The sequence below is a fragment of the Aquarana catesbeiana genome, unplaced genomic scaffold (genome assembly GCF_042186555.1).
Source record: "Aquarana catesbeiana isolate 2022-GZ unplaced genomic scaffold, ASM4218655v1 unanchor224, whole genome shotgun sequence".
Taxonomy (NCBI): Eukaryota; Metazoa; Chordata; class Amphibia; order Anura; family Ranidae; genus Aquarana; species Aquarana catesbeiana.
The window spans coordinates 2,469,897-2,614,075 of record NW_027362651.1 but is presented as its reverse complement, the minus strand read 5'-3'; the positions used below and the strand labels follow the sequence as shown (position 1 = coordinate 2,614,075).

At 43.2% G+C, this 144,179-nt stretch overlaps 1 protein-coding gene across 1 annotated transcript; it reads right to left on the bottom strand.

The window, feature by feature from the left end:
• Positions 1-61,913: 61,913 nt before the first annotated feature.
• Positions 61,914-137,834, bottom strand: LOC141121535 (vomeronasal type-2 receptor 26-like). The gene is made up of 4 exons (XM_073611156.1): positions 137,091-137,834; positions 77,894-78,115; positions 69,597-69,720; positions 61,914-62,806 (listed from the first exon to the last, which is right to left on the bottom strand). Exons 1-4 carry the CDS (start codon positions 137,832-137,834, stop codon positions 61,914-61,916), a joined length of 1,983 nt encoding a protein of 660 aa, XP_073467257.1.
• Positions 137,835-144,179: the final 6,345 nt, after the last annotated feature.

The window sequence follows — 144,179 nt, the reverse complement described above, 5'->3', positions numbered from 1 at the left end:
AAAAAAAATTTCTTTTAAAAAAAAAAATATTTTTGAAAAAAAAAAATTATTTTTGAAAAAAAAATTACTTTAAAAAAAATAATAATTTCGAAAAAAAAATTATTTTTGAAATAAAAAAATTCATTTTTGAAAAAAAAAATTACCTTTGAAAAAAAAAATTACTTTTGAAAAAAAAAATCATTTTTGATTAAAAAAAATTCATTTTTGAAAAAAAAAATTACTTTTGAAAAAAATGTTCAGCTCTTTCAGCGAATGATGGAACTTTTTTACTACTATTTATACTTTTTAAAATATTAAGCTTTTTAACACTTTTCACAGTTACTCAAGCCACTCCACCCCACCCAGTTACTCCGCCCACTCCAGTTGTAGAGGCAAGAACACTTTTCACAATTTCCCCAGAAATTGTACCTTTTCTATTTATTAAGTGTTCTTGCATAGCAAGACCACTTACTGTTATCTCACATATATATTATTCTTATTATTATAGCCAAATTTACCACCCTAACTCCTCCCACAGTTTTTACACTACATAGACAAGTAATATACCGAAACGTGCGGATTGTTCCCGAATGGTGTGCTATTACTTTGTGGAACGTTTCGCCGAATGGTTCACGAAATATCGTCGTTTTTGCGGCGAAATTGGTCCCATAGGAATGAATGGGGAAACTAGAGTGGGAGGTGACAAAAGCTGGAAAATCAGAACATGATTTCTAAACTGTCGCCACTCCCTCATTTTCAAGCCCACCTACATAAATCTTATATCAAAACGTTCAGCTATCCCTGCTGCCACTAAACATGTCCACGGCTAAGCCATAGTCCTGATAGTTTTCACAATATGACCATTTGTTTGCAACTCACGCCGTCCATTGACATTCATTGAAACTACACTCTAGCCCCCTCCAAATTTGAAGGGCAATTTCTAAACTGCGACTGTGCCTTCAATTTTAATATTTCAGAGACATACTATGTATCAAAATCTAGGTCTGGGTCTTGTGATTCTCACAATATAAAGATCTTCGCTGTAGGATGTATAGTTTTTAAAATATGGCCATTTGTTTAGAGGTCATTTCAGGAAATTTTAGCCATTAATCAGAGTGTTCTGTGTTTGTTTTGTTGCCATGGTTACCAAAGCTTCTGTTATACACAGGGGGGAGGTGGCTGGAGCATCTCAGCTGATTACAGAGCCCGGGGGAGGGGACAGACACACCATGTACTGATTTATAATAGAGGAATATAATGGGGCAGTTTTGATGGGGCAATTCTGATGGGGCAGTTTTGATGAAGCAGTATTTGGGAAGCATAAACAGGGCATGAGCGTTGCTAGGAAACAGTGGTTGTAAACACAAGATGCTGAGACACCCCAAATGCATGTGACTTCATCTGCTAGACTTGATAATGCTTGTAGACTCCTCCCACAGTTTTTACACTACAGAGACAAGTAATATACCGAAAAGAGCGGATTGTTCCCGATTGGTGTGTTATTACTTTGTGGAACGTTTTGCCGAATGGTCCACGAAATGTCGTTTTTGCGGCGAAATTGGTCCCATAGGAATGAATGGCGAAATGTTCAAAACTAGAGTGGGAGGTGACAAAAGCTGACAACCCCATGATCAGCCAAAACATTATGACCGCCCCATGTAAAAAAAAAAAATATTTTTGAAAAAAAAAAAAATTATTTTTGAAAAAAAAAAAAAATTATTTTTGAAAAAAAAAAAATATTTTTGAAAAAAAAAGACTCATTTTTGAAAAAAAAAAACATTTTTGAAAAAAAAAATCATTTTTGAAAAAAAAATATATTTTTGAAAAAAAAAATATATTTTTGAAAAAAAAAAAATATTTTTGAAAAAAAAATATATTTTTTTGAAAAAAAAATCATTTTTGAAAAAAAAAAAATCATTTTTGAAAAAAAAATATATTTTTGAAAAAAAAAAATATTTTTTTGAAAAAAAAATCATTTTTGAAAAAAAAAATCATTTTTGAAAAAAATGTTTGTGCTCTTTCAGCTAATGATGAGACTTCAACTTTTTTACTACTATTTATACTTTTTAAAATATTAAGCTTTTTAACACTTTTCACAGGAGCTCCAGCCACTCCAACCACACAACAGTTACTCAAGCCACTCCACCCAGTTACTCCGCCCACTCCAGTTGTAGAGGCAAGAACACTTTTCACAATTTCCCCAGAAATTGTACCTTTTCTAGTTATTAAGTGTTCTTGCATAGCAAGACCACTTACTGTTATCTCACATATATATTATTCTTATTATTATAGCCAAATTTACCACCCTAACTCCTCCCACAGTTTTTACACTACATAGACAAGTAATATACCGAAACGTGCGGATTGTTCCCGAATGGTGTGCTATTACTTTGTGGAACGTTTCGCCGAATGGTTCACAAAATATTATCGTTTTTGCGGCGAAATTGGTCCCATAGGAATGAATGGGGAAACTAGAGTGGGAGATGACAAAAGCTGGAAAATCAGAACATGATTTCTAAACTGCCGCCACTCCCTCATTTTCAAGCCCACCTACACAAATCTTATATCAAAACGTTCAGCTATCCCTGCTGCCACTAAACATGTCCACGGCTAAGCCATAGTCCTGATAGTTTTCACAATATGACCATTTGTTTGCAACTCACGCCGTCCATTGACATTCATTGAAACTACACTCTAGCCCCCTCCAAATTTGAAGGGCAATTTCTAAACTGCGACTGTGCCTTCATTTTTAATATTTCAGAGACATACTATACATCAAAATCTAGGTCTGGGTCTTGTGATTCTCACAATATAAAGATCTTCGCTGTAGGATGTATAGTTTTTAAAATACGGCCATTTGTTTAGAGGTCATTTCAGGAAATTTTAGCCATTAATCAGAGTGTACTGTTAGTGTTTGTTTTGTTGCCATGGTTACCAAAGCTTCTGTTATACACAGGGGGGAAGGTGGCTGGAGCATCTCAGCTGATTACAGAGCCCGGGGGAGGGGACAGACACACCATGTACTGATTTATAATAGAGGAATATGATGGGGCAGTTTTGATGGGGTAATTCTGATGGGGCAGTTTTGATGAAGCAGTATTTGGGAAGCATAAACAGGGCATGAGCGTTGCTAGGAAACAGTGGTTGTAAACACAAGATGCTGAGACACTCCAAATCCATGTGACTTCATCTGCTAGACTTGATAATGCTTGTAGACTCCTCCCACAGTTTTCACACTACAGAGATACTTGATTTGTTGTAGCCGTATTAGTGCAATTGTGACAGAGAAAATTGAGTACTGTCCGTGATACTTTTTTTATTTGCACTAACATACAATTTTTCAGGACAAGCTTTCGGGGTGTGTCCCCTTCTTCAAGGTCCAAGCAGTACTGATTCACACATTTTTAAGCAGAATGTTAAAGAAAAAAAGGAAAAAAAAAAAAAAAAGAAAACGAAACACATACAAATCAATGGTAATAAAGATAGCAGCAGAGTTAGTGAGATAAGACAGAGGGAGAGCTAGGAGGGAATGCAAGGGGGGGGAAAATACTAATCACAGAGCGGTCGTAAAACTTTAGCATAATGTGTAAGGAAACCAATGTCTAAATCCAGGCCATTATTCTTTGTGTCAAAAAGAAGTATCATTCTTAGTTCAAACGTTTTCCTTTCCTGGATAGTTCTGAAATTCCCTTTAAGAACTAAGACATTGAGGTCTTCTATAGTGTGGTCCGATTGTGAGAAATGATGTCCCACAGGTGTGCATAAACTGTCTTCTTTATGTTCTTTGATGGTATGTCTGTGCAAATTCATCCTCACTTGCAACTTCTGTCCTGTTTCACCAACATAAGATCCTTTGCTGCACCTTTTGCATTGGATGAGGTACACAACATTACTTGAGGTACAGCTGTAAGATCCCATGATATAGAAGGTCCCATTTGTGTGTGTAACACTTTTGGATAGATTTATCTGGTTGCATAGTTTGCAGCGTTTTTTATTGCAGGGTTTGCAACCATTATTTTTGACTTCATAATCAGAGTGAAGTTTCCTGCTGATTAGTTTGTGTCTGAGGTTGGGTGGTTGTCTGAAAGCCAATAATGGGGGTTGTTGGAATATTCCTTTCAGAGTTTCATCCTCTGTTATAATGGGTTGTAAATCTTTAATTATCTTTTTGATCCCTTCAAGTGCTGGGTTGTATGTGGTCACTAGAGGTACTCGGTTATTTGTTTTTTTCTCTGTGTATTGGAGGAGATTTTCTCTTCGGGTTTTCAAGGCTGTGTTTATGCTGTTGTTTATGGTTTTGTCTTTGATAATTACTTTTGAAAAAAATGTTCAGCTCTTTCAGCGAATGATGGAACTTTTTTACTTTTCACAGTTACTCAAGCCACTCCACCCCACCCAGTTACTCCGCCCACTCCAGTTGTAGAGGCAAGAACACTTTTCACAATTTCCCCAGAAATTGTACCTTTTCTAGTTATTTATAATATTATTATTGTTATAAAAATAAAGGTGTAGGTATAAGGTTTGTCAGCTACCATAGATTTGTGGGGAATCCGTGGGATTTGTAAGGTTTGTGAATCACAAACTTTTGGCTGAAAATTTTGCAGGTTCACCAACAAAATAGAGAACAACCCATAATGCAGTGCACTAGGAATGGATGAAGGAATAGATAACTTATTGGTGAAAAGGTGGGCTCACAGCAGTTACAGTATATTATTCATGTTTTTAAGGACAGCTGACATTTTTGTGTACAGAGAGATTATTATTTTTTATTTTTATTTTTTTTTATGTTTTCATCTGTCCATGACCCCCATGGCAGTGCATAAATCAGAACCCTAGCGTGTTTCTGCCAATCTGCTTTTTTTGTTTGATGTATGCCACAATATCATTTGAAAGACTAAGTGCAAGAACAGTGTGCACCTAAACCACCGCCCATCATTCACCAAACCCCCTATCCCAACTGATAAGATAAAAGTTGGCATACACCAGTTAGGCCTATTATCCCTGATTAAAACTATCCTGCTGCTGGACAATTATACATTGTGGTTTGCTGTGCAGTATACTAATTCCCAATGAGAATTTGATCATTTGAAATCAGTATAGAAACCTTTCCATGTGAGGCAAGCCAAGGTCTCTATATTGATGTCTGACTTTTTGTGACTTCTACTTTGACAATAAATTGGTGATCTAGCAGATGGTATTGTAGACCTGTTTTTGTTTTTGTTTTTTTCATAAAGATTTTATTAGAATTTTTAACAGACAATACAGAAAGTATCTATGAAAAGGTATCAACAAAGCGGGACGTGGTTCCATTCAAAGTACAATACACAATTGCATACAAATAACAGAACCCACAAGCGCTTTTGCTACATTAATTGCACACTATGTGCCTGCCATGTAAAGTCTTAAATTCTTCTTAAAGATGTCAATGCATAGTCATTGCTAGAATTGTTAGCTCCATTGTTTATAACCATGTCAGAGTAACCAAGAAGATTGGGTAGTCAAAGGTACCACCAATCCGGTTTCTGATTGCTCCACAGGATATGAGGGACATGGAGAAATGAGCCTACTACTAGATCAGCTCCCTTCTCCATAGCCCTCGCCTCTTATGGTAAGTAAAAAAAGGAAAGGGAAAGAAGAGAGAGAGTAGAGAGGAGGGGTGTTGAGTATAAGGGGCTTGTAGGGAGAGGGGGTGGGGTGACCACCAACTACCCTCTCCACCCACTTCCAGCTGCGACACACGAGACCCCCAGTCCATTATGCAGTTAGGTTGTATCATCAAGGAGTGTCAAGAGCAGTAGATCACAAGTCAAATGTTATCTTGTATCAGTTCCTGATATCGCTGAGAGGTTCGATATTCAAACCAGGTAGCCCATGTAGCTGAAAAACTGGAAATTCTATTTTGGGTGGTATATATCAACACCTCCATTGCCGCTATATGGTTAATTTGTGTTGCTTATTCTTTCATTGAAGGGGGGATTTAGGCCAACAATGAACCGGCAAGCAAAGCCTGGCTGCATTGATCATGTGCATAGCTAACAACTTATAGTATATTTTTGAGGATATTTTGGTAAGATGAAGGAGGTACTGTGCTGGTGAAAACTCCAATGGGAGAGAAGAGATTGCAGTGGTTGCGTTGTGCACCTTTCGCCAGCAAGGCTGGATCAGTGGGCATTTCCACCATATATGGAGAAAAGTGCCCAAATCCTGTTCGCATCTCCAGCAAGACTGTCGGAATAAATCTGTGGAGTAATTCCAGTGTCTTATACCAACTTGTTTTAATTTTATACCCATTTTCCTGAGTGCGTACATTCATAGAGCCTTTATGCATATATAGGTGAACGTGGTCCAAACTGGTGTCCTCGGTCACCGTGTTCAGCTCAGTCTCCCAGAACGTATGCTCTGAGCGCAAAGAAGCACATGGTTCCCTGAACATTGAAGCATAGAGCACTGAAATCACATGACTCTAGGGAGACGAGCTAGAACACAGCGATTCAAAGACATTAGGAGTTTTCGTGAAGCTTCCTCTGCCCGCCGCATTGTCCAAATAGTGCTTAACCACTTCGGCCCCGGAGGATTTGGCAGCTCAATGACCGGAGGACTTTTTACAATTTGGCACAGCACTGCTTTAACTGGTTATTGCGTGGTCATGCAATGTTGTACCCAAAAGAAATGTGCGTCCTTTTTTTCCCACAAATAGAGCTTTCTTTTGATGGTATTTTATTGCCTCTGCGATTTTTATTTTTTGCGATATAAACGTAAAAAGACCAAAAATTTTGAAAAAAAATGATATTTTTCTACTTTAAATGTCAATAAGTGGATATTTATTGGTTTGCGCAAAAGTTATAGCACCTAAAAAATAGGGTACATTTTCTGGAATTTACGCACCTTTTAGTTTATAACTGCCTATCTCATTTCTTGAGGTGCTGAAATGGCAGGGCAGTACAAACCCCCCTAAATTACCCCATTTTGTAAAGTAGACACCCCAAGGAATTTGCTGAGAGGCATGTTGAGCCCATTGAATATTTAATTTTTTTGTCACAAGTGATTGAAAAATGCCAAAAAAAATTACACAAAGTTGTCACTAAATGATATATTGCTCACACATGGCATGGTTATATGTGGAATTACACCTCAAAATACATTCTGCTGCTTCTCCTGAGTATGGGAATACCTCATGTGTGAGACTTTTTGGGAGCCTAGCCGCATACAGGACCCCGAAAACCAAGCCCCACCTTCAGGATTTCGAAGGGTGTAAATTTTTGATTTCACTCCTCACTACCTATCACAGTTTTGAAGGCCTTAAAATGCCAAGATAGCACAAAACCCTCCTAAATGACCCCATTTTGGAAAGTAGACACCCCAAGCTATTTTATGAGAGGGATGTTGAGTCCATGGAATATTTTATATTTTGCCACAAGTTGCCGGACAATTCTTTTTTTTTTTGCACAAAGTTGTCACTAAACGATCTATTGCTCAAACATGCCATGGGCATATGTGAAATTACACCCCAAAATACATTTTGCTGCTTCTCCTGAGTACAGGGATACCACATGTGTGAGACTTTTTGGGAGCCTAGCCGTGTACAGGACCCCGAAAACCAAGCACTGCCTTCAGGCTTTCTAAGGGCATAAAATGGTGATTTCACTTCCTCACTACCTATCACAGTTTCGGAGGCCCTGAAATGTGTAGATAGCACAAACCCCCCCCCAAATGACCCCATTTTGGAAAGAAGACACTTCAAGCTATTTGCTGAGAGGCATGTTGAGTCCATGGAATATTTTATATTTTCCACAAGTTTGTCACTAAATGATATATTGTTCAAACATGACATGGTTATATGTAAAATTACACCCCAAAATACATTCTGCTGCTTCTCCTGAGTATGGGGATACCACATGTGTGGAACATTTTGGCAGTCTAACCGCTGTGATGGTATGCAAGGTGAGATACACGATAATAGGTACATTTCACCTCGCATTTGTTCCATTGTAAGGCACTGAACCATAATCTGGCCTGGTTTCTCCAGCCTCTGTGGCAGGCTGGGTTTCGGTCCAGATTTTCGGGTCCACTGGAGTCCACAGTCAGCTGGACTTTAAATATCCAGGAAGAGAACACAGCAGGGCTCTGGTTTTGAGACTCAGGAAGGAACCTAAGTGAGAGGAGCTCTGGGTGTTGGACAAAAAAAGGTTTGCTTTACCGCATGTTTTGTGGGTGATGGGGACCAGGCCCACACTGTCTAAAGAGGAGACTACTTGTTTAGTTAGCACTGGACAGCAAGGATTTACTTTACTGATTTGTTTATTTTTATTTTGCAAAACCTTCTGTAAATAAACCTGACATCTGCCAGACTTTTAAGAAAGTGTCCGTTTGCTGACTGTCATTCAGAAAAGGTGATCCCCACGAGCTAATCTCCCATACGTGGTGGATTCAGCGGGCACTTTTCAGAAGATGGAGGAAATGTTAAAAGCCCTGCTACAGGCCAATGTAGCTCAGAGGGAAACCAGCCGCCAAGTTGCAGAGGCCACTGCAGCACAGCAGGAAATGTACCGCCAAGTCACAGAGGCTGCTGCAGCACAACTGGCAGCCCCGCAGGAAATGAACCGGTAGTTCGCAGAGGCTCTGGTGGAACTGAAAAAGGGGTCCGCACTTTCTGTGCCAGTGGAACCAAAGTTGGTACAGTATGTGCATCCTACAGAAAATGACACCTGCTGATGAGGTCGAGGCATACATTGCGACTTTCGAGAGAGTCGCTGTCCTTGAGGGATGGCCAAAAGAGCAGTGGGTGGGTCTGTTGGCTCCATTTCTAACAGGAGAACCCCAAAAGGCCTATTTTGATCTAGAACCAGACAAGGCTCAGAACTATGAGACTCTAAAGACAGAGATACTCGCACGCTTGGGTGTCACCATGGCAGTCTGGGCCCAGCGCATGCATCAGTGGTCCTACTCCAGCAACAAGCCACCTCGTTCACAAATGTTTTACTTGGTCCACCTCACCAGGAAGTGGTTGCAGCCAGAGACCTTGACAAGCCCTGAGATTGTGGAGCGTGTGGTAATAGACCGGTACCTGCGTGCGCTCCCTGCTGCCCTGAGGATGTGGGTTGGACAGGGGGACCCCAAAACTGCAGCCCAGTTGGTGGACTTAGTGGAGAGGTACACTGCCACTGAGGACTTGGTGAACCCATCTACGCCCCACTTCGGTGTCTCTAGGGGTGCAAGATCGCCCAGCGGTTCTGGTAAGACTGTTCCAGGGTTCAAAAGCATGGGGAAGGTGGATAAGACTGTTGTTACAGCTAATGAGACTGTGGGTCCTAGACCTGGAGACTGGACAAAGAAGCCAGGAAGGTCTTTAGGGCCATTAAGAGGACTGGGGGCATATTGCTGCAAGCTGTCCTATAGATGATGAACCTATGCAATGTGATTATGCTTTTATGAAAAGACGCATTTCTCTGTTTGCACAGGTTGCATGTACTGCATCATGTCAGAGTCGCATGGAAAAACAGATGTGTGTTATTTCAGTGGATGGAAAGCCACTCACAGCCTAGTCAGGAATGATTGTGTGAACCCCACAAAACTACACCCCAGTACTATTGGGGTAATTTGCATCCATGGGGACACTCGGGACTAACAGACAGCGGTGGTTGAGGTTGATACCCCCTGGGGCAATGCAACCCATTCAGTGGGGGTTGTACCTTCACTGCTTCATGAATCTTTAGTGGGGAGAGATTTTCCACATTTTTGGAAATTATGGGAGAGCAAAGGGAGCCTGGTAGATAGAGCTCCCCCTGCTGGGGAAGCATGGGAACTCTCACCAGACCCTTTTTGCCAGGTAAGGGGATGCTGTTGGTGGGATCAAGGAAGCCGGAGATCCTATTCCTTTCCCTGTCATGGCTGGGGAGCTGGAGGACCTAGAAGCTAGCTCTCAGCCTGAAGGTAACGAATGGGAGATCCCCTCTGTCCCTGACAATGAGAGTAGCCAAAATGTCGTACCCAACTTAGAGGTCAGAAGAGAGGATTTCTGTACCGAGCAACTGTGAGAGACCACCCTCATGAGAGCCAGGGAAAATGTTAAGATGTTGGATGGGGAATCGGTGGATCCTGATTGGGTGGTGTCTTTCCCCTACATGGCCGTTAAAAACAATGTATTGTATCGAGTGATAAAACATGGAGAGGATGAGGTAGAACAGCTACTGGTTCCCAAACCCTTCCGCAGGGTGGTGCTAGACTTGGCCCATGGTCATGTAATGGGGGGGCATCTCAGTATTGATAAAACCAGGGAGAGAATCGCCCAGAGGTTTTTCTGGCTCGGGTTGCATGCAGATGTCAAGGAGTACTGCGAATCGTGCCCCGAGTGCCAAATGTCGGCACCGCTGGCCCATTTTTGCAGCCATCTTGTCCCTCTACCAATAATCGAGGTCCCCTTTGAGAGGATTGGCATGGACCTGGTGGGGCCAGTTGTGAAATCTACGTGGGGTCAACAACATATTCTGGTGATCCTTGACTATGGAACGTGCCATCCTGAGGCCATACCCTTGCGCAACACCTCCGCTAAGGCTATCGCTGAGGAATTGGTTCAGGTGTTTAGTCGAGTGGGGATCCCAAAAGAAGTCTTAACTGATCAGGGCACCCCATTTATGTCTAGGGTTACCAAGGAACTATGTAGACTATACAAAATCTCCCATCTCCGTACCTCTGTCTACCCCCCCAAATTGATGGTCTGGTTGAAAGATTTCATAAAACTTTGAAAAGTATGCTGAAAAAGGTGGTCGACAAAGATGGGAGAAACTGAGATTTTTTGCTACCATATCTCATGTTTGCCATACGTGAGGTTCCGCAGGCATCCACAGGCTATTCCCCAATTGAGCTTTTGTATGGTAGACATCCCAGGGGTTGCTAGATGTCACCAAAGAAACGTGGGAAGGGGAGGCCACCCCTAGAGCATAGAGCATGTCTCCTTGATGCAGGATCGAATTGCAGCTGTTCTGCCCCTGGTGCGAGAACATATGGAGCGAGCCCAGGAGGCCCACAGGAGGGTCTATGACCGGGGTACCAAGGTCCGTACTTTCAGCCCCAGGGGACAGAGTGTTAGTACTGGTTCCCATGGTGGAAAGTAAGCTCCTAGCCAAATGACAGGGCCCCTTTGAGGTTGTAGAAAGGGTGGGGGAGGTAAACTACAAAGTCTACCAGCCAGGGAAAAGGAAACCACACCAAATTTACCATGTGAATCTCTTAAAGCCATGGAAGGACAGAGAGACTTTACTGGCCATGTCCATGCCTCTAACAGACCGGGTACCAGTGACACCTGACGTCCCCATAACAGATACCCTATCCGTGGCACAACAAAGTGATGTTAGGGCCTTTTTTCATAAAAATAGAGACTTTTTCTCCCCCTTACCCGGACTGACCAACATGATTCAACATGACATAGTGACGGAACCAGGAGTTTGCGTAAATGTAAAACCGTATAGAATCCCAGAGGCTAGACGAGAGGCAGTCACAAAGGAAATAAGAAGTATGTTAGAGTTGAACGTGATAGAAGAGTCACACAGTGAGTGGTCGAGCCTCATAGTGCTGGTCCCAAAACCTGATGGTACTATCAGGTTTTGTAACGACTTCAGGAAACTCAACAGTGTGTCCAAATTCAATGTGCACCCGATGCCCCAAGTCGACGAACTCGTGGACAGGTTAGGACAGGCTCTCTACATAACGACCCTAGCCCTAACGAAAGGCTATTGGCAAATACCGCTAACTGGATCGGCCAAGGAGAAGACTGCCTTTTCCACTCCTGAGGGCTTGTTTCAGTATAAGCGGATGCTGTTTGGTCTGCACAGAGCCCCTGCTTCATTGTCCGTATGCAGCTGCATATTTGGACGATGTGGTCATCCACAGCCCAGATTTGGAATCGCACCTGCTCCGTGTACAAGCAGTGATAGATTCCCTTAGGGAAGCAGGTCTTACGGCTAACCCAAAAAAAGTGTCATAGGCCTGGAGGAGGCCAAAAACCAATAAGGTTGAGGCAATTCAAAAATGGCCCAAACCGATCAATAAAAAACAAGTGAGGGCCTTCCTGGGCAATTACGGGGTATTACAGACAGTTCATACCCAACTTTACCACCATGGCCACTCCTCGGTCATGGTCAAGTGGAATCCCGAAGCCGAGGAGGCCTTTCAGAATTTAAAGCAGACCCTTTGTGGGTTACCAGTACTAGTGGCCCTGGACTTCAGCAAGGAGTTTGTTGTACAGACGGATGGTTCTGAGGTGGGCCTAGGGGCTGTACTGTTACAGAACAGGGATGGTGAGGAGCACCCAGTTGTATACTTGAGCCAGAAGTTGAATAAGCAAGAACTATGCCATCGTAGAAAAGGAGTGTCTAGCCATTAAATGGGCCTTAGACACCCTAAGGTATTACCTACTGGGGAGGTCGTTTAAACTGGTCACCGACAATGCTCCCCTAAAGTGGATGTGTGACAACAGGGAGAAAAATGCCCATGTGACAAGGTGGTTCCTGGCTTTACAGCCCTTTCGGTTTACGGTGGAGCACAGGCCAGGAAAATTCCAAAAAAATGCAGATGCCCTCTCTCGCATGCACTGTATGCTTGGGTCAAGTGCTCAGCCACAGGGGCTTGAGCAGAGGGGGAGCATATGTGATGATATGCGAGGTGAGATACACAATAATAGGTACATTTCACCTCGCATTCATTCCATTGTAAGGGACTGAACCGTAATCTGGCCCAGTTTTTCCAGCCTCTGTGGCAGGCTGGGTTCCCGTCCGGATGTTCGAGTCCACTAGATTCCACAGTCAGCTGGACTTATCCAGGAAGACAGCACAGCAGGGCTCTGGTTTTGAGACTCAGGAAGGAACCTGAGTGAGAGGAGCTCTGGGTGTTGGACAAAAAAGGTTTGCTTTACCGCATGTTTTGTGGGTGACGGGGACCAGCCCTGCATTGTCTAGAGAGGAGACTATTTGTTTAGTTTGTGCCGGACGGCAAGGATTTACTTTACTGTTTTGTTTATTTTTATTTTGCAAAACCTCCTGTAAATAAACCTGGCATCCGCCAGATTTTTAAGAAAGTGCCTGTTTGCTGACTGTCATTCAGAAAAGGTGATCTCCATGAGCTAATCTCCCACACTGCGTACAGGACCCCGAAAACCAATCACCGCCTTCAGGCTTTCTAAGGGCATACATTTTTGATTTCACTCCTCACTGCCTATCACAGTTTTGGAGGCCATGAAATGCCCAGTTAGCACAAAACCCTCCCAAATGACTTAATTTTGGAAAGTAGACACCCGAAGCTATCTGCTGAGAGGCATTTTGAGTATTTTGCAGATCTCTCTTTTTGTCACAAAGTTTTGAAAATTGAAAAAATAAAAAAATACATTTTTCTTGTCTTTCATTTTAAAAAATAAATGAGATCTGAAAAATACTCACCATGCCTCTTAGCAAATACCTTGGGGTGTCTACTTTCCAAAATGGGGTAATTTTGGGGGTGGGGGGTTGTGCTATCTGGACATTTCAGGGCCTCCGTAACTGTGATAGGTAGTGAGGAGTAAAATCACAATTTTACGCCTTTAGAAAGCCTGAAGGCGGTGCTTGGATTTCGGGGTCCTGTATGTGGCTAGGCTCCGATAAAGTCTCACACAGGAGGTATCCCTGTACACAGGAGAAGCAGCAGAATGTATTTTTGGGTGTAATTCCACATATAATCATGCCATGTTTGAACAATATATCATTTAGTGACAATTTTTTGTAAAAAAAAAATGTAATTTTCCCGCAACTTGTGGCAAAATATCAAATATTCCATGGACACAACATGCCTCTCAGTAAAAAGCTTGAAGTGACTTCTTTCAAAAATGGGTTCATTTGGGGGGGGGGGTGTGCTATCTTGACATTTCAGGGCATCCAAAACTGTGATAGGTAGTGAGGAATGAAATCACCATTTTAAGCCCTAATGGCCCGTACACACGACCGGAATTTCCGTTGGAAAAATCTTGGATGGTTTTTCCGACGGAATTCCACTCAAGCTTGGCTGGCATACACACGGTCACACAAAAGTTCTCTGAACTTAAACCCTTAAGAATGCGGTGATGTACAACATTACAATGAGCCGAGAAGATGAAGTTCAATGCTTCTGAGCATACGTCGAATTGTTTCCGAGCATGCATGTTTTTTTGCATACGGAAGAACTTTTCCGTCGGAAAAATAGAGAACCAGCTCTCAATCTTTTGCTGGCGGAAATTCAGACAGAAAAAGTTGGATGGAGCATACACACGGTCGGAATATCCAACCAAAAGCTCTCATCACACTTTTTTTGACGGAAATTCTGACCGTGTGTCTGCAGCATTAGAATGCCTGAAGGCGGTGATTGGTTTTCGGGGTCCTGTACATGGCTAGGCTAGAAAAAAGTCTCACACATGTGGTATCCCCATACTCAGGAGAAGCAGCAGAATATATTTTAGGGTGTAATTTCACATATGCCCATGGCATGTTTGAGCAATAGATCATTTAGTGACAACTTTGTGCAAAAATAAAAAAAGTGTAATTTTCCCGAAACTTGTGACAAAATATACAATATTCCATGGACTCAACATGCCTCTCAGCACATAGCTTGGGGTGTCTACTTTCCAAAAAGGGGTCATTTGGGGGGGTTTTGAACTGTCCTGGCATTTTATGCACAACATTTAGAAGCTTATGTCACACATCACCCACTCTTCTAACCACTTGAAGACAAAGCCCTTTCTGACACTTTTTGTTTACATGAAAAAATATTTTTTTTGCAAGAAAATTACTTTGAACTCCCAAACATTATATATTTTTTAAAGCAAAGGCCCTACAGATTAAAATGGTGGGTGTTGCAATTTTTTTTTCACATAGTATTTGCGCAGCAATTTTTCAAACGCAATTGTTTTGGAAAAAAACACACTTTTTTTTATTTTAATGCACTAAAACACACTATATTGCCCAAATGTTTGATGAAATTAAAAATATATTCTTATGCTGAGTACATGGATACCAAACACGATATGCTTAAAAACAAACGTGCAGCGGCGACAAACTACATACATTTTTAAAAGCCTTTAAAAGCCTTTACCTCATATGCATGGTGCAATTGCTGTTTACATATGACACCAGATCAAAGCTTGTGTTCACCTTTGCGCGTGAGCATGGGGGGACAGAAGTATTTTTTTTGTAATTATTTATTTTGCTTTTTTATTATATTTTTAAACTGTTCCTTTCATTTTTATATCATTTTTATTGTTATCTCAGGGAATGTAAATATCCCCTATGATAGCATTTGGGGTCTATTAGACCTTAAATCTCTCATCTGCCCTCAAAGCATCTGACCACACAAAGATTGGTGTGCTAAAATGCTTTGCCAATTTCCCAATGGCGCTGTTTATTTATTTTTTATTCATTTTTTTTCCATGAAAAATTTTTTGAAAATAAAATAGTTACAACATAGTAGAGTTTGTTACAGAAGCAACTAGTATCACATAGAAGTGCATGTAACAGTTAACCTAAGAAGAGCACAGTACATAAAAGTACAGTATAGGTTTGGTGTTATAAATGGGAGAGGGTTTGAGTTAGGTCGATTTAAGAGTGATCGCAGTAATATCACTATTAGATATTTGTAATGGATGTCGTAGAGGGATGTATTTTAGGAGGGACATGAGAGTCCATTAAGGAAGGTTTGGGCGTTATTTCCGTTATAGTCGGATGAATGTGTAACGATTGGTAGGCGATTTGGTGTTTATTTGGTGTCTCTTTATCCACCATTTATCCACCTTACCAACCGCTCAGTGTCTGCCAACCCTCTACTTCAATCCCTACACTGGCTCCCAATCACCCAGCGAATTAAATTTAAAATTCTAACCACAACATACAAAGCCATTCACAACTCTGCCCCAAGCTACATCACTAATCTTGTCTCCAAATATCACCCAAATTGACCTCTCCGCTCTTATCAAGACCTCCTGCTTTCAAGCTCTCTCATCTCCTCCTCCCATGCTCATCTCCAGGATTTCTCCAGAGCCTCTCCCATCCTCTGGAACTCGCTACCTCCATCTATCCGGCTATCCCCTACTCTTGCTACCTTCAGGCAATCCCTGAAAACTCATCTCTTCAGGAAAGCCTATCACGTCTCCAACTAATCTCCTACCACTTCCACCAGCTCATTCCCCACAGTTAAAACCTTTTGTACCACCTGCCCCACACTATTAGATTGTAAGCTCTTCTGAGCAGGGCCCTCTTAATCCTATTGTATTGTATTGTATTGTATTATAACTGTATTGTCTCCCTTTTATATTGTAAAGTGCTGCGTAAACTGTTGGCGCTATATAAATCCTGAATAATAATAATAATAATAATAATCTTTATCAAGTAAGTGATAAAAGTGGATGATGAGGTATAGTCGGTCTTGTCTTCTTACCCATCTGAAGCATCGAAAATAGGGCAAAATTGTTGTGATAGGAATGTGTCTGAGTAGGGTATCATGCTTCTGGATTTCCATAATAAGTGTAGGGTTCAGGGATGGTTTGAAGGAAATTTTGGGGTAGGTGGAGTGGTAGGAAGGGGTATTGAGAGTAAAGAGGGGAGATAGGGGATAGGGGTGGTGGGGAGAGGGGGTGAATTGGGTACCATCTCTCTCTCCCTCAGCTGGAGTGGGTATATAGATGTTTGGAATGGGGGATACAAGTTTTAGAGATTCTGTGTTTTAGTTGTGCATTGTGGTGGATGTTGGGTAGGGGGTTGGTGTCTGGGCTTTTTAGTATGGGCTGTCTCCTGAGGTGTATGCTTGCGTTGGGGATGATAAGGTTGTGGTATTCTGTCGTTGTTAGAAAGTGAGTCCAACTTTGGAAGAGAATTTTGTAGGTGTGTCATTGGCTATGCAGATGAGTCGTTCCATTTCTGCTGTTTTGGCTATTCTAGAAAGCCATTCTTTGGTAGTGGGGATGTGTGCAGTTCCCCAAAGGACTGGTATGCGTTGTTTGGCTGTGTTTACCATGTGCATGGCAAGGGACTTGAAGTATCAGTTGTTTGCAAAGGGGGAGTAGTGTAGGAGGAATTGGGCTGGTGTGAACTCAAGTGAGTATGTGGTAACCTTGGGCTGGTGTGAACTCAAGTGAGTATGTGGTAGCCTTGGCAATGATGTGGTGAATCTTGGACCAGAACAATTGGATTTTAGGGCAGCTCCAGAAAATGTGTTGGATAGATCACTTCGGCATCTCCAACAGGTATCTAGGAGATCTGGTTGGTATTTGTGGATCAGTGTAGGTGTGCGGTACCAACGTGTTTGGATTTTGTATCCATTTTCTTGTGTAGTAACGTTAACCTATCCTTTGTGTATAGTCAGAAAGATTTGTTCCCAGTCTTCAGGTGTAAGTGATAGAGAGAGTTCCTTCTCCCAAGTCAAGCATACCTTGCTTGTATTTGGGGAAATGTTTGTGAATAGGAAAGAGTGTGTTACAGAGAGTAGGTGGCGTTGAGGAGTTTGTGTTATACATAGGGACTTAAAAGGGGATAGGGGTCTAGAGACCTTGAATTTCCTGTCTAGCTTGCTTAGATAGTGTGCCAGTAGAGTGTAGTTTCACGGGCAGATGGAGGGGCTATCTCTGTCAGAGGGTAATTTGTCATAGGGTAGGAGTTTACCTTGTGTAAAGAAATGGTATGCTAAAGTGCTTTTGTGCCATGAATCATTTAAGAAGTTGCTATGTAACCCGGGAGGTAAGTCCAGGTTCAGATGTACTGGAGTGAGAGGGCCAGGTGTTGATGATAATGATGTCAATTTACAAGTTTCTTGGAAACTTCTGAGTGTTGGACCAATAAGGAGATGGAGGTAGGTGTCGATCGGTATGTGCTTGTGGGGTGTCCATGTTAATAAGTATAGCAGGAGTAGAGTAAAGGAGGCTTCAAGGTGGACCCAGTCTTTGATTTCATTGTGGACGTTCCAGTCTATTATTCTGGTGAGCTGGCATGCTTGATAATAGTTTCTGATTTCAGGAAGGCCTATCCCACCCTTAAGCTTGGGTAGAGAGAGTTGCTGATAGCTGATTCTGGGTTTCCGGCCTCCCCAGAGGAAGTGTTTGCAAAGTACTTTGAAAAAAGTGGTGGGTATGTGGATTGGTGCCGCTAGCATAATGTATAGAAGGCAGGTCAAAGCGTTCATTTTTAGAATGGCCGCTCTGCCAAACCAGGAACAAATGGGTTTGTGTGCCACCGTTTGAAATCATTGGTGAGGCTTTGTAAAATGGGAAGGTAGTTTTACTGTATAGGTCTTTAAGTCATTGGGTGAGTTGAATTCCTAGATAAGTTATATGATCTTCCTTCCACTGGAAGGGAAAGTTGCTTTTGCATTGGGTAACTATTCTGTTAGGCAGAGAGAGGTTAAGAGCATAGAAATGTATCTTAAGGTTGGAGATTAATCTAAATTGTTTGAATTCTTTTAAGAGGTTGGGGAGAGAGGTATGTGGATCGGTAAGAAATAGGAGAATATCGTTTGCGAAGCAGCTAATTTGTATTCTTTAGTGGTGGTTCATACTCCTCTGTTATGTGGGTTGTTTTCTAGGCATCGCAAGAAGGGTTCTAAGTTGAGCACGAACAGAATTGGGTAGAGAGGACAGCCTTACCTCGTACCATAACGAATGGAGAAGGCATTTGACAGGAAGCCATTAATTCGGACTTGTGCGACTGGGTCAGAGTATAGAGCCATTATAGAGCTTAATAGGCGACATCCTAGGCCCAGGGATTTAAGGAGCACTTCTATGTAGTCCCAGGCTACCCTGTCAAATGCCTTCTCTGCTTTTAGAGAGAGGAAGAATCCTGCTGTGTTGGTGGATGTCAAGTAGTGTTGTAGGTTTATTGCTTTAGTGGTGTTATCCCTGGCTTCTCTGCCAGGGATAAAGCCCACGTGGTCGCAATCAATTGTAATGAATGTGATTATGGTGAACTGTCTATTCCAATACCCGCTTTATATACCTAACATATATAAACTCAGCTTCTATGCTTATTAATAGGGATGAGCCGAACACCCCCCTGTTCGGTTCGCACCAGAACATGCGAACAGGAAAAAAATTCGTTCGAACACGCGAACACCGTTAAAGTCTATGGGACACGAACATGAATAATCAAAAGAGCTAATTTTAAAGGCTAATATGCAAGTTATTGTCAATAAAAGTGTTTGGGGACCTGGGTCCTGCCCCAGGGGACATGAATCAATGCAAAAAAAAGTTTTAAAAACGGCCGTTTTTTCAGGAGCAGTGATTTTAATAATGCTTAAAGTCAAACAATAAAAGTGTAATATCCCTTTAAATTTCATACCTGGGGGGTGTCTATAGTATGCCTGTAAAGGGGCGCATGTTTCCCGTGTTTAGAACAGTCTGACAGCAAAATGACAATTTGAAGGAAAAAACACATTTAAAACTACCGCGGCTATTGCATTGCCGACAATACACATAGAACTTCATTGATAAAAACGGCATGGGAATTCCCCACAGGGCAACCCCGAACCAAAATTTAAAAAAAAAAATGATCTGGGAGTCCCCCTAAATTCCATACAAGGCCCTTCAGGTCTGGTATGGATATTAAGGGGAACCCCAGCCAAAATTTTTTTAAAAAATTGACGTGGGGTTCCCCCTAAATTCCATACCAGACCCTTCAGGTCTGGTATGGATTTTAAGGGGAACCCCGCGCCAAAAAAAAAAAAAAAAAACGGCGTGGGGTCCCCCTAAAAATCCATACCAGACCCTTATCCGAGCACGCAACCTGGCAGGCCGCAGGAAAAGAGGGGGGGACGAGAGTGCGCCCCCCCCCTCCTGAACCGTACCAGGCCACATGCCCTCAACATTGGGAGGGTGCTTTGGGGTAGCCCCCCAAAACACCTTGTCCCCATGTTGATGAAGACAAGGGCCTCATCCCCACAACCCTGGCCGGTGGTTGTGGGGGTCTGCGGGCGGGGGGCTTATCGGAATCTGGAAGCCCCCTTTAACAAGGGGACCCCCAGATCCCGGCCCCCCCCTGTGTGAAATGGTAAGGGGGTACTTACCCCTACCATTTCACTAAAAAACTGTCAAAAATGTTAAAAATGACAAGAGACAGTTTCTGACAATTCCTTTATTTAAATGCTTCTTCTTTCTTCCTTCATCTTCTTCTTCTTCTGGTTCTTCTGGCTCTTCTGGTTCTTCCTCCGGCGTTCTCGTCCAGCATCTCCTCCGCGGCGTCTTCTATCTTCTTCTCCTCGGGCCGCTCCGCACCCATGGCATGGGGGGGAGGCTCCCGCTCTTCTCTTCATCTTCTTCTCTTCTTCATCTTCTTCTTCATCTTCTTCTTCTTCTTCTCTTCTTCCTTCTTCCTTCTTCTCTTCTTCATTTCTTCTTCTGGCCGCTCCGCAGCCATGCTGGCATGGTGGGAGGCTCCCGCTGTGTGACGCGTCTCTTCGTCTGACGGTTCTTAAATAACGGGGGGCGGGGCCACCCGGTGACCCCGCCCCCCTCTGACGCACGGGACATGACGGGACTTCCCTGTGGCATTCCCCGTGACGTCACAGGGAAGTCCCGTCAAGTCACCGTGCGTCAGAGGGGGGCGGGGTCACCGGATGGCCCCGCCCCCCGTTATTTAAGAACCGTCAGACGAAGAGACGCCGTCACACAGCGGGAGCCTCCCACCATGCCAGCATGGCTGCGGAGCGGCCCGGAGAAGAAATGAAGAAGAGAAGAAGGAAGAAGAGAAGAAGAAGAAGAAGAAGATGAAGAAGAAGATGAAGAAGAGAAGAAGATGAAGAGAAGAGCGGGAGCCTCCCCCCCATGCCATGGGTGCGGAGCGGCCCGAGGAGAAGAAGATAGAAGACGCCGCGGAGGAGATGCTGGACGAGAACGCTGGAGGAAGAACCAAAAGAGCCAGAAGAACCAGAAGAAGATGAAGGAGAAAGAAGAAGCATTTAAATAAAGGAATTGTCAAAAACTGTCTCTTGTCATTTTTAACATTTTTGACAGTTTTTTAGTGAAATGGTAGGGGTAAGTACCCCCTTACCATTTTACACAGGGGGGGGGCCGGGATCTGGGGGTCCCCTTGTTAAAGGGGGCTTCCAGATTCCGATAAGCCCCCCACCCGCAGACCCCCACAACCACCGGCCAGGGTTGTGGGGATGAGGCCCTTGTCTTCATCAACATGGGGACAAGGTGTTTTGGGGGGCTACCCCAAAGCACCCTCCCAATGTTGAGGGCATGTGGCCTGGTACGGTTCAGGGGGGGGGGGCCGCACTCTCGTCCCCCCCTCTTTTCCTGCGGCCTGCCAGGTTGCGTGCTCGGATAAGGGTCTCGTATGGATTTTTAGGGGGACCCCACGCCGTTTTTTTTTTTTTTTGGCGCGGGGTTCCCCTTAAAATCCATACCAGACCTGAAGGGTCTGGTATGGAATTTAGGGGGAACCCCACGTCAATTTTTTTTTTAAATTTTGGCTGGGGTTCCCCTTAATATCCATACCAGACCTGAAGGGCCTTGTATGGAATTTAGGGGGACCCCCACATCATTTTTTTTTTTTTTTTTTGGTTCGGGGTTGCCCTGTGGGGAATTCCCATGCCGTTTTTATCAATGAACTTCTATGTGTATTGTCAGCAATGCAATAGCCGCGGGTAGTTTTAAATGAGTTTTTTCCTTCCAAATGTAATTTTGCTGTCAGACTGTTCTAAACACAGGAAACATGCGCCCCTTTACAGGCATACTATAGACACCCCCCAGGTACGAAATTTAAAGGGATATTACACTTTTATTGTTTGACTTTAAGCATTAATAAAATCACACGTCCGTTTTTAAAACTTTTTTTTGCATTGATCCATGTCCCCTGGGGCAGGACCCGGGTCCCCAAACACTTTTTATGACAATAACTTGCATATAAGCCTTTAAAATTAGCACTTTTGATTTCTCCCATAGACTTTTAAAGGGTGTTCCGCGGCATTCGAATTTGCCGCGAACACCCCAAATTGTTCGCTGTTCAGCGAACTTGCGAACAGCCAATGTTCGAGTAGAACATAAGTTCGACTCGAACTCGAAGCTCATCCCTACTTATTAAGCCTTAAGACATTTACAGATATTCTGCAAAGCTCAAAGCTTGCTTAGGAACTGGACTGACTGCTAAGAGTCAAAAAGTTTGCGCCTGCTTCCCAGAATACATTCAGAATTAGGGATGAGCAGAACACCCCCGGTTCGGTTCGCACCAGAACCTGCGAACGGACCAAAATTTGAACGAACGTTAGAACCCCATTGACGTCTATGGGACTTGAACGTTCAAAATTAAAAGTGCTCATTTTAAAGGCTAATTTGCATGGTATTGACCTAAAAAGGGTTGGGGGACCCGGGTCCTGCCCCAGGGGACATGTATCAATGCAAAAAAAACTTTTAAAAATGGCCGTTTTTTCGGGGGCAGTGATTTTAATGATGCTTAAAGTAAAAAAAAAAAAGGTTAAATATTCCTTTAAATATTGTACGGGGGGGGGGTGTCTATAGTATGCCTGTAAAGTGGCGCATGTTTCCCGTGCTTTGAACAGTCCCTGCACAAAATGTCATTTTTAAAGGAAAAGAAGTCATTTAAAACTGCTTGCGGCTTTAATGTAATGTTGGATCCTGGCAATATGGATGAAGATCAGTGAGACAAACGGCATGGGTACCCTCCAGTCCATTACCAGGCTCTTTGGGTCTTGTATGGATATTAAGGGGAACCCCGCACCCAAATTAAAAAAGGAAACAGCAGTATACAGGCTCTGTACTCTGAACAGCAGTATACAGGCGGTGCAAACAAGACAGGGACTGTAAGTTTGTTGTTAAGTAGAATCTGTTTGTAATTTTGAACTGGTACATTTTTAACGTGTTTAGCTCTGGCCAAAAAAATCTATTTTAAGCTTTTTGGAAAACATAGGGAAGGGTTATCACCCCTGTGACATTTGTTTTGCTGTCTGTGCTCCTCTTCAGAAGATTTCACCTCACTTTTTGTCCCAATGACAAATGTTTTTTGAAAATGTGGGTTTTTTTGTGAAACAAGGATTGGTGATAAAGCATCAGTGGAAAGGAGAAATGTCTTTTCCATATTAACTCTTACAGAAGAGAATTTCCCTTCCTAGGGGTAGATTTCATCTCACTTCCTGTTGTCTCCTTCCGTTTGCAAGAGGTAGTCGTTTGTAAGTTGGATGTTTGAAAGTAGGGGCCTGCCCTATATACTCAGCAGAAATTTGGGCCTTAGGTGTTGTTGTTGCCACAACACTGTAAGCCCTCACAGGGCCCTGCTGTGAAATATTAGATCAAGGATTGTAATTACATGCCCCTGTTGAACAGGGGCTGAAAAATTGGGCCTTAGGCACTGGTGCTGGTGCCACAACACTGCAACCCCTCACAGATACTCTAGTTGGAACGCAGGAACAAGCCCTGCTACAAAGTATTGCATCAAAAATTGTAATTACACGCCCCTGTTAAACAGGGGCAGAAAAATTGGGCCTTAGGCACTGGTGCTGGTGCCACAACACTGCAACCCCTCACAGATACTCTAGTTGGAATGCAGGAACGAGCCCTGCTGCAAAGTATTGCATCAAAAATTGTAATTACACGCCCCTGTTAAACAGGGGCGGAAAAATTGGGCCTTAGGCACTGGTGCTGGTGCCACAAAACTGCAACCCCTCACAGATACTCTAGTTGGAATGCAGGAATGAGCCCTGCTGCAAAGTATTGCATCAAAAATTGTAATTACACGCTCTGTTAAACAGGGGCTGAAAAATTGGGCCTTAGGCACTGGTGCTGGTGCCACAACACTGCAACCCCTCACAGATAGTCTAGTTGGAACGCAGGATCGAGCCCTGCTGCAAAGCATTGCATCAAAAATTGTAATTACATGTCCCTGTTAAACAGGGGCTGAAAAATTGGGCCTTAGGTACTGGTGGTGGCGACCAGAACCAAAAATGTTCTTACAAGCTATCAGTGTGATCATTGAGGAGGAAGAGGATAATTACTCAGGATAGTCACTCAGCATCAGCATAGGCAGTCTTTGAAGGGATCTGAGATTTCAAAAAAAAATATTCGGTTACATCAGCATCAGGTGCTTGGTAGCTGGTGGTGATCGAAGACTGATTCATTTTTATGAAGGTCAGTCGATCGACTGAGTCGGTGGACAGACACACCCTGTGATCGTTTACAAAGCCTCCAGCAGCACTGAATGTGCGTTCTGAAAGAACGCTGGATGCAGGACAGGCCAGTAGCTCAATTGCATACTGTGCAAGCTCTGTCCAGTGATCCATCTCCAAGACCCAGTAACCCAGAGGATTTTCAGTGGGAAAGGTGTCCAAGTCAGATCTTGCCCCTAGGTATTTCTGCACCATGTAAAACAGACGCTAGCGATGGTTGCTGGACCGATCATACCTTGGGACTGCGGACCAAAAATTGTCTGAACGTATCGGTCAGAAGGCTACCTTCACACGTTGTCCAGAAACAGGAGTTTGTAACCTCCCAGTCTCTGGGAACGCATTGCACAGACCTTTCTGCAAGGCCTCTAGAAGATGTTTCATCCTCTGCTCCCTCTGCGATGGCAAGATAAGGTCCGTAACCTTACCCTTGTAACGTGGATCAATGAGGGTTCTCTCTGTATTTGCAGACGATACTAAGCTAAGCAGGGCAATAACTTCTCCGCAGGACGTGGAAACCTTGCAAAAAGACCTGAACAAATTAATGGGGTGGGCGACTACATGGCAAATGAGGTTCAATGTAGAAAAATGTAAAATAATGCATTTGGGTGGCAAAAATATGAATGCAATCTATACACTGGGGGGAGAACCTCTGGGGGAATCTAGGATGGAAAAGGACCTGGGGGTCCTAGTGGATGATAGGCTCAGCAATGGCAGGCAATGCCAAGCTGCTACTAACAAAGCAAACAGAATATTGGCATGCATTAAAAGGGGGATCAACTCCAGAGATAAAACGATAATTCTCCCGCTCTACAAGACTCTGGTCCGGCCGCACCTAGAGTATGCGGTCCAGTTCTGGGCACCAGTCCTCAGGAAGGATGTACTGGAAATGGAGCGAGTACAAAGAAGGGCAACAAAGCTAATAAAGGGTCTGGAGGATCTTAGTTATGAGGAAAGGTTGCAAGCACTGAACTTATTCTCTCTGGAGAAGAGACGCTTGAGAGGGGATATGATTTCAATTTACAAATACCGGACTGGTGACCCCTCAATAGGGATAAAACTTTTTCGCAGAAGAGAGTTTACCAAGACTCGTGGCCACTCATTAAAATTAGAAGAAAAGAGGTTTAATCTTAAACTACGTAGAGGGTTCTTTACTGTAAGAGCGGCAAGGATGTGGAATTCCCTTCCACAGGCGGTGGTCTCAGCGGGGAGCATTGATAGCTTCAAGAAACTATTAGATAAGCACCTGAATGACCACAACATACAGGGATATACAATGCAATACTGACACATAATCACACACATAGGTTGGACTTGATGGACTTGTGTCTTTTTTCAACCTCACCTACTATGTAACTATGTAACTATGTAACTATGTAACTATGTAACTAGGGTTGCCAGCCAGTATTGGTCCTTCTCCTTGATACCACAAATACGAGGATCCTTCCGCAGGCTTTGCAGGATCAGGGAGGCCATGCAGCGTAGGTTTGCTGAGGCATTCGGTCCAGAGTCCATTGGGTCACTAAGGAAGACATGGTCTGCAACCACCTCCTCCCAGCCACGTACAAGTCCATGTATTTCTTGGGACTCTAAATGATGCCTTAAAGACTGCGGCTGATGCTGAGTGCCAGGCTCCACCTCCATACTGACACAATCTTCCTCCTCCTCCTCCTCCTCATCCTCTTCCTGTGTGATCAGCAGGCACGCAGGAACACTCCATAGATAAAGGGGGCCTTGAGAGCTAAGGAAGTCCTCCTCTTCCTGCCTCTATTCTGCCTCAAGTGCCCTGTCCATTATTCCACGCAGCGTGTGCTCCAACAGGTGGACAAGGGGGACAGTGTCACTGATGCATGCACTGTCACTGCTCACCATCCTTGTGGCCTCCTCAAATGGTGACAGGACAGTGCGTGCATCGATGATCATGGCCCACTGGCATGGGGAAAAAAAAACAAGCTCCCCTGAACCTGTCCTGGTGCTATAGTCGCACAGGTACTCATTGATGGCCCTCTTCTGCGTGTGCAGCCACTGCAGCATGGCCAACATTGAGTTCCACCTGGTGGGCATGTCACAGATTAGGCGGTTCTTGGGCAGGTTAAACTCCTTTTGGAGGTCCGTCAGCCGAGCACTGGCATTATATGACCGGTGGAAATGCACACAGACTTTCCTGGCCTGCCTCAGGACATCCTGTAAGCCCGGGTACCTGCCCAAGAACCGCTGCACCACCGAGTTAAGGACGTGAGCCAAACAGGGCACATGGGTCATTTGTCCTTGTCGGAGGGCAGAGAGGAGGTTGGTGCCATTGTCGCAAACCACCATTCCTGCCTTAAGTTGGCATGGCGTCAACCACCTCTGAACCTGCCCCTGCAGAGCTGACAGAACCTCTGCCCCAGTGTGGCTCCTGTCCCCCAAGCACACCAGCTCAAGCACCGCATGGCATCTTTTGGCCTGCATACTTGCGCAGCCCCTTGAACGGCTACGGAGCACCGCTGGTTCCGAGGACAAAGCACAGGAAGAGGCCATGGAGGAAGAAGAAGAGGAGGGGGTGGAGGAGAGAGGTGTGTCACAATCATTAGTAGTGGCATTTTGGAGGCGTGGTGGTGGAACAACCTCCAACACTACTGCACCTTGTCCTACATCCTTCCCAGCTGCCAGCAGAGTCACCCAATGCGCGGTGAAACTTAGGTAACATCGCTGTCCATGCCTGCTGGACCATGAGTCAGCGATAATATGCACCTTACTGCTGACCGCCCTGTCCAGCGAGACATGGACATTGCCTTCCACATGCCGGTAGAGAGCCGGAATCGCCTTCCGTGAAAAAAAGTGGCGTTTGGGTACCTGCCACTGAGGAACCGCACATTCCACAAACTCACAGAGGGGGCAGAGTCTACCAACTAAAAAGGCAGCAGTTGAAGTGCTAGCAATTTTGCCAAGCTAGCATTCAACCGCTGGGCGTGTGGATGGCTAGGAGCGAACTTCTTTTGGCTGTGCAGCAGCTGGGGCAGGGAAATTTGGTACAATCTGACGTCAGTGTACTGAAAGCAGATTGACCACAAGTACTTGGCTGTGACACACCTAATTCTACACCTTCATTCCTCTCAGTACAGGTTTTAGAGAGGACTGAATGTATAGTGGGGTTGGAGATCTCAGCTGATGAGGAGCAAGGAGAGGTCCTCTTTGTTCTTTGGTGTGGGTCTTTTAGATACGCTTGCCAAAGAAATGCATGGCAGGTCAACATATGTCTGGTCAAGCATGTGGTGCCCAAGCAGGAGATGTTTTGGCCACGCGAGATACGCTTGAGACATATGTTGCAAATAGCAGCGGTGCGATTTGATGCACTCGTCTCAAAAATGTCCCACACCAAAGAACTTTTGGAATAACGCGCAGAGACAGCAGCGCCCTGCACATGCGGAGCTTTGGGGTGTGATGCAGTCAGTGTGCTGCCCTTAGGCTGGCCCCTGGAGGGCATCCTGCCTTGTTGGTGATGTGCCTCCTCCTCCTCTCTCCTATCAGGCATCCACGTTGAGTCAGTGACCTCATCATCCCCTTCATCCCCTCCCTCCTCATCACTGGAGCAAACCTGGCAGCAGGGGGAGGGTGACTGCCAGATTGCTGTCCTTCTTGGGTACCCCCTCTGTCAGTGCTCACGTTACTGCCTTCATCTAGCTCAGTATCATCATCAGAGCCTTCTAAACGCTGGGCATCCTCCTGGAGCATGTACCCAACACTGTGGTCAAACAGTCCTAGGGACTTCTCAGGAGGACATGGTGGGGCTAGGGAAGAAGTCACTGATGCCATTGAGCCGAGTGAAGAGGCCGCGTTGGCAGCTGCTTTGCCAGACAGAGTACCCTGAGCATGGGTGGGAGAGGATGAGGAGGATTAGGATGGCATGTTGCGGCTCAACACGGCCAGCTGACGAAAAAAAAGCCAAGCGTGTCCCACGGCCACTTGCTGATGAGGATGCACCATCTGCACGACCAGCACTGTTGCCTCTAGACACAGAGCCTGCTTGCCCTCTTTTATTGGCTTGTGACTGTCTGCCTCTCCTTGTTGGCCTTCCAGACATACTAATGGCCTGTAGCTGCAAGTAAGCTGGGATATATATATATATATATATATATATATATATATATATACTGATACTGCAGCTAGCAAAATCAACTGCCTGCCTGTAGTATGAGAACACCACCAACCTTCTACATGTAGCTTTAGCTGAACATTGTGCAGAGCTCGCAAAAAACTAACTTATAGCTTATTCAGCTGCCTGTGGTAGTGATAGGATCAGGAAAACACCACCAACCTTCTACAGGTAGCTTTAGCTGAACACTGTGCAGAGCTCACAAAAAACTAACTTGTAGCTTATTTAGCTGCCTGCAATAGTGATAGGATCAGGAAAACACCACCAACCTTCTACAGGTAGCTTTAGGTGAACACTGTGCAGAGCTCACAAAAAACAAACTTGTAGCTTATTTAGCTGCCTGCGGTAGTGATAGGATCAGGAAAACACCACCAACCTTCTACAGGTAGCTTTAGGTGAACACTGTGCAGAGCTCGCAAAAAAATAATGTGTAGCTTATTTAGCTGCCTTCGGTAGTGATAGGATCAGGAAAACACCACCAACCTTCTACAGGTAGCTTTAGGTGAACACTGTGCAGAGCTCGCACTACACTAACTTGTAGTTTTAGCTGAACACTGTGAGGAGGATGCACTACACTAACTTGTAGCTTTAGCTGAACACTGTTCAGAGGACGCACTACACTAACTTGTAGATTTAGCTGAACAATGTGCAGAGGTCGCACTACACTAACTTGTAGCTTTAGCTGAACACTGTGCAGAGGTCGCACTACACTAACTTGTAGTTTTAGCTGAGCACTGTGAGGAGGATGCACTACACTAACTTGTAGCTTTAGCTGAACATTGTGCAGAGGTCGCACTACACTAACTTGTAGTTTTAGCTGAACACTGTGAGGAGGACGCACTACACTAACTTGTAGCTTTAGCTGAACACTGTGAGGAGGACGCATTACCTTAACTTGTAGCTTTAGCTGAACACTGTGCACTACACTAACTTGTAGTTTTAGCTGAACACTTTGAGGAGGACGCACTACACTAACTTGTAGCTTATTTAGCTGCCTGCGGTAGTGATAGGATCAGGAAAACACCACCAACCTTCTACAGGTAGCTTTAGGTGAACATTGTGCAGAGATCGCAAAAAACTAACTTGTAGCTTATTTAGCTGCCTGCGGTAGTGATAGGATCAGGAAAACACCACCAACCTTCTACAGGTAGCTTTAGCTGAACACTGTGCAGTGGTCATACTACACTAACTTGTAGTTTTAGCTGAACACTGTGATGAGGACGCACTACACTAACTTGTAGCTTTAGCTAAACACTGTGCAGAGGTCGCACTACACTAACTTGTAGTTTTAGCTGAACACTGTGAGGAGGACGCACTACACTAACTTTTAGCTTTAGCTGAACACTGTGAGGAGGATGCACTACCCTAACTTGTAGCTTTAGCTGAACACTGTGCAAAGGTCACACTAAAATAACTTGTAGCTTTAGCTGAACACTGTGAGGAGGACGCACTACACTAACTTGTAGTTTTAGCTGAACACTGTGCAGAGGTCACACTAAACTAACTTGTAGCTTTAACTGAACACTGTGAGGAGGACGCACTACACTAACTGTAAATATTCAAATAGTGTAGCTGCCTGACTGTGGTACTAATAGGATCAAAAGAACACAAGCAATTTTCTTCAGGTAGCTGTAAATGCTGTAACAAGACAAGCCTGCCTGTCAGTAGGAAGATAACAGGAACGGATCTAGCTAAACTGAATACAGTGTATATATATATATATATATATATATATATATATATATATATATATATATATATACAACACCTGGGATGCATATATATATACACAATACACTGTAAGTGCAGCTAACTCACTGACTGTCCTGCCTAATCTATCTAAATTAAATCAAACGACACTGTCTCTCTGTCTATCTCTTTCAACGCCGGAACACACACTACACAGGGCCACCGTGTAGGCGGCCTTATATAGTTTTGGGCGTGTACTAAATCCCCTGAGCCATAATTGGGCAAAGCCTCCTTGGCTTTGGCCAATTACGGCTCTCTGTTCAGACGGCGCTGTGATTGGCCAAGCATGCGGGTCATAGTGCATGCTTGGCCAATCATCAGCCAGCAATGCACTGCGATGCCGCAGTGAATTATGGTCCATGACGCGCCACACGAATTTGGCGCGAACGGCCCATATCGTTCACAACTGGGTGAATGGGCGAACAGACGATATTCGAGTCAAACATGAGTTCGACTCGAACACAAAGCTCATCCCTATTCAGAATATAACAGCATAACACAATGGAGCAAGAGAATGCTGCAAAAACAATGATTAACGTCTGTAAATGTGCATCAGCTGAAAGCCAAAATTGTGTCACATATTTGTATTTTTATATTTGTGCTTTGTATGCGCCAGTCTTGTTGACGTATCTCAATCTTCAATGGAATTGTATAAAAATCTTGAGAAGCGGAAATATTAAACAGAAAGTAATTTGACTCTTAACTAAGCTGCCTCAGTGTGAGCTTACTTGAAACATGCATGCTTTTGTATTCAATAATCTGATCTGGGGTAGATATAATAATATTGGAACTTTTGTTCTGAATCCAAAACACAATAATGTGGGAAAGGAGGAGGAGCAGGCGGTTCACTATAATTTTGGCAAAGATTTTGACGTCAGGGTTCAGAAGGGATATCGGTCTCTAGTTTGCCGTTTGTGTGGGGTCTTTTCCTTCTTTGGGGATAACTGAGATATGAGCTTCCAGCATAGAGGGGGTAAGTGGGTAATCTGGAGATAAATTGAAAGCTTTGAGGTAGGGGATATGGAGTATTTCTGTGAAAGTTTTATAATATAATGCCGAAATGCCATCAGGGCCAGGGCTTTTTTTAGGGCTATGTCCCATTCAAGTTTCGAGATGGGGAGGTCTAGCTGGGCTGTGGTGTCTGGGGAGAGCTATCTGGAGCAATGGGCATGTAGAAAACTGTCAATGAGGGTCGGCCTAGGTGAATATCCTGTTTGTTGTGGCTCTGAGGTTTTTAGATTATATAAGTTTGTATAAAAATTTTTGAATTCTTGTGCAATAACTTGGGTACTCTGTAATGTATTCCCTTTTGGGGTTTTTAATTGGTGGACAGTTGCCCTGGTCCTTTTAGCGCATAAGGCCTGTGCTAGTAAGTGACCACTTTTGTTGCTGTGCTCATAAAAGAGTGTTTGTGAGAGAACATGTTTTCTTCTGGTCTTTTGATCAAGTATCTCTAATGCTGCGTACACACGAGCGGACTTTCCGGCAGACTTGGTCCGGTGGACCGGACTCCGTCGGACAATTCGATCGTGTGTAGGCTCCAGCTGACTTTTTTTTCCAAAAGTCCGACGGACCTAGAAATACAACATGTTTCAAATCTTTCCGACTGACTCGAGTCCGGTCGAAAAATCAGTTCGTCTGTATGCTAGTCCGACGGACTAAAACTGAGTCTAGGGCAGCTATTGGTTACTGGCTATCAGCTTCCTTTTTTTAGTCTGGTCGTACCTCATCACGTATGAATCCGTCAGAATTTGGTGTGATTGTGTGTGTCCAAGTCTGTTCGTTTGAAAGTCTGGTGGACCTACGCTGCAAAGTCCGTCGAAAAGACTGTCGGACCTAGTCCGTCGAAAATTCAGCTCATGTGTACGCAGCATAAGAGATTTTTCCGCATCGCAGTGAGTTCCTCAAAGGTGGAGGTGCCTGTGGAGGAGTCAAGGAGTGGATCAAGAGGGATGTTAAAGTCACCCCCCAGGATTAGAATTCCGGATTGAAAGGTGGTGAGTAGGTGGGTAATCGATCTGAAGAATGGGACCTGTGATGTGTTTGGACTGTATATATTGGCCAGTGTAGTAGGTTTATTCCATAGTGTGCCCTTCAGGAAAATGTATCGCCCTTGGTCATCTATTAAAGTGTCTGATATTTGAAAGGGGAGATTTTTAGCTAGAAGTATGGAGGCCCCTTTCTTTTTGGAAGTTGGGGCAGTTGCATGGTGGGCCAGTGGGTAGCGATTGTTTTCAAGTTTGGAAATGGAGTTTGCTTTGAAGTGAGTTTCTTGTAAAAATACTATCTACGCCTTCATGTTATGCATGCTGCTTAATACTTGGGACCTTTTTTCAGGCTTGTTAAGTACTTTTGTGTTTAGAGATACAATTTTGATTGATAGAGGTGTGGATGTGGATTGGTGGGAGGACAAGGTTGATGTCATATGTGGTGGGTGAGTCAGATGTTAACAACGTATGGATTTGAGGCGGTGTTGTTTACCCTCAATGGTTAATACAATGTAGGATTAGGAGGGAGAGAGAGATGTGTGAGCAATTAAGGGGGGAGGGTGAAGTAAGTGGGAGTGAGTGTGAAGGGGTGGGCGAGAGGGTAGGAGGGTGTTGGGCAGGGAAGAGGGGTAGGGTAAGGGGGACGAATGGGTAGGAAAGAATAGGAGGAGGGGGTGGGGTTGTGAATCCGGGGGTAAGTGTTTAGACCAGCTAGCTTACCTTTGATAGAGGGGGATGTACGGAATGGGTCAGCAGGGACTACCTGAGTTTGCTGGGTGTCGGGGTGGTAGGTAGGGGGTCTCGAAGTGGTTGAGGTCTCTGCTACCTGTGAAGTCTATGGTGCTAATATGGAGGCATATAGCTAGACTATGCGGCATAGAAGAGGATAAAAGAGCAAGGGAGTGTATATTCAAAATCGGGAAGGCGTGTGGGCGGTTTGGAGGGATGAATCGAGAGATAGATTTTATGAGAATGGTGTTGTTGTCTTAGCAAGTTGATGGTTAATAGTTGTATGAGGGTGTGAGGAGCTGAAACGTTTTAGATGATGAGTGGAGAGAGGGTATTTGAAAATGAGATGTTTGACCTGAGAGGACGTGTCTAGGTTGGAGGAGGGTGCTTCTAGGGATTCCTGAGAGATGAGCTATCGGGGATTGTGTGGTTCACCTCTACAGGTGAGGGCTAGATAAATTGACATTGAGAAAGGACTGTTATGTCGTCTTAGGTATGGTGTTAGAAAGGCAAGCATTTTATCATTGTATACTTAGCATTGTTAAGAACATGAACAGAAAAACCTAGAGATATAGAAACTATAAACAAAAACATAAACAGAAAAACCCATAACATTAATGACCAGTCAAAATTTGTAAAAGTGTTAAGGGGAGGTCCCGAGGGTGGGCCTGTAGAAGTCTAATGCCGCGTACACACGGTCGGACTTTCCGGCATACTTGGTCCGGTGGATCAGAGTGTGCTGGACAATCCGCCCGTGTGTAGGCTCCGGCGGACTTTTCCAGCGGACTTTTTCCCAAAAGCCCGCCGGACCTAGATTTGAAACATGTTTTAAATCTTTCCGTCGGACTCAGTTTCGGGCGGAAAGTCCACTCGTCTGTGTGCTGGTCCGACGGAAAGGCCGCTCGTGTGTATGCTGGTCCAACGGACCAGATACGACGCGAGGGCAGGGTATTGCATTTCGCGCTCGCTGCAATAGGAAAAACACATTTCCCTATTGCGGCAAGCGTGGTGCATACCAGGCCCTTAGGTCTGGTATGGATTATAAAGGGAACCCCCCTACGCCAAAAAACGGCGTGGGGTCCCCCCTAAAATCCATACCAGACCCCGATCCGAGCACGCAGCCTGGCCGGTCAGGAAAGGGGGTGGGGACGAGCGAGCGCCCCCCCTCCTGAACTGTACCAGGCCGCATGCCCTCAACATGGGGGGTGGGTGCTTTGGGGGAGGGGGCGCCCTGCAAGGGCCCCCCCACCCCAAAGCACCTTGTCCCCATGTTGATGAGGACAAAGGCCTCTTCCCGACAACCCTGGCCGTTGGTTGTTGGGGTCTGCTGGCGGGGGGCTTATATGAATCTGGGAGCCCCCTATAATAAGAGGGCCCCCAGATCCCGGCCCCCCACCCTATGTGAATGAGTATGGGGTACATGGTACCCCTACCCATTCACCTAGGGAAAAAGTGTAAATAATAAAACACTACACAGGTTTTTAAAATATTTTATTAAACAGCTCCGGGGGGGATCTTCCTCCGGCTTCGGGGGTCTTCTTCCGGCTTCGGGGGTCCCTCCGGTTCATCTTCTCCCGGCGCCCGGTTGGTTCTTCTCTGCTCTCTTCTCCCGGTGTTCCAGTTCTTCGGCCGGCTCCTCCACTGTCTTCAGGTAGCTCTCTTGCCAGCAGAGGTCCAGACTTCTGGGCTTCTTGTCTTCTCTTCTCTTCTCCAGATGTTGACACGATGCTCTCTCCGGCTGGACTGCTCTCTGAGGGCTGCGTTGTGACTTATATAGGTGGAGACCCCGCCCCTTTTTGATGTCACAGTCCCTGGGCATGCTGGGACTGTGACGTTTTAGGGGGCGTGGTCACTGGGTGATGTTGACTATGCCCCCTAAAACGTCACAGTCCCAGCATGCCCAGCATGCCCAATAAATTGTTGACCCCATTTTTCTGGTGAGTTGGGGAGCTGTAGCTGTTGGGTTGGATACCCTTGTGGGGGTTGGAAGAAGAGTCACGGGGAGAGCTGTATGAGCTTGTGCCTTAAGTCATTGCGTACCATTAGAAGCATGTGGGGTAATAAGTGTCTCATAGTGGGTGGGCAGTTGAATCAGAGAAGCACTGTAAAAAGGGGGGACACTTGGGAAAGGGAAGCAGCTGCACACCCCGAAAAATTCAGAAAAAAGGAAATTCTCCCCCAGGAGAAAGGGGTTTTCTAGGCAGCAAACAATGTGTTCAGAAGACACTGAATTTAAAAGGATAATTTTATTAGAGTATATGACAATAGAGTAAAAAACATGAGCTGTGTACAAAAATTATAAAAAACGCAGGAGCACATATAAAACTACACACAAAATATGCAATAATCAAGCGCTTGGATAGTCCTGAGGTTGAGAAGTGACAGTGCAAAGTGAAGACTGGTGAATATGAGAGAAAACTCAGTGTGAAAAACAAAAACAAGAGTGTGAGTGAACTAATTGGTGAAATAAACAACACGAGTGAGTGAAGGAATAGTGTGAATGACAAGAAAAAGTGAAGAGTGGAATGGCCAAGAGAAGAGTGAAGATGAAATAAGTGGAAGGGTAAGAGAGTGACAAAATAAAGACTACAGTGAAGAGAAATCAAGGAATGCCAGAAGGGGGTAGAAGTAACCAAGGTTATTTACCTGGGAGGTGCAAGGCATATAAGCAACACACCAATGTGGAAGAGCAGTCTGTTGGGGTATGCACAGAGTATGTGTATTGTAAGCAAAAGTGCCAAGTCTAAAATAAAATTATTAAAAGTGTTTAGTTGTTATCAAATATTCAAAGAAATATATGGAGTGTAAGGAAATAATGAAGTTACCTATCACAGAGATGCCCCTATGTGGGTGGGCTTCCTGCTGGAGCAGTGGGGATCAAATGTGGGATCCCATAGAAAACTGCTCACCTTAAGTACTGAGGATTAGGCACCAATTATTGCTGACAGAGGCCACAGGTAAGCGTTAGCCACCCCCACCTTACTTACCTTTACAAGAACGGTGCTGACGATGTCAACACTCCGCGTGTAGTTCACCCGGCATTCCGGAAGATGAGCTGTCCTGGCGTCGCTGTCCTTTCCGCCACAATTGCGTGGCGCCGTGATGTCATGCGCATCACCATGCGCACGCGGGCATGGACATGGCACCCGGAAGGATCCGGAACGCCGCTGGCAGGGAGAGGTCACGTCACAGAGGGTCCAGCCCTCTAGTGGACACGTAGATAGGCGCAGGGCCCTACGCCTGTCTCCCCCTGCCAGGAAGAAGCACAGTAGCAGGGCCAACTCTCCTAAAAGGGGGAAGGTTACCAAGGTTTTGGAAAAGATATCGGCCCTTTTTTGGCTTATCAAAAACCCTTAAAAAATTTACTGAAGCACAGATGAGTCCTCCGACTACGTATTGAGATATTTCCAAATATAGATTCAATAAGCAGTGAATGTAAACCCGAATGGGAAGCTAATTTAAAGCTTTGCTCCATGGAGATGATGGCTATTCTCTCCCGGGAGTACAGCAAACAGATTGTACTTTTGGACAAAGTCATTGTGGATTTGGAATTGGCATTAATTCCATATACCAAACACGCTATGTTTGCGCAACTACAGACTGACTTAAAGAATGCCCTGTCCGTGTTCAATCAGGACATCTTACAAACTAAGGAAACCCAATTCCTGCGTGACAAATCAGCGTTTTCGGAGGGGCGCGATTATCGATGGAATGTCCATCCAACACCATCAGGGAAAAACTACTCTTCTAGAGAACAACAAAATAAACCTAAAACCACAAAACCCAAGCCCAAGCCCACTCCCCATGTTGGGCAGAACCCACTTCCCTCCTAACCTGGTCAAGGTCGGGGTAAACAAAAAAGAGATTGTGTCAACAGAGGTTCAACTGAACAGGATAGTAAAAAATGCATTGTGGACATCTGTCCACAAGACGGACGTTCTTTATCTGGGGATGAGCGTCCTGGCCCATCTGCAGATATGGATCCGTTTGCTGATTAGGACCGGACGCTCACTCCCGGACTTTGCAAATCCAATTATTCATTACACGATTTGACTGAAAATCCCCATCTGACCCCAATTTCTGGTCAATCTACACTGACTGCGTTAAAATATTTAAACCCCACACGGGGACTCTGTTCTCCACAAATAAACAGAGCGGGCAAGGGCATGGACCCATTTGTTGTACGAATACCTCCAACTTCCTAAGTGTGATAAACCTATCCTCTTACAAGTTATCTTCAGCTGAAATTCAAATTCTGTCCCAAGGACTTACCTTTTGTCCAGAACAAAATTTTGACATATTTGAAGCCATTATAGACATACAGCTTTTTGCGCGCAGATTGCTCTTGAAGCACCTGCACGCAAAAGGCGATCCTCAAGAGGACACCACTGATCGGTCATTGTATAGCATGCGGGAATATAAGGCCCTACGAGATCTGACACTTTTATACCAAGAAAACAATACGGTTGATCTTATAGATGAAATCGATTTAGATGCTTTGTTGCGTGATGTTGATTCACTACCGCGCAACTCACCTACCATGTTCAAAACTGCGTCCACCAAATCTCCTCCTGCAAACACGAATCCTAACGTAAAAATCTTCCTCCAACAAATCACTCGTGATATATGCAAAATACCACTCACAAAATGCAACGAGAATGAGGCCCTTAAATCGCTGAGAAAGAATCCTACTACTGTCATAAAACCCTCTGACAAGGGTGGCAATGTGGTCATCATGGACAACCAAAATTACACAACTATGTGTCTAAATATCTTAAAGAATCGAGATTGGTACAAACAGATTTCCATCTTGAGCATTAACCAATACAATACAGCTTTCTACCAAATGGTAGATCAAGCTTTTTTCAAAGGTACGATTACCAAAGACATATATGTTTTCATCCGTATTAAACATCCAAAAGTGGCTACTTTCTATAGCCTACCTAAAATTCATAAGAACCCGGCTGACCCACCCGGTCGCCCCATTGTCTTGGAAAATGAAGCAATATCCGAGAATCTCAGCCAGGTTATTGATGCCCATCTTCAGCCTCTTGCCCACTCATTGCCATCCTATGTCAAAGATACGATACACTTCTTGCAAATCCTCAATGATCTTGAAATCTCAGACCATTCTATCCTTGTCACTATTGACGTTAAGGCCTTGTACAGCAGCATTCCCCACAGTTTGGGATTAGCTGCTGTGCAAAAAATTCTCCAACGAAGTCCACATTATGACCCAGCAACAAATGGATTTATTCTGACTGGCTTGCGATATATTTTGCACCACAACTTCTTCAGTTTTGAAAAGTCCCACTACCTCCAGGTACAGGGTGTAGCAATGGGGACATGTTGTGCCCCCTCCTATGCAAACCTGTACCTGGGGGAGTGGGAGAAGTCCCTCCTTGGTGACGGAGGACTCGTCGAGTACACTGGCCACATTTCCAAGTGGCTACGGTACATCGACGACATCTTCGTCGCCTGGGCAGGACCGGAGGCAAAACTTATTGATTTTTTCAATTCAATGAATGTGAATGATTATGGCCTAAAATTCACTATAACCTACAGCCATGAAAGTGTCACCTTTTTGGATGTTCTGGTTAAAACTACCCTTGAAAATAAGCTCCTTACTACCTTGTTCTGCAAAAGCACAGTTGGCAACACAATGCTAGATGCTACGAGCTTTCATCCGATATCACTCAAAAATTCCATTCCCTATGGGCAGTACTTGCGTCTTCGTCGCAACTGCTCTACAGATGCACTTTTCAAAGAAGAGGCTGGGCTCCTTCAGAGCCGCCTTTTGTCACGTGACTATAGTAGATCATGCCTGAAGAAGGCATACAATAAAACAATGGGACAATCTCGATCTATTTTGCTGCATAAACCCCAATCTCGCGATTCCACCCCTTCAAATTTAACTTGCATAATTATGCGCTTTTCACGCCAACATGTAACTATTAAAAATATTCTGCAGAAGCATTGGAGCATCCTGACTGATGACCCCACATTAAAAACTCTCCTTTCAAAACAACCATCAATAACCTTCAGGAGGGCTACCTCCCTCAAAGACATGCTTGTCCAAAGCGAATTTAAAGACCAACATAAAAGATCCAAACAATGTCATATTCCTGGTTCATTTCCTTGCGGTCATTGCACTTTTTGTCCACTTATAAGGAAGGCCAAAACATTTTGTCTCCCCAATGGAGAAATTTTCAAACCGTCGCACTTCGCTAATGTTGGTAGTATATTTTATGGAGTGCGACTGCGGTGCCTATTACATCGGTAAAACAAAGCAAGAGCTTTGGCGACGAATATCTAAACACATGTACAGCATGGAAATTGGGAATAGATATCTCCCAATTGGGAGACATGTTGTTTTCGAACATAACTACAAGGTGCCTAATGTAACCTTTACAGTACTTCATAAAGCACAAATACCAGATAGGGGAGGTGACTGGAATAAGGTCCTGCTCCAAAAAGAGCAAAAATGGATCTTTCAGTTACAGGCCATGTCACCCCCCGGACTCAATGAATCAATCTCTTTTGCCCCTTTTCTTCAAGGTTTCTCCTCAGGCAAAACACACTAAATATATTGTGGTAAATATTATACATTAATAGCTGCTGATATTTTTTATTTGGACTCATATCCCATGTGTTTCCTTTTTTCCCCCCATGTAGTTGTATATAAATGTGTTTTCTACTTTGGATAAACTTGTAATTTCCCCATTATATGTATCTCTTGACTGATGTGTAATAATAATAAATCTTTATTTTGTACTATGAATAGATTATGGTGAAGACATTCTATAGACTCTTTGAATATATTCCAAATAGCTCCCAGCTCTTGTAAACTTCCATCCCATACAAATAGATTATGGGTTATCACAGGTGTTTACATTTTCTGCCCTCGGATAGAAAGTGATATATCAAAGCATGCCCTGGTTCCCACACTGTGTCTCAGGTATACCCTTTATAATTGTCAATTTACCATTGTTTTGTGACTCTCATATCTCCTCCCATCTAGGTCCCGATCCGAGTTCCTGTACTAGCCACTTCCCCCTTTTAGGAGAGTTGGCCCTGCTACTGTGCTTCTTCCTGGCAGGGGGAGACAGGCATAGGGCCCTGCGCCTATCTATGTGTCCACTAGAGGGCTGGAACCTCTGGGACGTGACCTCTCCCTGCCAGCGGTGTTCCGGATCCTTCCGGGCGCCGTGTCCGTGCCCATCACAGTGCCACGCAATTGCGGCAGAAAGGACGGCAACGCCGAGACAGCTCGTCTTCCGGAATGCCGGGTGAACTACACGCGGATTGTTGACTTCATTATTTCCTCACACTCTATATATTTCTTTGAATATTTGATAACAACTAAACACTTTTAATAATTTTATTTTAGACTTGGCACTTTTGCTTACAATACACATACTCTGTGCAACCCCAACAGACTGCTCTTCCACATTGGTGTGTTGCTTATATGCCTTGCACCTCCCAGGTAAATAACCTTGGTTACTTCTACCCCCTTCTGGCATTCCTTGTTTTCTCTGCACTGTAGTCTTTATTTTGTCACTCTCTTACCCTTCCACTTATTTCATCTTCACTCTTCTCTTGGCCATTCCACTCTTCACTTTTTCTTGTCATTCACACTATTCCTTCACTCACTCGTGTTGTTTATTTCACCAATTGGTTCACTCACACTCTTGTTTTTGTTTTTCACACTGATTTTTCTCTCATATTCACCAGCCTTCACTTTGCACTGTCACTTCTCAACCTTTCCATATTTCTCTTACTGACTATGTCTTTCTTTTCTTTTGTCCTTTCCTCTATTTTTCTCTTTTCCCCATGTTCTTTCCCCCACCGTTTTCCCTTCCCCCGTTTTCTCCCCAGCATATATATATTATTATTTTTTTTTCCCCTTTCCTTTCTTCCCACCCATCCCCCACTGGTCGATACATGTTCTATTCCCCTCCACACCCTTTTATTCTCCCTTTCTTCTTTCTCTCTTTCCCCTTTTCCTTTTTCTCATCCATTTTATTCTTGCCTTCTTTCATCCTGGGTACACTTATACATATGTTAATAATTTTTTACAGCCCAAATTTTGTAAAAACATGATCATTATTATTTGATTTATATAAGTATACATAATTAGAATTCATAATTACATTTCCTTATATGCACAAATTAGTGCCATTGCTTGATGTCCAGATCACAGGTGCCGCTGGCCCACACGCCCCTTGCCAATTACAGGGCATTCCACAAGTGTAATCCACTGTAAGTTGCGCAGTCTCTGCTTTGCCTCCTCCCTTGGGGTTCTGGCAGGCCGGGACCGGATGGTGGAGGTCTTTTGAAAGCCTTATTTTCAGGAGATATGGCTATACACATATAATTGGTAACTATGCTTCAAATTGTTTTTGCATTTTCATATTTACTATATATAATTTTGCATAATCGCATTGATACAATTTTTATGCATGTAAATCCTTTCGATAGCACATACATATCCTCTGAAGAAGACCCAATGGGGTCGAAACGCATCAGGACTATCCAAGCGCTTGATTATTGCATATTTTGTGAGTAGTTTTATTTGTGCTCCTGCGTTTTTTATAATTTTTGTACACAGCTCATGTTTTTTACTCTATTGTCATATGCTCTAATAAAATTATCCTTTTAAATTCAGTGTCTTCCATACACATTGTTTGCTACCTAGAAAACCCTTTTCTTCTGGGGGAGAATTTCCTTTTTTCATTCATAGAAGCACTAACCTTGATCCATAGAGAACATTCTGAATTTTTAGGCAGAAATCCGTGCACGCTGATGTACGGGGGATGCAGTTGGGCTATCGTTTCTCGGAGATCCTTGAGTTGTCGGGGGAGGGTATTGTGGAGCCAGAGAGCGGTGGCAACATGGATGCCTTTGTCCAGCTTCATCGACACCTTCCATAGAGGTTGCATTTCTTGCTGATGGAAAGCGTAAGTCGTTACACTAGTCGGGAAGGTCGATCTTTGGAATCTCCAGAACATTACAAAAATGGTCCAGGTCTTCAGGGACTCTTAAAGCTGTGGTGCGGCCTTGGTTCGATGCCAAAAGGCAAAAGGGAAACTTCCATCTGTATGCAATGGATCTGGCTTGTAGAAGATCCAGGAGGGGTCTCAGCTCTTTCCTTCTTTCCTTCTTTGTAGGGTGATGTTAGAGAGATCTTGGTATATTTTCACTTCTGCTCAGTGTGATATTATACGCCCTCTGTTACAGGCCTTATATAGGATCTCTTCCTTCAATGGGAAATTCACCAGGCAGCAAACTACGTCTCGAGGTGGGTCAGCGTTCCTCCCGTGAGGTCTGAGGGCCCTGTGTAAACGTTCAATCTCAATTGGGGCATCCTAGGGTCTTTCCAATATGTCATTGAAGAGGGCTAAAGTAGTCTGGGTAAGTCTATTGGGTTCAATATTTTCAGGTAATCCCCTCACTTTCAGATTGTGGCGTCTGCCACGATTGTCTAAATCCTCTAAGTGTCGGTGTAGTTCTCTGAGGTGTATAGCATGTGACTCAGTGACCTGTTGTACCTGGCATAGGGAGGCATCATGGGAGGCAGCTGTGTGTTCTACCTCCTCCACTCTGAGGTTAATTGTCTGTATGTCTCGCCTCAGGTCTGAGATCACCGCTGACAGGGTATTCTTAACCAGTAGTCAGAGGAGCGGAGCCGTTCTGTGCCAAGCTCGGGCTTCTGCTTGGTGAGTGGGATCTCCTAGAGGCAGCCATCATAGCATCTCCCTGCTGATGGGAGTGGAATAGCTCCAGAATTGTGCAGCTGAGCTGTGTTCCCAGTCCCCTCTGTGACTGGGATCTTGAAGCAGAAGCACTGCAGTGTGTGCTGCTCATCTTCTATTGAGGGGAGCCTCCGTAATAGCTGAATTCTGACCTCAGGTATACAGAGCTCTGAGATAAAGCAGCCATCTTGGAGCCGTTCCAGACTACGCCACCAATGGGGCTGTTTTTAAACCTAAGTCATGAAATGCTCTTAGCTTCCGGTTTCTTAGGCCATAGAGATGATTGGAGCCATTCTGGTCTCTGATCAGCTCTATGGTCAGCTGGCTGAACCACCGGCTGCATTCTCAGGTTCCCTGCTGGGACAGGAGAGCCTGAGAAAACCATGGAAGACAGTGGGAGGGGGGACATTCCCTCCCACTGCTTATAAAAGCAGTCTAGAGGCTAATTAGCTGCTAGGATTGCTTTATATGAAAGTCAACCGCTGGCTGAAAAGAATTATACCAACATGATCATTCTGGTATAAACACTCAAAGTCCAGCAACATACCAGTACGTTGCTGGTCCTTGTTGGGCATACATTGTAATGTTCTTTTTTTCAGCCTGTGGGCTGAACAAAAAAAAGAGATTGATCGGTGGGTATGCCCACCATTAGATTACCACCCTTCATCCACCCACTCCTAATGATGGGCATACATGCACCACATTTTTTTTAACTGTGATGGTGAAATCACCTCCGACTGCGCTGGAGTCACGGCTTTACGTATCGTGGGAGCAAACGCTATTACCTGACTGCACACAGGAACTTCTCACTGTCACAGCACCTCACAGAGATCTCACTGATCTACCTAACTCAGATTACCCTAACGTCTTTGTAGACGGGAGTTGAACACGTCCAGCGGATAATTAATACAAGACAGACTATTCGGTGGTAATGCTACCAAATCTCATTCTAGAACATGGTTACCTTACTGGTGCAACCTCCGCACAACAAGCCGAGTTATATGCACTCACAAGGGCCTGCTTAATCCACAAAGGTAAAAAGGTGAACATTTACACAGACAGCAGGTACGCATTCGGGGTCGCGCACGATTTTTGTATGATCTGGTTTAGACGCGGATTTCGGACCGCAGATAACAAAAAATAAATAACAGTGGGTATGTGTACGATCTAATTAATGCAATACAACAGCCCCATAGATTAAACATTATCAAAATAAAGGGACATGCCACAGACGGATCCCTAGAGTCCCAGGGAAACTCTCTAGCAGACAAAGTAGCAAAAGCTGCAGCAGAGAGACAGCCACAGCCACATGACACAAAGCTTCTATTATTCCAAAATGACTTTACCACCCCCTCGTTCCAACACACATCAGCACTCTTGCAAAAACAGGCATCGGCTGATGACCTGGACTATTGGACCGATATGGGTTTGACCAGAGACCCTACAGGTCTCTGGTCAAACAAGGAGGGAATCATAGGCATACCTAGAGCAGCAGCGCCCCTATTATTGTCTTACCTTCACGGTCCAGAACACATAGGAACAAGACCACTCTTAAAAAAGTACCAAGACTGTTTCAGTACACGCAAGGCACACGACCTAGTACAACAGCTTGTCTCCTCTTGTCTGACTTGTGCTCAGAGCAATGTTCAGGGCCCTCAAAATGGGAAACATGGACATTTGCCACCACCATTAGGCCCGCTACAAGACTTACAGATAGACTTCACACACATGCCCAGGCAGAGAGGTAATCTCAAATATTTATGCGTGATGGTGGACAAATTTTCAACTTGGCCAGAGGCCATACCCGTGACAGGGGAAACCGCAGGCATTGCAGCCCGGTGTCTGATCAATCATTGGATCAGTCGATATGGACTTCCTGCTACCACATACTCTGACCAAGGCCCAGCATTTACTTCAAAGCTGGTGAAAGAATTGACAAGGGTATTAGGGATACAGTGGAAGCTACACATCCCATATCACCCACAGAGTTCAGGGGTAGTGGAAAGAATGAATAGAACAATCAAGGACAAACTTAAAAAGGCCACTAACGGTACCATGAAGGACTGGCTAAAATACCTGCCAGGGGTCCTCTTCCAGATAAGAACCACCCCCCATAGCAGGACAGGTTTATCCCCATATGAATTACTAATGGGAAAGCCGACCCAGAAGAAAGCAATTGAGGGAGAGGAGGTTAATCTTTATTCCTTACAGAAAGAGCATGTGAAACATCTGGTAAGTAGCCTTACTGAAAACTACAACAAGGTAGCTGTCACTTTTCCTTCTCTCTCCACAGAACCTACACACCCCTTCATACCTGGTGACAAAGTCCTGATAAAGCAGCTTGCAGCAAGGAAGGTACCAGGGCCCATCTACCAAGGACCATTTGAAGTACTCAAAGCAACCTGAACCGCCATCCTTACAGACCACGGACCACAATGGATCCACGCATCAAGGATAAAAAAAGCACCAAGCCTAGAAGCAAGCCAAGACCCGCAAAAGAATGAGAGCCTGAAGAAGCCACGGCTATGTTCCACACAGAACAAATCTGGTACTCCAAGAATTAGGGGATTAGTGATCAGGGAGAATGAAATCCTCCCTGATCAAAGGAGGGATTGTAAGGAAAATGGCTGCACTTTGGTTCACTATATACTTTAGATAAGGGGCTTGAACTTTTGAACTTTTTATACAAGTTATATGAAATGCTTTTGCAAGATTTTTATAATGTCAAAATGACAATTTACTAGCAAGGAAAATAGGGAAGTTAGGAAAGCTAGATAGCTCACCCAACATTTGGATTAAAGCCAATGGTGCATGACTGTCTCAAAAGAATATTCCCATATTTCAAAATTATTCATATTATTCATTTTCTCGGAATTCAAGCTAGGTACTTTTTTAAAAGCATCACTGAGCATGTCATATAAAATGTAACTTGTGATGACTTGTTATATGTAACTTTTGATACCTGTACTCTTGTGATTGGATAAACTAAGGGACCACCCCTTGGTTTGCCCCTACTGATAAATAATTTGTTACCCTATATAAACATGTGAAATGATACAATACATTTGTATTTCTGGATATCCAACTGCGTGTGGTGTCTTGATTTAACCAATCGATTGAAAAGATCTTTTTTGATGTCCAAGTTCAGCTCGAGCAAGGAAAAGGTTTGAGGGCGCACTTGACCAGTTATACCTATACCCTTACACCATACCTGCAAAGCAAATACAATAAAACATAGTAAAAATAAAACATTGCAATCTGTGCCTAAAAAAATATATGCCGAAGCATGGGGGCAATCCGCCCCAAATGTTAGGAACAAATCACTCCTCCACCCCTGCCCCTATGCTTCAGCACATATACTCTTTTTTTTTAACTGTTGTGGTGAAATCACCTCTGACGGGGCTGGAGTCACGGCTTTATGTATCGTGGGAGCAAACACTGTTGCTGTCAAGATAAATAAACCCGTGCTACAGCTGAATGGCATACCTGCTAAGCAAATGATGGTTAACAATAAAACAAACATTACAGTATAATATACCATACCTGCAAAGCGAATACAATAAAACATAGTAAAAATAAAACAGAGAGAGAACAATAGTTATAGATATAGAATAGTGAGCGAACAGTAGAGCGGACAGGAGAGAGCGAACATAAGAGAAAGAACAAGAGAGAGAGAGAAGAAAAATACAACCACAACTATTTTTGGCTTTTTTATTTTTATTTGTGTTTTTGTGTGTTTTTTTTTATTTTTTTCACTTTTTTCACTTTTATAAAAACTGTAAAAAAACTTCAAACTGAACATTGCAGATTAGGGTCTCTCAAAATGGCCATCACATCTTTCGGGACCCCAAGACCCTGTGTTAGTGTGTCTATGATTGTGTAGTGCTGTACCCTACGCTAATACTCAACTAGTGTGTGGTAGCGTTTAAAACATTCACCAATGCAGAGACCAGGTTGGTCAAGACAGGAGGGACAATAAAAGCGGGTGTCATGCCTAAATCTGCATTTGCTGCAGACACAACATCTTCTTTTGGGTGTTATTTGGGTAGGGGTACCAGGGAGGACAAAAGTAAAATGCCTTTCATGCAGTCGGCTCACTGCATTTGCATTGGGAAGTTGGGCAAGAGCACCGACTGGAAAGAGAAGGGCTGTGATGATCTCTTCCTGGAATTTAAGGAAGGAGTCTGTCCTGAAGCTTTGTATAGCACAAACGCATTCAGCAGAGCCAATTGAAATAAATATACAGACACTTTTTTGTACCAGCGTCTGGCCTTACGAGCAATTAGGTATGGCGCCAACAACTGGTCATTGAGGTCCACCCCTCCCATGTTAGGTTGTATTCGTGGACACAGAGGGGTTTCTCCACAACACCAGTCGCCATAGGAACTTGGACTGCCATGTCTGCATGAAGCGAGGATAGAACGAAAACATTCCGTGAATCCCTCTACTTCACTGCTAACAAATTATTACACCTCAAGCAAGCTCACTCCCCCTGTGTATGTCAGGATTCTACAAGCTATTGGGGGAAGCCCCGGTGATTAGATTGCACGGTGCCACATGCACCAATGCCATAATCAAAAAGGTGACTAAAAAGTGGCACGCTCGTGTAATACTTGTCCACGTACAAGTGGTACCCCTTTCCGAATAAGGGTGACACCAAGTCCCACTCTATCTTACCAGCGCTCCCTATGTAGTCTGGGCAGTTCTCCCACTCTACGTGACTGTCTCTTCCCTCGTAAACCATAAAACTATATGTATAGCCTGTTGCCCTGTCACAGAGCTTATACATCTTGACACCGTATCTGGCACTCTTGCTGGGAAGATACTGTTTGATAGACAAGCGGCCAGAAAACTTAATCAGGAACTCATCAACAAAGACAACTTGATCGAGAGAAAACAAAGCTGCAAAACGTTGGTTGAAGGTGTTTACGAGGGGCCGAATTTTGTAGAGCCGATCAAATCCAGGGTCACCCCGAGGATGACAGAGTTCATTGTCGCTGAAGTGCATGAACCGCAAGATCTGCTCATATTGTGTGCTGATCATGTAGGCAGAGAACACGGGCATATGGTGAATTGGGTCAGTGGACCAATATGACCGCAACTAACTCTTTTTAGTTATGCCCATGAGGAGGAATAGGCCCAGAAAGGTCTTAAATTCAGAAACTGTGATTGGTTTCCAATCTCTGGCAAGGGTCAGCTGGGGATTAGCCATGATGAATTGACCAGCATACAAATTGCTTTGGTCCACAATAGATGTATAGAGATCTTTGGTGAAAAACAGCAAATAAAAATCAAGTGACATAAAATCAACTGTTTCCACCTGAATTCCGGGTTGGCCAGTGAATGGGGGAAGTACGGGTCCTGCAGAAGTGGTGGGCTCCCAATTAGGATTGGTGAATGCAGCAGGAAGGGCACTATGGACTCAACGGGCCTGTGTTTGTCTTCTTCTTGGTTGCAACGGGACACTACTTGTGCTTGCCACCTCGCCAGCTTTAACTGCACTTATGGGACTCCACGTCACCAAGTGTTACTGCAGTGCTGGATGTATGACCAGGAGGTACTAGGCCACTGGTGTTTGCCAGTTCACCAGAAGGATGAGCGGCGCTAGTACTGGCTGTTTGGTCCATACAAGGGACCTGCGGTTCGTGCACCTCAACGACAGCATAAGTATAACGGGGTCTGGTACGCCTGACCTTGGCAGGGACCACAACTCTGTCATCAGAGCTATCTGTCAAGGCACCACTGCTGTCTACAGGTTCGTATTCTGAGCCTGAATCTGACAGATGAGTGACTTCCTCTTCACTATCTGTCATGCTCAGAAACGTGTAGGCCTCTTCACTAGTGTACCTTCGATTTGACATTTTGGTCTCTAAATTTACTGGTACACTAGTAAGACTCACAAGAAAAAAAACACCTGACTGTCAGTGACTGCTTCAAATGCTGCAAAAAAAACTGTTAGCATTCACAGGGATCAGGCCTGACTCTATGAACGCTGCTGTTATGTGTTTGTGTTTTTGTAAGTGACAGTGATCGATTGATACTGCACTTGGTAGCTGGGCTGGGCGGAGGGGCTAAACGCAGGTGCTAGCAGGTATTTTGGCTGATCCCACTAACACTGCATTTCTGGGAACTTTAAACTGCTGGGGACACTAGTATAGATCTGATCAGATCAGGTATTGATCCATTCAGACACTATACTACGAAAGGGAGGTGTATGGTGTGTGCGTGGGTGTTAGCGCTACTGGCACTAATCTGACACTGCCTAGGGTGACGCAGACCATATCTGATGCTAAAACCTAACTTTGATCACCCGCCGGGTGATCAGGGGGTTAAACCTTTATTGGGTAAAATACGGCAGGTGCCCTGACGCTATTAAAATTAAACTAGCTAAACTGTGTCACCCGTGACACTTATACAGTGATCACTGGTGACATGGGGTAATCAAGGTGTTAAACCTTTATTGGGGAGGGGGGTTAGGGGGGTCCCTAGACCTATCTGGGCCTAAGACTAAGTACCCTAACACTGATTTTTGTCACTAATGACACCAGTACAGTGATCAAAAAAAATCTGAATGCTGTACTGGGTGACACGGTGACAGGGGGTGAAGGGGTTAACTGGGGGGGTGATTGGGGGTGAATTGTGTGCCTACATGACCTGGTGTCAGTGTAGTGTTGTGCACTTACTATGAGATGTTATCGCTCCTTGGTCTGGAACGGAAAAGACCGACACAAAGAGAGATGACATCACTTCCCCTGTCAGTGTTTACAGTTACACAACAGGGGAAATATCTCATTCACCAGGACCGATCACCAGGTCCAGGCCAGATTTCATTGGCTTGGGCCTGGAGATTGATCGGTTCAAGATCAAATCTGATCATCGCTGCCGGCAGGAGGCCAGGGGTTTGCGGGCACGCACCCCCCAGCTGGCCACGCGCGCGATGTATAGCTACGAAGTTTCGCGCTGCTGGACCAACCTGCTGCAGTATGCGGCGGCTGGTCCGGAACCCGTTAATGGACACAATGCACACCATATAAGGGTTTTTACAAGGCTACAGTTGAAGTCTTTTTAAAGATCTGCTATTTCAGAGAAGGCAGATTGTATGTCTAAAAATGGTCTATTAATTGTCTATTGCTCTTAGAAATGATAAATGTTTGACCTTGCTATTATAATGTTATTCCTGAATCAATAGGTTCATAGAGGAACGTAAACATTGCTCTGGTCCATAGGTGGGCTACAGGTGTGAGAGAGGAAGTGGTTCAAAAAAAAAAAGAAAGAGGTTTGGTCTTGGAAATGGAGCGAGTACAAAGAAGGGCAACAAAGCTAATAAAGGGTCTGGAGGACATCAGTTATGAGGAAAGGTTGTGAGCACTGAACTTATTCTCTCTGGAGAAGAGACGCTTCAGAGGGGATATGATTTCAATATACAAATACCGTACTGGTGACCCCACACTAGGGATAAAACTTTTTGCGGAAGGGAAATTAACAGTACATGTGGCCACTCATTAAAATTAGAAGAAAAGAGGTTTAACCTTAAACTACGTAGATGGTTCTTTACTGTTATGCCCCGTACACACGGTCGGACTTTGTTCGGACATTCCGACAACAAAATCCTAGGATTTTTTCCGACGGATGTTGGCTCAAACTTGTCTTGCATACACATGGTCACACAAAGTTGTTGGAAAATCCGATCGTTCTGAAAGTGGTGACGTAAAACACGTACGTCGGGACTATAAACGGGGCAGTGGCCAATAGCTTTCATCTCTTTATTTATTCTGAGCATGCGTGGCACTTTCCGTCGGAAAATCCGACCGTGTGTACGGGGCATCAGAGTGGCAAGGTTTGGAATTCCCTTCCACAGGCGGTGGTCTCAGCGTGGGGCATCGATAGTTTCAAAAAAATATTAGATAATCACCTGAACGACCACAACATACAGGGATATACAATGTAATACTGACACATAATCACACACATAGGTTGGACTTGATGGACTTGTGTCTTTTTTCAACCTCACCTACTATGTAACTATGTAATATAACATTTCTTCACTAATAATAATAATAATAATTATTATTATTATTATTGATATTTTATTGAACAGTACATTTAATCTTTAATTATAATATACATTTGTCTTAATATTTTACATCCTAATACAATTTAAATTAAATTTGTAATCTTGCATCTATATTTTAAATGTAATATATCCTGAATATCCAGCAAAGGAAACTACTAAACTTTATAACTTTTATTCCTCAGCATTGCTGATCCTGGAAAGCAGTTCTTTAGTAAAGTATTATTAGACATCTTCTTCAGGGAACAGCCGGAGTTTGTTCTATTGGATGAAAGTTTAGAGTCACATTTAGAATGTTGTGACAATATCTCACACATGGCAGCAGATTGTAGAGAATAGTAAAGCCGGTGACATCATTCTTCATTATTAGAGCGATTGTAAACCTTCTGTGTGCCGTTCTCCCGGGACTACTGACACCTGAGCTGAGCGCCCCCTAGAGACACCACAAGACCGGCACATGATTACAGTGGTGGGACCGCTCCATTCACAATAGAACAAAAGTCACCAAAGAACAACAAACCTGAGATTTTATTGGATGAAAGTTTCTGCCGGATTCCCCAGGAAACAGACGCTGAATTTACTGATCACCATCTGCTTTCCAATACAGACTGTCATCATACAAGTCTTACTATGTCTCTTCACTTTAACTATTCATTCACCCACCTAGTTTATGTGAATAGTAATAAATCACAAATTAAAAAAATGTAAATAATAATAAGATAAAGTAATTAAATTATAATTAAATGAAATAAATTAAAATATAATTACATTAATATAAATGTAATTGAAAATAAAATTTTAGTAAAAACATTATTATTATTATTATTATTATTTATATTATTATTATTATTATTATTATTATTATTATTAATAACTAGCACTATACAAATAATTGATAAATTGTACAGTGCTGTTTAGTGTGTACATTGCAGCTCTAGTTTGTTATTATTTTGAAATTACAATTATTGATGCTTTTGGACATGATGCCCCTATAAGATGCAGTACATAATGCAGGTCAACATTTTTCTTTTAAGATTAATTCATCAATAAATAAATAAATAAACATAACAATGTGAGTGGCTTTCTGTGTAGTAAATTGTGCATGGACTAAGCTAAATGACATGTCAGGAAAAATCCTGTACACTATGCTGTCATAGAAAAAAAATAAGAATCACAAACAAAGAAATGTATGAGTGTTTATATTACATTGGCTACTGTGTAGTACAAACATACATGCATGAGTGGTTCAAAATGCTCCATGTATGGTTTACTAGGTTTTTTTTTTTTACTAATTACTTTTTTTACAGTCTCCTCTAGTAATAGACAGTGATCCTTTTGAGAAATTTGTCTGGCAAAAGTTATTTAACTTTCAGCATGATGAAAAATATAACTGTATACTAATCTGTGTTTGCAAATATAAAATGTAAATAATAATAATAGTAATATAAAATAAATAATAAATTCAATGATTTAAAGTATAATTAAGTTAAATTAATTAAAGTATAATTAAACTAATATACATTTTAAAAATACAATTTTAGGAACAACAACATTGTTGGTATTTTTTATTAAAATATTAATATTAATATTATTAAACGTATTAAATAATTATACAGTGCTGTTTAGTGGGTACATTGCAGGTCTAGTTTTCTATTAATGTTGAAATTCCAATTATTGATGCTTTTGGACATTTATCCCCTATAAGATGCAGTACATAATGCTGATCAACATTTTAGTTAAGATTAATTCATCAATAAATAAATAAATATAACAATGTGAGTGGCTTTCTGTATTGTGCATCCACTAAGCTAAATGACATGTCAGAAAAAATGTTGTACACTATGATGTCATAAAAATAAATTCTGCACTAAGCTAAATGACATTTCAGAAACAAATTCTGTACGCTATGATGTCATAGAAAAAACACTAAAACAAAACAAAAAAAAAACAAATACATGAATGTTTATCATACATTGGCTAGTATACATGCAGGAGCCTTGCAATACACTCCATGTATGGTTTACTGGGGATTTTTGTTTAATCAAATTACACATTTTACAGTCTCCTCTAGTAATAGACAGACTTCTTTTGAGAAATTTGTCTGGAAAACATATTTAATTTTCAGCATGATGAAAAGATATAAAAAACTGTATATATACAAACAACAAATAATCTACACATATATTTTCTTGATCATCAGGGGTACAAATATTTATTTTTTAGGGTATTTTGGGTGGTGGGTCATGGTAATGACATCAAAATACTACAATAATTTTTTTACTTTTAAAGAAAAATCAGGAGATATCCATTAACATTTCCCACCAAATGAATCAATCTTTTCTGATAAAAATGCGGTATAATTCTCCAGGATACACAAAGTAGTTGAGATGATATGTGATATGTACAGATTTACTAACACATGTCACAGATATGAGATTTGTTGTAACCCGGGTCATGAAGGGGTCAAAGGGCAACATTATAATGACACAAATCTCTGGAAATAACATTTTTGTGGGATGTCTTATCGCTGCGTGTGACGCTGTGCACCAGGACGATGTACTCCTGAAAAAGTGAAAATAATTCCTATAATAAGACCTCTAACTTCCTGACTTGGCTTTGTACTGCTCAAAAGCAGATCCCCTCAAAACCCAAACCTGTAGGGTCCTGTGGGGTCCTCTCAAAACTCAAACCAGTCCATTGAAAGGACAGTACACATTGGTTACTAAACTTGTATATTGTTCCTTTACAAAAAAAACATGGCGTGGGGTCATTGTTAAAATTAATTTTAATGCACTTAATCCCGATATAATATCAGATTTTTTGTAAACATTATAAAGGACCGGGTTTCATCGAGTAAACAGATACCAAATATATGTATTGATGTAGCTCCAGAAGAAGCTCATTTATTGGTGTGAAGTCCAGCAAGCTCCGTATATCTATAAAATCAGTTATGACCTCATCTGAGTCGTCTTATGTGACCATTTCTGACCCCCTCTAGGAATTGACCTGTCTAGGTCACCATTTATACTATTACCTTTGGGTTATTTGCTGTACTCAGAATCTCCCTCGGCCCCCCCATTGTATCCTTGAAGTCCAGGTTTCTGGATGGATGGTGGACCAGGGAGAGGCTTTCATCACTTTTACATGTATGTTATCTCATGTGTGTAGGGATATTTTGTTGTTCACCATTTTAGCTATAGAAATGTGTATCCATTTTAGAATAATATGTAGATGTGACATTTATGAGAAGTTAAGTTTTCATTTCTTGTAAATGGCCTGACTTCTTTTAAATGAGGTGTAAGTCCTTTCCTGTTAGCCTTTTCCTGTTGTTAGTTTCTATATGAGTTATTAATATTCTATTTACACATCCTGTATGTCTGTAACTTTACCATATATTAATGAAGGGGGTTGGACTTTTGTTGTGATGTCATGTTGGTTATATAAGTGAAATACGGAAGTAAAAGATTCGATCATTCTGAGATCTGCATGTACTGACTGTGTGTCATCATTTCCATCGGAATGATCTCCAGATCTGATTGGGTTTGAAGGAACACTCTAGTCAGGATATCATACGAGGGTTCACTTACTTTTAGAACATACTTACACCCAATCATCTTTGGTGTCAGAATGTGGGGCGCTCATCATTCATGGGATGGTCATCATCCAAGTTTCTAAGTCCGGTGAGTCTGATTTAATCATCATTATTTCTCTCACCGTGACTTTTAGTTTAAAAGACGGTTTCCCTGTATGGGAATAACAGAAGGTGTTGTGATAAAAACATTTATGTAAATGTATGAACCTCGGTAGAAGTCCGTTCGGGTGACGGAAGTGTAAGGAACTCTGAGATAGTTCCAAGGGGTTCTGTGAAGCCCAAAGTAATATAATACAAGTACTGTAAGAAGTTTGATAAAGATATCTGATAGAGTGTGCCAGAAAAACTCCAAACCCCTTTGCTTGCCTTTCTGTCGCTTAGAAGTAAATAAGGAGATGAAATAAGGTCATCTGTCTGTGTGGAATTTGTCGGGTGTCTTAAGGTAAGATGACCCCTCTCCATTGCATTGTATTATAATGAAATGTAGAGTGATGATACAATATTTGGTGCTGACTTTTAATGATTTACATTTGAATGCTTTGACTTTAATGTAGAAGATATAACTTGTATCGTATTGTAGTCGGCAGGATGATTCCGGCATTGATGTAGTGAGTAGAAATATTTTCTCTTCCTTGCTGTAATCAGACTTCAGTGTCATCTTAGGAAAAAAAAAATGTCTGAAAAGTGTCCTGATTGTATTTCTGGTTTACACAAATGTGTGTTTGGAGAAGGATTGACAGTGCAGGAAGTAATGTCACTTATTGGAGGATCAGAGGAGACTCATCAAGTCTGTCCCGGGTCTGTGAAGTGTTGTGACATTAAGGGACGTTTTTACCATATAAAATATGGGTAGAGCGTTAATAACACTTTTTTAAGGTAATACATAAATTGGTGAGGATAACTTTTGAATAAAACATGCTATTTGAATAATTCTTTTTGCTCCTGACATCTCTTGCGAAGGGGAAGCCGGGTGCAAAATTTGGACATTTGGCTTTTTGCCAACAGGGTCCAAGTACTAATATCTCACTGACCGTAATAGATAGTGGGGAATTGTTTGCGGCATCAGTACTACCGCAATTGAAGGCACTGTTTGAACCTGTCAGCACACACCAAAAAAAAAGAAAAAAGAGACTCAGTATCTAATTAGAATGTTTAGGAGAAAACATAAATATGTATGTTGTGGAGATGGGCTGGACCGAGGCTCCCTATAGTATCCTAGCCCATACATTGTTCATGATGGGTTTAGCAGAGTCATGGGGTGGTAAATTAAGGGTTAAGTCAACCTTCTCTATGACTGTACCATGTGCCCTAGCTCCTGCCCTAGTTCCCTGTGCCCCGCCACCTCCATCTTACATACCACAACGCAGAAGTTGAAAGCTGCAGAGGCTGCACACGCTGTAGAGGGTCAGAATACAAAACACGCAGTTCTAAAACAGGCAGCCAGAGAAAAGAGAGGAAGTGACTATGCAGGAAGTTATATAAAGTTTTCCTTTCATGACACAAGACGCCGGATTTAACACTTGAGATGAAATGCACAGTCTTTTATTATGGACTTATCTCAGTATCCTTGTCCCTAAATATGCACTTACTGTGAGACAGCAGATGTCAGACTGGGCTACAAAGAGTATGACTGACTTTCAAGGAAAAAAAAAAAAAAAACGTTGATTGAAAAAGACGCAGCGGGTTGTTTTGACATCCCAAAACAAACACCGGTATCAACACATTATCAAAATGATTTCTTAGGAAATCAAAGGGGAAACTTTTATAAAAAGAGGGAGGAGTCAAGGACAAAGAGGGAGTTACATATAGAAAAAGAGGATTTCTTAAAGAAAGGAATATTAAGGGAAATTGTCTCGCCTTACAATATTCCCATTAACCCAACAAAGAAGGCAAATGGTGACTATAGGTTTGTACAAGACCTAAGGGACATCAATAGCCTAGTGGTACCGATTGCCCCAATAGTGCCTGATGTGCCATCAATACTTACCGCCATACCATACCATGCAGAGTACTTTACTGTGATTGATTTAAAGAATGTTTTTTTTCATCCCTGTAGACGAGGAGACACGGTCACTGTACTCCCAGTCACCCTCGGGCCCTGGACTGCCCCTCATGGTTCTGTACTGTTGCAGTATGTTGGTGATTTTTTGATTTGTAGTTCTTCAGAGGAGGACTGCCGGGCTGATAGCCTATCTTTATTGAAATGGTTACATGTATGTGGTTACAAAATGTTTAAGAAAAAGTTACAATGTTGTCAAAAGAAAAAAAACAAAAAAAAACCACAGTTGAGCATTTGTGCTCACAAAAGGAAAAAGAAGAGTCAGTCACAAAAGAGCTGCGGCTCTGAATAGGTCTGCCCCGCCCACTTAACAGGAAGGACATGCTCACCTTCCTAGGTATGATTGGTTACTGCCGCCAATGGATACCTGACTGCTCTTTCAATGACAATATATTGAGACAAGCAATGTCTTTGAAGCAATGTCTCTGAAATGTCTGATACTGTAAAATGGTCTGATGAAATGTTAAATGTTTTTGCCGTATTGCCATGTTTTGCCATGTTGAAATGTGTAATGGTTACCAGCCCGAGCCTCGGACTCCTTGAATTTGGCAAAATGTTTCACTTGTTTGTCAGGGAAAATTGCAGAACCATGGCGGGAGTACTGGCCCAGGAACATAGTGGAAGACTGTGCCCTGTAGTTTTGTTCTCAAAGATGGTCCCGGTGGGCTCTAGTGTCCTGTGCCATGGTGGATGAGATGGCCACTTCTTTCACTCTGGGACACGACACCACACTTCACATCACCCACAATGTGTCAATCTTGTTGAAAAATGTACATACACAGCACATGTCTGCTCAGAGGTTGAGCGGATAGGAGGTGATTTTGCTGTCCAATCCAAAATTACACAACAAATATGCTTCTCTCACTGCAGGCCCAGCACCCATTTTAAACGCCCTTTTAGGATTAAAAAGGAGAACAGGATGAGGTTGTGCCATAACATGACTGCATAAACCTCATTCATCAAGACATATCACCCAGGTCTGATTTATCTTCCACAGCACTACCAGACACACAGAATGTTTTTGTGGATGGTTCTTGCTCTAGACTATAGTACACTGCAGAGCACACACAGGCCAACAGACAGAGATAGCCAGGGGAAATGAGCAGGTCTGGCTGACCTTGCTGCTAAATAAGCTGCTATCTCACAGACAGCAGACATCCAAATTGCTATGCTGATACCTGACCTATCCCCATTTGAGGGGTCACTTGCAGATCTCCAGGATTATGCATCAAATTATGAGTTAAGGGACTGGAATGGAAAGGGTGTGTAGAGAGATCCAAGGTCTAGACTCCTCTGCAAAGATGGGAGACCATGTATACCAACAGCAAGTGCATTCATAGTGCCACGGAATAGGCCACGCAGGTATACAAGTCACGGCTGATTTCACACACATGCCCAAACTAGGCAAAAGACAGGAATATCTTTTGATAATTGTGGACATGTTCTCAAATGGTCCAGCTTTTATAGCCAGGGTCTGCCAGGACTTGGTAAAAACTATCAAGATAGAATGGAAGTTTCACATTCCCTACCACCTTCCAAGTTCAGGAATAGTAGAAAGGATGAACAGAACAATAAAAGACAAGATAAGAAAGGCCACAGGAGGAACCTTTGTCAACTGGAGAAAGGTCCTCCCAGCAGTCCTGGCAGAAATAAGTTTTGATGGGTAGACCTTTCCCCACCCCATAGGCCAGAGCACCTTTAATGGTAGAAAGAGAGACATTGAAAAGGGTTGCGGGACTTTAAATGAGATTTATGAGAGCATAATCTCCATCCCTATTATTTAAATTGAAAGACAGGGTTTGGGACTTTGAATGAGAAATGCATTAAAGGACCCAGGGATAAGACAATGTAGTACGGATGTGTTTATTAGTATAAAACACCCAGCAGAGCGTGCATTTGAACATACATACATAATAGTAGGCATACATCATAATAGACATATATAACAAAGCATGATGCAGGAGACCATAAAACACAGTAGAGCGGTTACTCAATCGCATTGCTATACAATCTTTTAATTAGTGAAGACATTAAAACCAAGGTGAGTCCTAGAATAAAATCATGTTGCATCTGTGTGTGCCCAACACGTTTCATGGCATACCAGCCAATCTTCAGGGGCAGATGCATGATTGAGTAAAATCTGCAAAAGGACATAAATATATTGTGTAATTATAGTCACCCAATAACTAGGGAAAAATAAACAATAAATAAAATAAATAAAAATAGAGATGAAAATGAATCCAGCTCAAGTCAACTTACTCAATTGTAGAGTGCTTGAATGTGCGTGCGAGTCAGAGCACATGAACCAACAAACGGTCTGCAGACCGGGAGCTGAAGTGGGGCCAATGAAGAGCAGCAACCATAGACGTATTTGTAAGTGTGCAGATGTCCACCTAACAGGTGAAAAATGCAGGGGCTCCAATCTAGATGAATAATGGGAGTCATGAGTGACAAAGTGGGTTGAATGGGGGTGGACCAACAACCCCCAACCCCAATAGCACATGAACAAAAAAATGTATATGTACCTGGATAGCCCCAAAGAGACACAAAAACCCAGCAGTAAGGGTGTGTCAACGAGGTGAGAGTGGACTAAGAAGGATGGCCGAGGTAGATATGCCTAGTGCTTGTCCAGCAAGCCCAACTAGCGTCACGCTGGCGTATCATGAGGGAGGCATGTCTCCTGCATCATGCTTTGTTATATATGTCTATTATGATGTATGCCTACTATTATGTATGTATGTTCAAATTCACGCTCTGCTGGGTGTTTTATACTAATAAACACATCCGTACTACATTGTCTTATCCCTGGGTCCTTTCATGCATTTCTCATTCAAAATCCCAAACCCTGTCTTTTGATTTAATGGTAGAAAGGGAGATTTAGACTTAATACAGGAAGAATATTTAAGAAAACTGGTTGAAATATTGGATACAGTAAAAGAAATGTTGCTCGCACCTCTCCTTTTTCTTCATAGGAAGCTACTCACCTCTTCGAAGAGGGTGACACCGTGGAGGTCCAACAGCTTAACAGAAATAAGAAGCAAGAGTATCCCTTTGGACCTCCTACCACAGCGATTGCAGTGACCAGTACGGCTATCCTGGTGGAAAATTGTATCCATGCCAGCCGAGTGAAAAAGGTTGCCCAAAGCCCCAAGAGCAGGAAGGAGATCCTTAATACAGGAGGCCCTCAAGCAGAAGTCCAAGCAGATGAAGGAGGAGTTCCTGAAAAAAGCAGGTCCGGCCAGAGAAGATGACCTCGCTTATTTCACCACAGACTTCTGGCAAAGCATTTTGCCTCCTGTTCTTGATCACCCTGATAGTGTTTCCACCCACTTGGATCATCACTATCTGTATTTACCACCCTGAAGACTTGGCTGCCATTAAAAGTATTTATGGAAACACACATACACAGGAGAACATTACAGTGATACAAGTTAGAAACAAGAGAGACATTGAGGATAATTTTGCTGAATGCTTTTGCTAAAATTTAAATATGCTTATGCTAAGAAATCAGGATTTCAGAAATGTTGGATTTGTGGCAAATTGCACCTTAGCACTGTTAGGATACCCCTAATGGCTATACCTTTAAATATTACTCCCCTTTTGAGAGGAAAGATACCCCTTGACCTTTTGAATGTCAGCAGAAGAACTAATGGCACCATTTCCTTTCACATCATCAATAGAAGTCATAATCCTACCTGGTGTTTTAATTTAGGGAATTCTACTACAAATGCTCATACCTGTAGCCAATCGGTTTTGAACATTTCTAATTGCTATGCCCCTAGTGGGAAGTCTTGTTCTTTATATCAAACACACCATGATAAGGTCAGAGTACGGGCTGATTTTAAAAAAGATTCTTGCCTCTAAAGATGATAGTAGTAAATCTGTACAGCATTTGTTTCAGGTTCTGGCAATAGTTACAGCAGTAGATCAAAAGACTGCTGTGAATACGCCCTTCTCGTTTGGTAACCACACTTATGTTTGTTGTGGAAAGACTTGTTATCCCTGGATTCCACAAGAGGCCCAAGGCTGGTGTTATCTGGCCTCACTGGTGCCCATAATGGGGGTGGTAGGTGATAGTGATGGGAGTCATTTACTTGAAGCTAGCATACACCCAAGGTATCCATTAAAACATCGTAATAGGAGAGAGTAATTCCTTGAAAAGGATATGGCCTAGGCATGGTTCCCTTCCTGGGCAGGATGGGGAATAGATTTGATGAAAAGGTTAAATAATTACTCAGGAATTATTGATGAGATGATGGAAAAGAACTCTGATGACATTTCTAAACGTAATGTTGAAACTAGGACTATTAGAAAACAACTAGAATTGCATGATTTAGCCATTGAAATCATGAGTTCAGCCCTTACAGGATTATGTGAAATGACTGAGGATTATGAATGTTGTACTTGGGTACACAATACCAGTATAGAGGTACCAGACTATTATGATGTGATAGCTCAGCATAGAAAAGAGGTGGCCAAGCTGCAACAAGAGGCTCGCAACATAGCCCAGACCTGGAGTCCCTTTGGAAATGTTGGTTTTGGATTTGGAAGGATATTCTCTTGGATAAGGGATATTGCCATAATTTTGATCATGATTGTGTTCTTTTTCCTTCTTCCTTTATCTTGTGTATAATCTTATTATGTGCCTTATTAATAGAGCCACTCGCATTTCAGATCCCTCATCTCCCAATAAAACGTATCTCAGTATGTATCATCAGAAGCAGGCTGAGAATACCACCATGATAAGGAAATGAGATCATACATTTATGATCAAAGGGGATTGTAGGGATATTTTAGCTTGCTGTCCACAATTTTAGCTATAGAAATGTGTATCCATTTTAGAATAATATGTATATGTGACATTTATGAGAAGTAAGTTTCAATTTCTTGTAAATGGCCTGACTTATGTTTAATGACCTGTAAGTCCTTTCCTGTTAGCCTTTTCCTGTTGTTAGTTTCTATATGAGTTAATAATATTCTATTTAAACATCCTGTATGTCTGTAACCTTACCATATATTAATAAAAGGGGTTGGACTTTTGTTGTGATGTCATTTTGGTTATATAAGTGAAAACACGGAAGTAAAAGCCCAGATCATTCTGAACTTAATGCCTTGTATGTGTGTCATTAATTTCTTGTCGGAATGGTCTCCAGATCTGAATGGGTTTGAAGGAACATTCTGGGCAGGATATCATAAGAGGGTTCACTTGCTTTTAGAACATACTTACACCCCAACAGGTGGGACTGAGCAGCTATTGAACACCAGCCAATTATTGGGCTGCTTAAGAAAGGGGCGGACCCACATACACGTAGCGGCCCACCCATTCCCCATCCTATTGGCTGATGTTCGATAGCTGCTCAGCCCCGCCCCCCCCCCGACATCAACGCTGAATTCCGACAGCTCCTCTCTCTCCCTGCACACAGTTACATTACAAGACAGTGTCACACTCTGAGCAGATCAGCCTATGATGTAACGGCTGGTGGGAGGAACTACTACGCTCTGCGGGGGACAAGGTTTACAACAAACACAAGTTTTTGATACCAGCGGTGTCCAGAGCAAAAATTAGACTCACTGTCCACCAAACAGGTAAGTATTAAAGTGTTTATTGAGAATGAACATTTTATATATATACTAGGTAAATACCAAAATGAACAATAATAGAGATAATGCTATGACTACTGGTAACCCAATGTTCCTCCACACATATTAGTGGATAGCTGCTTTTATATTCAGGTCAGGTCTGAACAGAATTATGTAACATTTTGGGAAAAATATACAGCCAAGAAGTCCAGAACTTGAAGCCATTAGAGCAAAAACCTCCACAGCCACCATGTATTTTCCTCTGGTGCTCAGATAGGCCGGGATCATGGCAATCCAGACACTGCAGAACACCAGCATGCTGAAGGTGATGTACTTGGCCTCATTAAAACTGCTCGGTAATGTCCTGGCTAAAAAAGCGATAATGAAACTCACAGCTGCCAGAAGCCCCATATATCCCAGGACAGAGTAGAAGCCGATAACTGAACCCTCATTACACTGAATGATGATCTTTCCCTGATAAGAGTGAGTGTCCCCATCCTGGAAGGGGGGAGAAATAGACAACCAAGTGACACAGATTATGACTTGAACCAGTGAGAAGATACAAATGATAAAATTGGGCAGTTTGGCTCCCATCCATTTCCTCCAGGGACTCCCAGGTTTGGTGACTTTAAAAGCAATACACACCATGATACTTTTGGCAAGTAGAGAAGAGATGGCAACTGAGAAGATGACACCAAAAGAGGTTACACGCAGCATGCAGGTCACATCTACTGGATGGCCAAGGAACAAGAATACACAGAGGAAGCTAAGCATGATGGAGACCAGGAGAAGATAGCTCAGGTTAGGGTTATTAGCTTTAACAATGGGGGTGTCCTGGTACTGTATAAATATCCCCAATATTAAACCAGTCAGAAGACAACAGAGGATGGAGACAGCTGAAAATACTGCAACAATGGGATCATCAGTGTAGGAGAGAAATTCCACCACTCTTGGAACACACCGATCCTTCTTCTCATTTGGCCATTCATCATCAGGACATTTCATGCAGTTTTCACTGTCTGCAGGAAGAACAATACAAACACAATGAGCACAAGAAATATGTTATAGGCAGAAAAAAGTGATAATGGGAAGAATATTGATAATGAACCCCTTTTATTTGATGTTAAATACATAATTAGGTCGGAACAATCCACTAACGTTTCCTATGTTGTTGGGACTAAAGTTTCTCCAGCGTTTTTTCTATTTTCTTGGTTCGGTTCACCTGGAGCAAACAGGGCATTGGGTCTTTCGAATGTTACCTTCTATGACTTTTTTTCTCTTTTTCTTTTTTTTTCATTTTGTTTTTCAATTTTTTTTTCTGTTCTGGGGAATTTTTTTTCCTCCCTCTGTGGTTTGTCTTACAGACTCGAGCACAAGGGTTTGTTAATTTCCTAAAAAGATATATGCTGTTCAATTGCTGTGATGTGATGCTCTGTGGCTCTCTGTGCTCAGGTCCCTTCCCCCGTTCCTCCTCAATTTATAGATTGTCTCATGTCACTATGCCATGCACTACCCCTCCTAATGGGTGATCTTAAACTAATTTCATGAAATGTCCATGGATTAAACTCCAAACTCAAATGTTCATTGGTCCTTCAGTACCTTAAATCCCTGAACCCCTATATTATCCTCTTACAAGAGACTCACCTTATGGGTAGCAAAATTCTGTCCCTGAACAGAAACTGGATACAGAGAGCCATACACTCCACTCACTCCTCCTATGCCAGGGGAGTGGCCATTTTAATCCACAGAATCGCAGTTACTGGCAATAGTGAACGTATATGTTCCACCCCCCTTCAAAAATGAGGTATTGTACCAGTTTCTGGAGAAGATTGCCACCTTTGGCCCACTGAAACTGCTTGTGGCTGGGGATTTTAACAACATCCTAGATTATGGGCTAGACACCTCTAACCCGCACTGGGAGCAGAATCTGGAGCTTGGGCACTGGACGGACACGGCGGCCTTGGAAGAGGTATGACGGTGGAAACATCCTGGCGAGAGAGGTTATTCTTATCTTTCCCATGTCAGTACCTCTTCCTCTTGTATTGAACTAGACTTTGCTAACCCAGCTCTGTTGCCACAAATTGCGGAGGCCGGTTACCTGGCTGGGGGGCTCTCTGATCATACCCCCTACAGGTAATGCTGAGTCACACCACGTGCGGCAGTCGTGGACTCTGGATGCTGCACTCGGGTTGGGTAAATGAGGCCTCCGTTGAGGCATTGGTCTTCCCGCATTTGAATAAATACTGGGACATCAATGAGGGGTCAGCAGATGGGCCCATGGTCTGGGATGTGTTTAAGGCATCTACTCGTAGGGTGTATATATCGGCCATCAAAGCCCCTAGAGCTGAGAAAAACTCAGAATCGGAGGCGCTTCATGCTCATGAACTGCAATGTGCACAGACCCAGGCTGACGCTCCCTCCCCTCCACCCTAACAGAGCTACAGATGGCCAGAAGGGCCTTATTGGGCCATTTTCAAAACATTACGCACTGTACATTTAAGTGCAGAGCAGAGGAGCTATTTGAGAAGGGTGACAAGAATGGAAAATTGTTGGCCTACTTGGCGGCGAATGCTCGAATGCATACAGCCGTCCCCTGCATCTATTCATCTGGGGGTACCCTTGTGAGAGATGGAGAAAGTATTATGCAGGCTTTTGTGTCTTACTATTCAGAATTATTTGCAGCTATCCCAAGGTATGACAGTCAGGTGCTGACAGATCTGTTGGGCTCCCTCCAGATACCAGAGTTGCCTGGGGAAGTGGCGGCAGACCTTGAGGCACCCTTCACTGCTAAAGAATTGGCATCGGCCATTGCCTCCTTCCCCAATGGTAAATCGCCAGGCCCTGACAGGATCCCTGCAGAGTGGTACAAAGCCTACTTGGACATGTTGTCTCCCAGACTTTTGCAACTTTATGGGGAATGTTTTGAAGCAGGGAGCTTGCTCCCCTCGTTTTATGAAGCCCATGTGGTGTTACTCCCCAAACCAGATAAAGACCCTCTCTACTGCTCCTCTTACAGGCCCATAGCATTGTTAAACATGGATCTTAAAATACTTACTAAAATGGTGGCTAATAGGCTGATGAAAATCCTAGATCACTTAATATCACCTGACCAGACAGGGTTCAAGCCCAAAAAAGCTACCAATATTAATATCCATAGGGTGTACACCAATACGCAAATAGATGGGGGAGACATCCTCTGAAGGGGCTACTGCAACGCATGGGGTTTGGTCCTATATTCCTCAAATGGATATCAATGCTATACGACCATCCGGTAGCGGCACTCCACCTTAAGGGCGGGGTGTCTGGCACTTTTCCAGTATCCTGAGGTACCAGACAGGGGTGCTCCTTATCACCAGGCTTATTTGCGCTCTTCATGGAGCCCCTGGCAATTGCACTGTGCTCCTCATCTCAAATCCAGAAAATCAGGGTGGGCATTCCGAAACCACAACCCTTTATGCGGACGACCTAGTTCTATTCATTAGGGACACTGGACCCTCTCTACATGCTGCACTGTCACTACTGGGTCGATTCGCAGAGGTTTCTGGTCTCAAGGTCAGTTGGACTAAGTCCAAAAAACTTCCACTGCGTGACCATACAGCGCCTAGCTAGGCAGACCCCGGTAATCCCCTGCAATGGGTAACGCAAATTAAGTACCCAGGACTTCAAATTACAAACTTAGTGACGGAGTTCATTAGTCTCAATGTGTCCCCATTACTGGTCACTATAGCTAAGAAATTTCATTCCTGGAAAAATCTTCCCTTGTCTCTCATTGGGAGAATAAACCTAATTAAAATGAAGATTCTACCCTTACTACTATATACCCTTAGGAACTCTCCAGTGTGGATCCCACGGTCAATCTTCAAGTCCATAGACAGTATGATCTCCTCCTTTTTGTGGCAGGGAGGAACCCCCACCTTAAATTAGCCATCCTTCAGCAGCCGTGGGGGGAGGGGGGCCTTGCAGTACCAAACTTCCACAAATATTTTCTAGCTGGCCAATTGACGGTGGCGCACCGTTGGTTGACAACTCCTCCAGACGATGCTGTGATGTCACTGGAGGCTGCTTGTGTGGGCTCATACAAGGTGCTGTCTCACCTGGTCTATAAGGGACTAAGGGCCTCTTACCATTTGACACCCTTCATGAGCTCAGTGATCAGGGCATGGTCCATGATTCAGTGACTAAAGCCCTCTAGTCATGGCAAGTTTTCCCCAAATCTCCCCCTGTGGAGAAACCCCAATTTACCATACTTCTTTGATTACCCGGGCCCGATAGTATAAGCTAAGTTCGGAATTAAGATTCTACACCACATTGTAGTGAAAGGAAAATGCTGATGACATTCGATGCACTGAAATCACGTTATGACCTACCAAATACACACTTTTTTAGATACATTCAATAAGACATGCTTTTCAAGCCCAGTTTGGCAGAGAGCCTCTTGACCTTGAGCCCAGGGACCTAGAATTACTGACACGCAGCGACTCATTATCCAAACTGGTCTCCAGCTTATATAAAGATGTCTTCCAGGAAACTACCAAATTGTTGTAACCTTGCGGACGGGCCTGGGAAGCTGTAACCCTGGGGTTGGACAGAGACGACTGGGATGATGTCTTGGAAACTGCATTTCAGAACCTAGTCTCTACCAGAGACAGACAAATACACTATAAATTCCTGCACAGGATTAACCTGACTCCAGCTAGACTTGCTAAAATGTTTGGGAACCAACATTCCTTATGCTGGAGGTGCTCTGCACCCTTAGCAAACTTTATGAATATATTTTGGGACTGTCTACAGGTCAAACCACACTGGCAAGCTGTTGCACGTTGTATCAGGTCAGTCACTTCTATCTCGATCCCCATGACTGTTGAGGTGTGTCTGCTGCATCTGGCGGAGCCCTTGGCTACCACCAGGGCTATTAGGACTCTTCTTACCCTCTTTCTGTTCTATGCTAAAAAGCTGATTATCCTTTCATGGAAAAGCTCCTCAGCTCCAACCTTGGAATCCTGGAAAGCATTGGTTAACAAGGCTGTACCATTTTTATAAAGCTACCTATTTGAGCAGAGGGGCGCTGACCAATTTTGACAAGGTTTGGGGGGTGGCTGGATGGCTTCTGTGGATACGGTATTGGACTAACGCCAGGTAAACTATCTTTGGTATGATAAACTATAAAGGGAGGTGAATATAATTGAAGTACCGGAGATCTATCAGTTATCTCATAATGGGGGAGCTGATCACTCTGGGAGGGGGAATTGTTTTCTTCCTAACAATTCTCATGACTGTGATTGGGGGGGAGGAGGTGCTGGACCATACTCCTGACTTTATCCGGTATCATGGCCCAGGGCATCAGAAAGTTCAGGCACTAAGCCATCAGGTGCCTACCTTCAGTTGGAGGCCCAGCATTGACTGTTTATGTCTAGCCAAAGTTCTGCTGCATAGGGGGGACGAGGGGGGATTTAATTTCAGTATTGTCTTTATGTTTTTTGTTTTCTTATGTTTTCTTTGTTTGTAACTGTCCACCGGTAACTGTGTTATAGCTGGTGGTTGCTAGCCACATCTGTGGCCTGCTGTTGTATGTATGTTGAAAAATTTTATAAAAAAAAATACCTGTTGATGATGTCAGAAATTCAGAGCTGTCCTGTGCACACTTCCTGTGTTATCTCAACTCCGTCTAATTAGCCCACCTAGTTCTTGTCTTGAGACTACAAAGCGATTAGTCTCTATGATGTAGAAATAAGGATAGGGGAATGGTTTGAACTGCCATGGATGTCACAAAAGTGGCATTAGTCCTGCTCAGCTCTGATTCAGTAGAGGTCTGCTCATAGATCTCCTGCTGAATAGAGTGGACAAGGTCGTGTGAATTATCTTTCCCTGTTAGTAATCACACCTAGTAGATCACACATAGGTCATCTGTATCACAGTAACAATGCTAGTAAGGTAGGGGGATGCTTAAAAAAGGACAGATATAGACCGGACATCAGATGGATGTGATTAATACATAAAATGAATAAAGGGAATTTTACAATGTTTGTTTTCATTTTGTTTTATTCTAATCTTTATTTAATGGAGATGAAGTACAACCAGATGAGACATATAAGAAAATAAATCTTAATCCATGCATTGAATCCATACAAAGTACAGACCATTGGAGAATACAACACTCTCTCTGGATTGGTCTAATCATGGGGAGGAGTAAATGGTGGACAGGGTTCATTCATCTTCTAGTCCTCCACTATCTGTTGGAGGTGTCAGGGATGAGGGGGTAAGATATATTGGGGTGTTATATTCAGAATGGGATGTATGTAATTACAGAGATTTGTAGGAAAGGGGTGGGGTGAGATAGGGATAGAAGAGGTCAGAGACGATGAAGTATTGGGGGAGGAGGAGGAAGAGGAGAATTCTGCATTTAGGAGAAGAGGGTGATGGGAACAAAAGTGGGCAAGACAAGTAGAGAAGGTAGTCTAGATGTGGTGGTAAGGAGGGGTAGGGTGGGAAGGGTCAGGGAGGTGGCAGAGAGTAAATTTTTTTGATGTAATAGCTGGGGTCAGCAATGCTGTGCATTGTCAAATATCAGGCATATTCATTCAGTCGTGTAAGGCTATGACAGGCCAACTTTATTTATATTGTGCAAAAAAACGACTTTTTGGTAGTGGTAGTGGTAATAGTAGTAGCAATAGCAAAATACAAGTGGGCAGGGCTGACACCATTTTTTGTTATTTCAGTCCACAAACTCCTGTTTGCTGTCAGCCCACAACAGGATTTAGGAGCTAAGTGCATTTCTGGCAGGATCAACAGGTATCTTTTTGTATTTGCAGGGTCTTTGCCAGGGGCATATCCAGAGTCTTGTCTCGGGAGGGGCACTGCCAGAAATACGTTTTTTTGTGGGCAATTTATCAGGGAAATGGCTGATTTTGGTGCTTCAATCATCATGGCACCATGGTTGGTACGGTGTCAGGATGATTGAAGCGCATTATTTCTATTATTACATTGTAATATAAAATGAAATGGTTCAACTCACCATAATGCAGAATCAGTGGGAGCCCCGAATGTGTCACTTACCACCGTCACCTGCCACACATTGCGAATTGTCACTTGCCTGCCACCAGATGCAGATTGCCACCTGCCACGTCACCTGCCAGATGTTGCGGATTGTCACTTGCCACGTCACCTGCCACACCTTGCGGATTGTCACTTGCCACGTCACCTGCCACACCTTGTGGATTGTTACTTGCCACGTCACCTGCCACACCTTGCGGACTGTCACTTGCCACGTCACCTGCCATATGTTGCGGATTGTCACTTGCCACATCAACTGCCACACCTTGCATATTGTCACTTGCCAGATCACCTGCCACACCTTGCAGATTGTCACCTGCCTGCTAAGGTGGTGTTTTGCTTGTTTCTTGCTGACTCCCAGAGTCAGGCAGCAGAGAGATAATGTAATCTCTTTGTTGCCCACGCTGCCTGCACAGTGAGGGCGGAAGTAACTGCAGGGATGCAGGGCGGTGAGAGATGATCTCATCTCTCTGCTCCCCCGCCACCCAGCTAGCTGATTGGCCAGCTGCGCGCTCACGCCGAGCCGCCCACACACTGACCCTGCAGCCCGGCCGCAACAAATTTCTCGGTGGTGGCAATTGCCCCATTGCCCCCCCCTGGATCTGCCCCTGGTCTTTGAAAGGATAAAGCATGGGAAAATCTGCACACATTATAGGGATGTACTATACTGTATATGTGTTTTTATCTGGCATACACTTTAAAAACAGAAGTAACTTCTGTCCAGTCCAACAATAACTTACTAACAAATACAAACTCTACCGGAAATATTGGAGATCTCTCCTTCAGGACATGAGATGCACTCATAGCAGCATTTATGAATTGAAGAGCCAAACTTTTTTCTGCTGCCAGGTAAACAGGGATCTGAGCACCGAGATACCGTAACCTGAAATCAGATAATATTATTATTATTATGTGAAGGTCCGCCATATCTCTTTTTTTTCAGTGCAAGGCTTCTCTTTAACCACTTCAATACCGGGCACTTTCATTCCCTTCCTGCCCAGGCCAATTTCCAGCTTTCAGCGCTGTCACATTTTGAATGACAATACTGTGCTCAAATTACATTTTTATATATATATAAAAGCTTTATTTTGGTGTTATTTAATCACCACTGGGTTTTTTATTTTTTGATAAACAAATTTAAAAAAACCAACATTTTTTTAAAAAAATAAGTTTTTCTTAGTTTCTGTTATATAATTTTGTTTTAACTTTCTTAGATCTGTTTTGAATTGCACTAGGTGTCTATGTTGTATCACCTACAAAACACAATTGTAAGTTGTACTGTGATATCTTTTTTTCTAGGATGTTATATCCCTTTCTTTTCATTGTTTGTTATATGTGCAACTTCAATAAAAAATATAATTATAAAAAAAAGCGGTACTGATGGCACTGATAGACAGCACTGATAAGGAGGCACTGACAGGCATTACTGACGGGCACTGATTGGCATATGTGATGGGCACTGATTAGCACTTTTAATCGGCACCGAGGGGCATTTTTGATGGGGACTGATTGACATCTGATGGGCACTTATTTCTATCTGCGATGGGCACCTCTGATGGTAGCTGCATTGATAATCAATGAGCTGATTAGCAGCGCAGACCCCCCTATCAGGAGAGCCGCTGGTCAGTTCTCCTCTACCCATGACTTGTCAGCGTGAACTAAGGAAAGCCGATTGCTGGCACTTTCTGGTTACCACTCTAAACAGCTGTGATTGGTCACATAGGCTCTTTACCAAGATCGATGATGCAGTGTGTCAGAGTGACACACCGCTGATCGATGCGTTGCACCCCCCGGAAAAAGTCCAATTGTGACGAGACCGGTCGGGCGAGGATGCACTGAGTAGTCACCGCAAGTCTTTTATTATTGTGCTGCAGCTTTTTATCTTTTTTTAATCACCAACTATTACCATTTGTTTATACCAAGTGTGGGACGGATGGCTGGAGAGAGGGACATCATCTGCACTACAGGTTCCCGGGACACACTGCAGCTGATACTTCCCATTGCATTTCTCACCTTCCATAATAGAGTGTCCACCTGTTGCAGTAATGGCAGATACTAACCTTAATGTTGGTGACGTCACATGGTGGAGGATTGATTTGGATTGTCTACATACAAGCACTTGATTCAAAACTTCACATTGTTTTGTTCTTTATATTTTCCTTTTTGTCCCTTGGACTGTTTTAGTACAGTTTGGACTTTTTATGCTATTTAGACATTTTCAGCTCAACTTTTAATATTCCTTCACTTCCTCACTCATACTCCTTGTGGTAGAGAATGAAAGGCCACACAGAGTTAATCTCCCAGATCTGCCCACTTGCCCTCCTTTTTTACAATCCACAATTCCCCCAGCTATGAACATTTAGGCATTTCAGGGGTGGTTGGACAAAGGGGTTTACAGGATTGGCAGGGCCGGATTTCCCACAAGGCCACCGAGGCCAGGCCTCAGGGCGGCAGTAGTGCAGGGGCGGCACTGCTCCTGCGGCGACTTCTCGGCTTTTGCGGCCGCCCCCCTGCACTAACATCATGAGGAGCTATGTATGAGCAGGGCGGGGATGAGGATAAACAAGCTGTTCTGACTAGAAAGGAGAGCAGGGGCGGAGTCTGTAGGCAGCTGCGGGAGGAGCGTCTTCTCCCCCAGGCAGCAAGACTTGTATGGAGTGGAGATCAAGGATAGCTATTCCCCTCTAACTCCGGCGCTCCACAACCTCTGGCATCCTGTCACAGTGACACAGTGAGAGCGTGGAAAGCCAGCTAGCTTGTGCAGGAGTCGGGCTGTGTTCGGTCTCCACTGTCTTCCTAACCCCTCCCTCACTGCACTGCTTGTCCAATCCAGTACTCCGCCTCCCATTTGTGCCCACCCACACTCCAGCCACATGCATGCAATGCACTGTACTGTGCTGTGAGAGGAGTTCTGTTTTCAAACAATAGCTGCCACAGCCCTGGGGGAGACCAGCCTGAATGGGAGAGCATAATTGGTGAGTGAGACCCCCAGAATAACCCCCCTCTCTGTTCCCACTCCTTTGTGCTATGCACCTTCTTCTCCCCCCTCTCTTCCTCATGATCATCACCTTCTCTCTCTCTCTCTCCCCCAGGCTAGAACCTAGCCTGCCTGTATACTGTCCTAGCCTGCCTGTATACCGTCCTAGCCTGCCTGTATACCGTCCGAGCCTGCCTGTATACCGTCCTAGCCTGCCTGTATACCGTCCTAGCCTGCCTGTATACCGTCCTAGCCTACCTGTATACCGTCCTAGCCTGCCTGTGTATTGTCCTGGCCTGCCTGTATACCATCCTAGCCTGCCTGTATACCATCCTAGCCTGCCTGTGTATTGTCCTGGCATGCCTGTATATCGTCCTAGCCTGCCTGTATACCATCATAGCCTGCCTGTATATCGTCCTAGCCTGCCTGTATACCATCCTAGCGTTCCTGTGTATCGTCCTAGCCTGCCTGTATATCATCCTAGCCTACCTGTATACCGTCCTAGCCTGCCTGTATACCGCCCTAGCCTGCCTGTATATCGTCCTAGCCTGCCTGTATACCGTCCTGGCCTGCCTGTATACTGTCCTGGCCTACCTGTATACCATCCTAGCCTGCCTGTATACTGTCCTGGCCTGCCTGTATACCATCCTGGCCTGCCTGTATACCGTCCTGGCCTGCCTGTATACCGTCCTAGCCTGCCTGTGTATTGTCCTGGCCTGCCTGTATACCATCCTAGCCTGCCTGTATATCATCCTAGCCTGCTTGTATACCGCCCTGGCATGCCTGTATACCGTCCTAGCCTGCCTGTATATTGTCCTGGCCTGCCTGTATACCGTCCTAGCCTGCCTGTATATTGTCCTGGCCTGCCTGTATACTGTCCTAGCCTGCCTGTATATTGTCCTGGCTGGCCTGTATACCGTCCTAGCCTGCCTGTATATTGTCCTGGCCTGCCTGTATACCGTCCTAGCCTGCCTGTATATCATCCTAGCCTGCCTGTATACCGCCGTGGCATGCCTGTATACCGTCCTAGCCTGCCTGTGTATCATCCTAGCCTGCCTGTATATCATCCTAGCCTGCCTGTATATCATCCTAGCCTGCCTTTATATCGTCCTAGCCTGCCTGTATATTGTCCTGGCCTGCCTGTATACCGTCCTAGCCTGCATGTATATCATCCTAGCCTGCATGTATATCATCCTAGCCTGCCTGTATACCGCCGTGGCATGCCTGTATACCGTCCTAGCCTGCCTGTATATCATCCTAGCCTGCCTGTATATCATCCTAGCCTGCCTTTATATCGTCCTAGCCTGCCTGTATATTGTCCTGGCCTGCCTGTATACCGTCCTAGCCTGCCTGTATATTGTCCTGGCCTGCCTGTATACCATCCTAGCCTGCCTGTATATTGTCCTGGCCTGCCTGTATACCATCCTAGCCTGCCTGTATATTGTCCTGGCTTGCCTGTATACCGTCCTAGCCTGCCTGTATACCTGTATATAGAGGGGGGTGTATATAGAGATGATAGATGGGTGTATATAGAGATGATAGAATGATGTATATAGAGACGATAGAGGGGTGTATATAGAGACAATAGAGGGGAGTATATAGAGACGATAGAGGGGTGTATATAGAGACGATAGAGGGGTGTATATAGAGATGATGGGGGAGTATATAGAGATGATAGAGGGGGGAGTATATGGTGGAGGTATGTTTTTAATTGATCTATTGTAGCAGTCATCGATAAAGGACGAGAATGATGGTGTGTGTGTGGGGGGGGCAGCATTGAAGGACCCGGCCTTGGGCCGGCAAAGGGTGTAAATCCGGGCCTGAGGATTGGTCACTTTTTCAACTTCTCGGGCTCACTTACCCTGGCTTATTGCGTTAGCAAACTCAAAATGCCCACTTTAGAGAGATTCAAATTTCTTCAGATTTCACACTTCTTACATTCCTTGTGGGAATACTCCCCACCTAACATCTATGAACACTGGGGTGGCCAGGCCATGGAGCAGAGAGGAGGAATCTTGGTGATCTACGAGTCACTGTCTAGGGCCAGCTCTAAACCTAGCTAAATGATGGATTGGGAGAGGGACCTTTCCCAAGAGTGGGACCTGGAGGAATGGCATGGCACGGTTTTGAGGGCCTATTGAGATATCCTAAATGTCACATTGATTAAGGCAGACCTCAAAGGCATAACACGGTGGTATTTGGTTCCCTCAGGGTTGGCAAAATGTTATCCTTCAGCCTCCCCCCTCTGCTTCAATGACTGCTCATACACAGGCTTGATGCTTCATATCTGGTGGGAATGCCCCAAAATAAGAAGCTTTTGGAACAAAATATTTTCTATGGTGCGCAAGGTTACAGGTGTCCAAGTCACCAAATCTCTGCATATTGCTTTATGAAACTTCCTGATAGAGAAGGCATCTAAGAACGCAAAGCGACTGATTCATTTAATTTTTCTAGGAACTAAACTGACGATAGCTAGGGCTTGAAAGCGACCCTTTGTCTCCTTTGACATGACAAAAAAGAAAATCTTGTGGATCATGGCCCATGAGAAAATTGTCAGTATACTACAGGACGCGGTACAAAGGTTTGAGGCCACTCGGGAACCGTGGGCCGACTATATACACGTCCACTTGAATCCTAAACAGGACTCTTGAGCCCACCCTGGAGACCCGACAGGACATCTAAAACTTTTCTTTTCTATCCCTCTCATCCTATTCTCCTTTCTTCTCTCTTTCTTTCCACACTCTCTCTACCCTGTTGTTGCCTTAGGGCTTTAGTTTTGGGTATAAGATGCCCCATGAAGAATGGGTGCACAACGCACATTAAGAGATCCACTGTTCGAGGATATACCTAGTCCCTTCTAGTATGATTGGGCGCAGCACCAAACAGGAGTGCTCTCAGTACTCTTAACATTTTCTACACTCTCACACCCACTATTACTATGTCCTAGTTGTAACCATCTAATCAATGTATCTTAATAAATGTTATTTAAATTACAGGTCATGCTGGGTCTGGAACCTTAACTCTATGGGCTAGAAATTAGGGAAGTCACAAATAAAGGCAGGAGCCACACCGACAGCATAACCAAGTTGTCTCAAACATAACCTGCGAGTTATAGCACGTCATCCTCTCTATTCCACCGGTTTCTTTATTCAGCTCCATGGGACTGCTCCCTAGGCTCTAGATCTCCTCCAATGAACAAGGTCAGAAACTACTTCTAAACTCCTATTCCAACCCCCTGACCCAGCATTACACCCTGTTAAAGGTTTATCTTCATACTACCACTTTTTTTTTTTATAAATTAATACCCCATGTACCCATTCACACTTATACATACTGTTCACTTTTTGCTCTTATACTGCGAGCAATCACCCATGTATGATGTAACTGCATTCAGTTTTTTTTTTATATGACTTCTACCTTAATCAATAAAAATTGATTGAAAGAGAAAAAAAATATTACATGACAAAATGTGGACAATTTCAAAGGGCATGGATACTTTTTCAAGGCACTGTAAATAGGGGCTCATCAGTTCTCCAGAGAGGTCGGTTGGGGAAAAACTGCCAAGATGTAGCCATTTCTCTGTTGGTCTGTTCCCCAATTTTGGGACCTGGTCAAGGTTCTCTATGGGGTTTGGGAACCTGAGGACTCACATAGACTTTAATCTACCAATCATGGACTCACTGCCTTTTGTGGTTTATTGCCAAATCGTGGACTTTAAGGGATTACTTGATACCTCTGTGGATTTACTGCTTAAGTTGCCTTGAAAGGATTACTTTTATGAACTTTGCAGCTAAATAAGGTATGTCTACATCAAGGGCATTTAGAAAATTCTGTACAGGAATGTGTGAAGATGTAATTTGTTCCTGTGTTGCCCTTAACTGCTTCAGTAAAGATCCTTTGTTTTTCCTTTAAAGAATAAATTCACTTTTTTTTAAAATTCCAACTTCCCTTTCTAATGATCTTACACACCATTTACTTTAGTGTCCAACTGGCTGTATGAAAAAACTTCTCCAATATGTCCCGTTACGCTCCCAGTCCAGAGACCGGGCTCTCACCAGGAGCTCCGGGTCCCATACGAACGATTAAGACCCAGGACTCCCAGTTCCAGGTCACCGGATTGCTGTTATAGCCTCTGATTGGCTATCACAGTGATCAGTCACTGTGGAGCCTGCCCCTGTGTTTTTTTTCTCTCTAAATGGAGGGAGAGATACATTGTACCTTTCTTTCCATGCAGAGAGAAAGAAGTAAATTACAAAGGTATGAAAAAAATTAAGGAAAAAAATGTCTGGATCAATGTATGATCTAGATCAGTGCCAGGGTTAGTGTTTGGGTCAAGTAAAGGTCAAATGTTGGGGTCAAAGGTCATGGTCTGTATATTTTGAGCATGATTAAAAAAAGTTTAAGTTAGTGTCATTGTATTTTAGGTAGGATAAAAAAAGTGCACTATTATTTCTGGACTGTACTACAGGTACATACAACAACTAACATACATATATGTGGTATCACTGTGATCATCTGGAACATAATAATGTATTTTGGGTAGTTCCTTGGTGGTAGGTTATGGTAGCAGCAAAAAATATATAGCTAAATTAAAAAAAAATGTTTTCCTATATTGGGCCATTTCCTTTGATAATAAAAAATATATAATCCACCTGGATGCACAAAGTAGCTGTGATGATATGTACAGTTTTACTAACACATGTTCAGTCTGCAAAATTGTGTTCAGAAATTAACGTGTGTTTTACCCTTAGTCACTAAGGGGTTAAAATCTCCCTCACATAAAAAGAAATACAATGAACTGCACAATGAAGTGCCAGAGGCAGAGACACTCCACATGGGCTCCCCGCTCCAGGTGGAATCAGGCTGACGGCTCACCGTCTCTTTCAGACTGATCAATTTTTGGGGATTAAAAAGGCAGAAGTAAAATGCATGAATAATGTATCCCTTTAAATTTTATGGACCTCTTCTCACTGCAGGTGTGCTGCATTTTAAAAAGTCCTACATGCTGCACTGATGCAGTTTTTTAAAGGCACTTTCCATTGTAAGTCAATAGAAAGGCAGTGTGAAAGGGTCCTAATCAGAACCACTGCTACTGGAACGTCTCTTCCCTCAACACTATGAAGGCGGATGAAGTCGATGACGTAACACGGAGGGCAGAGCACTGGTCCTTAGTAGTGGGAGTACGGCTAATCTATGTCATTTGTCACAACGTTTTATAGATTTTAGGGTACTACAGCTTGATATTAATTTAAGAGAGCGGTGTGCACGAGATTTATGGGTTATATTAGCTATATAACCAGGCAATGTGTTGCACTGCTGTGAATAAATACTACAACTAAATGTGAACATTGACAATGAAGAGAATAACAAATATGATAATAGTGCAGTAATTATGTCTTTGTGATAAACATACAATTACACATAAATGGAAAATCCTTCCCAGAATATTGCCTGGTATTTCTATATGGCAATATATTATAATCCCAGTGCTCCACCAATAAAATCGGGTGGTGTAAAATAAATAACAAATGCTTCAAACAACTCCTTAAATGCCAATAATATAGTCCACACAGAGAAAATAGGCAGTAAGTTCTTCCAAGCAGTTATGTCCTTCACCACAGAAAAAAATTTTGTGAAATACTGTTAGTAATTGAATCCCTAATCTCAGTGCTGCAAATCCAAATTAAACTCCAGTGCACCACCATGCAGTGAATGTAAGATGGACCCGTACCGGTTACATGGACCCATGCAATAGGCCTAAACACGATTTATCCCAAACTTCAGGGGTGATTGAGTATGTAAGCCATCCAGGGATGGTGCAATGGACTTTCCCTTTCATATACACCTCATCTGTATCCTCCCTCTCTGCTCCACTCTGGTACAGGCTGTGATATTTCTACATGTTTCTGTAGACAGAGCTCCTTTTGTTGCCATTTCCAGCAATGTGTCCTCTCTACTTCCCTCAAATTCACCTTTCACCCGGATTATTTCAAAATCAGAATAAAATATCCCTATAAATCCTAATGAGGAACCACCTCAGTGAATGATATAAACAGAAAACAATCAAATGATTTCTTACTTTGCCACTTTTCCAGAGGAAAGGATGACTCATATCGGGAAATGTTTCAGGCACAAAGTCTGGGCTTTTAATAATGGATATCAAGATATTATGAAAATGTGAACTGTTAAACATAATCCATTTGTATAACATAAGATTGGTGAGAGCTTCTCTTCTCTTATTAAAGTATATCTCGCCAGCTTTTTTGTCCATGTAATAAAGATTTCTCACATATTTTAGAAGCTTTTCACAGAAGACAGAAATACACACATTACTATATACAGATATGAGTTCTGGAATTAAAGTCTGTTTAGAAAAATACAAAGTGCTTAGATTCAGGTTACTAGGAGGCCTTCCTATAAATGTGAATAGGAATGAATGAATCTGGATAATCTCTTATTCTTCACTTTTTGATTCCCCTGCAATGTCTCAATCTACATCTCTCTGATATGAAAAGAATAATAATTCAGAAAATCATCAATCATTCATTTTATTTTCCGATTGGACAGATCTGTATGTATATGTTCAGGAGAGTAAAAAAACTGAACTTTTCCTGTATTACACTCAGGATATTACTCTAATGCCGCATACACAGGCTCAGAATTTCCGACAACAAATGTTCGATGGGAGCTTGTTGTCGGAAATTCCGACCATGTGTAGGCTCCGTCGATGCTGTTGGAATTGAGAGTTGGTTCTCAAATTTTCTGACAACAAAACTTGTTGTCGGAAAATCCGAGCGTGTGTACACAACTCCGACGCACAAAATTCCACGCATGCTCTGAATCAAGCAGAAGAGCAGCACTGGCTATTGAACTTCATTTTTCTCGGCTCATCGAACGTCTTTTATGTCACCGTGTTCTTGACGTTCAGAATTTCCGACAACATTTGTTCGAACTTATGTATGCAAAACAAGTTTGAGCAAACATCCGTCGGAAAAAAATCCAGGATTTTGTTGTCGGAATGTCCGAGCGTGTGTACGCGGCATAAGAGAGATAAGCAGAGGACAGAGAAAACTTCATATGGAGAGATTGAAGAATTTTCATACCCATCCTTATTTATTGTTCATTACTCGCTACCACAATTAGAGTTGGGCAAACAGTTCAGCCCGAGCATGAATTCAGGCTGAACATTGGTTGCTCGCCCTGTTCGTCCAACACTCAAATTTGCAGGGTGTTTGGCGGATGATCGACCCGCTGAACACCCTGCAATGCACTGTGCACTGCTGATTGGGCAAAGCTTTGCCCAATAAATGTGCAGTATAAGTTGGTTGTTAGGGACCAGGGCCAGGAAACTGGCTGCGCCATCCTTAATAAACGAGTCATCAGCTGTCAATGGGTTTCCCTGATGACAGCTTTACAAGAAAAAAAATGCTGGTTAAAAAAAAGATAAAACAGCGTGCCCCCCCCCCCCCCAGTCTATACCAGGCCCTTTGAGTCTGATATGGATTTTAAGGGTAATTCCCATGCCAAAATTAAAAAAAAAAAAATACATGGGTTGCCCCCAAAATCCATACCAGACCCTTATCTGGCCATTCAGCCTAGAAGGCCAGGAAAGGGGGAGGAACGAGCGAGCTCCCCCTCCTGAACCATACCAGGCTACATGCCATCAACATGGGGGTTGTGTGCTTTGGGGTGGGGGGCTCTGCCACCCCACCCCAAAACACCTTGTCCCCATGTTGATGGGGACAAGGGCCTCATCCCCACAAACCTGGCCGGTGGTTGTGGGGGTCTGCAGGCAGGGGGCTTATCAGAATCTGGAAGCCATTTTAGCTGTAAAACCCTCAGACAAAGGAGGACACATTGTGGTTAAGATGGGCTGAACACCCCCTTGTTTGGTTCACATCAGAAAAGTTCTGACCCGAACGGCGAACCCTATTGAAGTCTATGGGAGCCAAACAGGAAAAATCTAAAGTCCCCATTTTGAAGTTCCATGACGTAACGCGTAGGGCAGTCCGGACCGGAACTAATGCAAGAGACTGGCAAGTCACTGTATCTATATCTAACAGTAAGAGCTGCTATTTTCAATAAACCATTACTACCTTTATCTACTACACTATGGAGGAATACTTTCTTTATCCTAAACATATGGAGTGACAGTGGGAGACTAAACCTTAAAGGGACTACCATCTAGTATTAGCTGGAAAATCCTTAAACACCTTTTAAAGAGCCATATCAGATGCAATATCATCGTGGAGACTAGGGATGGGCTTTATGTTCAGGTCGAACATGAGTTCGACTCGAACATTGGCTGTTCGCCCGTTCGCCGAACAGCCAACAGTTTGGGGTGTTTGCGGCAAATTCGAAAGCAGCGAAACACTCTTTAAAAGTCTATGGGAGAAATCAAAAGTGCTAATTTTAAAGGCTTATATGAATGGTATTGTCATAAAAAGTGTTTGGGGACCTGGATCCTGCCCCAGGGGACATGTATCAATGCAAAAAAAAGTTTAAAAAATGTCCGTTTTTTCGGGAGCAGTGATTTTATTAATGCTTAAAGTGAAACAATAAATTGTAATATTCCTTTAAATTTCGTACCTGGGGGGTGTCTATAGTATGCCTGTGAAGGGGTGCATGTTTCCCATGTTTAGAACAGTCCGAGAGCAAAATGACATTTCTAAAGGGAAAAAAAGTCATTTAAAAGTGCTAGAGATAGTGCCGGCTATAATGAATTGTCTGTCCGGCAATACACATAAAAGTTCATTGATAAAAACGGCATGTAATTTCCCCACAGGGGAACCCCGAACCAAAATTAAGAAAAAAATGTGTGGGGGTCCCCCTAAATTCCATACCAGGGCCTTTAGGTCTGGTATGGATATTAAGGGGAACCCCTTGCCAAAATTTAAAAAACAAAATGGTGTGGGGGTCCCCCCCAAAATCCATATCAGACCCTTCAGGTCTGGTATGGATTTTAAGGGGAACTCAGTGCCAATTTTTTTTTAAAAATGGCGTGGGGTCCCCCCAAAAATCCATACCAGACCCTTATCCAAGCACGCAACCTGGCAGGTTGCAGGAAAAGAGGGGGGACAAGAGAGCGCCCCCCCTCCTGAACTGTACCAGGCCACATGCCCTCAACATTGGGAGGGTGCTTTGGGGTAGCAGCCCCCCAAAGCACCTTGTCCCCATGTTGATGGGGAGAAGGGCCTCATCCCCACAACCCTTGCCCGATGGTTGTGGGGGTCTGCGGGCGGGGGGCATATCGGAATCGGGAAGCCCCCTTTAACAAGGGGACCCTCTAGATCCCGCCCCCTGTGTGAAATGGTAATGGGGTACAAATGTACCCCTACCATTTCACAGAAAATGTGTGAAAATGGTAAAAAAAAAAGACACTACACGCCTTGGGACAAGTCCTTTATTAAAAAAAATAAAAAATAAAACTGTCCCACAGAGTCTTTTTCTTCTTCTCGCGCTCCAAAGGACCTAAAAAAAAAATAAAATCCGCAAGCCGCCTACGATCTGCCTCCATGGGAGGCACCCGCCGTAATGACGGGCCTCTCAGATGACAGATCTTTTATAAGTACTCAGTTATGTAACTGGGTGGCCCCGCCCCCTCTGACGCTACTGGAAAGCCATAGGGATATCCCCTTATGTCAGAGGGGGGCAGGGTCACCCGGCGATGACATTGTGTGGCTCCGCCCTCACTTATAAAAGATCTGTCACCTGAGAGGCCCGTCATTATGCCGGGTGCCTCCCATGGAGGTAGATCATAGGCGGCTTGCGGCTTTTCTTTTTTTTTTTTTTTCGTTCCGCTGGAGCGCGAGAAGAAGACTCCGTGGGACAGTTTTATTTTTTTAATAAAGGACTTTTCCCAAGGCATGTAGTGTCTTTTTTTACCATTTTCACACATTTTTTGTGAAATGGTAGGGGTACAATTTTTTTTTTAAAAAATTTGGTTCGGGGTTCCCCTGTGGGGAAATTCCATGCCGTTTTTATCAATGAACTTTTATGTGTATTGCCCGACCGACAATTCATTATAGCCGACACAAGCTCTAGCACTTTTAAATGACTTTTTTTCCCTTTAGAAATGTCATTTTGCTGGCAGACTGTTCTAAACACAGGAAACATGCGCCCCTTTACAGGCATACTATAGACACCCCCCAGGTACGAAATTTAAAGGAATATTACACTTTTTTTGTTTCACTTTAAGCATTATTAAAATCACTGCTCCTGAAAAAACAGCCGTTTTTAAAACTTTTTTTTCATTGATACATCTCCTCTGGGGCAGGACCCAGGTCCTCAAACACTTTTTATGACAATAACTTGCATATTAACCTTTAAAATTAGCACTTTTGATTTCTACCATAGACTTTTAAAGGGTGTTCCACGGCTTTCAAATTTGCCACGAACACCCCAAATTGTTCATAACAAAAAAGTATAAGTGGCGTTTACTAAAAATAACCATAACAAATTAATGTAATGATGCAAACATCTTTGGAGATTCCAAAAGGATAAATCCAGAGGGATATTGTGTCCTACAATTAATCTCTCATTAAATTGTATAGCCAGTGATTAGAAAAACCAATGCTATAGCAATAAATGAATAAACGTAAAACAATTATTGAATCAAAATACAATAAATGAAAAGTTCATAGGTTCGTGTGTTGAAACTCTTATGTAGATAGAGAGGCACACAGACGTCAATGGTGACGCTTACCGCTCGGTTTGTAATTACACAGGTGAGTGTGATAAGGGGCTTTCTATTTAAACTATAGTGGCATTGTGAGACTCTACTATCGCTGAGGAAGTCCTATGGACGATACGCGTGCGAGAGTTCATCTTAATGTCACTACGGCCACCTTATCAGCTTTGCTGTCATCAGTCCTTTTATGCTTTATACCCTAGCACTTGGTCTAAGTGCTTTTTATGTGAGTACCCATTTTATATTAAATGATACCTTTATACAAATCATACAGAGAGCACTAGATTGTTTCTTTATATTATATGTTGCTACGGGAGAATCAAAAGGCTTATCTGCAGGAGTTCGAGAGGTGCCCAGCTTCCATCCACAAGTTTACCATTACCACCAGGGGTGGTGAAAGCTCTTATGACCTTCCTGTTAGCTCAGGGGTCTAATAAACAAGGTGAGCAGTTTGGCTAAACATATGGTGTGAGCACGGATCAAGGAGCACCCCAAACTTTTGCATGAAGCACCCTTTATCACCATTGACGTCTGTGTGCCTCTCTATCTACATAAGAGTTTCAACACACGAACCTATGAACTTTTCATTTATTGTATTTTGATTCAATAATTGTTTTTAGTTATTAATTTAGCGCTGCACTGATTTATCTACATAGTTCTGAAGGGTTTATATATTTGCCTTTAGTGTTCAGCTGCTGTGAGTAGTCATTAAGTTTTGCGCTGACTGTTTGTTTGGTTTTTTTAATAAATGAATAAACAACACAAATCGGAAATAAATGAATGGCTTGGTAGGCCCCTCCTGAAAAAATGACTAAATTACTGCAAGATGAACGAAATCCTAAATCACGATGAGATAAACAATCAAATAGAGAATAATAGATTCCAAAAATAAATCACAAATGAATTAAAAATATGGATTCCTGAATAGTTAATGCAACAAAATAAATATAAAATAAATGAATATCTCCAATGTGAATACAACCATCTAAACAAATCACAAGAAAATGTGCACAAATCGCAAAGGTGCAAAATATTGGTGCATGCAAGGAATGTGCAAAATGCGCAATCTGTGCAAAAGAAGCTGAAAAAAGATTAGCAAAAGTTAATGCCATAAAATGAGTAGCTAGACAGCAAACAATGTGCAAAAATGCAAAAAAGTGCAAAACTTCTGTAAAAATTTACAATGAAGTGTAAAAATAGTTCAAGATAATCCAAACAAAGTGCTTAATGCTTAAATAATGAAATCATCAAATGGTGAAATAAACACAAAAAAAGGAAAATTAAGGTGAAAAAAAGTTCCCACACACAGTGCAATCTGATTGTGACAATCTCCTTCAATGTGAATAGCAGTTCATCAAAGAAATTCCAGTGACACCGTTCAACCAATCTCCAGTGTGTGTGGAAAATAGTTCCCCCAGCCTCTCACCTCATAACAGAGCAAAGTAAGCCCTGCTGACAGTTTCACACTAGCCGATCCGCTCCACAGCCCCCTCAGTGGCACCATCCGTTTCCAGGATGCCCCAGAATCTCAGCCAGATGTCATTAGACCGTTAAAGGGAAGGGAAGGGAGGACTCCATAGTGCAGTATTTAAAACAGACTAATTTATTAATGGTAATACACTTACAGATGAATGTGAAAAACAAGCTTTTCAATTGTAATGGTTCCCGATCCCGGCCGTGATCGGAAACAGGACGTCATCCAACTCTCTTCCCTGACGCGTTGCGTCACTGTTCACGTGACTTTTTTAAAGGGTATAGAGTCGGGTGCACGGCTGTGACAAATATAACAGGGCGGTTGCCATAGTAACCCTCCTGTTCATGTTATAAATCCTATTAATGCAATAACAACATTTCACTTGCTCATTTACAGAGATATGCCATAAAAAATATTAAATAAATAAAATAAATGAAGTTTTAAAACCAAATACCTAATCTCCAACCAAGATAATAGATGCACAGCACCATCTAGTGGACAATTTAATAATAATTCATCTAAGCTAAAAACAACTACATTGCATAAAAAACTGCTCATGACGCAGACCTGCCATCTAGTGGGTATCTCGAAAGAAGCAGCCTAATAAATAACAGAAATTAAGAGAGGCAGCTCTATTAGAAAAGCAGCAAATAAACACTCTAAATAATTTAGAGATCATAGGATAAAAATATATAAGTGACAAATCATCATGATTGACTAAAGTGGAAGTAAATAAATAACTTTGACAACCAGAGAATGAGTGAAATGGAACTAATGCATCAAAGGGAGATAATTAAAATTACAAAGCAATTAAAATCAATAATTGGAGATAAAACAATTCAAGTCGAATTCCACATTGTGTCCCAATGGCGCTAATGTATGGAGCTCATGTATCCAGCGAGATTCTGACTGACTCAGTTTCATCACTTTATTTTTACCCCTCCAGTGGGGTTTGTATTTTTCTATCCCCCATACCATAAACGAGGAGGGGTCTCTATTGTGGACCTGGTCATAGTGTCTAGATAGACTATGTTTTGGGAAGCCATTGTTTATATTTTGAGTATGGTCCCTTAGTCTCTTCCAGAGTTCCATTTTGGTTCGTCCAACGTACTGGATCCAACAAGGACATTCCAGAAGATAAACCACCCGTTCTGTTCTGCATGATATAAAGTCTTTTATCTGGTATTCTCTATCAGTAACAGTTGATTTAAAACTAGATCTTTTCTTTTTAATTTCATTTGTATGCCTACAGGTGTAGCATGTTTTACAAGGGTAAAACCCCTTACCATCAAAGAAGGAAAACTTTTTTTGAGATGATTGATGAGGGAGGACGAATCCCTAGAGGCCAATATGAAAGAGGGAGAACACCTAAACCTCAGTATGAAAGACGAGATAGAACTCCGGGGCGTTTTTTAGAGATGAGACGCCGAGATTCTCCCAGGCGTTATCAGTTGGAGAATGGACCTCGGAGATCAGTCAGGCGGAGCCCAGATCATACAATGAGGAAAGAAACAAGGAGGGAAGAAAGAAATCAAGATCATCAGAATGACAAAGATCGGGAAGAGAGATAAAGAAGATCTCCGAGAAGAAGGTCAGAAAACCCATCTGGGAGAAACACAAAACAAGGTGTGGATGTAGAGCAGGAACAAAAAAACAGAAGAATAAGAGAGTAATAGGAGAAGGAATAATAAACATTAGTGGAGTCGAAAGATGAAATGAAAGTATTGGATAAAGGCCTTAATTCGCACCAAAAAAGAATCTGAATACATTTAATGCCTATGTAGATATCAACAAATTTGCTAGGAGCCTACACATCAAGAAATACATGTTAAATAAACCAGGAGAAAATATATTAAGAAATACTGTTGTGGAAAATGAGATCAAGTTTAGTGATTTAAAGAATAAATCTTTGTTTAATCCCCCAATTGGAACAGAAGGACACATTGACATGTTTCGAAGAATGGTCCTAAAGGATCTCCAAGATTTGAAGGTCAAAAAGATAAATGACCCTGGTGATATAAAGAACGGCATTAAAAAACTTGGAGAGGAAAGATGCTGTGGTAAGACAAGCCGACAAAAGGAGGAGCCATAGTGATTCAATCGAAGAAAGATTATCAAGAAGAATTGAATCGACAACTAAGGGATAGAGACACTTATCAGAAATTGTCCGGCAATCCAATAGTAGGATATAAAGATGACCTAGCTGATCTAATATAAAAAGGGAAGTCCAAAGGCTTACTAAATAAAAAAGAAGCGAAATACCTGCAGCCTCTTGGGTGTCGTATTCCAGTAATATATACTCTCCCTAAGATCCATAAAAACAAGGAAAAACCACTGGGAAGGCCGATAGTCAATGGAATAAATTTGGTTGGAGCAAGAATAGGGGAGTATATAGACTGGCCATTAGTGAGGAAAACAAAGTCATATCTAAGAGATACTAAACATTTAATACAATTACTTGATACAATCACACTTGATGATAGATCAGTGTACCTTGCAACAGTGGATGTGGCACCGCTATATACTATAATTAATCATGAGGAAGCAATACAAGTGACCAAATGGGCCTTGAAGGAATTTAGCGGACTGAAGGCTGTACAGAGGAAGTTTCTTGTGGACTGTTTAAGATATAGCCTGGACCACAATTACTTCTGGTATGAAAGTAATTATTACAAACAGATCTGTGGAATAGCGATGGGCGCTAAATATGCGCCCAGTGTAGCTAATCTCTACATGGCTGAATGGGAGGAGGATGTTTTTTATAACAGGAAGCCGCAGCAACTCCTCCTATTTAAGAGATTCATCAATGACATTATTGTTATCTGGGCTGATGATAGAGAAAGCTTGATGGACTTTGGTTTTAATTTGAACTCAAACAATAAGAACATTAGATTGACATGGGAGATAAGTGATGAGAAGATACAATTTTTAGATCTGGAAATTTCAAAAGAAGATGGAAAATTGATAACACAAACACACTTTAAACAGGTTGATAGGAATAGTTACCTTCCATTGGATAGCTGTCACCATGCCCCTTGGTTGGAGAACATACCTAAAGGTCAATTAATTAGGCTAAGAAGAAATTGTACTAAAAAGGAAGTGTTTATGAAACAAGCAGAATTTATCGGTGAGAGATTCATTCAAAAGGGATACCAACACAGCTTTATTAAAGAAAAAATAAAGGATGTAGGGGCTCTGGATAGAAAAAAAACGTATTGAAGGTTCAACTAGAAATAAAGAATATACGAGTGTTTGTACCCCTTGTTATGGATTACAGTATCCAGCATAAACAAATAGAGAAAATTTACAAAAAATACTGGAACATTGTGAAAGCTGATCGACATCTAGGAACAATACTACAAGAAAAGCCGAAATGTACTTATCGGAGAGCTCCGACCCTGAGGGACCTTATTGCAAAGAACGTGTTGGACCCCCCTGCTCAAAAAAAGTTTTCCTTCTTTGATGGTAAGGGGTTTTACCCTTGTAAAACATGCTACACCTGTAGGCATACAAATGAAATTAAAAAGAAAAAATCTAGTTTTAAATCATCTGTTAAAATACTGTATCAGCATCCTAGCGCCAGATTAAAAATTAATAACGCATACTCGCGGAAGATATCCATTGGGAGGGGAACTAGGCAGGGTTGTCCGCTTTCACCCCTGCTGTTCGCCCTGGCAATGGAGCCCTTTGCAGAAGTTGTGAGAAAAGCTGCCGGTTTGCAGGGATTTAAGAGGAAAGGGGGAGAAGAAAAAATAGCCCTATATGCTGACGACGTTTTAATATTCCTGGGGGACACAGGGCCCTCACTAATAAAAGCAATGCAGCTGGTGGAAGGTTTTGGGAGGATATCGGGGCTGATGGTCAACTGGGAGAAGTCGGTCCTCCTCCCGGTTGACTCGGCTAGTGGCCTGCTGCCCCAGGGAGTACCCCGAGTTAAAATAGTGGAAAAGTTTAAGTATCTGGGAATAGTGATCGCTAGTACCCCTGATCAGTTTATTAGTGATAACTTAGTCCCAATCCTTGAAAGATTTAAAAGGAAAAAGGATATCTGGTGCCGGCTCCCTCTGTCGGTAGCAGGCCGGATAAACCTGATTAAAATGATTTGGATGCCGCAGTTAATGTACATACTCCACAACTCTCCGGTCTGGATAAAAAGAGACTGGTTGGTTAAAATAAATTCCCTTTTCCGTGAGTTAATATGGAAAAAAGGGCAGGCTAGGATTAGTCTTCAGACATTACAACGCTCTACGGGGGAGGGAGGGTTGGCGGTTCCTCATCCATACAAGTACTTTCTTTCTGCACAACTACAACAGCTGGGAGGATGTGAAAAGAGGGGGGAGATGAACAACAGCAGGGAAATTATGCTATCAGGTAACCCGCACAAATCCTTGGCAGGGGCATTAGAGGCTGAGGCTATTCACTGCGCACTACCAACATACAAATTGGTGGCAAAAATCTGGCGGGTAGTGAAGGTGGAGTTGGGATATGAGGGCTTTACGGAGTTCTCACCTATATGGAACAATAAGCAGTTGAAGGAACTAGATTTTGTTGGGAAAAACAGGTGGTGGGAAGAGTGTGGTTTGGTCCGGTTGGCCCAATTGTATAAGGATAAGGTCCTCAAGTCCTTTCTGGAGCTAAGAAGTGAATTTGGAATTCCAAAGGAAACCTTTTACTACTACCTCCAGATCAGACATGCCCTGGATAAACAGTTTAAGTCCAGGACGGTGGAATGGAGCAAGGCCCCCCTCCTTAATAGTGTGGTATTAACATCTAATTTTAAGGGAATGATTTCAAGGATCTATGGACAACTGATGGCTAGAATGGCAAATATTCAAACGCTCGGGCGTGCCAGGGAGGGATGGGAGGCGGATGCGGGGGAGTTGACAGACGACCAGTGGAACAGAATACTGGCGCTAGGCCCTCTGGTGTCGGTCTCTCCGTCGCAGCGGGTGTCCCATCTCTTGCTGATACACAGAGCTTATTACACCCCAAAGAAGTTGTTCAGGTTCGGCTGTAGACTAGATGAGAAATGTCCTAGATGTGGTGAGACGGGCGATCTCATACATATGATGTGGAGATGCCCGAAATTAGCCAGATACTGGGCCGAGATCCTGAAGATTATCGAATCTAGGTTCAGGATAAGTCTGGAATTGGAGGCTAAGGTGTGCATGCTGGGCTTGATTGGCCAGAACATGGGAAATAAGCTAAAAATTACAGCAGTGGTTAGATGCCTCTATCAAGCGAGGAAACTGATAGCCCAGTCCTGGCTATCGGCGGCCCCTCCTACCCCGGAGGGTTGGGTTAGAACTATGAATGGGCTGGTGAGAACAGAGAGAATAACTTATATTAGAAGAGGAAGCTATGGGAAGTTTAGGAATATATGGGAACCGTGGCTCCAGGGGATGGGTATTGACCGGGGGTGCCTGTAGGCTGGGTATGGACCGGGGGTTCCTGTAGGCCGGGCCGTAAAGTGTCTCGAGACTAGGTGTGTGGGAAAGGTATGAAAGGGCAATTGGTAAATCTCGAATTATCTTTCAATGGCAGACTAATCTATTGCGGTATGGTGTTAGAGTTTCTCCTGATAGAGCCAGAGGGTTGGGGGGGGTGGGGTGGGCACAAAGGGATTGGGTAAAATATTAAAAGGTATGATGGTAATTGTGTGAGTTACTAGAGGGGGTCGTGCCGGGCCCCTGGTAGCGATTTTATATTCATATTATGAAATGTATTTGTTGATGTTGAATTATGTATTTGTATACCTTGAAAATTTAATAAAAAGGATTGAAAAAGAAATCATCTGTTACTGATAGAGAATACCAGATAAAAGACTTTATATCATGCAGAACAGAAGGGGTGGTTTATCTTTTGGAATGTCCTTGTCGGATCCAGTACGTTGGACGAACCAAAAGGGAACTCTGGAAGAGACTAAGGGAACATACTCAAAATATAAAGAATGGCTTCCCAAAACATAGTCTATCTAGACACTATGACCAGGTCCACAATAGAGACCCCTCCTCGTTTATGGTATGGGGGATAGAAAAATACAAACCCCACTGGAAGGGTGATAATAAAGTGATAAAATTGAGTCAGTCAGAATCTCGCTGGATACATGAGCTCCGTACATTAGCGCCATTGGGACACAATGTTGAATTCGACTTGAATTGTTTTATCTCCAATTATTGATTTTAATTGCTTTGTAATTTTAAATTATCTCCCTTTGATGCATTAGTTCCACTTCACTCATTCTCTGGTTGTCAAAGTTATTTATTTACTTCCACATTAGTCAATCATGATGATTTGTCACTTATATATTTTTATCCTATGATCTCTAAACTATTTAGAGTGTTTTTTCTCTGCTTTTCTAATAGGGCTGCCTCTCTTACTTTCTGTTATTTATTAGGCTGCTTCTTTCAAGATACCCACTAGATGGCAGGTCTGCGTCATAAGCAGTTTTTTATGCAATGGATTTTATGTAGTTTTTTTTAGCTTTGAAAAATTATTATTAAATTGTCCACTAGATGGTGCTGTGCATCTATTATCTCGGTTTGACATTATGTATTTGGTTTTAAAACTTAATTTATTTTATTTATTTAATATGTTTTATGGCATGTCTTTGTAAATGAGCAAGTGAAATGTTGTTATTGCATTAATAGGATTTATAACATGAACAGGGGGTTACTATGGCAACCGCCCTGCTATATTAGTCACCGCTGTGCACTCGACTCTATACCTTTTGAAAAAGTCACGTGAACAGTGACACAACGCGTCAGGGAAGAGAGTCGGGTGACATTCTGTTTCCGATCACGGCCAGGATCGGGAACCATTACAATTGAAAAGCTTGTTTTTCACATTCAACTGTAAGTAGGACCCAACCCTTCAAAGGTCTGCCACATCCCAAATAAATATGGAAATGGAGGGACCCCCTAGGGGTGGGACTTTTTAGGCACTACCACAATAGTATATATATATATATATATATATATATATATATATATAAAAAATGTATAAAAGTTTATTGTACACATGAAAAACACATAATAAACACATATGAAAAGGATTCATAGTATGGTACAAACGTTTAGCAAAATGACATGGTACACAATCCTGAACCCAATGACGTTTCAGAGATGAACTGTAGTCTCCTTCATCAGGGAATTTCACAGGAAGTACAGTGTCTATGAGATTTAAATACATAGTAATCAGCCACAGGTCCTAACATATAATGCTACATAATTATTGAATAAAACAGACATGGCAATACTTACATCATAATTGCTAAAAAAGTACATTTACGCATCCAAAAAAATCTTAAAAAGTGAGGAATACAAAGGCACGGAGCTTCCCGCAGATCCCGTCAAACAAATGATGGTCAATAGGAAAAAGAAAGAAGGCCATAAAATGGAGGGGAATAAATGTCCCCTTCCTCACACCCGACAGCCCCACTGGGTTCTGAGTGATCAGACCAACAGCGGGCTGGCATACGCACTGGTAGAAAAAAGAAAAAAGAAAAAGTATTCCAGAGATCAGGAGGATTACAGAACCAATCAGGTTTTTAAATGGCAAATTAGAAGAGCCGCTATGGCTAATGGAAATAATGAGTCTCTGAATAGACCACACGTTGAATCCACTTCTATGCCTGTGATTCCTTCCCATCATGCTGGCAATTCTCGGGGGAGTAAGCCCGGGAATGGCTGGAAGAAGGTGGGTCCTAGAAAAGGACCTAAACCAAGGCAGCCGCGGACTAGGACCCATGATGGGAGGGAAGGTCACGTTCAGTATAGCCATCCACCTAGGAATAATTCTGCTAATTTTCCTACTAACAATTATTATGAACCCCTTAATAGGGAATACACTGACGACTATGATGGATATGACAATCGAATTATTGTGGATCATCCGTCACAGCACACTCCCAGGGCTGGTTATCACACCAGGGAACGCTCTAATTGGGATTCTCCTGGTTATTATCCGCCTAGAAATTCTCAATATCCACCTAGAGGTCCTCCACCCCCCCTGGGTCCACCTTCCACCCCTTTTTTTCCGAAGGGTTCCCAAAAGAACAAGAGGGACGGCGAACCAAAAGAGGGTCCAGAGGGGGGAGGAGGCACAGAACGAAAAAGAAGGAGACTGTAAACAATATCGGGATTTTTAATCTCAGCAAGGCCACTTTAAGTGAAAATGAAAAATTTGTACTAAATCATGGGCTTAAATATGCACCTGATAAACCATTGAGTAAATTCAATGCTTTTATTGATGTACAGAAATATATCAGGAAGATGAGCATTAAAAGACACTTCCTGTCTCAACCCATTGCTAGATCCGAACATACTACTAATGGAATTAGATATTCTGCCCTTGCGAATGCCTCGTTATTCAACCCGCCGGGTTTTGTGCCACCATCCATTTCAGTTTTTAAAGATCTAGTCTTGAATGATCTGGAAAAATTGAAAATTCGGAGGGATCCAAACAATCAGAAATTTCAGGACGGGTTGAAAACCCTTAAAGATAGGGACGACATAATCGTTCACCCTGCTGATAAGGGGGGAGGGATAGTTGTCTTGGACAAGGTTGCCTACATCTCAGAGATGAGGAGAATTCTTTCGGATACTGACACATACCTTCCCCTTCATCATGATCATACTGTCAGATATAAAAGGGAATTGCAGAAACTTATTGAAAAGGGGTTTAACGAACAACTGATTAACAAAAAAGAAAAAGCCTTTTTGGTCCCTATGGCTCCCAGGATTCCGGTAATTTACTTTTTACCAAAAATTCACAAAAGTTTAGTTAACCCACCTGGGAGGCCCATTATCAGCGGGCTAGATTCTGTCACTTCCCGTATTGGGAAATATATAGATGGATTTTTACAACCCCTGGTATCCCAGACCCCTTCTTTTTTGAGGGACTCTTCCCAGGTCTTACAGATACTGGATACCTTGGTGTGGAAGGAGGGTTACATCATGGCTACTGCTGATGTGTCCTCTTTGTATACCATCATATCCCACTTAGATGGTATGCATGCAGTTGAGATCTTCCTTGGTAGAGATGACCAACTGGCCCCCCCACAGAGGGAGTTCATCTTACTCCTGCTAAGGTTTGCCATGATGCATAACTACTTCTGGTTTGGGGGTTCTTGCTACCTCCAAACCAGAGGTGTAGCCATGGGCGCAAAATTTGCGCCCAGTATGGCTAATCTGTTCATGGCCAAGTGGAAGGAGGATGTCGTCTATGCTGACAGACGGCCAGAATTGGTGTACTGGGGCAGGTATATAGACGACATCCTCCTCCTATGGGATGGAGATGAAACATCATTGACCAATTACATGCAGGAGCTGAATCAGAACACCCTTGGTATCTCTCTGCAATTTGAAATGAGCAAGGTTGCTATCCATTTTTTGGATTTGAATATACGGATCTGTGACAATAAATTTACAACCACCACTTTTTTCAAGGAGACAGATCGTAATGGCTATATTAGTCAGGGGAGTTGTCACCATCCCTCCTGGTTAAAAGCGGTTCCTAAAAGCCAGTTTATTCGCCTAAGGCGTAATTGTACCTTTAAACACGACTTTTTGATGCAGGCCTCTGACTTAAAAACCAAATTTGTGGAGAAGGGGTACTCTGGTGCAGACTTGGACAAAACCATAAATGAGGTTGCTGGCTTGGATAGGGCCAATATGATAAAGGGCACAGATAGAACCACTAAGAATAATAATATTCATGAGTTTTCTTTAGTGACCACCTACTCTAGACAACATTATGATATAAAGAAAATTCTTAGAAAACATTGGGCCGTGTTAAAAAACGATAAAGTGTTGGGCCCATCCTTACCTGAACGCCCACAAGTTATCTATAGGGGAGTACCCAAGGCTGCAGGTTGCCCCTAATGTTCTTGATGCCCCCAATAGGGTCTCCTTTTTTCAGAACTCAAAAGGTTTTTTCCCATGTCGCAAATGTAAAGTGTGTCGCATAAATGGCGATAAAAATAGGAAAATTTGTCAATTTAAATCTAACTCCACCACAAAGGTCTATGATATAGATACTTTCATCACCTGCACCTCAAAAAATGTTGTGTACTTATTGACTTGTCCATGCGGTCTACAGTATGTAGGCCGCACTATGAGAGCCATGAATGTGCGAATAAAGGAACATATAAAAAACATAAAGAAAGGTTTTCCTAAGCACACGGTCTCACGTCACTATTTAGAATGTCATAACAGAAATCCAGTAGGGACTCTGATTACCGCCATTGATCGTTTCACACCCCATTGGAGAGGTAGTTACACCAAGAGAGAAATCTCGAGGTTGGAAACGCGATGGATACACACCCTCAAATGCTATACGCCATATGGGTTAAACGTAGAGTGGGATGTTAATAGCTTCATTAATAACAGTTAGCATCAATACACTCTTTTATTCATTCTATTTATTTTTTGTTTTTTCTCCTTTATTTATTTGCAAATCTTGGGTCTAGGTCAGTTTTTTAAAACAATATTTTTTAAAACAATATTTTTTGAAAACAATATTTTTAAATGATGTTTACAATCATCTGTATTGATTTTAACACATATATTGATGTATATTGCATGCATGTATTTTTATTGAAGTGTGTGCGATCAATCGCATTCACAATGTCTATTGCTTAGTTGCATGTGAGTCGCTGGTTTGTTATACATAGGTTAGTGTTTTTATCCCATGCAGGCACTGATTTGTTATACAAAGTCTAGCGTTTTATTCTATGCCTTTGATCTATACTGCATGACAGGCGTTAATCCCATAGCTTATCTGTGTGGGTGTTAATTCTCTTCCATTTTTTATTGTGTATATTGAGTTATATGATATCAGGTTTTTGTCTGATCAATCAAAAATACATTTTTAGCCTTTTTCATGTCCCTGAGCCGGACCGCACAGCCGGCGCTCTTCCTCGTCACCTGTTCATGCTTATCTGGCATTTTTCAATTTTTTCTGTTCATTGAGAGATAGGTTAACCAATGAGGTGGCACTGAGTCATCTGTTGCCATCCTCTTTTTGTTCCTATCCTCTGTTTTTTCTGATTGGCCGTGTGCTGTCATCAGTTGCTAACCAGGTTTATCCTGTTAGCACCAGGGCACTCTGCACAAGACACACATCCTACCCAGCTGTTAGTGATGAGTTTGATTATATCCCCTCTGATCCACCCACTAACCATACCATATATATAGCGTGCGGTTGTAGCTGTAGCCATGCCTCTGAAGACATCTGTTACGATGAAACATGTCAGGCAGGTTGACATCCGTATGCTGATTGCTGCAGCCGTTTGTTCCTATCATTGATGCATGCTGTTTTAAGCTTCAACTGTAAGTTACTACAATAAAAGTTTTTTTATCTATCATTACGGGCTTCACTATGGGTCCTTCATTTTCTTTTCTCGGATATATGATGACTACATGCCTGAATGCCTAATTCTGAAGTGACCATTGGGAGATGTTTATATGTGAAGGAAATCCCACGGATGTTGTGGTCTGATGAGGGGTTCCAGTGGGCTGGATTTGCTGGATGCTATTGAGAATTTATCATCTATGCCTAATCCTTAACACCTTCTGGTAAGCAGACTACATTACCACGTGGTGACGAGTGAATCTTTCTACATCTGCACAATATATTTGGTGATTGGATTCCTCCCACTCTTCAATTTCATTTTTTAACTTTTCAGCGCCGCTTGCTTTTTTCAGTTCAGCGCGAATTTTTACTTGTTTTATGGCATATGCACTGGGGCCCAAAAAGAATGAAGAGTCTGGAAGAAAAGCAGGGGGTAAAATAAGAAAAAAAAAAGGGAAACAAAGGTATAAGTAGTGATGTATCTAAAAAAAGTGGATGTAAAAATTAGTAGGGGGAAACAATGTTGCCCCTCAAAACAGTAAGGGCCTCCAAAAATAGTAAAGACCTACCTAGGTTAGAAGATGGTAACACTCACAGACTGGTTGAAAATGGGGGGGAGGGCAGGAGGCAGAGCCTAGCGGAGCAGACATGCATTGTTAGAGCTCCACACCGCTGAGGAGAGAAGAGAAGGACAAAGCGGAGCCTGCAGGCTCAAAAGGTATCCATTTGAACCTTTTTGCCCCAGGGAACAAACTGTGAAAGTTTGGGCAGGAAATATGGTACTGGGAGGAAACCGTGGCAGAAATAAAAATCACCTCACAAAGAGCTCACAGGCACTCACTGCAGCTGAAGCAGCTCCAGTCACCTCACAAGATACAGCATCAGGGCGCTCTCACAGACAGAAAATGTCACAGCAAGACTCTCCATTTGAGTCAGATACAGAACAAATCCTCTCACAAACTTCTCCACAAGCCTCCTCAGTATCCCCAGTAATATTATTACAATTTGAAAAGATGCTTCATAAGGCTTTAAAACAAACCTCAGACCAAATAACAAAAAGCCTAACCAAAGAAATAAGAGAGCTGGGAAACCGCACCGCAGCCTTAGAAATAAAAATGGATGAAATTGAAATTACAACCCAAGAAAATATAACAGAATTGGAACAATTAAAAAAAGAGAATTTAATACTTCAAACTAAGCTCGAAGATTACGAAAATAGAGCCAGACGTTCAAACTTGCGCATAAGGGGAATACCTGAAACTGTGACAGACCTGCAATCTACTATTACTGCTCTATTACAAGAACTAAAGCCAGATATCCCTATTGAACGTTTAGAACTGGACAGAGTACACAGAGCCCTCACAGCCAAAAAGAAAGATGGACCCCCACGTGATATAATCACAAAATTTCATTATTACAGAACGAAAGAACAAATACTAATTGCTGCAAGAGAAAAAAAGGAACTTAATTTTCAAGGACATAATTATCAAATTTTTGCTGACCTATCCCAACTTACTATTACTAAAAGACGTTCCATGAAACCCCAACTAATGGAACTGCAACGCCACAACATTATGTATCAATGGGGCTTCCCCTTTTCAGTCAGATTTAACCACCAAGGTACAATTTACAGAAGCAGATCAGCAGATGAACTACAACAAACCCTTTTAAAATTAAATCTGACAGAACCCACAAGCAGCAACACTCCCCCACGCAGAAGAATGGCATCATCTTCACCTTCAGGCAGCACCCAGAAAATTTCAGAACAAAATGGGAATCATCATTCTCACAAAAGAGGCCGTTATGCCACATCATCCATGGATCAAGAAGATTCAATGGACTGACATCCTAATTCCTGATATCTCTTCATTTATTATACTAAGAGATGGTTCTCTATAAAAAACCTATATTTATAACTGAATGTAACTGCATTCTGATAGTCACACACTGTGTGGGATCATGTTACATTCCAGTTATATTTCTTATTACTTCTGATTCATATAGCCTTAGAATATATAAGTGAAATAAGGAAATTCTTGTTCAGTTATATATTTTCAGGTAATAACAATAGATTTATTACTTTTTAGGACAAATATGTTCAATAATCCAGAAGTAATGGAAGCTTTTTCTTTCTTTTCTTAAAACAAATATATTATTACCTAACTAGTTCCTAGAATTATGTTTTTGTTTATTCTAATCTGAAGCAATACAACCTCAATTTTATGAGTTAACATATCTAAACAGTTACATATGAATAAAATATGTAATTGTTTACTCTAAAAGGGTTAAAATCCCAAAATAATTCAAACTATCTTCATCAATACCAAAGTTATTAACAGTACCTTTCTAACTGAATTATTTAGCCTAGGGCAAGACTAACCATATACAACCACCCTGGAATAAATAATTTCAACAAAAACTATATTCTGCACTCCAATTAATGAAACATCATTTGATGTCTTTTGACATAGCACTTCTCTCCTGTAAGCGGAAGATCCGTGTACCCCCATTAGCCCTCCTCATTCTCCCAACCATATTATGTGGGAGTGTGACGAAGGCACTTATTCCCCTGAGAGAGATATTTATTCTCTTTCACGGGTAAATTGTGATTACTTGCAAAAAATAATTTATACAATGTATCATCTAATCTCATATGTTTTTTGTTTACTCTTTACTCCAGAATTCACTGGTTTCTTTTCTATCTATTCATCTCTTCAGTCCACACAGGTTGATCTCCGCAGTCAGCTCTGCATAACAAAAAGTAAGTCAAAACTATTTGATCTATTGCCATGGCACCACTGAATATACTTTCCCTGAATGCTCAGGGAATAAATGTCCCTCAAAAAAGGACCAAAGCCTTCCGTACTTTCCATAACAAGAAGGCTCACATAGTATGCCTCCAAGAAACACACTTCACCAAAGATTCTACTCCAAAATATATTTCTCCTTTTTATCAACAAATTTACACGGCTTCTGCCTGTACCAAGCAAAGGGGAACTCTAATTGCATTTCACCGATCCACACCATTCACCTTATCATCAGAAATTAAAGACCCAGAAGGTAGATACCTGATACTCATGGGTTATATAATGGATACAGCAATCACGGTGATTTCCTACTACGCTCCTAACAAACAACCTACACCATTCCTCTCACATATATTACAAGTGATTAATACACACAAAATAGGAACAGTGATAATGTGTGGGGATTCGAACCAGGTCCTCCTCCCATTTCTAGATAAATCATCTTTTACACCATCCAAAATAACCTCTAGATTACCTTTTTCTCAACTTCTTTCCAAATACAATCTGGTAGATTCATGGAGAGAAAGTAACCCAATGAAAAAGAAATTCACTTATTTCTCGCACCCTCATCAAACCTTCACCAGAATAGATCATATTTTTCTAACAATAGGAATGATACCAGAAATTATTGCATCAGATATAATTCCGATTCCGTGGTCTGACCATAATGCAGTATACACTACTATAGCCTCAGCCATACCAAAAGCGCATGACCCAACGTGGTACTTACCGGACATAATGCTCAAACACCCACTACATCAGATGGCCATTGAACAAGCTTTAAAGGAATACATATCAATTAATAATACAACAGACATCTCCCCAATAACACTGTGGGAAGCTCATAAGCCTGTCTTGCGTGGTACAATACAAAGACAAATGGCACTATTTAAACGGGAACGCAAAAATCTAGCAAAAAAACTAGAACTCAATTTTAATGCAGCCTACATATCATTTCAAGATAATCCATCTCAGAGTACAAAATCTCATCTGGAAAAATCTAGTTTGGAATACGATCTATTTCTCACTGAGTCAGTTGATAAATCCCTCAAACGCTCCAAACACAATTTCTACATGAATACAAACAAAACAGGTACATATTTGGCTCGGGCATTAAATTCAACTAACAAATCTTTCAAACCAATACGTTTGAAATTATCAAAAAATGTTTACACTTGTAATCCAGTTAAAATAGTCCATAAATTTCACTCACATCTCGCAACTTTATACAAGACAAACAATGAATTTAATCCTACAGAAGCTGAATCCTTCTTCTCAAAAATAACCTTACCTGAGTTATCTCAGAATCAAAAAAGCAGTTTGGATGAGCCTATAACTATAGATGAAGTTGCTAACGCCATAAAAGACCTAAAACTTAACAAAAGACCAGGCCCAGACGGCTACTCGGCTTTATACTATAAAACATTCTCAGAAATACTCTCTCCCATTCTCACTGAAACTTTTAACAAACTTCTAGATGGACATTCTTTTCGGCAAGAAACACTAATGGCAATTGTTTGTATGATCCCAAAACCCCTTTCTGATGATACTTCCTGTGTGAATTATCGGCCTATCTCTCTGTTAAACCTTGATATTAAATTATTAGCAAAAATAATAGCAAAACGCCTCAATAGCATTATAGGAAAATTAATACATAGAGATCAAGTAGGCTTCATGCCAAATAGACAGGCAGGCGATAATATACGCAGGGCAGTGTTATTGGCACATATTGCTAAAAAAACGGAAAATCCCTTTATGTTTTCTATCTCTCGATATTAAGAGGGCATTTGACACAGTATCCTGGCAATATATGCAATATTCATTACAAAAATGGGGTTTTGGACCCCATTTTTTAACATGGATCAAAGCATTATATAATAAACCCAAAGCCTATATAAAATATGCTGGATACAAATCTGAAGCCTTTAATATCGAAAGAGGTACCCGACAGGGTTGCCCATTATCTCCCTTATTATTTGCCCTTATACTCGAACCCATGGCCCAATACATCAGAACAAACCAAACTATAACTGGCATTGAAGTAGGAGGTATTACACACAAATTATGTATATTTGCAGACGATATATTACTTTTTCTATCATCACCACAGGTCTCTGGTCCTAACTTAATACCAGCTCTTGATGGATTTGCAGCCCTATCCGGCCTTATGATTAATCCTAAGAAATGCCTAGTGCTTAATATTTCACTCACAAACATGGAATTGATCCCGGCTAGGGCTGCACTCCCATTCACATGGGCAGAAAAATCAATCCCATATCTTGGAATTCATTTAACAGCATCTCATTCTGACTTATTCTCAGCCAATTATCCTCCTGTATTAAGACAGATCACAAATCTAATAAAACAATGGTCGCAACTTCCTTTATCCTGGATAGGGAAGATTAATGCAATTAAAATGAATATTCTACCCAAATTGCTTTATCTATTCAGAGTCCTCCCTATTCCAATTCCTTCCTATTTTTTGAGAATAGTACAAAAAAGAGCAACTTCGTTTATATGGGGCTCTTCTAAACCACGTATACCTATACACACACTACATCTTCCCAAAAATAAAGGAGGCCTGGGATACCCTAATTTTACTAACTACTACAGAGCAGCACATTTGGCCAGTCTGTCCAAATACCATGCAAAACAGGAAATCCCATTATGGGTATTTATAGAGGCTTCAGAAAATGACCCTCTATTAATATCAAATTTATTATGGCTTGATCCTAAAGACCGCTTTAAAATTCAGAATCCCATAACTAAACACTTCTTATCTCTCTGGGATAAACTAAAAACCAAATATCAATTACAATCTCCACACAATCCTCTCCTTTCTTTTATCAGAAATCCGGCCTTTTATCCGGCATGGATCTACCCAAATTCTTTTAAAGCTTGGACAACATCAGGCATTCAGACACTAAATGACTTCATAGCATCTAAATCATTCCTTTCATTCCCATCGCTTAGAGAAAAATATGATCTACCAAACTCTGAGATATTCAGATATCTCCAAATCAAAAATTTCTATACACCATTCCTAAAGGGGGATACACCATTATCCCAATTATCCATTTTTGAATCAATCTGTACAAAAGATCCATTTGCTAAAGGTACAATTTCATCACTTTATAATCAATTTTATGGAGTAGCAAATCTTAATAGACCCTCTTACGTTCAGAGGTGGGAGGAGGACCTGGGACGAACTTTAGAAGACACGGACTGGTCTAACATATGGCTCACATCTAAGTCATCTTCACCCAACATCTTAGCACTGGAGACAAATTATAAAGTCCTAACTCGCTGGTACCTTGTACCCGCTAGAGTGGCAAAATATTCACCTAATACCTCAGCTCTTTGTTTTCGAGGATGCCCAGAAATAGGCACATATTTACACATATGGTGGACGTGCCCAGTAATCCAAACCTTCTGGAAGGAAGTCTTCGTGATTGCATCTAAAATATTTAAAAAAATAATACAACCAGATCCATATTTAACTTTACTTAATCTAAAACCGGAATGGTTAACACTCTCTCAATTCAAACTTATGATCCAACTAATAACGGCTGCAAAACAAACAGTGGCCAAGGCATGGAAATCTCCTACATTGGTACTAGCAGAAACAATTCACAGAATGAATAATACAATGTCCCATGCTAAGATGGTAGCCATCGATCAAAATCAAATTCCGAAATTTGAAAAACTTTGGCATCCTTGGATAAAACAACAGTTCCTGTCAAACTTCAATGACTCTGTCCTGTTGCCATGGTAACAGATTAAATGACTTACAGAGACACCCATTCTAAGGCTTCAAAGAGAACTAAAAAGAATAATAAACTGACGAGCGGGACAACCTTGTGGACCATACCTCTACCTTTCAACCCTTTTTCTTCTTTCTCTTTCCTTTTCTCCACCTTACGATTAAAGCTCATTATCAGAATTTATTTGACCTATATACACTCTACCTGTAAACAATATGTATAGTAGGTATAAATCATTTAAATACCTACAAAAGTAACTAAGGAAATGATATATATCTTTAATTTAGATATACGTGAACCCAATGTTTAATATTTGAAATTTCATGATATTTACCTATATAAACCCTACTGTAAAACAATGAGCTTACTTTATAGATCCTTGTAAACTTACTTTATGTATCTTTATAACATTGTATACTCAATAAACTTCTTTTGACAAGGAAAATGGGGGAAGACGGCTGGGAGGTCTGGGGAATCAAAAGCTGAGGGAACCGCTGTTTGATGGGAATGCTGTTAAAAAATAAAAAGCCCCCAACAGGGTATATATATACAAGACAGGAGACATATGACTGTGCAAATTGGTGTATCAAAAAAGGATGACCATTGGTGTAAGAAAGAAAAAAGTATGGTTTAACCAGATAGCTGTAGTTCCAATCACAGACTCCTCCAAAGAGCGTCCTGCGCCTGGCCCTACCTGACCTGCAGTGACTAAATGGTATAAATAGAAACCCAAACACACAGCTGATCTGCAGGATGCCGATCAGCTGAGTGTTGTCTGCCCTCGACCAAACCTACATGGGCAGGCCCCCTGAGTCATCACTGCACCGCAACTCCACACAGCGCAGGCGCAGAGGACGCCACGAGCATGCGCCGCACAGGCAGCGAGCAGCCCAAACAGTTCCCGCGTGCCAACGTCATGCGGAAGCGCCGTAGAGGGGCACGACCCAATGACGTTCCACCGGCGCGGCAAGATTATCTCATGACGGGAGTTGCCATGGATACCAAGAGGAGGGGGTGTCCGCAATGGTGTGGCGGAACCCACATCTCTGGAGGCCTCAAAGGAGGCTATCTTGCCGCGCCGGGTGCACATGAAACTGGTGGTATAGCATAACAAGGCCTAATAAAAGAAAAACAATGGTACTTCAGAGTCAAAGAATAGATATGGGGAAGAAAAATAAAAATAAGAAAATGAAAAAGTCCCACATATCAAGCAGCCAATTAGGCATAATAAGTAATACATAGTACAAAGTGGAGGGGATTAGCAGGAGACTCCACGCCATGGTCCTCACAATATTTTAGCACAAAAACAACAAAGAAAAAGGGGAATAAAAACCGAAAGGGACAGGCCAGATGGTAAAGGCTGGTAATACACAAGCATCGCAAGACTAATGCCCTGTACACACGATCGCACATTCCGACAACAAAATCCATCAGATTTTTTCAAAGTTGTCTTGCATACACACGGTCGCACAAAGTTATCGGAATTTGCGAATGTCAGGAACGCGGTGACGTACAACACGTATGACAGGACTATAAAAGGGCAGTTCAATACTAAGCGCGCCACCCTTTGGGCTCCTTTTTGCTAATCTTGTGTTAGTAAAAGTTTGGTGAGAGACGATTTGCGCTTTTCAGTGGTTTTCAGATCGTTTTCCTGGTGTTCAGTTTGTGCTTGTGGGTTTGTATCTGCTTTTCAGTGCATGCAGTGAGTTTGTATTTGATTATCAGTGCGTTCTTGTACGCTCGTTGCTGATTTTCAGGTCGCTCTTCACAGGCCTTGCTGTTTTTCAGTGCATTCTGTTACTTCGTTCTGACCAGCCGACTGTTTTGAAGCCATGTTGCGTGTACGTACTCGTCATATAGTTCGTGCTGTGCAGGGGCTTGGTGTTGGGCTTCTAGCTTTGACACAATCCCAATCCATGAACAGGGTGGGGGGGGAGTTTATGGACGAAGAATTGGTTGCTCCAGCGTGACCAATTCTCTCACATGCCTTTTCTCTGTGAGATCCGTGAGAGTAATCCAGACGATTTCAGGAACTTTCTCAGGATGACAGACCCTGTTTTTCACCATTTGTTGGCTTTGCTGACCCCTTATATCAGCAGGCAGGATACCTGCATGCAGCAAGCCATCACTCCGGAGCAGAGGCTATTTGCCACGTTGCGGTACTTGGTGACAGGGAGAAGCCTGCAGGACCTCAAGTTCTCGACAGGCATCTCCCCCCAGGCTCTGGGGATCATTATCCCAGAGACCTGTTCTGCCATCATTCAGGTCCTGCAGAAGGACTATATTAAGGTAAGTTTTCTCCTTTAACATCACATTCTATGTATTTAATGTTTGCTAATGTATTGTATTTCTTTCATTATTCCCTTATTACCATGATTGTAATATGCTGTGAATGTCCACTTTGTCCTCATGCATGCTGGAATTTTTTAAAGTTTGTTTTTTGTCCTTCATGCATATTTGCATTCACTAACCTCCCCAGCATGCTCTCCTGGGCCCATATCCACCCAGTCTAGTCACTTAACAATGTATTTTGTCAGTTACATTGTAGTGCTTTACCCTAAACACCTCATAAAATGTGTACAAATGTTATTTGTGTCCTTAAATTCATGCAGAGTGCCAGAGGCTTTTTTTTGGGTTCCCAAAATCATTCGGAACCCTCCCTCCCCCCAAACCTCTAAGTCAGCCGATACCAATCCTCTATCTGCTGACTTTGCCAAACCCATACACACTATACCTACCTCTTTTGTGGTCATATTTATGGATGAATTCCCCAAAGCATGTAGTGCAAGGGCCTGCCTGAATACTTTCAAATGGTACTGTTTAAAGTTTTTTCTCCTATTATTATCTTGATAGGTAATTGCAGAATGTTAAAATTGTGCTCCAATTTGTACAGTGTGTATTTATATATTTGTATTATGACACTTCTTACCTGTCCAGTGGGCTGCCAATAGTATAAGTAAGGAGGGACTGGCCAAAGTAACACACATTATGTATGCATTCATCTCTCAATGAAGTGGAGACGGTTACCTGTCCAAAACATCTCCCCCCCAAATTTTTTTTTACAATGGGCCATCAGAGGGGGGGGGGATCTGATAGGTGGACCTTATACTTTTGTCTTTAAATACTCCCTAAAATAAATGTTATACTGATGTTGGCCAAGAATGTTTGTGTCTAATCTGCTTTCAATGTTTATGTGCAAAATTACTATTTTTTTTTTCTTGTTTGACTCCACAGTTTCCTTCCATGCCACAGGAATGGCAGACTGTGGCCTCCCAATTTGCCCAGTGGTGGGAATTTCCCAACTGTGGAGGGGCAATTGATGTGAAATACATCCACATCGTCCCACCCCCCAACTCGGGGTCATACTATTACAACTACAAGGGGTTCAATCGTATTGTGATGTTGACGGTGGTGTCGGCCACTTACGAGTTCCTGTATGTGGACATGGGGAAGAATGGCCGGATGTCGGATGGTGGAGTCATCACCCAGACCGAGTTCTACAGGCATCTCCAGAATGGCAGCTTGGGCTTGCCACCTCCAGAAAACAATGTGGAAGGACTCCCATTCATCTTCGTTGCGGATGAAGCGTTTGCGCTGGGGGACCATCTTATGCGGCCATTCCCTATGAGGACCCTTACCCCGGACCAGAGGGTTTTTAAGTACCGGCTGGCCAGAGCCAGAAGAGTGGTGGAAAACACGTTTGGAATAATGGCCAGCCGGTTCTGCCTATTTCTTACACCTATACACATGGCAGAATACAAACTGAATCACATCATCCTGTCTTGCTGTGTTCTCCACAACTTTTTAAGGAGAAATTCTGTGAACTATGCTGCCTCAGTTGGGCCTGAGGCTGGAATTTATAATGAACCAACCCTGACGGCGCTTGAAACTGGCCATCCTGGCTTGCCCCCCCAGAGTGCCCGCAAGGTCCGTTTAAGATACCGTGAATACTTTGCAGGGAGGGGTCCATTGATATGCCAGACAAAGTCTAAAACATTTTTTAAATAAAAATATATTTGAAACTGAAGTAATATTTGCTTTGATTTAATGCTTGTCTTTCTTTTAGCTGTCTCCTCGGTTTTCTTTTAATGGTATTATTTTTTTGGCCTTTTTCTTCAACAGTGCAAACGAAATTTCCTTGAGACATGTGGTGACAATCTCTTCTTCAGCTAACTATTATTATTATGTTGTGGGTCTGCTACACACACACCTTGTTTTTGTTGTTAATGTATGTAATGCATTACTGACAAAAATATTCATAATTTTCAGCACCATGACCGAAATTTGGGGAGTCCTGAAAATGGCGTGAATGTGTAAAATTGTGTAAAATTATTACGCACTGTGGGTGTTATTTACTAAAGGCAAATCCACTTTGCACTACAAGTGCATTTGAGACTGCACTGAAACTGCACTTGTAGTGCAAAGTGGATTTGCCTTTAGTAAATAACCCCCATTGCAACTGAAAAAAACAACTTTACTCCCAAAACTGCTTTTGAGCATTGAAAAAAGAAGCCACACATTGTGCTTTGAGTAAAAAGTTTGATAATCAACAATCACATGTGCGTTTATAAAAGGGTTTTTGAACAAACCAACATGTTTGTTGTATAATAACATTTTTTTAGGTCACATTAATGATAAATGGCCTTTTATAGGTAAAACAGGCATGTTTAAAACCATAAAATAATACACAACTCTGGAACTTACAAAGTTCAACTTTTATAAAGTGAAGGCAATATCAGATATGTCGAAACTGGGTTGATATTGCCTTCATCAGATGGGGTGATGTCACCCCTGTAAAAGCCAAATATTGAAGATGCACACAAATTGGGATTCAAAATGATGATTTCCCTCCTGATCCCATGCCTAATGTCAACATGTGCTAGCTCCCATCATGGGGGATCAATGGACATGTTTTGGGGGTGCAACCCCTTCCTCTAAGCTACTTTAGTAGCGAGGAAGGGGTTGCACCCACAAAACGCGTACATTGATCTTCCGTGATGGCAGATAGCACATGTTGACACACTGTGTGCATCTTCAAAATTTGGCTTTTTTAAATGCATAAAAAATTAGTCATAAAAACAAAAAAAAATAGAAAAAAGTTAGGGACTTCTGGGTGTTTTAGATTCTCCCTAAAACATCAATGATGCTCTTCATTTTTTTTGAACATCATTGATGTTTTCCTTTATCTGTTCTAAATCGCAATTGCACCCCATTATCTTCCCGATGAGGATCTGGGCACTTTCACTGGTGAAATGACATTAGTCTTCCACAACATCCCCATCACCTAAAAATAAACACAAAACACACCATGTTTTAGAAATATGCAGGCATCCATCTATTACCTGAAGCTGTGGCCGCAGACACTAGTGGTGACAATTTGGCCAATTTCAAAGACATCTCCCTCCTCTTCCTCTGGTTGGGTTTGGGGGATTTCCCCTTCTTCCGGAGGTGTGGAGTCCCTGGTCTCTGATGTCCTGAGTCTTTTCTCCCCTATGTGATAAAAAAAGGTATACTTAGTGATGGGGTGTAAGTATGTTCTAAAAGCAAGTGAACCCTCGTATGATATCCTGCCTAGAGTGTTCCTTCAAAACCATTCAGATCTGGAGATCATTCCGATGGAAATGATGACACGCATACAAGACATGCAGCTCTTAGAATGATCTGTTCTTTTTATTTCCCTGTTTCCATTTATATAATGAGGATGACATCACAGCAAAAGTCCAACCCTTTCATTATTATATGGTAAAGATACAGGATGTTTCATCTAGCAAAATAGAATATTAATTACTCATATAGAAACTAACAACAGGAAAAGGCTTTGTACATCATTTCGGGGAAATCAAACCATATACCCCAGTAGAAGGACTCTCGGTCTGAAACATGTCGGGTTGCTACTAGCCATTTTTCTCGGTACCACGCTATATACAATTTTTATTCTTCATTACAATTTTCTATGTAATCACTTTTTATCTGGATTGCCATTCATGTCTGGTTTTGAATAAACCTTTTTTATATGGATTCAAGCACCATGTGGATTTTTTTACTCCCTTTTATATGTCCTCTTGTTGGCTTACTGAAAGCTGCAACCCCCTCCATATTGATGTGGGTAGGACCCCTGTATTGAGCTTCAGACTACACATCTCCCTTTCAATCTGCACAGAGGAACCAGGAGAACCTGCCATAGACGTCAAGCCTCCACTGGGATCGCTGATCCATAAGCCTATATGACACCTAGCCGTATGGCAAACATGTCCAACAATTTTGGTAAGAGTATTTATTTCTCTTCTGCTGTGGATAGTGATTATTGGAATACCACCCCTGGGATTCACAGGGCACCCAGGAAGTTTGTAACATCATCCTTGCGGTTTACATCAGATTAACCTTCCGTCCACCCACAGACCCACCATCATATGGTGTTGGATATTCACAGGATACCCACTGAGAGGGGTTTCCTACATGATTATGGACTAATCATTTGCTTGACTTATTATCACTTTCATCACTTTAATGTTGGTTGTTAGTCACATACATGTGCACTGTTGATTCGCACCAAGCGCTGCATTTTTTATCCTTAATCATGTTGTGGTAACTTGACACACAAAACACACCCAAAAAAATTATGGAGATCACCAAAAAAGTAAAAAATAAAAAAACAGGAGATCTGGATTAAAAAAAACAAACAACAAAATAATAAAAAATATAAAAACATAAAACCCAAAAAATTATTTGGTAGATCTGACGAATAAAAATATTATATTCATGAAATCACGAGAAATAATGAAGAAAAAAAGTTTGTGGGAACTCTGGGTGAATATGAGCAGCAAAACAATTTCATTCTTCTAGCATTATAAAGAAGAAGAGAGTGCAGCGTGACGAAAGTGCTCTATCCATTACGAAAGCTAATTTTACCAGACCAAGCACTTCCGTCTCGGAATTTATTCTGAGCATGCATGGCACTTTGCGCATCGGAATTGTCTACAAACGGTCGGAATTTACGCGAACGGATTTTGTTGTCGGAAGATTTTATAGCCAGCTCTCAAACTTGTGTGTCAGAAATTCCGATGGAAAAAGTCTGATGGAGCCTACACACGGTCGGAATTTCCGACAACAAGCTCCGATCGCACATTTTCCATTAGAAAGTCCGACCGTGTGTACAGGGCATAAGAGGTATAAACAGATAAAATGAAGATGGCAATTGCGCAGCGATGTCCATCTTCATTTTATCTGTTTATACATCTTAGTCTTGCGATGCTTGTATATTACCAGCTTTTACCATCTGGCCTGTCCCTTTCGGTTTTTATTCTCCTTTTTCTTTGTTGTTTTTGTGCTCAAATATTGTGAGGACCATGGCGTGGAGTCTGCTGCTAATCTCCTCCACTTTGTACTATGTAATACTTATTATGCCTAATCGGCTGCTTGATATGTGGGACTTTTTCATTTTCTTATTTTTATTTTTTTCCCCATATCTATTCTTTGACTCTGAAGTACCATTGTTTTTCTTTTATTAGGCCTTGTTATGCTATACAGCCCATTTCATTTGCACCCAAGATAGCCTCCTTTGAGGCCTCCAGAGATGTGGGTTCCACCACACCATTGCGGACATCCCCTCCTCTTGGTATCCATGGCGACTCCCGTCATGAGATAATCTTGCCGCGCAAGTGGGACTTCATTGCTTCCTGCCCCTCCGTGGCGCTTCCGCATGACGTCGGCGTGCGCCATTTGGCCTGCTCGATGCCCGTGTGGCGCATGCACTCAGCGTCCTCTGCGCCTGCGCTGTGTGGAGTTGCGGTGCAGTGATGACTCAGGGGGCCCGCCCATGTAGGTTTGGTCGAGGACAGACAGCACTCAGCTGATCGGCATCCTGCGGATCAGCTGTGTGTTTGGGTTCCTATTTATACCATTCAGTCACTGCAGGTCAGATAGGGCCAGGCGCAGGACACTTTTTGGAGGAGTCTGTGATTGGAACTACAGCTATCTGGGTATTACATACTTTTTTCTTTCTTACACAAATGGTCATTCTTTTTGATACACCAATTTGCACAGTGATATGTCTCCTGTCTTATATATATACCCTGTTGGGTGCTTTTTATTTTTTAACAGCATTCCCATCAAACAGCGGTTCCCTCAGCTTTTGATTCCCCAGACCTCCCAGCCATCTTCCCCCATTTTTCACCGGTCTGTGAGTGTTACCATCTTCTAACCTAGGTAGGTCTTTACTATTTTTGGATGCCCTTACTGTTTGGAGGGGAAACATTGCTTCCCCCTCCTAATTTTAACATCCACTTTTTTTAGATACATCGCTACTTATACCTTTGTTTCCCTTTTTTTCTCATTTTTCCCCCTGCTTTTCTTCCAGACTCTTCATTCTTTTTGGGCCCCAGTGCATATGCCAGCCCACTGTTGGTCTGATCACTCGGAACCCAGTGGGGCTGTCGGGTTTGAGGAAGGGGACATTTATCCCCTTCCATTTCATGGCCTCCTTTCTTTTTCCTATTGACCATCATTTGGTGGATGGGATCTGCGACAAGCTCCATGCCTTTGTATTCCTCACTTTAAGATTTTTTTGGATGCGTAAATGTACTTTTTTTAGCAATTATGATGTAAGTATTGCCATGTCTGTTTTATTCAATAATTATGTAGCATTATATGTTAGGACCTGTTGGCTGATTACTATGTATTTGCCTTGAGGCGATTCAGTTCGCATTTGCAGCGCTATAAAAGTCATTCATTCATGTATTTAAATCTTATAGACACTGTACTTCCTGTGAAAACCCCTGTTGAAGGAGACCACAGTTCATCTCTGAAATTTCGTTGGGTTCAGGATTGTGTACCATGTCATTTTGCTAAACGTTTGTACCATACTATGCATATGTGTTTATTATGTGTTTTTCATGTGTACAATAAACTTTATACATGTTTTATATATATACTGTTGTGGTAGTGCCTAAAAAGTCAGACTCCCTAGGGGGTCCCTCCATTTCCATGTTTCCTTTGCTAGGGGTCTCCGCTCGTATACCAGTTCAAATGGTGAGAAACTGTGGATGCCTGTGGAACCTCCCAGATGGCAAACAACAAGGCAGGGAGCAACATGTCCCAACATTTCCCATCCTTCTGGACCACTCTTTTTAAGATAGACTTTAGGGTCCTATAAACCTCTCAACGAGGCCATCTGTCTGCAGGTGATAGACGCGTGTCCACAACTGCTTGATCTAAAACAGTTTGCATAAGTTCACCATCACCTTTGACATAAAAGGGGTGCCCTGGTTCATCAGTATCTCTTTGGGGAACACAGTTTATGAAAACATTTGAAACAACTCCTGGGCAATGGCCTTAGAGGAAGTTTTTTCCTAAAGGGACTGCTTCTGGATACCTAGTTGCATAATCCAGGACTAATAATATATATTGGTGTCCCCTTGCCAATTTTAATAATGGCCCCACCGGATCCATAGCAATTCATTCAAATGGCACCTCAATTATGGGCAAAGGAATTGGGGGTTCAGTAGTGTGACACCAGGGCAGTTAACTGGAAAGTAGGGCAGGATGCACAGGTATGTCCCCAGGACCGGCACCAACAACACTGTATGCCCCCTATTCTTGTGACAAGGACTGACCTCCGAGGGCTTTGAGCAGTTGAGGCCAGGATGCAGTTTTCAGGGAAATCAGGGCTTCCCTCCTAGGTGCTGCAGCTAGCTTGGCTGCCCTTGGTGTGGGTTCCCGATGCTTGCCAGGCCTAAGCAGGTCCTCCACCATGGTGTATCTTTTGACCAACTCCACCAGCTGGCCCACAGTTGCAGGGTCTCCATGACTTATCCAGTGCTGCAGGTCATCTCTCAGGGACGGCAGGTAATGAGTCCATTTGTCTGCAGGTGATAGATGCGTGTTTCACCCCCCCAACTTCTTGTGTCATGGAGGTATGGCCATAAACAATGGAAACCTGGACCAGGGGGTACTCCCTGGTGTCCCCATGAATACATTTTACCTGTAGAGTCTTACCTACCAGGCCCAGTCTTCCGATCACCCTGGCATGTACCAGTGTCACCATGCTGCCGGAGTCCAGTAGAGCCTTGGCAGGAAGGTGGTTCACCCACCCTTCACACTCAAACCGACCTGCAGCCAGTTCAAGATGGGTGGGGGTCATGATGGCTTGCATAAGTGTCTTAATTACCTCCTCCATGTCTTTTCCTGCTGCTTGCAGTCCCTGAACTGATTTCACCCAAGGCATGCAATAGGCACTGTCTCTTTAAATGTCATTTGCAGGTTTAAATGGCTTTTGCGGCTGCAATGCAATCTGCCAGCATCTAAGACACCAGTTGTAAAGTTTGGGGGTTTTAGCTCCATGGGACCAAGTGCAAAGCCATTTAACTTTAAACAAAGAGGTGTTTATTTTTCCTCAAGCAAACACAAAAAAAAAAACACTTCCAGCCCCCGCCCCAGTATTCTCTTATTTTTCCTCACCTGAGAAGGACTGAAGATGTCAGAAGCACCCCCTTACCGAACTCGCCCCAGCCAGGTTCTAGCCTCTCCTGGGTGGAAGTCCTTGCCTGTACAGCCTCTAAATGAGCTAGATGGAAGGAACCCCACTCTGGTGGTCTCAGGGGTATGTGCGGCTCCAGTATAAGCCTTAAACAGGCTTAGTTGTGTGCAGCGGTCTCCATCTGTCTTTCCATCTCTTGGTGCAGCTTGCTGGGCTCTGTGGTTCTCCTCTGTCTCTCCCCTGTGTCCTCGGGTGTCTCAGCGCTTCCGCGCATGCACAGTAAACGTTTTTAGGGCGTCCTGGCACATTTGCCAGGTTCCAAGATGGCGCCGAGAGCGGCTCGGCGCTACTGCACATGTGCGGCCGGTTCATGACCCCGGCGGCCATGACGGTTTATTTAAAAAGCTCAGAGATGTAATTTCTGATGCCTCCAGCTTCCTGAGCATATCTGACGCTGCTATCAACTCTGCTATCAGCTCTGCCTCACCTCTGACGCTCCCTCCTTGGGGTAAGTGTTTCTCTCTCCCCCTGGTTCCTCTGTTTGTATGCTTGCATGTTTATACCTGCCTGTATCCCTCCAGGGTATCACAGTTATCCTTTCTATGGAGACCGCTGCCCCAGCAGATCACCATCAGCCCAATAGGTAAGGGGGGGGATGTTCATGGTAAGTAGTGAAGATTGAAAAAGAGAGCAGGATCGTACTAATGCTGCCTAATCGGTCAGCCCTACCAGGTCATCAAGATCGTCTAAGTCAAGGCGAAGAGAGACCTCATGCAGGAGAAGCCGGTCCAGCCATAGGCGAAGCCGCTCATGCGGCAGAAGTCGCTCAGCCCACAGGGGAAGCCGTAGGAGGAGCCGTTCCTACTCCAGGCATAGACATTCCCATTATAGAAGATCCCCTGCACGTAGACGCCAGTCTCCTGCACATCCTCCCCGTCCAGCGGGGAATGCTTGCTGGGTATGCGGGGCCACAGCTCTACCAGACAGGCTGGCCTGCCGCAGGTGTATGGACGAAGCCACCAGGGAGAAGGAGCTAGTCACTGTGGAACCTACCGGGTCCCTGCTCCGCATATCTCAACCCCAGATGTGGAGGCTACAGCCCTGAGCGCCTCACCATCCCATCCTAGTACATCTAGGGAACAAGAGTTCCCATCAGACGAGGAAGAACTGGAAGCGGCAGCAGGCTTTGATTTCTCGCTCATAGGACCCTTTGCAAAATCGGTCAAGGAAGTGATTAACTGGGAGGAACCTGAGGAGGTACAGCAGAAGCAAAGGAAGTATTTCCCGAATCTCAAGAAGGTACCTGAAGCCTTCCCATTTATAGAGGAACTGGATGAGCTTATTAAGGAAGAATGGCAGAATCCAGAGAAGAAAGTTAGTCTTTCTAACAGACTTACTAAGCTATATCCTCTGAAAGAGCCCAGAGTAGCTCCCCTGGTTTCCCCTCCAGTGGTGGACGCCTCTTTGATGCGCCTAGCCAGGCATGTGACGCTTCCCATTGAAGATGCAGTGACGTTCAGGGATGTCCTGGACAGGAAGGTGGACACGGACCTTAAAAGGGCTTACGTTTTTGCAGGAGGCGCCTGCAGACCAGCAGTGGCTTTGGCCGCAGTCGGGAAAGCTATTTCCGGGTGGTCTTTGAACACCGCGAAGCTCGTTGCTGAAGGCGCAGATCAGGACCAGATCGTTAAAGCCCTACAGGAACTCAGTCTCGCAGGAGACTTTGTGGCGGAAGCCTCTGTGGACACCATTAGGTCCGCTTCAAGGTCTATGCTAGCAACGGTAATGGCCAGGAGGGCGTTATGGCTTAAGCCCTGGTCGGCCGACCCGGCCTCAAAGTCCAACTGGTGCAGGATTCCATATGATGGAGTTAACCTCTTTGGTGCAAAGCTGGATACAGCAATATCCAAAGTGACAGGCGGGAAGTCTGGTCTTATTCCCTCAGACAGAAGGCCAAAACAACAAAGAGCGCCTCCCTTCAAGCGCAATTTCCCGGAGAGATACAGGGATGCAAAGTCCTATAGGCCTGGGAAGGAGTACAGGAGAACTTGGAAGAACCCTCAGACGTCCTTCCTCAAATTTCAGAAAACCAAAACGCCTGCTTCCAAAGAACAGAAACCTTTTTGAAGTTACGTCTGCCCAACCAGTGGTAGTGGGTGCCAGGCTCACAAGATTCGGGTTGGTTTGGGCGGAATTGATAAAGGACCCATGGACAGTATCCACCATCCGGGTCGGACACAGGTGGTCGTTCAAGAACCGCCCCCCAAGGGGTCACTTTTGCGCAACCAGGCTTCCTCCTTCCAGGGAGAAAAGGTTGTCTTTGGTCCAGTACATCCAGGATCTGTTAAGGAAAAAGGCAATAGTGGAAGTTGCACCATCCCAAAGAGGTCAGGGTTTCTATTCCCCACTCTTTCTAGTACGAAAAAAGTCAGGGGACTTCCGTCCTGTTATGGACCTAAAGAAACTCAACCGGTCAATCCGGGTAGAAACATTCAGGATGGAAAGCCTCCAGTCGATCCTTCAAACAATAAATCGGGGGGACTGGATGCTCTCGATCAATCTGCAAGACGCATACTTACATATCCCGATCCACTCAGAGTTCCAGAGATTCCTCCGCTTCACGATAAACAGCTGGCACTTCCAATTCCGAAGTCTTCAGTTCGGGATCTCCACCGCACCCAGGACATTCACGAAGGTCCTATTGCCCATGATAGCCCACTTGAGAGAGAGGGGATTGAGAGTCCACCATTACCTGGATGACATCCTGCTTCTCTCGAACAACAAGGAGTCTCTCATCCAGCATCGGGGAATCCTGGTCTCCACTTTACAGTCTCTAGGGTGGCTGATAAACTGGAAGAAGAGCAGTATTCATCCCACTCAGAGGATGGTCTTTCTAGGGGCCGAGCTGGACACGAGAGAGAACACGGTGGAACTTCCAGAGGAGAAGATTTCCCCCCTGATTCAGAAAGTGAAGAAGGCCATCTCGGCCAGGAGATTACCAGCCAGAACATGCCTCAGTATCCTGGGCTCCTTGGCATCCACCATTCCGATGGTTCAGTGGGCGCAATGGAACTCGAGGCCTTTCCAGATTTCCTTCCTGCGCCAGTGGAACGGTGTTTTGATGTCGCAGTCGATTCACATCCCTCAAGAGGTGAAGCAGTCATTGCTGTGGTGGATACGGCCTCGCAACCTGGGAAGGTGCAAGCACATAATCACCCATTACCAGGAGACGGTGACCTCAGATGCCAGTCTGCAGGGGTGGGGAGCCCACCATCAGCACTTTGCGGCCCAAGGCCGCTGGCCATTCAGGGCACAGGACACAGTGTCAAATGTGTTAGAAATGAGAGCAGCATTCCAAGCGCTCCTGTCCTTCGGCTCGCTTTTGAGAGGGAAACATGTTCTTCTAAGAATGGACAACAAGGTCGCGGTTGCCTATATCAACAGGCAGGGGGGCACCAGAAGCAGGTCCATGATGCAGGAGGTCCGTCCTGTTCTAGAGTGGGCACAACTGAACCTGTTAAGCTTAAGGGCAGTCTATGTTCCAGGAGTCCAGAATGTGCTGGCCGACTCGCTGAGCAGGAATTTCACCTCCAATCACGAGTGGTCTCTGAACCCACAGGCCTATGCCCTCATATCCCGGACTTGGGGTCCTCCAGAGATAGACCTGGCGGCAACCCCAGAGAATGCGAAATGTCGGAGATTTCTATCGAGAATACCATTCCCTTCGGCGGAGGGGACGGATTGTCTCCTGCACCCCTGAAATTTCCATCTAGGATACATCTTTCCTCCAACTCCACTCATAACGAGGTTTCTCCTGAGACTCAAGGAGTCATCGGCACTGGTGGTGGCAGTAATTCCCTTCTGGCCGAGGAGGCCATGGTTTACCGCTCTGATACAGCTGAATACGGCAGATCCCCTGCCCCTTCCGTTGTCACCAGACCTACTCTCCCAGGGTCATCTTCTTCACCCGAACCCGGAGAAGCTACATTTGATGGCCTGGAGGCTGAAAGGGCTAGGTACATAGAGCAAGGATGCTCCCAGAGAGTGGTGGATATCCTACTCCAGGCCAGGAGACCTACCACGAATATTATTTACAGGCGAGTCTGGGAGAAGTTTACCGCCTTCGCTCAACAGCAAGGTTGGGACTCATCCTCACCATCGGTGTCACAGGTCCTGGAGTTCCTTCAACTAGGCCTAGAGAAGGGTCTTAGATCAAGTACTCTAAAGGTCCAAGTCTCGGCCTTGTCCGCCCTGACAGGAGTCAGATGGGCACAAGATCCCCTTGTGGTTCAGTTCCAACGGGCCTGTCTAAAGCTGAGACCTCCTAGGAAACCTTCCTTCCCAGTCTGGGACCTCTCAGTTGTACTGGAAGCTCTATCTAAGGAACCCTTCTTTCCGAATGAGAACATATCCTTATGGGACCTGACGCTAAAAGTCTCATTCCTGATAGCCATAACATCGGCTAAGCGGGTGTCAGAGATGCAGGCCTTAATGGTTAGTGATCCATATCTGGTAGTATTGCCAGACAGATTAGTCTTAAAACCTTCAGACCGGTTCATACCCAAGGTATCCTCATCCTTTCACTTCAACCAAGAGATTAACCTTCCGGCACTCACCACGGAACAGGGCGATCCTCACCCACTGGACGTCAAGGGTAATGTCCTGGAGTATCTCTCAGCTACCAGATCCATCAGGAAAACGGAAAGTCTCCTAATTATTCCGCATGGATTCAGGAGAGGTCAAGCGGCATCCTCACGCACCATTGCGTCATGGCTGGTGAAGACCATAAAAAAGGCTTATTCATTGAGCAGTCAGCAAGTACCTGAGGGCTGAAGGGCACATTCCACCAGGGCAGTGGCAACCTCCTGGGCGGCATATTGTAGAGTCTCGGCGGAGACAATTTGCAGAGCGGCTACCTGGTCTTTCAGGAACACCTTTATGACCCATTACAAAGTGGATTCCGCCTGTTTATCCACAGTGGATTTCGGAAGAGCCGTTATCCAGGCCAATTCTTCTGTTCTCTGATTAATAAACTTAGTTTGAATCCCCACCCAGTCTTTGCGAGTTACTCCCCAAAGTGTATGCTGCCATGATGCGACAGGAAAACTGAAAATTGTATACTCACCTTTCCGTAATTTTCCTTTCCTGTCGTATCTTCATGGCAGCATACAATTTCCCACCCGTCTAAGGTGATATATATACGGAGAATACTGGGGCGGGGGCCATCTTTGCAACTTATAGCTATGTGGTCCTATCAGGTTGTGAGGGGCGGAGTCACAACCCAAAGTGTATGCTGCCATGAAGATACGACAGGAAAGGAAAATTACGGAAAGGTGAGTATACAATTTTCCATTATATGGCAGCTTCCAGCAAACATACAGCACTCCAAACAGGTGTCTCTCTCCAACTCCTTATCACACAATCACACCTAATCCTGCTTCCTCCAGGCAATAAAGAAACAGGTGTGTACCGCTCCAGGCATTGATTCCATGATTACACCTTCCCTGTTTGTAGGAGAAAGGGTGCTGGCTCTGCAGACATGATTCTGAATAAAGTAATGAACCACAAGGAGAAAATATTAAATTCTCCAGGTTATTGCCAACATCCCAAATTGTATTTATGAAAGGAACCCTCAAAAGGTGAGAGGGAACACTTGTACCCCCCCCGGTACTTGGGACTTTAAAGGCAAACAGTCGAAGAATATAAAAACATATTGTTTATTTAGAAAAAATTATTTAAAAAAAAAAGGAAAAAAGGGGGAAATAATCAATAAAAACATGGTAACAATCTGTACATAACAGTCGTATATATATCACAGTTTGCATATAATCAATATTCTATGAATTCCAAACTGAATCCAGATTTCTCCATAAGCCTAACATGTTTCAGGACGATGTCTCTTCTTCAGAGGCATTTTTATAGGAGACAGAAATAGGTATATTCTGAAAGACAGGCAAAAACAAATTTAACATAGAAATTTCATTCAGCGTGACCACTGCAGCATACCCCGAATGTCCAAATACATACCAGTATTCATGTAAAGAAATGTATATATGAATGTATGCAAAAAATATTTTCCTTGAAGATTTTAAAAGGATCTCCGCTACCAACTGTCCATCAAAAAGGTGATGGTCCCCGCCTGTGCCCAGAAGAGCCCACACAAAGGTCCCGTAGGACGGCCACCACAGCATACCCGTAAGGGACCGTAGGAGGATAGTAAAGTAACATAGATTTAAGATAGGTTGAATGACATGGGACTACATATAAAAAAAGGGGGGGAAAGCTATCCACACATGAGCAAGAACTCCCCTAGTTCCAATAGTTTTATGTTCCTCCTTCTATGGGACCTTTGTGTGGGCTCTGCTGGGCACAGGCGGGGACCATCACCTTTTTGATGGACAGTTGGTAGCGGAGATCCTTTTAAAATCTTCAAGGAAAATATTTTTTGCATACATTCATATATACATTTCTTTACATGAATACTGGTATGTATTTGGACATTCTGGGTATGCTGCAATGGTCATTCTGAATGAAATTTCTATGTTAAAGTGGAGCTCCAGGGGCGTGGCCAGGCAGCGGATGTAGCCAGATGCTCTTTCAGCTCCCTCCGCCGAATATCCGAGCTTTTATCCTGAGAAACTGACATATTCCACTCACCCAACGACTTACCGGACACCGAAAAGTCCCGACCCTAAAAGATCGCAGATGGCCGCAACAAAAAGACAAAATCAGAACAGGCCCGGCGACCTCATGGGACAAAATGGCGCCCAGATACAACGCACGGCAAAGGAGCTACATAGAGAGGCGGCGGAAAAGTTATTCTCCATGCCGCTCTGCATTGATACAACAGCATCTCTTGGTGCCCCGGAGAATTCGTTTGGAGGGACCTCAGATGCTGATGACACAGTGCTGCTGGAGGATGTGAACAATTCTGAACTGGCATGGGACACAGTGAGTACGCCACCAAATACACTGACTAGGCCTCATGGCTACACTAGCCCCCCTGCTGAGGGAGAACCCACATTAAGAGATATCTTCACGGGGTGACATCCTGTAATATTTCCATTGAGATAAAAAAGGGGTGAAAGCAGAAATATCTTTCCTACGTCAGGACACACAGAAACTCAGGGAAAGAACCTCAGCCCTGGAGGAAAGAGTAAGCTCTGTGGAAGATGACATGGAGCCCATGCGGAGGGACCTAACATATAATAATCATCTGGTCTCACAACATACCTCTTGCTTAGAGGACCTTGAGAACAGGATGAGGAGGAATAATGTCAGAGCCATAGGATTACCAGAAAGAACGGAAGGGAAGAATCCTGTAGAGTTTATTGAAAGCTGGCTAACTAAAGCTTTTGGCAGAGAAGCATTCTCCCCCATGTTTACTGTGGAGCGTGCCAGGAGCTCCTCCGCGTCTATTTCTGTTTAAACTCCTCAACTATAAAGACAGAGATGCAATCCTATATAATGCCAGAACAAAACCAGATGCTTTGAAGATAGACAACACCAGAATTTCCCTATTTCCAGATTTTTCCGCCGATCTGCAAAAACAAAGGGCGAAATTTAATGATGTTAAGCGTCGCCTCCGAGAATTGGATCTTAAATATGCCATGTTATACCCAGCCCGCCTACGGGTGGAGGTGATGGGTTCAGTGCAATTTTTTGATTCACCAGTGGCAGCAGCACAATGGCTGGACCGCGAGGACCAATCACTCCGTGCGACTCGCAACAGGCGATTGCCACCATCTTGACGGGGTTATAGCCATAAGGATGAGCGGAAAAGTCACCTTCTCCAACCCTTCTCACAAGCCACTTACTAAGGCGGAGACGGCTAACAGAGTTTGTTTTGTTTTTTTTTTCTTTCTTCATAGAAGATCGTTTGAGCCTAAGGCTTCTGTTTTCACTGCTGAGAAGCTATAAGACACAGTAGTGCGCTTCCACTGTTGCCCCCTTAGGATGGTCTATTACAGACACCTAACTTCCCGTTGGCAAAGGAGTAAAGCCCGGTTGGCTAACACTATGAGCAACGTTTTTTCTTTTTATCTCCTTTTTTTTTCTTTTCTTTTTTTCCAGATTTTTTCACCATGGTTTCCTTATTGCTTTTTGTTTATAATGATGATCATAACTTCCCAATTCACTATTGCATATATGAATAGATTACTCATATGTAAAATGACCCCATTTAATGCTGTTGGCTCCTCTACAAGGTCACACTCTAATTGTGCCAGAAGGCAAGGGATACTATTATATATTCATAGTACGCTAATACAGTATGATTCTGCTTTTATTGATAAGATAATACTATGGCTAAGCTTACTAGATTGATGTCTTGGAATGTTCGTGGCTTGAACAACCCGGTCAAGCGATTGGCCGTGCTACGCACGATCAAGCGATTGCATGCTGATGTGATATGTTTACAGGAGACTCACTTTTCCTTGACTTCTACACCACAATATGCACAAAGGCCGTTTTGTCATCAATATCATGCTACATATTCAGTGTACTCAAGGGGAGCGAGTGTCCTGGTTAAGAGGGGTGTGCAATTTTCCCCTCTGGAGGTTAAAATTGATCCGGATGGTCGTTATGTATTTCTACTCTGCTCTTTATATGGTACTAAATGTGTGTTGGCAGGGTTATACATTCCTCCTCCGTTCTCACCCAGTCTCCTCACGAATTTAGCAAACTTCATTCCCCGTTACCCGGGTATACCAATTCTGAAAACAAAATAAGTGTAGCGCTATGAAATATAAAAAAGTCCAATGTAAAAAACATTAAACCGGCAGTTCAAAATATAGTTGCCAAAGAAGGGACATCCTTGGGAAAGAGATGAGGAATCTTCAGGAACTGAACACTTCAAATATATAAACCATCTGGAGTAGAGACATGCACAACACCACCAAAAGTGAAGAGGCTTACCAGAATCGGTGGACCCAACGGGGCATACGCCGAGTAGGGTCAGACAGACTAAGGTGGTGATGGGCTACAGGTGGCCCGGACGGGCAATGTTGATGGAATGGCTCACACGTTGCTGTGTTCCTCAAAACGATACCAGAACCAAGGAGTATGGAACAAACGGCACGTTGAATATATCCCTCAGAACAGTATTATAAAACCAAAGGATGGCAGTAGCAACAATGTGCGCGCGCATCTGAGTGAGAAGGAATGTACAGCGCATGTGTGTGAGGCGCGTACGTAGTGAGACAGTGAAGGGGGCGGAACAGCGGCTACGGAGGTGAGAACGACATCCTCCAGCCGAACAGAGTGACGTGTCCAGTACGTGCATTATGCAATCCTCCCACGGAGGCAGGCAAATGCCAGGGGGTCAGACATATGACGGCTGGGTGACTGTAGTGAAGGGGCGGAACCACAGCTAATACGTGCATAAGGGGAGGATACGATCCTCCCACAAAGGCAGGCAAATGACGGGAGATCAAACCTATGGCAGCCCAGCCCAATAAAGCATACAGCCCGGAAAAATAACCAGTGACACGGATGTGCATGTAGTGACCCCAATTGGGGAAAAAAACAAGTATATATGCAAAAAAAGAGTATTGGGGACAAGTACATAGGTAAAGTGCAATAACAGCGTCAAACTTGTGGCAATAAATGTAAGACCCGAAAAACGAATAAAACATATATATTGCCACAAAAATGTAACTAGCAGTGTTAAGTGCTAGTCTCGCCAATCTATTTATGGCGAAGTGGGAGGAGGATGTCGTCTATACCAATAGGGACCCTTCCCTTATTATGTGGACACGGTATATTGACAACATCTTCCTCCTATGGAAGGGGAGTGCTGAATCACTCGATTCATTTTTTGAAAATCAATTTTTTAGACTTAGAAATTGAGATATGCGATGGTGGTTTCCAGCTCCAGACACACTTTAAAGCCACAGACCGGAATAGCTTTATACCACCAGATAGCTGCCATCACCGGTCTTGGCTTGATTCGGTACCACGGAGTCAATTTCTTAGATTACAAAGAAATTGCTCAAACATTGATTCCTTTAAAGCGCAATCGGCACTTTTGAAGGCCAAATTTATTGATAAAGATTATGATCCCCGGCTTGTTGACCGTGAGTTTCAATATGCCCTTGAAACCAATAGGGAATCACTTTTAGAAGAGAGGCCCAAAAGAGAACAAGGTGATTCCTTTAGGTGGTCTTTGTTGACGTCCTTCTCCAATCAGCATAGACACATCAAAGCCCGGGGAAAGACAAACTAAGTGGACGGCAGAGTGATCCGCAGAGGAGTGACAGGCTTTCCCCATTCGCCCGTCTACTGACGGAGCTGGGCCTCACGGACATTTAGAGAATGCATAACCCTGATGCTAGGGTATTCTCATGCCAATCAGCCTCAATAGGGGGCCTTTCATGGATAGACCTGGGTCTGGGTAACGATTGTATTCTCCCCATGATTGATTCATCTCAATATCATGCTAGACAAATCTCAGACCACTCCCCACTCACAATTGATGTGCGAATGGGGGCTACAAGAGGGAATAATCTTTGGAAACTTAACCCGTTTTGGCTCACACTTTTACCAGACCCTGACCCACTCCCAATAGCTTTAATATCCTTCTTTAAGCAGAATGTGGGATCCACGAGTATTGACACTGTATGGGAGGCAGCCAAAGCATTCCTATGCGGGCAAGTCATTAAAGAAATTTTGTACATTAAAACCAACACAAAGAAATGGGAGAATCAATTAATAACAGATGCACAGAGTTCAGAAACTCTTTTTATAGCAAACCCAACTGATAATACGAGAAGAACATGGTTGGCATCTCAGTCCATGCTCAAACAATTATCCCTTCAATTAGCAGAAAATAAAAGTTTTTTTTGCAGCAGAAACACTTTTAAGAGGGGGAAAACACGGGTCATATGTTGGCTTTATTAGCTAAGTCACAACAAGCATCATCCCATATTGTGGCTGTAGCAAACACACAGGGCACACTGTGTTACTCCACACAGGCCATTATAGACACATTCAAGGACTTCTTTCAAGAGGTCTATACAACTAAAGTTCACCCATCACAAGAAGATATTTGCTCTTTTCTAGGCATATACCCTCTTCCCTGCATATCTGCAACAGATGCAGAACTGTTGAATGCCCCACTGACAGAGAAGGAGCTTCTAGAGGCACTAGCCCATGCCCAAAATGGAAAAGCGCCTGGTGCGGATGGGCTACCGGCAGAAGTTTTTAAACTTTATGCCGCACAGCTAATTCCGATTCTCCTACAGGTTTATAATTATGCATTTGAAACTGGAAGACTCCCTCCATCTATGAGTGAGGCACTTATTATAGTACTACTAAAGCCTGGCAAGGATGCTCTATCTCCTGATGCTTATAGACCTATCTCATTATTAACATTTGATATTAAATTACTGGCCAGAGTTTTAGCCAACAGACTAGCCAATTGTATTCAGCAGGTGATACATAGAGACCAGTCAGGATTTATACCAACCAGATCTACATTTCAACATTTGCGCAGATTATTTCTTAATTTACAGATACCTACTGACAACATGGGCAACAGGGCCATTTTCTCACTAGATGCGGCAAAAGCATTTGATAGTGTAGAATGGCCATATCTCTGGGCAACATTAAAAAAATTTAGCGTGGGCCCTTCTTTTTTGAAATGGGTTCAATTGCTATACAATAATCCAACAGCAAGAATGCGTATCAACGGGGATATTTTGGAATCGTTTAAACTCTTTAGGGGCACACGGCAGGGGTGTCCTCTTTCACCCCTGCTGTTTGCCCTAGCCCTCGAACCTCTAGCCATACATATTAGAGCAGCACGAGACATAATTGGTTTTCGTAGAGGCACTAGACAGGATGTTATCTCACTTTATGCTGATGGCACGTTCATATATCTAGGAGATACCAACAGTTCTCTGGAAAATGTGATGCATCTGATAGCCGACTTCGGTGGGCTGTCAGGGTTTAGTATCAACTGGAATAAATCGGTACTTATGCCTTTGGATCCTTATTCCAGACCCCTACCTGATTGTGCAAGAGATGTCATTACAGTTGATCAATTTCGCTACCTACCCTGTTTCCCCGAAAATAAGACCTAGCGTGATTGTCGGTGATGGCTGCAATATAAGCCCTACCCCCCAAATAAACCCTAGTTAACGTCCTTGTAGGTCTTATTTTCAGGGTAGGGCTTATTTTCGGGGAAACAGGATAGGGCTTATTTGGAAGGTAGGGCTTATATTGCAGCCATCACTGACAATCATGCTAGGTCTTATTTTCAGGGAAACAGGGTAGGTGTACAAATCACAGCAGACCCAAACCAATATATCACATTGAACTTAGTGCCTTTACTACGTAACTTCAAATTAAAGTGTTCTGCGTGGAAGAAACTCCCTCTCTCAGCTACTTGCAGAGCAAAACTAATTAAAATGGTGCACCTCAACTTTTATATATTTTTCATAATGCTCCTATTTGGTTTCCACACATATTCACTCAAATAGATACCCAATTTAGAGACTTAATATGGGGTACTAAAACACCGCGGATTAGCCTACATACACTACAGCTCCCTAAAGAACAAGGGGGTCTGGCTGTACCACATGCCAGATTCTACTTTGTAGCATCCCAACTACAACAACTGGGTAACTGGAGTGATATAGGTGTGGAAGACCCCATCAGATCTTTATTGATACCAGTTGGATCCCCATTGTCAGCAATATCCCATCTAGAGGCAGGTCTTGTGCACATGTCACACACACTCCCTACAATAAACCTACTGAACACCCTGTGGAAATATACCAGGTCTATTCTGAAAATTACAGGTCCATGTGAGTTCACACCTATATGGAGGAACAAATACTATAAAGAGCTTCTTAAACTCAAAGATTTTCGCTCTTGGGAAGCTAAGGATATACATTTTATTTTTCAACTGTTCAATGTTAATGTGTTTAAATCCTTCTTAGATATACTAAGGGAGTTTCTGATACACAGAACACAGTTTTTTCAATACCTGCAACTAGGACATGCCATTCAAAGTGAGAGAAGGGTGTCCCCTCTTGGGGCGGTGACACATCCCCTGATGTCAGATGTGCTGAAGGCAGAAGGGAGGAAAGGAATGATCTCGAGAATATATTCCAGGCTACTTCACTCTATTCACGATGCATCTAAACTCCCAAGTAGACGGGGTTGGGAAAAAGACCTGGGGCCCATTGATGGGGAGAAATGGGAACTATGTTTAACCTCAGCCCCTCAGGTGTCGGTCTCTACTTCACATAGACTCTTACACCTGTTCTTGCTTCACAGGGTATACAGAACACCGGTCAGATTACACAAATGGGGACTCAGAAACACACCACTCTGCCCAAAATGTAATCGGGACAATGGCGATTTGTTACACATGATGTGGAAATGCCCAAAACTCTTTCGGTATTGGAAATATGTTCTTAACACTATTTCTCAAGTATTTCAAATTCTGGTTCTGCATGACCCAGTTGATTGTCTGCTTGAGGCCTTGGAGATACCCACACTCTCACCGAACGGTCACATTGCTGTCATCAGACTTTTATATATGGCACGTAAAGCCATAACGAGGCTCTGGATAACTCCAAGAATACCAACGGCTAAAGGATGGGTCGAACTGGTAAATAACATGCTGATTTGTGAGAAAATCACGTATCAGCATGGAAATGTTCCAAAAAAATTCAATTTAATGTGGCAACCATGGCTGGATACCCCAGGGCTAGCCCCAACACAGTTGGTAAGAGATAGACTACTGCAAATGTGAGATGGAGACAGGAAGTTGGATATTTAGCTCTATACATAACTTTTACCCTATTCGGATATGCTGAAACCATGGTGAATAAGTGTTGTTTAAATTGGTTAAGAATTACTACACTAACAATAGTAAGTTAAGAGAGTAATGTTTCACTCTCATATTTTGTACGTTTTGCCTAGCGTATACTAGGTCTCTTTTATATTCATAACTGGAATGTGATGTTGTCGCCAGACAAGCACCTTTGTTTATAAGAGAAGAAAGGGAAAGGACACCAAACATTTAAAGTACAGAGTCATTGTTTAATGTATTACATGATTTATACTGCGTTGACAATCAGTACTGGAAACTTTAAATAAGGGGAAAATAATATGCTAAGGCTTTAGCATACAGTATTAGATCTCTTATATCAACTGTCGAAAGTCATATTTGTATGTAACAATGTATGGACCCTGTACATGTATATGTATATATTGTTTTTTACAAAAAAAAAAACTTTATTTTAATTCAAAAAAAGTGGAGCTCCACCCAAAAGTGGAACTTCCGCTCATCGGATTCCTCCCCCCCTCCGGTGCCACAGTTGGCACCTTTCAGTGGGGAGGGGGGTGCAGATACCTGTATAATACAGGTATCTGCACCCACTTCCGGGAATAGACTCCCGCGGGAGTCACGTCCCCTCCCGCACTCCCCCGCTGTCTCCTGGGAAACACACAGGTCCCAGGAGATAGTGGGGACCATTGAGAACGCGCAGCGCGACTCACACATGCGTAGTAGAGAACCAGGAAGTGAAGCCGCAATGCTTCACTTCCGGATTCCCTCACTGAGAATGGCGGCAGCAGCACCCGAGGAATGAGGGACGGTTCGGTCTCGGGTGCCAACATCGCTGGACTCCGGGACAGGTGAGTGCCTTTATTTTAAAAGTCAGCAGCTGCAGTATTTGTAGCTGCTGACTTTAAAAAAATAAATAAATTTGCGGGACTTCCGCTTTAAATTTGTTTTTGCCTGTCTTTCAGAATATACCTATTTCTCTCTCCTATAAAAACGCCTCTGAAGAAGAGACATCGTCCTGAAACATGTTAGGCTTATGGAGAAATCTGGATTCAGTTTGGAATTCATAGAATATTGATTATATGCAAACTGTGATATATATATGACTGTTATGTACAGATTGTTACCATGTTTTTATTGATTATTTCCCCCTTTTTTTAAAAAAGAACTTTTTCTAAATAAACAATATGTTTTTATAATCTTCGACTGTTCGCCTTTAAAGTCCCAAGTACCGGGGGGTACAAGTGTTCCCTCTCACCTTTTGAGGGTTCCTTTCATAACTGCAGACATGATTCAGTCCTGGTTCACACTGGTGCGATTTGACATGTCAAATTGGTGGCAATTGCCGGCAATGGCACCGTCCTAATCTGCGGCGCTGCACCGATTTCAAAGATTAGTTTCTGTACTACTTTTTGCGATTTCGGCCTGCAATTTACATTGACATCTGTGCAGAAACTGCACAGATGTGTCTCTGTAATCGCGGCCGAAATCGGGACTGACAAGCGGGAGTGAAATAGTGCGAGTTGTCTTCACTCCCGCAGTCCAGTGTGAACCTGGGCTTAGGCTGGGTTCACAACTATGTGAATTGGATGCAGTTTACACCGCATCCAATTTGCATAACATTTTAAAATCTATTAGCTTTAATGCATCTGGTTCACATACAGTATGTTCATTGCATTCACACTCTGCATTGCCCAAGAAACGTGTGCGTTTTCTAGGCAGTGCGGTGCGAATTGAAGGCACATATTCTTCTATGAGAACGCATCTGATTCGCAGATGCATTCCGTTGTGAACAGACATTCTCTCCCCCTCCTCATTACACCTCCCCCCTCTCCCTGCTCAGCTGATCCTCACCTACACCGGAGAGGAACCGCCGTACAGCTGTTTTTTTCTCTTTTTAATCGAGAAAACAGAGTTGGAATTTGCACCGAACTGGTGTGAATCCAGCTTTAAAAACTAGAAAAGCTGGACGGCCGCACTCTGATGCATACACCTTTATTGGAAAAAATTAAAAAAATCCATGCAGTCACAGAGGTACAGCAACAAAGACAGCTGATGTGTTTCACACCATTATTGGTGCTTAATCATAGCTATGTGAAACGTGTCAGCTGTCATTGTTCCTGTACCTCTGTGACTGCATGCTTTTTAATCTTTTTCCAATAAAGGTGTATGCATCAGAGTGCGGCCATCTAACTTTTCTTGTCTCTAAATAATACTGCTTCCTGTTTCAAGTGATGCTTCCTGGAGGCTCTTAACCCTTTGGGGACTGGAATCCCTGTAGTCAGGAGTGGAGGCCCTTGTCACTTCAGGGCCTCTGAAATTCCAAGTCCCAAATACCTTCTCTAGTAATACAGAGAGGACTGCGAGTCAGTCCTCTCCTTTACATGGCTACCCCGGAAATTTCTCACCCATCATACATGGCTACCTCAGAATTTCTCACCCATCACAGGTGAGACCCCTGAGTACCCACACTTCTCTTAAAGGGACCATACCCCAAACACTGGTGCCACATAGCACCCACCTAGGACCCAACCTTGACATCCTGTACAATATATATATATATATATATATATATATAAAGAGCACTACCCCCGTAGGAGCTGCTGGGTAGTTCGTTCTTTCCTGAAGTATGTTCCCGTTACCCCCTTTCCCTCACAGATTGACACGGCAGACAGTCCATTAAACATTTAAACTTTAAAACTTAATTTCGTTTCTGGTATTCGTTGCGGTATTGCATTGAAGAGCCACTCTGAATAACTCCCAAAGATTTAAGCAATTAGAACACAACACTCAATCCAGAATATGTAAAGCCTTTGTGAAGAACTTCCATCTTACACTGGTTCCAGATATGTAATGCATCTTTCCTTCCTCCTGTTAGTTACTATTTCCTGACTGCACAGCACTTCCAATTTAAACTCTGAGGATGATACTCTGAATAAAGTCCAAAGAGATGACTTTTTGGATTCCTCCAAGGTGTTAGTTCTTTAAGGCCCACTTCTGTACCTTTTCCTCCTGGACCCGCACTCTAACCCCTTTAAAGTCTCTCAGAAGCACTGATCCCCTGGGTTACACTCACATGTGTTACCGAGCGATCGTCCATGATGCCACAGGGGATCCTCTCCCAGTCCTTGTATTTGTCAGTAGTAGCAACCTTCTTATAAAGTCTCCTGAAGTCTCCTCTCCACATGCATATTCCCCCTCCCCCCAAGGGGAGAGCACCCAAGCTGCACCAGTCTTTACATCCTTCCTCTCTGGTTCTCCAAAAAAAACAAAACAACTGAAAACATGTGACTTGTCTTTTATAGAAGTCCCGCCTCTCCCCAAGCAAAACAATGATTGGTCCAGAGGGGTCATCCAGAAACTACCTGCCACTCTATTCCTTTATTCCTCCCACTTTCCAGAAAATGAAGGGAATTCCACAGGCAGAGTGTAGGTGGCCACACCTTCCTCTACTCTAACCAACCTCCCAAACAAATTAAACCCACCAGCTTACCCCACAGGGTAAAATACTGGTAATTTGGCCTAGCTTTAAACCTAACTATCTAATTTTAGCACCCACCTAAGTAGGTGGGCGCTACATATATATATTTAAATCTGGAGTATTTGAATGTGTTCCTTAACATGGCATATACAAAGCAATTAGTACCATACCATTAACCACTTAAGGACCGCCTCACGCCGATATACGTCGGCAGAATGGCACAGGCAGGCAAAATCACGTAGATATACGTGATCTGCCTCCCACGGTGCCCGAGGTGGTCCTCTTTTGTCCCCGGCGATCGGAGGTGAGGGGGAGGCCATCCGTTCGTGGCCCCCCCTCGCGATCGCCGCCGGCCAATGAGAATCTTCCTTTGCTGCTGTATGCTAAACAGCAGCAAAGGAAATGATGTCATCTCTCCTCGGCTCGGTATTTTCCGTTCCCGGCGCCGAGGAGAGAAGACTGCACTGTGAGTGAAAACACACTACACACACAGTAGAACATGCCAGGCACACAAAACACCCCCGATCCCCCCCGATCACCCCCCAATCACCCCTCCCCCCCTGTCACACTGACACCAAGCAGTTTTTTTTTTTCTGATTACTGCATGTTGTCAGTTTGTGACAGTTACTGTGTTAGGGCAGTTAGGGTTAGCCCCCTTTAGGTCTAGGATACCCCCCTAACCCCCCCTAATAAAGTTTTAACCCCTTAATCACCCCCTGTCGCCAGTGTCACTAAGCGATCATTTTTCTGATCGCTGTATTAGTGTCGCTGGTGACGCTAGTTAGGGAGGTAAATATTTAGGTTCGTCGTCAGCGTTTTATAGCGACAGGGACCCCCATATACTATCTAATAAATGTTTTAACCCCTTGATTGCCCCCTAGTTAACCCTTTCACCACTGATCACCATATAACCGTTACGGGTGACGCTGGTTAGTTCGTTTATTTTGTATAGTGTCAGAGCACCCGCCGTTTATTACTGAATAAAGGTTTAGCCCCCTGATCGCCCGGCGGTGATATGCGTCGCCCCAGGCAGCGTCAGATTAGCGCCAGTACCGCTAACACCCACGCACGCAGCATACGCCTCCCTTAGTGGTATAGTATCTGAACGGATCAATATCTGATCCGATCAGATCTATACTAGCGTCCCCAGCAGTTTAGGGTTCCCAAAAACGCAGTGTTAGCGGAATCAGCCCAGATACCTGCTAGCACCTGCGTTTTGCCCCTCCGCCCGGCCCAGCCTAGCCCACCCAAGTGCAGTATCGATCGATCACTGTCACTTACAAAACACTAAACGCATAACTACAGCATTCGCAGAGTCAGGCCTGATCCCTGCGATCGCTAACAGATTTTTTGGTAGCGTTTTGGTGAACTGGCAAGCACCAGCGGCCTAGTACACCCCGGTCGTAGTCAAACCAGCACTGCAGTAACACTTGGTGACGTGGCGAGTCCCATAAGTGCCGTTCAAGCTGGTGAGGTGGCAAGCACAAGTAGTGTCCCACTGCCACCAAGAAGACAAACACAGGCCCGTCGTGCCCATAATGCCCTTCCTGCTGCATTCGCCAATCCTAATTGGGAAACCACCACTTCTGCAGCGCCCGTACTTCCCCCATTCACATCCCCAACCAAATGCAGTCGGCTGCATGAGAGGCATTTTCTTTATGTCTTCCTGAGTATCCCTACCCAACGAACCCCCCAAAAAAAGATGTTGTGTCTGCAGCAAGCGCGGGTATAGGCGTGACACCCGCTATTATTGTCCCTCCTGTCCTGACAATCCTGGTCTTTGCATTGGTGAATGTTTTGAACGCTACCATTCACTAGTTGAGTATTAGCGTAGGGTACAGCATTCCACAGACTAGGCACACTTTCACAGGGTCTCCCAAGATGCCATCGCATTTTGAGAGACCCAAACCTGGAACCGGTTACAGTTATAAAAGTTAGTTACAAAAAAAGTGTAAAAAAAAATAAAAAAATAAAATATATATATATAAAAAAAAAATAGTTGTCGTTTTATTGTTCTCTCTCTCTCTCTATTCTCTCTCTCTCTATTGTTCTGTGTTTTATTGTTAACCATTTTTTTGTCTTCAGGTACGCCATTCACGACTTTGAGTGGTTATACCAGAATGATGCCTGCAGGTTTAGGTATCATCTTGGTATCATTCTTTTCAGCCAGCGGTCGGTTTTCACGTAAAAGCAATACTAGCGGCTAATTAGCCTCTAGACTGCTTTTACAAGACGTGGGAGGGAATGCCCCCCCACCATCTTTCATGTTTTTCTCTGGCTCTCCTGTCTCAACAGGGAACCTGAGAATGCAGCCGGTGATTCAGCCAGCTGACCATAGAGCTGATCAGAGACCAGAGTGGCTCCAAACATCTCTATGGCCTAAGAAACCGGAAGCTACGAGCATTTCATGACTTAGATTTCGCCGGATGTAAACAGCGCCATTGGGAAATTGGGAAAGCATTTTATCACACCGATCTTGGTGTGGTCAGATGCTTTGAGGACAGAGGAGAGATATAGGGTCTAATAGACCCCAATTTTTTCAAAAAAGAGTACCTGTCACTACCTATTGCTATCATAGGGGATATTTACATTCCCTGAGATAACAATAAAAATGATTAAAAAAAAAAAAAAATGAAAGGAACAGTTTCAAAATAAGATAAAAAAGCAAAAAAATAATAAAGAAAAAAAAAAAAGCACCCCTGTCGCCCCCTGCCCTCGCGCTAAGGCGAATGCAAGCGGCGGTCTGTCGTCAAACGTAAACAGCAATTGCAACATGCATGTGAGGTATCACCGCGAAGGTCAGATCGAGGGCAGTAACTTTAGCAGTAGACCTCCTCTGTAAATCTAAAGTGGTAACCTGTAAAGGCTTTTAAAGGCTTTTAAAAATGTATTTATTTTGTTGCCACTGCACGTTTGTGCGCAATTGTAAAGCATGTCATGTTTGGTATCCATGTACTCGGCCTAAGATCATCTTTTTTATTTCATCAAACATTTGGGCAATATAGTGTGTTTTAGTGCATTAAAATTTAAAAAAGTGTGTTTTTTCCCCAAAAAATGCGTTTGAAAAATCGCTGCGCAAATACTGTGTGAAAAAAAAAATGAAACACCCACCATTTTAATCTGTAGGGCATTTGTTTTAAAAAAATATATAATGTTTGGGGGTTCAAAGTAATTTTCTTGCAAAAAAAAAACTTTTTCATGTAAACAAAAAGTGTCAGAAAGGGCTTTGTCTTCAAATGGTTAGAAGAGTGGGTGATGTGTGACATATGCTTCTAAATGTTGTGCATAAAATGCCAGGACAGTTCAAACCCCCCCAAATGACCCCATTTTGTAAAGTAGACACCCCAAGCTATTTGCTGAGAGTCATGTCGAGTCCATGGAATATTTTATATTGTGACACAAGTTGCGGGAAAGAGACAATTTTTTTTTTTTTTTTTGCACAAAGTTGTCACTAAATGATATATTGCTCAAACATGCCATGGGAATATGTGGAATTGCACCCCAAAATACATTCTGTTGCTTCTCCTGAGTATGGGGATACCACATGTGTGGGACTTTTTGGGAGCCTAGCCGCGTACGGGACCCCGAAAACCAAGCACCTCCTTCAGGCTTTCTAAGGGCGTGAATTTTTGATTTCACTCTTCACTGCCTATCACAGTTTCGGAGGCCATGGAATGCCCAGGTGGCACAAACCCCCCCCCCCAAATGACCCCATTTTGGAAAGTAGACACCCAAAGCTATTTGCTGAGAGGTATAGTGAGTATTTTGCAGACCTCACTTTTTGTCACAAAGTTTTGAAAATTGAAAAAAGAAAAAAAAAATGTTTTTTCTTGTCTTTCTTCATTTTCAAAAACAAATGAGAGCTGCAAAATACTCACCATGCCTCTCAGCAAATAGCTTGGGGTGTATACTTTCCAAAATGGGGTCATTTGGGGGGGTTTTGTGCCACCTGGGCATTCCATGGCCTCCGAAACTGTAATAGGCAGTGAAGAGTGAAATCAAAAAATTACACCCTTAGAAATCCTGAAGGCGGTGATTGGTTTTCGGGGCCCCGTACGCGGCTAGGCTCCCAAAAAGTCCCACACATGTGGTATCCCCATACTCAGGAGAAGCAGATAAATGTATTTTGGGGTGCAATTCCACATAGGCCCATGGCCTGTGTGAGCAATATATAATTTAGTGACAACTTTTTGTAAATATTTATTTTTTTGTCATTATTCAATCACTTGGGACAAAAAAAATAAATATTCAATGGGTTCAACATGCCTCTCAGCAATTTCCTTGGGGTGTCTACTTTCCAAAATGGGGTCATTTGGGGGGGGTTTGTACTGCCCTGCCATTTTAGCACCTCAAGAAATGACATAGGCAGTCATAAACTAAAAGCTGTGTAAATTCCAGAAAATGTACCCTAGTTTGTAGACGCTATAACTTTTGCGCAAACCAATAAATATACGCTTATTGACATTTTTTTTACCAAAGACATGTGGCCGAATACATTTTGGCCTAAATGTATGACTAAAATTGAGTTTATTGGATTTTTTTATAACAAAAAGTAGAAAATATCATTTTTTTTCAAAATTTTCGGTCTTTTTCCATTTATAGCGCAAAAAATAAAAACCGCAGAGGTGATTAAATACCATCAAAAGAAAGCTCTATTTGTGGGAAGAAAAGGACGCAAATTTTGTTTGGGTACAGCATTGCATGACCGCACAATTAGCAGTTAAAGCGACGCAGTGCCAAATTGGAAAAAGACCTCTGGTCCTTAGGCAGCATAATGGTCCGGGGCTAAAGTGGTTAATAAACAACCAAAAATCCCATCATTCCCCCTCTTTATTTAGGCAAACAAAAAAAACAACATTTATTTATCCACTTCAGCCCCGGAAGATTTTACCCCCTTCCTGACCAGAGCACAACGTTGCACCTAAACAAAATTGATGTCCTTTTTTTCCCAAGAGAGCTTTCTTTTGGTGGTATTTGATCACAGTTTTTATTTATATTGTGCTATAAACAAAAAAAGAGCGACAATTTTGAAAAAAAAGCAATAAAAATATATTAAAAATCTGTTTTTTCCTCAGTTTAGGCCGATACGTATTCTTCTACATATTTTTGGTAAAAAAAATTGCAATAAGCGTTTATTGCTTGGTTTGCGCAAAAATTATAGCGTCTACAAAATAGGGGATAGTTTTATGGATTTTTTTATTATTAATTTTTTTTATTAGTAATGGCGGTGATCAGCGATTTTTATCATGACTGCTACATTATGGTGGACACATCGGACACTTTTGACACTATTTTGGGACCATTGTCATTTATACAGCGATCAGTGCTATAAAAATGCACTGATTACTGTGTAAATGACACTGGCAGGAAGGAGATTAAACACTAGGGGGAGATGAAGGGATTAGGTGTGTCCTAGGGAGTAATTCTAACTGTGGGGGGATGGGCTACAAGTGAGATGACAGTGATCACTGCTCCCGATGACAGGGAGCAGTAGATCTCTGTCTTATCACTAGGCAGTAGTGATGAGCCGAACACCCCCCTGTTCGGTTCGCACCAGAACATGCGAACAGGAAAAAAGTTTGTTTGAACACGCGAACACCGTTAAAATCTATGGGACACGAACATGAATAAACAAAAGTGCTAATTTTAAAGGCTTATAGGCAAGTTATTGTCATAAAAAGTGTTTGGGGACCTGGGTCCTGCCCCAGGGGACATGGATCAATGCAAAAAAAGTTTTAAAAACGGACGTTTTTTCAGGAGCAGTGATTTTAATAATGCTTAAAGTGAAACAATAAAAGTGTAATATCCCTTTAAATTTTGTACCTGGGGGGTGTCTATAGTATGCCTGTAAAGGGGCGCATGTTTCCCGTGTTTAGAACAGTCTGACAGCAAAATGACATTTTGAAGGAAAAAACTCATTTAAAACTACCCGCGGCTATTGCATTGCCGACAATACACATAGAAGTTCATTGATAAAAACGGCATGGGAATTCCCCACAGGGGAACCCCGAACCAAAATTAAAAAAAAAAAATGAGGTGGGTATCCCCCTAAATTCCATACCAGGCCCTTCAGGTCTGGTATGGATATTAAGGGGAACCCCGCACCAAAAAAAAAAAAAAAACGGCTTGGGGTCCCCCCAAAAATCCATACCAGACCCTTATCCGAGCATGCAACCTGGCAGGCCGCAGGAAAAGAGGGGGGACGAGAGTGCGCCCCCCCCTCCTGAACCATACCAGGCCACATGCCCTCAACATTGGGAGGGTCCTTTGGGGTAGCCCCCCAAAACACCTTGTCCCCATGTTGATGAGGACAAGGGCCTCATCCCCACAACCCTGGCGGGTGGTTGTGGGGGTCTGTGGGCGGGGGGCTTATCGGAATCTGGAAGCCCCCTTTAACAAGGGGACCCCCAGATCCTGGCCCCCCTTGTGTGAAATGGTAAGGGGGTACTTACCCCTACCATTTCACTAAAAAACTGTCAAAAATGTTAAAAATGACAAGAGACAGTTTTTGACAATACCTTTATTTAAATGCTTCTTCTTTCTTCTATCTTCCTTCATCTTCTTCTTCTGGTTCTTCTGGCTCTTCTGGTTCTTCCTCCGGCGTTCTCGTCCAGCATCTCCTCCGCGGCGTCTTCTATCTTCTTCTCCTCGGGCCGCTCCGCACCCATGGCATGGGGTGACACCCCCCAGCTACGAAATTTAAAGGGATATTACACTTTTATTGTTTGACTTTAAGCATTATTAAAATCACTGCTCCTGAAAAAACTGACGTTTTTAAAACTTTTTTTTGCATTGATCCATGTCCCCTGGGGCAGGACCCAGGTCCCCAAACACTTTTTATGACAATAACTTGCATATAAGCCTTTAAAATTAGCACTTTTGATTTCTCCCATAGACTTTTAAAGGGTGTTCCGCGGCATTCGAATTTGCCGCGAACACCCCAAATTGTTTGCTGTTCCGCGAACTTGCGAACAGCCAATGTTCGAGTCGAACATGAGTTCGACTCGAACTCGAAGCTCATCCCTACTAGACAGAACAGGGAAATGCCTTGTTTACATAGGCATCTCCCCGTTTAGCAGCTCTGTGACACAATCGTGGGACACCGGTGGACATCAAGTCCGCGGGTCCCACGGGCACAGTCACGGAGCACGCAGCGGGTGTGCGCCCCCAACGGCGGCTGATTCAAAGCAACGTACAGGTACGTTGCTTTGCGCAGCCATGCCATTCTGCCGACGTATATCGGTGTTAGCCAGTCGGCAATTGGTTAGTTATATTTAAAAACTGTACAGAGAAACCAAACATTAGTGTGATGGCTGTTCTCCTGATTGGCCAGACAGTGAGAAGGAGGGCAGAGATAACTGTCCATTCACATAATTATTATATAATATAGGATGGGATCATAGTAATATAACATTTATTATCCAACTTACTCTGTGCTGGAATCCATGTTGTTCAGATGTATTTTTCTTCTTGTACATTTCATGTAGGGCAAGGGCCAGAAAATATACAGCCCTGTATACATATGTTTGCAGAGATGTGATAGTAGAAAATACCAGTGAAAGATCTTTTGTATCTGTACAATTATTTAGAGAAAACTTACAGTACTTCTGAAAAACATAATTTTTGAATGGATTTGGGGAAAGGCAGCGAAACCGATCAATCCAATAATCTTCCATTATTGGGTCATATAAGCAGTTGAAGAAGTTGAAACCTCGGGGATAAATATTGATGTATATGTTTACGTTCCCTGGCCATTGAAATATGAAGCTGTAGTTGATGGCTTTAAAGCTCGTATAATATAGATGATTTATTTTACTCCATGAAGGTGGGTAAATAAATGTGAAGTTTTCTATAACAGAAGGTATATAATCACACAAACAAATAAAGTTTACCATGGTAGTTCCACACGTTATGATAACCCTAGCTGCTGATTTACTAATAATCCCCAATATCCGAATATCCCTTATATTATGTACAGTGAGTGGAATGATATAATCTGTACAGATCCCATGTTCTCTCATCATCTTACTCAGTTCTCGGGCCTCCTCATCACCGCTGCCATCCCATGATGTTATTATTCCAACCCAGTTCCACCCAAAATGCTGCAAAAGTTTTATAATAGCGACAAAATAGACCCGTTCTTCTGGCATCATACGGAATAAAGTTGGATACATTTTTCCATCACTCAGGCGAGGGTCAGTGACTTGATGATTGATCTGGATAATATGTTGGGAAATATTTTAATGGAACATTATGAATAAAACAATAAAAATATGAGAAATGGAACAAATAAGACACACAAAGGTCTCTTGATCATATTTATCTTTTTCTATTCTAATAAAAAGAAGTAATAATGTCAGAATTTATATCATAGACATCTAAGTATATGACAGCACACAATGCCTACTTACCTTCTCCACCCTCACATCCATCACTTAATTTATCCACAACTCCTCACTATATGGCTGCTGTAAAACAATTACCCCCCCTCCTTGATATATATTGTATTTAATTTGGTTTCATAGAGCCACAAAACAAAACTGGAAGAGATGAAGTTCATAGATCTAGTTTAAAAGACTTTATTAGTAATAAAAAACATTCAAGCTCAGTATGCACTCAGATGTGACCATATAGTGAGATGATTTGCACGTGGCCTCCATGTCTATGAGTAGAGGCAAACACTGGGGTCAGCAATGTTCCAAGATATTGGCACAGTCCTCCACCTCCTCCATCTCCTGCTGTCAGACCAGGCAAAGTATGCTGCATGTCAATGTCTCCTCTGTCAGGACTCCTCCACACAGTACCTACAACCCCAGCCGGTTAGTGTACCGCACACTTCCTGCTTTTCTGGGAAACAAGTTTATGGGTTGGATCCCCTTTGTCAATCCTGACTGTATCTAGGACAGAGAAGTTTTTGAAGACTAAGTTCACCTTTTTTAGGTAAAATATGCAGACAAGGGTCCTCTGTAGGGGGATTTATTAAGACTGGATCAGACAGAATCTGGAGCAGTCGTGTATGGCAATCAAGCAGCTTCTGTCTTCAGTTTGTTCAGTAAAGTTCTGAAAATGAAAAATTGAAACTGATTGCTTACGATGCACAGCCAGGAGGGTTGATCTGCATATTAAGGGGAACTTGGCCAATCCCCACAGAGAGGTTCCTGGCAGGGTAACTGAACCAGCCCTAAAATATGGATGAGTCATGCCAGCAGGGGAGTCGGGTGGAAGATGGAGTGCAGAGGAGACTGACGGTGACCTAGGAGGAAACCCCTAAGTCGTGGGGGTCTCTCTCTCCAGGATGGAGCTCGGGCTGGCTTAGGGGGGTTCCTGACACCAGTTTGGTTTGAAAAGAATCTTGCCTAAGGAACAGCAGGGAGCAAGGAGCACAGTGTGAGTACATCATCACACCGAGGGATTCACAAGGGGAGAGACTGCCACATGTAGCAAGCCTTTCTGGAGGACAGTATTGTATTTAATCATTTCTGTCCCTTGCCCTGGGAGATCTTCGGAGCAGCCGGGTGGGATGGTGGAGAAGCAGCCAGGTGGGCTGGTAGCCCTGCAGTCAGTAAAGCTGAGATCAGTGTCTACATTGGAGTGGGAGATACTTCTGTATCCTGCTCATAACATAATGTTGCTACTTTCTAAAGGACTGAGAGTTCCTAGTCTTTAAGGGGCTTTTTTTATTTCATCTTCAGAGACTTGCAGTCTAGGAAGGAGGACACTTCAAGATCATGTATATAGGGAGGAAGTTGCCCCTGGGTATTATTTAAGTCAAGCCAGGCATCCAATAATTCCTATTCCTCATACCTGTCATTACCCCCTAATAAAAGAACAAAACCAAGCTCAAAGACTGTTCCTTGTGTCTGGATGAAGAGTGGAAAATGCTTGTCGCTTGGCTGTGCAGGAGTGGGGAAACCAGTCATCTGCAGCCCCTTTGGGGGTAGTGCCAAATTTAGGGGCTCCTCTGGGATTTGCCTATACCAACTTGTATGGCCATTGCCCCTAGCAACCGGCAATGATCGAGCCAGAGGACAGTACTTTGCTGCAAAGTTGCCACAGGGGTCAAACAGGAAAGTGTTGTACTGCTAAAACTGTGACTGTTGCTGTATTATTTAAGTACCATTGCCCATAGCAACCATTGTGGATTGCTGCAAACCAGTGTAATACTGCTGCTACCCAGTATTAGTAGAGAGAGCTGGCAACACCAAAATCCTTAGGAAGACTATATTTATGGCATAAAAAATGGAGAAGAAGTGGGACTTTAAATGAAGCACACAGCAGCACAACGCAGGTCAAGTGACCAAAATTCATTTATTTGGTATAATCCATGGTGTATAAAAAACATTTAGGGTATCCAACCTCTAAAATGCTGTGGGCATCAAGCCTCTATATAGTAAACCATGGATTGATTATACATAAGATACACATTAATTGCACAATAAGTCATGATCCATTGTCACACAGAGAGCAGAGATAACAATCAACATACATGTGTACAATTATTACTGTGATTAGACCCACAGAGAGCCATGAAGATTAGGACAAATAATGCAGGTAATAAAAAGATTTGATGCCATGACAGATACTTATGGAGGTAAATGGAAACATCGAAATCTTGGTATTCCATGATGTGTGAAGATTGGTAATGATCAAAGCTCTACGCGTTTCGCGGTATAGCAACCGCTCATCAGGAGCATACGTCATGGAATGATTCTAAAAAAATGTATTATTATAAAAAAAAAAAAATTGTTTTCAGTCAATAAACAGGAATTGAAAAAAGGTTTTATATACAAATATTTAACTTGTATAAAATGAGTTAAAGGTTGTGCGTCAAAACTCACGTCTGCATCAGCGATCCAATTAAACAGTATCCAGAATCACAGAGAGCTGCAATGCAAAACCGCCCGACGCCAGGGTGGTCTGTGGGAATGAGAACAACAGCCATAGGCAAAATCATTGCTGGTAGGTGCAATGAGTGTAGGATGCGAACCTCTGTGTGGGAAACCTATATGAAACAAATCATAGTGATGTGTGTGGGTGTGTGAAAGTGAAACAAATATAAAAAAAGAATGATGTGAGGACAAAGATTGAAATAGGGAGAGAGAAAGTGGGATAGGAAAGGGTGGAGATGAAGCAAAAATAAGAAGAAAAATAGGTAAAAAAAGGAAAGGAATAATACCTGGTGTGCACAGAGTGGACAACTCCATGCATGTGAGTGTGATGATAAACAGAAAGGAAAGTGCAGTGTGTGAAGGCCAGCCTTGGAGATGCCTATATAGGTGTTCCATCATGGCCCAACCCCCCACATCAAGTCAGCAGACAGCACCTGGGAGTGGAGCACTTTCACCTGGGCGGCTCAGCCGTCGGGCGATTAGCGCCAGTCCATCTCCCCAGTGTATCCACCGAACAGCGACACATCGCCAGAAACATAGCGCCACAAGGACGCCCTGCGACCGGCGGATGTGACGTGATGCAGAGAGGGAAGGACCATGCATCCGCCCCCTCCCTGACAACCATGGGCAGGGAGAGGGGTAGGAGACCCACGTGAACCACCGCAGCCAACGGAGGTGAGCAAATGCAGACAGATCAGCGATATCAAAAACACCGTCCAGGGATCGCAGACGCAGACCCAGCAGGACACACAACCAATACATCAGTATGAGAGGTTGATTGTGGGACCACTGATACCAATGGCCTACATTGAAAAAAAATATATAAGTGTGACTGCTGCTGTGTGCTTCCATCCTGGGTTATGTATTTAAAAAAAGGAAAAAGTTTTGGGACTTTAAATGAGGCTAGCACCAAAGGGATGCTTGCCTCCATCCCGGTCATTGGTTATAAAAAATGGAGAAGAAGTGGGACTTTAAATGAAGCACACAGCAGCACAACGCAGGTCAAGTGACCAAAATTCATTTATTTGGTATAATCCATGGTGTATAAAAAACATTTAGGGTATCCAACCTCTAAAATGCTGTGGGCATCAAGCCTCTATATAGTAAACCATGGATTGATTATATTATAATTATTATATATTATATTATAATAAGGGGGCCCCCAGATCCTGGCCCCCCACCCTGTGTGAATTATTATGGGGTACATGGCCCTACCCATTCACCTAGGGAAAAGTGTCAATAAAAAAAAACACAGTACACAGGTTTTAAAAGTAATTTATTAGTCAGCTCCGGGATCTTCTTCCGACTTCGGGGGGGTCTCCTTCCGACTTCTCCCGGTGTTCGGCCTCTTCTCCCGGTGTTCTGCCTCTTCTCCCGGTGTTCGGCCTCTTCTCCCGGGCCCCGCCGCTATCTTCTTACAGCTCTATTGCCAGCGAGGGGCCAGGTCTGCTGCTGCTGTCTTGTCGCCGCTGTCTCGCCGCCGCTGTCTCGCCGCTGTCTCGTCGCTTCTTCTCTTCTTCTCTTCTTCCGATGTTGACACGACGCTCTCTCCAGCTGGAATGCTGTGTGCAAGCTGCGGAGCCATTTATATAGGCGGTGACCCCGCCCCCTTGTAATGTCATGGTCCCTGCGCATGCTGGGACCATGACGTCGTAAGGGGGCGGGGTCACCGCCTATATAAATGGCTCCGCAGCTCACACACAGCATTCGAGCCGGAGAGAGCGTCGTGTCAACATCGGAAGAAGAGAAGAAGAGAAGAAGCGACGAGACAGCGGTGAGACAGCGGTGAGACAGCGGCAGCGAGACAGTGGCGGCGAGACAGCGGCGGCGAGACAGCGGCGACAAGACAGCGGCGACAAGACAGCGGCAGCAGACCGGGCCCCTCGCTGGCAATAGAGCTGGAAGAAGATAACAGTGGGGCCCGGGAGAAGAGGCGGAACACCGGGAGAAGAGGCCGAACACCGGGAGAAGTTGGAGGGAGACTCCCCAAAGTCGGAAGAAGACCCCGGAGCTGACTAATAAATTACTCTTAAAACCTGCCTACTGTGTTTTTTTTTATTGACACTTTTCCCTAGGTGAATGGGTAGGGGTACCATGTACCCCATACTCATTCACACAGGGTGGGGGGCCAGGATCTGGGGGCCCCCTTATTAAAGGGGGCTCCCAGATTCCAATAAGCCCCCCGCCCGCAGACCCCGACAACCAACGGCCAGGGTTGTCGGGAAGAGGCCCTTGTCCTCATCAACATGGGGACAAGGTGCTTTGGGGTGGGGGGGCCCCGCAGGGCGCCCCCCTCCCCCAAGGCACCCACCCCCCCCGTGTTGAGGGCATGCGGCCTGGTACGGCTCAGGAGGGGGGAGCACTCGCTCGTCCCCACCCCCTTTCCTGGCCGGCCGGGCTGCATGCTCGGATAAGGGTCTGGTATGGATTTTGGGGGGACCCCCACGCCAATTTTTCGGCGTAGGGGGTTCCCCTTACAATCCATGCCAGGCCTAAGGGCCTGGTATGCCCCTGGGGGGGAACCCATGCCGTTTTTTTCATTTAAAATTTGGCGCGGTGTTCCCGCCTCAGGATTCATACCAGACAGCTGTCAACACTGCCTGTCACTCATCGCGGAAGGAAAATAAAGTTTTCCTTTCCACGATGAGTGAGCCAGCGCGACATGCACAGTACCCTGTCCCGAGAACCAGCGCGATGGTATCGCGCTGGAAACACAATCTCGCGGTCAGGTACTGTATGTGCAAAAAGACTAAGTTTTACTCCACAGTTTCCTTCCACGCCACAGGAATGGCAGACTGTGGCCTCCCACTTTGCCCAGCGGTGGGACTTTCCTAACTGCGGAGGGGCAATTGATGGGAAACACGTCCACATCATCCCACCACCCAACTCGGGGTCATACTATTATAATTATAAGGGGTTCAATAGTATTGTGATGTTGGCAGTGATGTCGGCTACGTATGAATTTCTGTATGTGGACGTGGGGAAGAATTGCCGGATGTCCGATGGTGGAGTCATAGCCCAGACGGAGTTCTACAGGCGTCTCCAGAATGGCAGCTTGGACTTGCCACCTCCAGAAGACAATGTGGAAGGACTCCCATTCGTCTTCGTTGCGGATGAAGCATTTGCGCTGGGGGACCATCTTATGCGGCCATTCCCGATGAGGACCCTCACCCTGGACCAGACGGTTTTTAATTACCGGCTGGCCAGAGCCAGAAGAGTGGTGGAGAACACGTTTGGAATCATGGCCAGCCAGTTCCGCCTATTTCTTACACCCATACAAATGGCGGAGTACAAACTGAATCACAATATCCTGGCGTGCTGTGTTCTACACAACTTTTTACGGAAACATTCTGCCAACTATGCTGGCTCAGTTGGGCCTGAGGCTGCAATTCCAAATGAACCAACCCTGACGGCGCTTGAAAGTGGCCGTCCTGGCTTGCCCCCCCCTGAGTGCCCGTGATGTCTGGCTAAGATACCTTGAATTCTTTGCGGGTAGGGGGCTATCAATATGCCAGACAATGTGTAAAACCTTTTTCAAATAAAAAAAAAAGCAAATCTTTGGTGACATTTACTGCTTGTGTTTGTTTTAGCTGACCCTGACAGAAATGTGGTGAGTCCTGAAAATGGCGT

Excerpts from the sequence above, each read along its gene's own strand:
- LOC141121535 (XM_073611156.1), bottom strand. The coding sequence starts at position 137,834 with ATGTATCCAACTTTATTCCGTATGATGCCAGAAGAACGGGTCTATTTT. Across the intron at positions 69,721-77,893 it reads TCCTCTGGAAAAGTGGCAAA|GTTACGGTATCTCGGTGCTC; the intron begins GTAAGAAATCAT and ends ATCTGATTTCAG. Across the intron at positions 62,807-69,596 it reads AGAGATCTCCAATATTTCCG|ACAGTGAAAACTGCATGAAA; the intron begins GTAGAGTTTGTA and ends TTCTTCCTGCAG.